The sequence below is a fragment of the Salarias fasciatus genome, chromosome 13 (genome assembly GCF_902148845.1).
Source record: "Salarias fasciatus chromosome 13, fSalaFa1.1, whole genome shotgun sequence".
Classification (NCBI taxonomy): domain Eukaryota; kingdom Metazoa; phylum Chordata; class Actinopteri; order Blenniiformes; family Blenniidae; genus Salarias; species Salarias fasciatus.
In genome coordinates this window covers 12,520,799-12,642,694 of record NC_043757.1, presented here as the reverse complement: position 1 = coordinate 12,642,694, position 121,896 = coordinate 12,520,799, and the positions used below count along the sequence as shown (strand labels likewise).

The 121,896-nt window shown below is 42.1% G+C and overlaps 3 protein-coding genes across 6 annotated transcripts; 1 reads left to right on the top strand and 2 right to left on the bottom strand.

The window, feature by feature from the left end:
- The first annotated feature begins 2,085 nt into the window (after positions 1-2,085).
- Positions 2,086-26,531, top strand: tasp1 (taspase, threonine aspartase, 1). 3 transcript variants are annotated; one of them, XM_030106664.1, is made up of 14 exons: positions 2,086-2,264; positions 3,926-4,124; positions 4,285-4,352; positions 6,465-6,533; positions 7,756-7,876; positions 8,344-8,428; positions 8,506-8,585; positions 8,750-8,856; positions 11,198-11,317; positions 12,902-12,980; positions 17,358-17,468; positions 18,914-19,021; positions 19,701-19,771; positions 25,197-26,531. In XM_030106664.1, the coding sequence occupies exons 2-14, from the start codon at positions 3,968-3,970 to the stop codon at positions 25,287-25,289; spliced, it is 1,269 nt and encodes a 422-aa protein (XP_029962524.1). In that variant the 5' UTR covers positions 2,086-2,264; positions 3,926-3,967; the 3' UTR covers positions 25,290-26,531. The 3 variants fall into 3 exon arrangements, with proteins under 3 accessions (XP_029962524.1, XP_029962523.1, XP_029962525.1); XM_030106663.1 differs by having other exon boundaries at positions 19,698-19,771; XM_030106665.1 differs by lacking the exon at positions 17,358-17,468 and having other exon boundaries at positions 19,698-19,771.
- Positions 26,532-30,806: 4,275 nt separating this feature from the next.
- On the bottom strand, positions 30,807-42,103 carry ism1 (isthmin 1). 2 transcript variants are annotated; one of them, XM_030107340.1, is made up of 6 exons: positions 41,190-42,103; positions 35,600-35,818; positions 34,503-34,752; positions 32,744-32,887; positions 32,517-32,606; positions 30,807-32,220 (listed from the first exon to the last, which is right to left on the bottom strand). In XM_030107340.1, the coding sequence occupies exons 1-6, from the start codon at positions 41,325-41,327 to the stop codon at positions 31,703-31,705; spliced, it is 1,359 nt and encodes a 452-aa protein (XP_029963200.1). In that variant the 5' UTR covers positions 41,328-42,103; the 3' UTR covers positions 30,807-31,702. The 2 variants fall into 2 exon arrangements, with proteins under 2 accessions (XP_029963200.1, XP_029963201.1); XM_030107341.1 differs by having other exon boundaries at positions 35,600-35,815.
- A 3,849-nt stretch (positions 42,104-45,952) lies between these two features.
- On the bottom strand, positions 45,953-68,091 carry sptlc3 (serine palmitoyltransferase, long chain base subunit 3). Its single transcript, XM_030107203.1, has 12 exons — positions 67,906-68,091; positions 66,251-66,442; positions 64,351-64,505; positions 63,269-63,417; positions 59,697-59,821; positions 58,210-58,303; positions 55,926-56,031; positions 54,572-54,791; positions 51,639-51,765; positions 48,521-48,656; positions 47,013-47,142; positions 45,953-46,926 (listed from the first exon to the last, which is right to left on the bottom strand). The coding sequence occupies exons 1-12, from the start codon at positions 68,080-68,082 to the stop codon at positions 46,813-46,815; spliced, it is 1,725 nt and encodes a 574-aa protein (XP_029963063.1). The 5' UTR covers positions 68,083-68,091; the 3' UTR covers positions 45,953-46,812.
- Positions 68,092-121,896: the final 53,805 nt, after the last annotated feature.

Genomic DNA, 121,896 nt, shown 5'->3' with positions numbered 1-121,896 from the left:
ACAGTCCTGGAAATTTTCATCTAGACTAAGAAGCACCAAGATCTGTGACAGAGAAAGTCCCAGTATGGCTGATGGGCCATTATGGAGCAGATGTGAACTGGAGGTGATGCATCAATATGTAACTTTTTTCATAGTCCTTTCAAACACAGTGCATGATCATTCTCATTAGCCTACCTGAGCTAGTAAGTAGTAAGAATACCACCCATATCAGTGCAATTTGTTTCCCTTCATGGTCCTCAAATACAAGTCAGTGTAAAATAATTGCTGACAATTTGTAGGTCATAAGAGGGAGGCTGCCATACCCCTTGTTAGCAAAACGGCTAAATTGTATCCAGCACTTTATCACCTGGCAGCAGAAAAAAAGAGGACAGGGACAGAGAGGCTGTTTATTCAAAGTGCATGTTCCATCCCACCTGTTAAATCCTTAACTGGGTGGTAACTCTGTTACTCTGTGACTATGATCCTGATTCAGAGAAAAACTGTAGCCTTTGACCCCGCGTTGTTCAGCGTCGGACCTCAGAATTGACACGCGTTCAGCTCCTCGCGTTGACGCGATTTTTCAAAATCGCGTTCGGTGTGAACGCAGCATTAGTATGGTACTATGTTGCATTAATAAACTTGAATTTTTGATTATTTAAAAAAAAATTGTGTTGACAGTTATGGTGATGTCTAAATAATCTCTTATCTGACATAGGTGTCACTTTTTGTTTGTAAATTTTAATAAAAAAGATACTTCGGATGCTCAGTAACTTCTGTAATAGTTCTTTTAAAATGTAGACGCAACCATCACGTGTATGGGTTGATAAGAAAAATCATAGACAAGTATGTCAGTGACATTTAAGAATGTCTTTATTATTAAAAAAAAAACAACAAAAAAAAAACATTTCAATGACTGGACGTTTATCATCAATGAGGATGAAAATTGGACTGCCATGTTTTGTGTTTTCTATTTATAGTATTTATGTTATTGATTTACTTTTGTACATGTCTTTTTATTATGAATATGATTTATTTTCTCGAAATAAATGAAATTAAAGAATGAATGAAGTTAACATCTAATGGAAAATGGAAGAATATGATCTGTCTTCTAGCCTGTGCTCTCTCTCTCTCTCTCTGTCTTTGTCTCTCTCTCTCTCTTGCGTTATACATATAAAGTGCATAATGAGAAAAAATATGATATTTATATAAGATGCTTAGTAATTCAATTAAATATGATGCACTTTATTGTGTTTTGTTAAAAAAATGCTTTAAAATGATACATGGTTGCCAACTCCTTAGTGTCATCATCTAATTTGCATAGCTGTTCACAGATGATGACGTCACTTAAAACTGATACATTGTTGCAACTCCTCATTCAAGAAAGTTCTAAATTACATCTAATTTGCATAGAAGCTCATTTGTGTATCTGCTCAAATTCGATGATGACGTCACTTAAAACTGATACATTGTTGCAACTCAGTCAAAATTTCTAAATGACATCATCTAATTTGCAGAGCTGCTCATTAGCATATCTAGGTCAAATTGAGCTGTATCGTCAAGATCAGTGACGGGAGTAAAGGCGTTAAAATAAATGGTATTGCTATTTTTAGTTACGGGTAATACTCATGTTCTACATTTCACCATTTCACCCTGATATGCTGGGAGCTCACCTGCAGACAGGAAGGCTGGCACTGTCTTCATAAACAGCCCAGAAAATCACTTTGCTCTCTCTGGAGGAGATTGCCAGCTCCAGATGCCTGAGCACCACTGCGATCTTACAATGCGTCTTATGTGTACAAATTGTCTGCTTTCTGCTTTTTATATTCATACATTTGAGTTATGTGTACAATTTGTGTACCTTTACACAATGCACAAAGGGGAAAAATGCATTTTTTAGTATGTGTTACATATAATGATAATAAATCATTTATTTATTTATTCTGGAATTATTATAACGCTCTTTTTCGCCCTTGTGGCGTCAGCATTGTTTTTTTGTTTTTTTGTTTTTTTTTGTTTTGTTTTTTTTTTTTTTTTTTACGTTGTTCACGTGGTCCATTATTCGCTGTGCACGCACTTCCTTAGCAACGTGTATCTGAACCAGGAAGTGCTTGTGTGTGCTGCAGCCACTTATCCGCTGTCGCACAGTGGAGTGAAAATGTGTGACAGTAAAGTTTGTCTCTGTTAATTGCGTGCGTTCAGCTGCTGCCCATGCCTTTTGAACACATGCCGGATACCGTCGTGATTAGAAGGCAGTCGTGTCACCGGGAGCAAAGGAGGCAGAGACTGTAAGTTGGGGTTGTTTTGTTTATGGGGAAACTAGCTTTCGGCTAACAGGCTAACGGAAACAGAACTGCTGTCTGGATGTTGTCTGAGGCGCTTTTTATTTGTCTTTCATCAATGTATTCACAACAAATACAACTGTAAGCTGACATGCCCATTGCTTTATGAAGTTGTGGGAAAGGTAAACGAGGTTGGTTGTGTTTATTGAACATCAGAGCTTTGATTCTTGTGAGTAGCATTTTGGGCTACTTATAAACAGCATTGCTGCAACAGCTGCTCTCCAGCTGAAATGATATTATACTTTTATTAGAACAGCGTTGTTTACTTTCCGTTTCGGTGCATTGTTCGTCGTTGAGAAAACCCTGATCAGTGATTGGGTTTATTAATGCTCTCTTCCACAACTTGGTTGCCCATTCATCCTGTAAAAAGAACTCAAACAAAGCTTACGTCCATGCTATTATGACGTGAAGAGTCTTAGACTCACTTTGGTGACACATTTGCACACGGATCATTTATTGATCTTGAAAGAAATTCTCATTCCCAGATGCTCTTACATAAATCAAAATAACGAATGATCTTGAAATGGAATCTACACACACACACACACACACACACACACACACACACACACACACACACACACACACACACACAAAGTTTTGCTAATACGTTTAGAGACTGGCATAATTTCAGATTTTTGGCCATTTTTCAGAGAATTTGAATGATAAGAGAAAAGAATCCTCATAGTTAGTGATTGGGTGAAGCCATTAATTGTCAAGCAACTGTGTTTACTGTTTTTACATAAAGATTTCAAATTGAGATAAAAGCTATCCTAACTTAGCCTCGTAAACCAGACCCGCCCAGTCCTCATCCACGTTTGGATTTTGGAGTTGCTCAATCTAAAATCCAAACGTGGATGAGGAGTGGGCAGGGCTGATTTACAAGGCAAATCCAAACTACCTTTTCTCAAAAGTATACATGAAAGGTCAGTGAGTTTCTGGGCTCCTGATAGACCGTGACAACTTTCATCCTGCACTGAAGTTTTTGGGGAAAAAAAAAAAGTTCTAAGATATTGTGGGAGAAGATAATTTAACTATTTAAAACAAAAGTTTCAGTCAAAACAACTCATTTGTTTGGGATGAAAAAAAAAACTTATAATAAAATCCACAAACCACTGGAAGGACCATCTGGAAAAAATATTGATGTTTATTGATGTTAAAGTCTTAAGAACTGTATATATAAACTTTTGATCAGGGGTATTTTGGTATTTTCAGTTTTGAAAATAAATGCCACCAACCATAAAAAGAAAGTTTTTTGCGTTATCGTTAATATTTTCTGAATAATGGCCAAGACATCATAAATTCTGCCAGGGTATGTAAACTTATGAACACACACAGCAATCAGGTAGACTACTAACATTAAATTCATTTAAACATGTACATACCAACTATTTTTGTAACTTGTATATACCAACTATTAAATAATTTGCAATAAATCAAGAGAGCGTAACACCAAGCAGAAAAAATATAGGAGCCACTATATCATAAACTACAGCATGTGATTGTTATGTAAGTCACAAGTCCCAGGTAAATGCCCAACTTCATTTTCTGGATCTCTTGTCCTGTGTATTTTCATCTATGATAACACTTCCACTCTCCTCCTACAGGTGTCCCACGACAATGACTGACTTGCCTTCATCTCATTGGCAATGATAGGCTTGTCAAGTTATGCAGGGGTTATGGAAAGTCCAATGAATTCTGCTGTAGAACAGCAGCCCGTTTCTCCCCTCGACAACACCTGGAAACAGGAAACAATTAACAATCAGAAGCCAAGAAGTGTTGGCGGATTTGTTTTAGTGCATGCAGGTAGGTCCACACATCATCAATTTCAGCTAGAATAGGTGTTTAGTCATTTTAGAGACTTCTGATTGGAAGTGGTTCATTCATAAAACATCTCACTTGTGTTTTCTGCAGAAAAAAAACAAGATCCTTAATCGATTTATGTATTTTGACAATTCATTTTCAGGAGCTGGATACCATTCTGAATCTAAGGCCAAGGAGTACAAACACGTGTGTAAAAGGGCATGTCAGCGAGTAAGTCTGCTTTGTGTATCATCACTGTGTGCATCCATAAGCAATAATGTCCTGAAAGTACATTTTTGTTCCGGTGCAGTCCGTACAGGGACGGGCTCAGACTTCTCTCTCCTTCACAGCTTCCTCCAGCTCTTCTGGTTGAACACCACAGTTTTTTCCTCTCTAATTATTTAAATTTTTCATCTTCACATTGAAAACAATTTGAAATGTCCATAAAATGTAAATAAAAACAAATTCATCTTACTATTATGTACTGCTTGATGCAGAGTAACAGAGAGACTTTTACCCACGCAAAGATTCTCACCTATCTCACCTCAACTATTTTCTTTTTCTCAAAACGTCAAAAGCACCAAAGTTGAATGTCACAAAGAAACCAAGTAGAAATGCTCAGCTATTAACTATTTTATGTTTCTCAGAATATATATTCAGAGAATATACAGAATAATAATTGCCATTTTAAGACACAGTTTATATGTACTATGAGACATTAAATTAATTTTCCTTCATTTGGAAGCTAATATGGGACAATTAACTGTAGCAATATGCCTTTTCAGTGTAAGACTAAGACTTACAGTCCAGTAGCACTGTTAATGTGTTATTGTACTGCTTGTGTTTGTGAAAAATAGTCAGCTCTTCTTCTTGAAAATTGGACTCATATAGTTTAATTTTAATTAAATAAAATTTCAGTTCCAATACATGACTCTATACTATCTTCATCCACATGGAGGCTTTAGATTATTCATACTTCACGATTGACTATTAATGACTATTCACTATTTAAAAAAAAAAATGTTGATATAGTTGCGCAAAATGAGGTGTCAACATCATCTTCCTCTTCATTCTCGCAGCAATCACACCAAATCCTCCCTCACTGAATCCAGCAGCTTCCTCACAGCCTTCTCCCCCTGTTAGCTCCATCGTCAGCCTCCATCTCCCTCCATCAGTTCATCTATACCACTCTGTCCAACACAGGGTGCTGAAGCTGACCCAGCTGACCGCTAATGGCAGGGTGCAGCCTCGATGGGTCATCAGGGAGAGCAGAGAAGCATACAGAGACATGCTGAAATGCAGCATTTGGTCTGTGGGAGGAAAATGAGAGTATCATACCTGGAGAAAACCCACACAGAGGATTTATTCTGTGTGCATGAATTCCTGCGAGCCTCCTTCATACGCTGCAGCTCTCAAAGAGGTCAAGAAGGTCCTTACCTGACACTGATACTGCAGAGGGTTTTCCAAACTTGCATCTTTTTTTTTGGATTCGTCTTCAGCTTCTCAGATTGAAGATCTGAGGATTTCCTTGAGGTTTGCTCAACTGGGATCACATTGGGATTGTCTGAAAACATCTGTCATTGCGTATGTTTTCAGCAGGTTTCCAATGTGTGTTTTGGCTGTGCTGACTCGAGCTCTTTAATGTCTGTATTTTGAAGTCATTCCAGATTTCATTTGGCTGTATTAAGATCGTTTGCTCACAGAGGGGAAGTCTTTGTTCTTTGGCATCTCCAAGCAGGTTCTTTTCCAAAGTGTGCTCATATTCAGTTTCAGTCATTGTTTCTTCCTTCCTCACAACTGAAAAACCATGGCATAGTTTTGCCAACAAGAGCAGTGTTAGACGGCTAAGGCTGTGTGTCTGGTGCCTGAGGATACAGTTCTCAACAACGTTAACATAATTTCTTACCCTGCTGCAACATTTTAGCTCTTTGCTGTTCATGTTTTCTTTTTAAATTTGTGTATATTTTATTTAATTGGACATAAAAAAATTGGCTTAATGTTCATTTTTTAGATCTTAATATCGTAAAGGTGTGATTCTTTCAGCTTTAGACCATTCAGCTTTGGAGTGGAACTGCAAACTCACCAATCCATATGTGATCTATCCTCACGAGGCTTGGAGAGATGGAGCATTTCCCTGCTGATATCTGTTATTCAGGCATCCAAAGTACACACATTATCAGCCCATTACAGATCCAACACAGAGAAAAGCATTTATCCTCACATACATTCACAGCTACAGACAGTTAATAGCTATCCATTAGCATTTATCTATCAGGAAGAGTTTACTTTACTTCTGTCTGTTATTGTAGTTTGTTGTGGTTAAGCAGTTCTTGTCTGTTTTAGGCTGTGGATCAGCTCAAAGCTGGGGCGCTGGCAGTGGAAGCAGTGGCTGCAGCACTGGTTGAACTTGAGGTTTGTTATTCTGAGGTCATCTTCAGTCACTCCATCTCCAGACATTTAATAAGTAATACCTCGTGTAGATCAGGTAAATCATTTTTTTTTTCACAAAAGAAAAAAAACAACATCCAAAAATTGTCCGTAAAGACAAAAACCGCAGTTCAGCATGTGTGTGTGTTTATCCAAAACAGCTGCAGTCCGCTCCAGCTTGTGATGCATGTGCGCACATCCTGTTGAATGATGCAAGATGCGATTTTCCTCAAGCTGGAATAAAAATCAGTGACTCTGATTGACTCTCTCTAGTTTCAGAATATATAGAAAAATGCAAATGTTGATTGTACACACTTGCATGTAAATGACAGGAAGGTATTCTCATGAGGAAATTAAGCTAACACAGCAGCAAAGAAAATAAGGAACTGAAAGGCTTTTTCTTTTTTTTTGGTCTTGCATACATTTTTTAAACTTATTTAAAAAATGAATTCTGACCATTTTTTCTGGGACATTGTCAGTTTTTGGAAATGACACAATATTTGCTTTTAGTTCAAACTTTCAGCTTTGATTTGATAGTATTTACATCCAATATGTGTCTTCCACCTTTTCTCAGGACCAAAATAACTGAGAGAAACTAATATCCACGAATGCAATTTGCAGTTTTAATGTTCGGTTGTAACCCTTTGTGGTGACTGTATCCATGAGCAGGCTGATACTTGTATTTAGAGAAATGCAAATAATTTCTGCTTCACTTAGTTTGCTCAGTGATACCTGGACCTTGTATTTCGTCCACGTCTCATAGCTTCTCTTCACTTGTTCCTTTTTCCAAACGATTGAAGCCAAGATGAAGCGAAGCTTGTTTAGCCACACTGGCTTAAAGGTGAAAAATACCATATCAGTGCTAAGATCATTACTCTAGATGCCCAAGTTTTGGCATAATCTGGGCCATTCGCAACCTTTCCTGTTTTGGGGGACAGAAGAATTTTGCTGAAAATCATATAATTTGTTATCACAAGATTGTTTTACTAAAAGCTGTTCTGTAGTGTTCAGCAAAATCTATTCTGTTGTTAATCGAAGTCTTCTGACATCAAAAAAAAAAAAAAAAAAGCACACGGATCAATATGCACTAATACTGTAAACCAGAGCAAAGTCAGAATTTTTCCTCCGCCGTCACATTAACACTGACAGTTTAGTTCATCACTGTTTTGATTTTGTTGTAATCTTCTCTTGTTTCCTCTGCTCTCAGGACTCTCCCTTTACGAACGCTGGCACTGGCTCCAACCTTAATCTGTCCGGAGAAATTGAATGTGACGCCAGCATCATGGATGGAAAGTCGCTGCATTTTGGCGCTGTAGGAGCCATAGGTGGTGAGTTACTCTGCGTCTTGGCACCCGTGTTATCCTGGTGCTTAACTGTGGCGTCGGCATTGTTTTACTGAATTTCTTCTGTCGTGACAATCTTAACAGCGGAGACCACCTACTTAATTTAGAGGGCGATCAAGAAATGTGGTTGATGTGTAGGAAGCACTGTGTTTGCTACTTCATTGTTTTAAAGCTTTCAGCCAAAGCATTTTTGTAAGAATTTGTCATTCATTGCATTCAGGTGGTGAAAGCTGGTATTTAATATTTAGTCCAAAAGGCAAATGTTATTTTAGCACCACATCTGTATGATGTTGACTATATTATTTGTATATTATGAGGGAAATCTGATTGGCTTCGATTTCTGTCATATGGAAAGACTGATGTGATACACTGTGCAGCAAAGTGGACCGATGCTCCACTTCCTTGATTAGTTTTTGCACTGTACTGCCGTCTAACTGTGACTTGTCCTTCAGGCATTAGGAACCCAGTCTTAGTCGCGAACCGTCTGCTGAGTGAAGCACAGAAAGGGAAGCTTTCAGCTGGCAGAATACCCCCCTGGTGATTCCCATGCTCATTCATTAATGTGAACTGGATGTGTCGATAAGCAGATGTTACATCTTTCTTCTTCTCCTCAGCTTTTTGGTGGGGCGAGGAGCACATGATTGGGCAGTCAGCCATGGTATACCACCATGCCCTTCAGATAAAATGGCTACCAGTGAGTCCTGAGGCTTTGATTTACAAATGTAGATTGAAGATTTAAATAATACAAAGAACAAATAAGTGCATATTACACTGATCCAATTTAGCAAAAGCATTTAAACGAATTGGTTTAAGTTATGCTGGTGACTTACAGTAACAATATTTTGCCACTCCAACCAGAGTTCAGTTTATCTGCATACAAGAGGAACAAGCGAAAGATGGAACTGGCAGAGAAAATGGACACAGGACATAATCAGACAAAGAAAAGACGACAATCAAGTGAAAATGTGAGTTTTATGTTATCACTGCAAAAAAAATGTAGTGCACGGCTTCAGTGAGAATGGAGCTCTTCCTGTTTGTTGAAAGCTAATAGTCATCGCATCAAACACATTTTGAGTTAACTTACTTACTGAATCTAAGTTGCAGCTATCTGTACTTTAGTTGAGTATTTATGTTTTTAACATTTCATCTCTAATACGTGTATTTTCTCAAAAATGGCTCATTACATGTTTTAAACTGAGTTCAGGGAAAGGTTCAAAACACCTGATGACAAACTGAAGCTGGCAAGACTCCCTGTTTCTGTTTCAGAGAGAGTTCTTCCAAATGGAACATTGAAACTATTTGAAATGAAGTTTAACTAGTTTGTTATGTGTTTCTATTTGGACAATATTTTAAGTTGACTCAAAGCTTTGATACAAGTTGAATAGTCACCTGTGTCACTGCTATTTATTAAGCTGGATACACATTGAAAAAGTACTGGCCCTGAAAAAATGATGATATTTTTTTTTTCTCCACAAATTCATCAAACCAATTGTCACAGTGTGAGAAAAGGGGCAGAAGCAGCAGAATACAGAACAGAACGCTAAAAAGAAAGAGCTGACTTCATAAGCATGTGAAATGGCACCGCATACGTAGGACCAATGAAGGTCTAACCACATGAGAGCATGTGGCTTCTTCAGCTGAGAATTCACTCGTCTCACATGCTTGATTCAGAAATAAATATGAATAAAAATGCACTTCATCGTATATATTCTCCATGTGTCAGGCTATGTGGCATCAAACCGAATTGAAAAGGGTCAGAAATCGAATTATGTTTTTTTTTTTGTTTTTTTTTAACTAGGAAGCGCATGTACGACTCAACAGCCCTGATATAAGATACATCCTGTCAGTTATGATCTCACGTTCTCACAGGGTTATCAAAGGAAATGGCATTAGCAGCCTGCACAGACAGTTCCAAGAAAGGATTAGAGCGCTGACAAGAGTCAGAGAGTTAGAGTTTCAGTGCCCTGAGCAGCACAACTGGAGAGTGAGCTCATGGTGTGAGGAGCTCGCTGTGCTCTCCTCTCCCTAGGAGAGGGTGGGAAAGTTTATCCTGGTTCACTTGTGAATTGGAAAGTATGTAAATTACCACCAACACTGGAATGTTTTTAAGGTTTACTCGGGTTAATCACTTCTCAACAATCATAAAACATTAATTACAAGACACACTAACAACTAAGACAGACTGTTGAGTCAAATGATTTATTCTTCTGTGATCGATATCAGTGCCCAGTTGTTTATTGACATAATTAGTGTTAAAAAACTGTGTTATGTTTCCATCTGTCTTGTATTGTGTTCCCTTCAGTCTTGCTTTGCCTGCTTTAGATGAATGTGAGACTGTTTGGTGCAGAGGGGTTTGGACTTCACTCATGCTCTCACACTGACCGCTCACATGCTCAGCATGTGCAGAATTCAGAGGTTGTTTCACCTTATCTTTAATTTTCTTCAGCCATGGAGTCAGTGAAAAGGAAATAACCTCATTTTCTTACAAGAACGGCTATTAGAGATTGGCTTCAACCAAGAAATGTTGCTGCAGCCTGGTTTTAATTTTCATGCAGTGTTCTTTCTTCCTTTCTTTTTTTTTCTGCTCTTTTTTTTGCCAAGTAGTAAAGTTTTTTTGTTTTTTTTACTACAAGACTGACACCTGTCTGTTGATATAGTATTGTCAGAGTTGTTTAGGGAAATGTAAAGCATATCAGCATAATTCCAGAGGTGCCCTTCGAGTTTTACAGCCATTATATTTCATTTATAGACACTGATAATGTCTGACAGGAAGGTCTTTGTAGCATTTCATAATAGCTGGCTCTGGTCCCTTTTGGCCTCAGAATCCGGCTGATTTCGCAGAGCGCAAGATAGATGAGAAACGCTGTTGCATTGTTGTGTTTTTTTTCCTCCCCCTTCCTCCATTTCAGTCCAGGGCTTAATCAAGATCTTCAGTTTCTGGTAGAAACAGAGTCCTGATTATGTATCATTATGCCAATTTGCACATTTACCCTGTAGAATTCTATTTATCATGCAGTCTGACTCATGATGGTTCAAAAACAGATCACTTCCAATGCAAACTGCAATCAGCAGGGGAAACAGCTGATTAGAATTATAGCAGCGCACTTTTCTGAAATTAGACAGCCTTTGATTTATAAATTCATGCGGTGCTTTATTTGTTTTAAAAGTATCCTCGGTCACAGAAGACATGGCGCCGCTGGTGCTAAAGTTAATGTTTTAATCTTTTCCTGGTATATTAACTTTGACGTGCGATTGGATGTCTGTTTCTTGCTGCGGTATCTGACTATGACTCTCACCGTGCTGCAGGAAAATGGCTCTGGGTGCCTTGACACAGTTGGAGCTGTCGTGGTGGATCTGGAAGGGAATGTAGCCGCTGCAGTGTCCAGCGGAGGCCTGGCGATGAAACATCCCGGCAGGGTGGGACAGGTGATGAGGCCTTCTTTTTCTGTTTTTCTCTCCTCATAAGTGTTGTATAATGCCTTTAAATAGTGTATAAGATTGACTCAACTCTCCCATTTCTAAGCTGGTTTGGTGTTGGTGTTCCCTTATGTAGATCAGTCTCTCGCACACACAGGTAGAATTTGTAAGTCACCTGCATATGATGTGAGAATTTGTATTTACGAATAGAAAGGAAGTGACAGAAGTCAGAACCACATCCTGTGTGGATGAGGAAAGTGCCAGGCCTGTGTGTTTTTGAGTTCTGATGCCCTCCAGTGGTTAGACGTCACCTGGAAAAAGACCCGCAGAATCAGCAAGCAGACTAAATTCCAAATTACTCATAAATGTTCTTGGACTCCGTATAAAATGGCTCGATTGAAATTGAGAGACTCTGACCGATGTTGGAGATGTCTCAGGAGTAAAGGAACACTTCTGCACATGACTGTCAGCTCACACAGAACTTATGGCAGAATTATGATCATGTTCAGTAACCGAGTGCTTGCTGGCAAACTTATGCCAGATCCAGCATTTTGTATATTGAGAATCAGTACTGGGAGGATATCGGGAGAAGGATTGACGTGTAGACTGTCCTTCCTTACAGGGTTCAGAATAGTACTGAGACACTGGAAAAGTAATAATACCATATGTTTTAGGGAATGGTTTGAGGAATTGACGAAAACAGCCAGCTATCAACTGAATTTTAAAAAATTAATAATAGACAGGAGGAAAAAAATAAGAAAAATAAAAGTAAGAAAAAAGTAAAAATGTGGCCCCTTTTTCAATGAAGTGTGGAATAAATCATTTTGACCAGATCTGGCTGCAGTCTTGTCTTTTGCTATGATAAATTAAGGGATCTGTCGTCTGGCACCACAAGTTCCTTGGCCTCACCTCACCTGGAAAGATTTATAATGTAATAGAAACACCTGGATAACAAAACTGACAGTACTCCTTTGTGGTTTGATTTGCAGATTTTCTTTTTTTTTTTTCTTCTTTTTCTTTTTTTAGTTTTCTGTTTGTTTCTGTTATCTATTTTCCTTCCATTTTAATCTGTTGCATTAATTTAAAATGTCATATGTGTGAAAAGGAAGGAAAAAAACCCCATTAAAACGTGAGTTATAAAAAGTAATGAGGCAACCTACTGCACAAGCACTTACTCATATTCTTGGCCCCAATTTGTAATGTTAATAAAAATTCCCCTTAAACATTTCTTTACAGGAACTGAAAGCAGCTATGGGAGGTAATGAGATTCTATTAAAAGCAGTTTAACTGGGGGAAAAACACTAACGTGAGGCTAAAGAGAATGTTTGAATCAGTACAGTTTATTGGATGACACTAATTTGCACTTGTAGCATTAGTTAAAGCTGCACCTCACTGCAGCAGAGCCCTCATGCTGTTCCAGTGTGGTTTAAGATACAGAAATGTAAATCAGACTGAAAGGACCACCTCAACCCACATAATTGTTACTCTTTTTTCCCCAACTCGGTCGACGCAAGGATTCAATAGTGTATCATAATTGTAATTTCTCCACGCATGCATTCATTCCAAACATTTTGTTTTTCTGTGTTTTCTCAGGCTGCTCATTACGGATGCGGCTGCTGGGCTGAAAATGCCTGTAATATGAACCCTTACTCGACAGCAGTGAGTACCTCAGGTACAGCAGCACGCTCTCCACAGCCTACTACTCTGTCCTCTCGTGTGCCCGTGTCGGCATTCTGCACGGCTGTCGCCGTTCGCCACGAGCGCGCCTTTTGTTTTGAAGACAATATGAATCAGTCACACGAAGCCCGACAGTACTTCCCGCTGACCTCCAACTGTTCCCGCTGAGTGATTCTCATCAGTCACTTCCTCGGCTGATTGAGTCGTCACACACTGCGTTCTCTCAGTCAGCTGCGCGCCAGGTGCGTTGATTGCAAAGCTCTCTGGATTTGAATTGACATTTGACGTGGGACACCTGTTGGAGATGAGATAGAGAAACAGCCGCTGGGAGAGCGGCGTGAGAGTGGCGACGTTCTGCAATGCGCAGTTCTCTGGATGCAGGCTGTTATTTAGCGTTCAGAAGATATATCATCTTCAAGTCATGCGGTTCAAGTACAGCCTGTATTCGATTTATAAATAAATGAGGTGGTATGAATTTGCACGACGTGCCTGTATGCTCGACCTGCAGCAGCTTCTGTCACACGTAAATCTAATTATGAAGACAATCATTGCAGTGCAACAAAATTCACATTACAAAAGAATATCTGACTTTAATTGCAAAATGTTACTAGTTTATATCACATGATGATTGTTAATGACACATTACAGAAAATCAGAACTATTTTTACATGTTATCAACTCAGTTCCTATGAATGTATCATGAGAAAAATGCCTCAAGGAATTGTAGTCATTTCCAGTCAAGCCATTTTAGAGACAAGGGCTCTAAAAATGTCTGCATAAAAATACATCGATGGTGGATAATGAAAGGCTTTCTGGGGAGATTTTTTTTTTTCCTGACTCTTAAACTCTGTCAGAATCTTCTAAGTGTTAACACTTATAGCTCGTTTTACTCTTTCTGCAGCACTCATTCAAGTGCTTTGCAGGAATCTTTAAAAGTCAACATTCTGTTGTTTGGACTCGTCGGTGAGTGTTGCTCAGTTTGTTGGAGCGGGTCATTTTCTATTTCCAAGGTTGGTGGCCTGATCCCCGATCTCCTGGGAAAAACACTGAACCCCAAATTTCTCCAAAGACACGTTGATCACGTTACACCACAGCAGTCGCGATTCGTGCTTGAGAGTCGGTGAATGTGACCAACAGCGTAAAGCACTGGAAGACTGCTGAAGCACTGAAAGTACAACTTGGAAGTAGGAGTTCTTTCACTGCCTTTTCTGTGCATAGTAGCGTCAATCTGGTACACAGACGGGAAAGATTCCAATCTTTGGCACAATTACATTTCCAAATATGTTTACTTGCCCAATAAAGGGTTAAATTTGCCTTACATGAACACAGACCTCAAGCACATGTTAAAGGCTTAAACTGAGACGGCTATTTGGACGAGAGCATCATTCCCTGTCAGGACCGTTCTGCCCCTTCAGAAACAAGTCGCATTCTTCTCCAACATATTTATACAATATATACAACCATGCCTCAGTGTCTCCAAAAAATGAGAATAGGCGCCTCTTTTAGCCGAAGGCAATATTTCTGGTTTGGAGTGAGCGGTGGAGAATCTGTAGAACTTCACTTATTTAAAACGCATCTGCGACATGGCTTCTGGGTAACATTAAAACCCTTTTGATGTGTATCTGCAGCCTTAATGCATGTCAGGGCGGACGAGCTGATCCCATCGGACAGGCAAAAACTCTGACTTACACGTCCCGATATGCTGTAACTCACTTCAATTTTAACTACCCTTATTTGTCGCCGTTGCTACAGGATAGCAGTCTTTGTCTGAAAGTCTTTCACTGAAAGGCAGTAAATTTGCCTCGACCAGATCTGATTCAACACATCCGTCCGGCTTCAATTGCATTATCAGCATAATAGTATTAATTATCCTTGTCGATGGTGTGGATGTTTCTCCGTATGCATTTTCGCGTCGCCCTGTCTTCCTATATTGTGGTTTTGCTTTGATGTCACAGGAAAAAAGAAAGGCGGCCTCATGGCTTTGGAGAACATAATGTGTGTTCCAGTGCAACACCTGTTTTTAATTTCCGAACATGAAAGGCATTTCCATCAAAAGAAGCAGAAAAACAATCATTTTCATCCCCGACACGAGGACCATGACCTTCACCGTACACGTCTCTCTTTCTCTCCGTCACTTCGCCACTTTGCCCGCTCGCTCCGCACACGCCCACCTGCCCACCCGGCCCTTCAAGTCTCATCAGTATTGTAATTTGTGGAGCTTCATCTGGCATCCGCTGTGCCGCAGCCTTTTGGAAAGCAACCCAGGACGATCCGTGCTTTCTCTGGTTGCTGCTGGTTATCACACTGTACTTTTTGTTTTTTTTTTTTTTACATTTCCACTCTGATGAGTTACTTTTTTATTCCAGACTCCCTCCTGCAATTTGAATTCAGCTGCATTTAAGCTTCTACAGTATCCTGTTTCTCTCAGACACAGGTCTGCAGTCTGCAAAGTACAAAAGGCACACTTCTGTGTTTTCCTTTTCTTCAAATGGCTCCAGGCTTTTGGTCTCCACAGTTACTAACCTGCATTCTGTTCTGTTGTAGTTACCTGATTTTTTTTTTTTTACGAGGCTTCATTTGTGTTTACAGAAACAATGAGGCCATATTGTTCAGCTTTTATGGGTTTTCACAGGATCTTTTGCCAGATGTGTTTACTTCTTACTTTCAGCTTTTTTTTTTGTCTTTTTCCTGAACGCAGAAAAAAGAAGCATGTATTTTTGCAATGATTTCTAAGCACACAGCACACAGTCAGCATATGTACCTTTCCTAAGAAACAGTGAGGCTGTGAAACAATAAGCATGCTTTGATATTTTGCACAATAAAGGACACCTGCAACGCTTTGAGTAGGAAGTGGTTTGGAGTACGGTAGGTCACTGTGCTGGCCGCCCGTGCCTTTTATGGTTTCTGGTTTCCCTGAATGCTTCACTAAATACTTTGTTTTCATCTCTGGACTGTTTACCGAATGCAGCGTGAATCAGCAGCATCAACAGGAGAGACTTAGGTGTTAAGCGGAGTCAACATCCTGCTGGCAATTCTCTGATTTTCATGTAAATTAATTCAAGGAATTAGCTTTCACTGTTTCACTGCTTGTGCCAGCACTGCAGTTTTATTCATGTACATTCTGTTCTTCTGTTTCGAATACACTCCCACCACTCCTAACTCTGTTGTTATGCAGCAGTCTTATGAAAACAAAGTTTGCTCTGGTTTGTACTCTTAAGTATAAATCATATTTATGTTCGTGCTGTTGAGCCTAACAATAAAAATCTATCCTGTATTAAGCTGCGGATGCATATTAAGTTAAAGATGTGTAAATATGTACTGGTGCTGGCCATATGTTTATGCGTGCTTTCCCTGCAGTTTGGAGCTCGGAGTTTAAAGGAGTGGGATTATTAGTGGGTGGCTTGTTGTTTCAAATTCTCAGACCAGCTGAGAATATGCCAAGGAAAATTGTAATGCAAACCCTCCTTCAGCAATTACTGTCAGTGTGCCCTTGAGCAAGGCAGCTGGATGTCAAAATGAACTGAAATAATAAAGTTTAATTAGACTTCTGACGGCGTGTGTTGGCTTGAAGGCTGCAGTGTTGGGTTTTGTAACCGTTCACTTTAATATTACAAATTAGAATTTGTAATTTAATGCTGAGGTTTTCAGGTTTCTCTTCTACAAATCAGATGTGATTTTGTCGCGTTCAGTTGAGATACGACACATGTTTTTGGAAATCCGTCCACGCACACAAAGAACATGCAAACTGCTCACAGAAAGTCCATCCAGACCGAGAATGTTAGCCCAGACTGCTAAACTACAGCAATATGTGGCCTGTGTCCAGCTTGACATCAAGATACAAAGAACTCAGGAAGAAAACACAGTGCGACATCCAAAAATGAAAAAAAAAAACAACACAATACTCACCATTTATTATAGGAAGCACCAACTTCACGATGATTGAAATGATGATATACCGTCTGTGTTTGCAGTTTAAAATGATAACATTTTAGATCCAGAGCAGAAAATCCCACATATTGATTCCACACACAGAAAAATCATTTTGTCCAAATGAAGTTTTAAATTAAACGAATAAAATTCCCACGAGACACTCCATGAGCTTGAGCTTGAAGAACTAATTGGAACCACAGACTCACTGGACGAGATTGAGATTGGCCAGACTGAAACGATCAAGACAACATATTGAATTTGTGAAGAACTTGACGGCGATGCGATCTTATTAGGTTCCTGCTGAAAACGCCACTGGCTCAGCTCTATATGTATATTGGATGTTCCAAGATTTGCAAGGCTGGTTCAGACTTCATGTGCTTGCAGCTCTCTGTAATTTAAGACGATTCTCAGATGTATGTTATTGTTTTTTGTGTTTTTTCAGGCTGTGGAGAGCATCTGATTCGCACTATGCTGGCACGGGAATGCTCTGCTGCCATGCAGTCTGAAGATGCTCACCAAGCGCTGCTGGAGGCTATGCAAAACAAGTTCATCAGTGAGTCACCTGCATGTAGCCCCGTTACCTGCTCCTTTCCGCAGGTTTGTCGGGCCCAGAGCGCGTTTGTGACAAACACGTTGAGGGAATGAAATGAACAGATGTTTGCGTAACGCACGACATGAGCGCGCCACTGGAAATAACAGGATGAGGCCAGACAGCTTGTGATTTATGGCTCCCTTTGCGCTGACCTTCAAATAGTTCACACATCACAGCTGACACCCACAGATAATTTTGGAGGACACGATTGTTTTGTTGAAAGTTTATGTGCAGATGTCATTTTTGAAGTGGTCGCTTTTAGAAAGTCTTGTTAAGTGTGTCTGCCGTGTCTCAGTGACCACTGGGATAGCCCAGAAGAGAAGAAGAAAGGGCATGAGCGACCGTGCGGTGGTTCCTGCCCTGCTTTGGCCTTTGCTCCGTCCCAGTCTGGCTTCACACACGATATCTGTAACACCGAAGACGGACTGAATTCAGACAGATTGATATTTATTTTCTACATAGTTATCTCTCAAAATAGTTTTCAATTGTTGAACATTAAGAATTCACCAGTGGCCGAATTATACGATTGAATTGATCTTATTTGCTATCCAGTGTTTGCCATGAGAAATTTTAACGTTTTTGACAAATTTTGAGCAAAAATCCATCTTTTCTGCGGATGCCGTCCAGCGAAAATACAAAGAAAAGTGTTTAATGGAGTGATGGAAACATTACAGCATGAGAGGAGAATCTGCGTGAAATGCAGCAGGAGCGCAGTGGTGCTCAGGCACAACGTTTCCATCAAGTGCACCAACTGGCTTCATTTTCCTCTTTCCTCGTTGCTGCGTCGAGACATTTCAAGACACGCTGTTTATAGTTTGTTCTTTTCCAAACCAGCACCCTTTTTTCTTTTATTGCACCACACTGATCACTCAATCCAAGTTTCTTTTTTTTTTTCATATACAACACCTCATTCAAGTTTTTACACTTCTGAAATTCACTCGGAGTGTTTGAAAGGTCCTTGAACTGGACTTTATTCCTTTGCTGTGTGAGAGGAAGCGAAAAGGCACTTTAGTGTTATTTTCTTGTTGCTCTTGTTGTTGTCTCTCCAGGTCATTGTGCGACAGTTTACAGTCTTGTACTACCTTTTATGTGCTAAACCATGGCTGCTCAAATATGGTGAATTTTCTCTTTTTTATAAACACCATAAAATACAGTGATTTAACTGAAGATAAACTTGTACTTGTTCAACTAACAAAGTTTGTGAATTTTTCTAGATTACATTTATTTCACGAACAGAGTTGTATTTTATTTTATTTTATTTTATTTCATTTTATTTTATTTTGTTTTTGACCAATATTTATTTTCCAACAGCATTAAGTTCTTTAGTAGTTTTTTTTTTTTTTTTTTTTTTTTTAGCCATGTTTATGTTTATTAATCACACATGTTTTGATTTCGTGTGTGTCCAGGCTCCCCCTTTCTGGCCAGTGAAGATCGCGTTTTGGGTGGAGTAATCGTCTTGCGGTGCTGCACATGTGTAGATGCTCAGCCATCTCAAAGCATTCAGGGTATTCTGGGTAAGACAAATCCATGTGTGATCGTTCTCAACGCCACAGATGTTGTTTGGCAAAGATCTGGCTGTGAATATGTATCAATCTACCGTTTTAATAGGCGAGTGGAGGAGGTGCCGTGACTCTCCTTGCAGGTGGTCTGTGCTTTAACTTGCACAATCAGGCTCTGGTTTCACACCCTTCATCTCAGATTCAAACAGAGACCTCCCACCGTGGAATCAACCACTAATCTTCAGACAAGTGGAGGCTTTCTGAACACTGGCCTGTTGGGCTGATTGTATTGATGGATCTGGTTTCTCTACCTGGAGCTGCTGAAGCCGTTCCTTCTCTTTGCGCAGCTCCTCTCGTGGAATTCGACTCAGTCTGACTTTCTCTAAAAATGCGTCCCACATGTCTCACTGCTGAATTCAGTCTCACGGCTAGTCACAGCTGATGTTTGACACGCTGTACATGCCGAATGTTCAAGTCGAGCACAGATACAAACTGGTCATTTGTTGGTCTCGGTATCACCTTCCAAATTTCCTCTGTTGCAGCTGATTGGTGTTGATCGATCATGCTATGACTATTTACAGGATTTGTTTATTTTACAACACACTTCTTCTGAAAGCTTTACGTACTGTATGTGTATGTTTCTGATCAATCATTTTCTGTGTTAACATCTTTCTGTGGGTTTTGTCCACAGTGGAGTTCTTATGGAGTCACACCACAGAGAGCATGTGTGTTGGATACATGTCGGCCCAAGATAGTAAAGCTAAGGTGAGTTTATAACCAGCGTGAACCAGAAATCACAACACTTCCTCCTTGTTTTTATTTACCTGCCAGATACCTGAGATAGATGGATGGCTGTCACCCACTATCGTTTCTGATAATTGAATACACTAAACACGCAGGTTGAGCAAGACCATCGATGAAATGAAAAAGAAAATATAAAGGTGAATATTAGTTAAATGAAAATGGTGAACTCCAGAAATATTTAAAAGCAAAACCAATTAACTTTTTTTCATCTGGAGTCTGACTGCTAAGATAAAATATAATAAAATCGCATCAACATATTCACCAATACATAAAAAAAGTTTACTTTAAGTCAAGCACCACTGGGGATATCAGTATCAAGCTTCATGTCTGTCAGATGTGCTCTGTGTTCTGGGCTTTGAGGTGGAATGTGAGCTTGTAGGTTCTGGTGCACAACCACGAGTGTAACACTGTGAACTGTGTACCTTCATGCTTTCACTCATCAAGTTATGTTTGCATTGTGCTATATGTGAATAGGACACTTAAAAAAGGAGAGTAATTTAAATAAACTTGTCCCTTTGTGAGCATGAAATAGTTTTTAGTAACACAATGCAAACCGCAATGTTACTGGGATATCAGTGTGATGTAATTTAAAAAAAAGTATGCCAATGCTAGCCATGGAAAGACTCCTTTTGCTTTATTTTTTGGTGAATAAAAAGTTGTGTTATTTACTTCATAACAAAAGACTATTTGATAATGAAACCCACTCATAGGAGTATGCTAAGAATACCTTCAGAAGCATAGATTATAACACTCTTATCATTTCAGTGAAATTGACTTACTGTCTTCAGCTATAAACCTTGATAGCAATGGTTAACGCAATTAGATAGATAGATAGATGCTTCTTGTACTTCCTGAGCTGATAACAAGCTTGTTTGTCTGTAGTGAAATAAAGTGGTACTACTTGAGGCAGCTATTGTTCTTCTCATTTAAACACTGTAAACTGGGAAATGGGACACTCCAAATTGGCAACTTTTCCAGTCCCAGTTCGTATAAACACAACACATCTGAAAAGGTGGAAATGTGCTCTGTACTTTTCCTGTCGCATGTCAGTATCACAGAGTCCCTAAAGTCAAATTATTGTGGTGAACTAGTCACCCAACATCACTTTATAAAGATATGCATGCAAAATGAATGAGCTCAGTGGCTGAGGATCTAAGAATATCATCTGTCAGTAGCGGTTTGTGGACGTCTCCAGGGAGGGTATCCACTTCCTCTTGAGGGCCAGTTGGTGACACAGTGATACTGGAGAGAGCAGCCAAGAGCACAGCTGCACCACCAAACCTCACACTGCTCCAACGGAGGTGGCAGTAGCTGTTGTAGCACCGACGCACCGAAGCTCTGACGTGCCCCTTGCCTTGCCATCTGCGCACCAGTGCAGCTGGCCGCTCTGTCCTTCATGCCGTCGGACCGGCTGCTAAGCAACCCATTCATCTCCAGCTGGCCTCCGCTCGCTTCAGATGTGTCGTCCATTGAAGGATTCCTCAGCATACATTTGTTTTCCTTCCAGTGTGGTGCAGTTCAGAACGCTGGAGATGGAACCAAGCTTCAGCCGTGGCTGCTGTGGTCCGTGTGTTTTAAAGAAAAAGGGTGTGGCTTTTGTGTGTCAGAGTCAGTCTCCCCAAATGTGTGGGTAATTTGTTGTGTTAACAAATGTGGAAGATTTGGCAAGTAAACTTTAACGTTCAAAGTCTTAGTCTTCACTTCCTGAACAGAGCACTCGGGGAAACTTTCTGGACCGTGCTGTCAGACATCCTTGCTAATGAAAATGTGATAAAGACTCGAGTTCCACTTTATCGATTGCTTGACCATTTCGTCCAGATTCAAGCATGTGCAAATACTTCTGTGCAGTCAGTCGGCCGCAGAGATTACGGAGCATATGGAGCCAGAGGCGTCCACAGCCTCAGCTGCTATTCTACAGACATTCCTCCCATTCCTATTAGCTGGGCATTTCTTACCAGCCAGAGTCCATCTCCCACTGCTTCTCAGTGATAAGAACATGAAAGGGCTGCTGCACAGTAGCTGGAGTATTTAGGACAGAGGTCAGTCTGGATTTCTGTTCTTGCAGCTCTACGTCTTTTTCTAAAGTTTGTACATACATATGTATGTGATGGAACAAATGTGAAAGACATTGAAGCGTGATGGAGCTCAGTCAGAAATGTTGGATTTCATGCCAGATGTCGGGTAGGGTAATAGTTCCTCTTCTTTTCAATCTGTTGTCCTAATCCTTTTGACATTAAACCATAAAATAGCAGCAGGACTGCAGAGAGAGAGAGAGGGAGAGAGCATCTGGTTTTATTCATGCACTCACCTGTGTTTGCACTGGACAGACATCAAAACATCAAGCTATGTTTTACAGAGCAACACAAAGCTGCATGGACAAGCCAGTGGCGGCGCTTCTAAGACAGTCGGACTATTGTTTTATGATTGTCGTGATTGGACACATGAAAGCGAAATGGAGGCTCCAAAACACCACCGCCACGGCTCGGTTTCCTACTCCTGGACATCATTACCACTATAAAGATTTTCCTCCTCAAAATTGCGTAAGGCCAGAGAGAGAGAATCACGTGGCATACAGTGCAGGCCTCCTGGTTATTGTCTGCTTTGTATATCAAATGACAAATGTCTTTTATTACATGACATGCTGTTTTTATTATCCATTTTGCAAAAAGAATAAATAGCATGTTTGTTCAGATTTTATTTTGCAGGAAAAGAATGTGGAAACCACAACACAAACACAGCAGCCTAGTCATGAAGCTATATTTACCCTTGGGTCGACAGGGTGGTGTTAATGTGCGGCTTCTCGTGCTCCTAAACACATTCATATCACCAAAGAATGTTGTTTTTCTCCGACAGATACAATGGATCTGTGTCTTTCATGGTATATTTTGACTCAGCTGTAGTCCTGTGGTGTGGTAACTACAGTCAGAGGCTAACAGGCTGACAACAGGCTCACTGGAGGTTTGCATGTCTTCATTTTGTCTGTGTATTTAGCTCAGCTATAACAAAAGACTCATTTAAAACTACATTTGAGCTCAGATGATGTTGAAGTGTGGAGCTGCTTCCTTTCAATAGCAGGCAGTTAAAATGATAATAAACCACTGGTGAAGGGCCGAGATCACTGCAGTGTTTGAAGTGACCATTAGAATTTGTCGTCATTATACCCCACTGGAATCAGAGAAAACCGGTTGTTAAATGAACTGCCTGCTTACTGAGACTTAAAAAAAGTTAAAGTTATGCACATTTTATTTTTCCCAACAAGAGTTGCTTCTAATTTACAAAGAAATAAATGATTGTTTTGTATTGCACTCCTCAGTTCAAGTTTGCTGCTGAAATGTAATGCCAAACATTACCAGTTTGACACCAAGATCAAGAAAGACCTTGCTCTAAGCCGAGTGCACCGATACGGTCTTTTGGCTGAACTGCCTCATTTATTGAACTCCTTCAATTATTCCACTGCAGTTTTTGACGCTTTTGCCATTTCTAATATAAGCAGCCACCTGTGACACTTCTTTTTTGTACGAACTGGAAGAAAGCACAATGTACGGCATCTCCGTTTAGTGTTTTGCATCCAAAATTGTGTACCGGCTACTGCGGCGCCCCAAGAATCTGCCTTTTGTATTTGTGTGCTGTTTTTGGTATTTTTAGGTTTGTTTTTTTAATCTGTTGATGAATTTCTCTGCCCGAAGAAAGACTTGTCCTCACCACTGTGTCCCAGTAACCTGCTGTTAAGCTCCAGCCCCATAGCGTGTGTTGCTCTTCGCACTGCGGCGGTGTAATTGCACACTCGTATGGTTTAGCCGCCTCTGACTCTTCCTGCGTACTTACTCATGCCGTCCGCGCTGTCAGCCTAAAACTAAATTAAGGTCTTAACATATGGCACAAGGCTGAACGGAGGAGCCGGAGTTTGGACTGAACACGATGCGAAGTTGCGCAGCTCGCTGTAAATTGGACCGGGAAGTGTATTTTCAGCTGCATATTTATGGCGGGAGGGGCTTAAAACGACATTGCCGAGCTCTCTCCCTCCGGCATGCAAACTTCAAACAGAAAACATTCAGCATGTCACCATTAGTTGATTATGACTCAGCCTATGGACCTTCTCTCAGAACAGTTTCACCAAGGCCTTTCCTTAACCTCATCCTCTGAAGATGAAGGGAAGAGGATGAACCCAGAAATGTGCACTGCAGGCGTAATAGCCTCTCAGAGTGTTGCCATGTGTGCATGGCCTTGTCTGGCTGTTGTCCCACTGAAGTGACAGTTGCCCTCAGGGTCCTAAGGATCTGTGAAGAAACCAGTAGACTCTCCATCCTGTCAATTCAGTGGTCTGTAAATAAGTGGCTGCACCCCCCCCCCCCCCCCCCCCCCCCCCCACCTCCTCTCCAAGGCCCGAGCTGGCGCTACCCTCCGAGGAGGGAGCAAACGAGGGGAAGGAGAATGACAGCCATTATTGGCACATGGAGGGTCGGTCACCTTTGATCCGGCGGTGGAAGTATCACTCCCGTCTTCACAGCTGTGTTTGTCCCTTCCCTCCTCCCTCCTCTTCCGTCTCTCCGTCTCTGCTCAAAACACTAGCAGCCTGTTCTCTTTTCTCCATTCACACCGGCTCTCCTCAAACACCGACCGGGCAGCTCAGGACTTCAGAGGTACAGGATCGTGATGCAAACTGCAGCGGCGCTCTCATTTCCGCAAGCTACGTTGTATTTATCTCCGTCGCACACGTGTAATCAACCTTTATTGACAACATATCTATTTACAAACCCTGTAGTTAAAAACATAAATTGCGGTTGTGGGTTTGGTCTGCACCCATAACACCAAGGAGCTGTGTAATCTCCGGCAGAACAGATCCTGGTCCTGTGTCTGGGGATCCCTCACCACCTGGGACATAATAGAAATCTGCAGGAGGGTTGCTAGGGTGAACTGGGGTTTGTTATGGGGCTTTTTTGTGTTGGCCACGGACTCTGCATTTCATAAAAGAACTCTACAGACGAAATAATTAACAGCAGGCTTTGTAGTTTCACCATCAGATAACTTCCAGAGGGAAATTGGCTCAAAAGATTTCCGCTATTGAACTTATTTGAAAGGCTGCACTGTTAAAAATTTCCTCAGATTTAACTTGGTTGCAATAATATCTATTCTGCTTCAACTTGAATAAGGAGTTGGTGACGTAGTTGAAATTTACAGTATTTTGAACAACTTTAATCAAATTTCTAAGGCAACACTCAACAAACATGTCGTGTTGTGTCATAGCACACTGACATGGAAAGTAACTCAATGGAATGTAATAATCATTTACACATCAATGTCTCTATATTTTGCAGAAATGCACTGCTGATGAAGTAGCTCAGGATTCATGTTTTCCTAATTGTGTGTCTCTTTTCGTTGCCTGCAGACACACATATCCAGATTACCAGCGGGGACTGTTCCTGGACAGTCTCTGGCCATCGAGGGAGGGGTGTGTCGGCTGATGGCTGTTGTGGAGTGAACACTGTTCCCCCTCCTCCTGGGCTCCTTCAGCAATACTTAAACACACACACACACTCACACACACACCACCCTCGCCTCCTCTGTGGTGGCAGAAGTAATAAGCTGGCTGTTTTAACAGGTGTCCAGGAAGGAGGGAGTTGTGTGAGCTTCTATTTAGTGCACTTCCAGGACTTCCTGTTGCCACTGTCTGCCTCCAGCATGTACACTATGCCCCCTGGAACTCCCCCCGGTGTCACCTGGGATACACTTGATGCACCATTGCCTTGATGTTTTTTTTGTTTTTTTTTTTGTTACTCTCCCAATTATAAGTGGCATGATTCATTTTGTATATGAGCTTTGATTTAAGGAAACAGGGTGGATGATTTTTTTTTTTTTTTTTTTTTTTTTGTATTCCTGAACAGATATAACTATTTTCAAACTTCAATGAATTTATTGAATTTCAAATGCGTGGCCATATTTGACCCTTTCCCATCCTTATCGATATATCAACTTGCACCTTGTGGAGGATTTTTTTTTGTTCTGAGTGAAGATTGTTTTGTTTTAGCTGTGAAATTGAAACAGTGATAGGAAATGCAGTTTTTCAGTGGTAATGCGTATATAACGATTTCAGAAATACACCCGTGCTGTTACTGCTCTTCCTGCACACTGTACAACGTAGCATATCGTGCATCGTAGGTTCATGTCGAGTTTTATGTTCCAACCATAGAACGCTTTGCTTTTTTTATATATATATATGGAAAGTGATCACATATCTCCTGCATGTACACGAAGACGATGTAAGCCACTTTCTTTTTCTCTTCCAGAGTGAAGCTTATACATATATAGTGCTCAGGTAGCAACGTTCAACCCAACCGCTAAACAGGACTGTTAGTCATGTAAATCAAATCATAGTTTATATTTGTACAGTCCCATTCACAGAGACTTGTATTTTCTTGGTAAATAAACATACAGCTGAAGACTAACGTATGCATCAAGCCCATGGAATGGTGCTTCTGATAATTGTACTTGAAAAGAGGAAAGTCTGATTCCAGACTTTTTTTTGGGATGATCAATTTCTCTGATTTAGCTTTTTCACTTAGTAGGAATCGCAGTCAGACAACAGAAACCACAGTAAAGCTTGTTTTTTTTTTATTGTTTACTTGAAAATACAACTAATATAAAACCTTATAAGCTATGAAAATCCTATGTGCACCGCTCTTTACCGTGCTTGAAAAGCAAATTAAAATCTATGTTGCTACATCTCTGTGTCTGCCTTTTGTTGTATTCCTCCAACTGTTGGAGAGAGAAAAAAAAAAGACTTTCATCTCTATTTGGAGAGCCACTTCGTGTAAACCCAAACTGACAGAATAAATATAATCTGAATCGTAGACTGCCAAAAATGTATAGTCTGGGAATAAATTACATGCTGGACAGTAACTGGAATGAAAAAAAGAATTCAGCAGGAGGAAAAGAAATAACACGAGAGAGGGAATTGTGAAGTCTGTGTCACGTGTTGTGCAAAACGCTTTGTTATTCTAAGTTGTGTTGGTCTGATTCCTTCTAAATAAACACCCACGGACTCTGATTAGAGAGGCCAGTTATTTATATCGGCTGTATCAGGGCCGTCCAGTTGCCGGCTCTGGACCGTGGCCACCGCACTGTCTGAGTGGAATGTGCAATAGAGCTGTTCAAGAAGATAAATATATTCAGCGTTTGAAGAGAGAAATGCCTCCCTGTCAGTGCGCCATGCCTGACCGCTGGACAGAAGAGCAGTGATGATATCCAGCCGGTTTGCCTCTCAGGTGTAACATGTCGCAGTGGTTTGACATCAGTGGCTGAGCCGAGTGTGTTTGACAGGTCAGGAGGAGCGTCGTGGGGTTTGCTGGCGGAGGTGTCTGTTTTTGTTCCGCACCTACGTGACCCCGGTTCGAGAGTTCATCCAAAAAGAGAGAGGGAAAAAAAACAAAACAAGCGTGCTATCTTGCCCCCTCACCCACATGCGTACTATTTTCCATTAGACTGATGATGTGTTGCTATAGAGCGCCTTCATATCGTCCCAACGATCGGGGTTGCTTGGATACTCTCCTCTTCAAACATCGTCCCTCTCTGTCCTGGATCCCCTCTTGCTTTGAAAAAGGATCCTTGGTCTTTAAAAAAGAAAAAGTGGATAAGATCCTGAGCCATTCAAGGTGTATCCAGTGCCTCGCGCTCAGCAAGGCTCTTAAATGCAAAACAGACGGTGGAGCAAATAAAGATCAAAGGCAGCAGCCTTGCCTGTCTGGCCCGCTATCCTCACATGCCAAGCGGTGCTGTCACAGTGAGTCACGGCCATGCAGCTCCCGTGCTCACACATACTCGCACACACACACACACACACACACACACACACACACCGGATCCCTGGCCACCTCCACACCGCTGCTGCCAGTTTGTACCATCCTTGAACAACACACACACACACACACACACACACACCGTGGGGTTCAGGCTAGATGGTGCAGGACCTCGGGTTTGTCAGGCCGACCTGGGTTCCAGCTGTGTTACACTCGTCTTTTTATGTGAAATTCTTAGGATGTTGTTCTGACTTGTTTGCAGTTACTTTATGTCCTGCATTGATTTCCTTTGCTTAGTTCAGTACTGAGTCATATTTGTTCTGTCTTTTTATGAGGACTAGATTTGATTTCCATATTATGTACTTTAAAGTACTGCAGCACGTCATTTTTTTGCAGTGTCACACATGTTAATGATCACTATAATGAAACTCGCGAGGCAGTTAAATAAAATTTCAGTGAGCATATTTCTTCCTTCACACATGAAACTATTTTAGAGCTGCAGAGCTGTTTCTGTCCTGCTCAGTGCACATTTACATTATTACTTGACCGAACAGTTACTGTTTCACTAAACTCCTGTTTGCTTGAGGAGTGTCAATTCTAAACTGTCCGGCTGGCGGAAAGATGAAACATGTCCAGTAGTTATAAACATTAGCCTCAGCGAGAGACTCAGGTCAACTGGACTCGGTCATATATCGTGGGAGAAGATTTCTTTCTTTTGAGAAGCCTCGGCAAGCGAAACATTGATCTTCCGCCTAAGATCTAAGTTTAGTAAATTTAATCACCTGCTTTGCCACCGCAACACTGAAACAACACAGCTATGTGCATATTTCAGTGGGAAAAAAGTTGCATTTCAGCTTCACTGTTATGTGGACAGGTGCCTCTAATGAGACACTGTTCTCCGCATGCCGCGGTGGTATTTGACGTTGTTTTGTCATCGCTCTGCGGTAGATGCGGGCTACAGCAGCATCTCCGCGACGTCCTGAGGCTGAGAGACGACGCCGTGCCCGCTCAGATGCCTCATGTCTACTTGACCTGTTTGTTCAGCTGTACAACCCCACTCCCTCCTCCACCTCCTCCCCCGTGACCCGCTCTGCCACAGGAGTGAGACCACGGAGAGAGAAAGAGCACCAGTGACCCCTCCACACACACCCCACCCAGCGGGGGCATTCTGGGTGAAGGTTGGAGGTGAAGAAGGGGGGGGTGTCCAAGGTAAGCAAGCAAACCCCTGGTGCAGGTCAATTCCTCCAGATTAGAGGAGGAAAGAAAAAGCTTTTAATTAGGCTCTCGGTGCAGCTCGGGCCCTGCGGTATTGTGGCCCAGACACTTCCTGCATTGTGCTACACCACCAATAAAGCAGCGCAGCAAGGGAGTCAGTGAGAGAAAGTGAGAGAAAGAAAGAGAGAGAGAGAGAGAGAGAGAGAGAGGCTAAAAATGGCCTTACCACATCTGCAACACACCACAAAACAAAGAGATGCCTGATTGCCATCATGCACTCTGGTTATTTACCTACTGGAAGGCAACAAACCACCTGAACACCATTTATGGGAACTCTTTCAGGCCCAATGAGAAGTTTCTTTTAATTTATTGCATGTCGCTTATCCAAGTTTCCACTCCTTCATTCTTCTTTGCTCTCCTTATTCCCACAGTTCGCCCTTGTGTGGAGATAAACTGAGAAGTCCCAGAGCCAACCCTGTCAAGCTCGGTCTAAAACTGTTTGAGTACGCGAGACGAAATTTCCTTCTCATAACAGAAATAGAGGCAGAATACCAACAATCATATCTTGGTGATGCTTAATGAGCCCTTTCGGATCCTTGACAATATACCACTAATATGGTGCTTTGCGTCCTTTGAAACAAACCAGAGTAGAGAGTCCTAGAAATAGTAGCGCAGAAGTGAGGCCTCTCACTGACGCCCTCACGTCAACGCAACGGCTTCTCTATGCACAGCTTCCTCCCATGCACTTCCACAGCAATTACAACTGTGGACTTTAAAAATCAGCTATTTGCACACACACACACACACACACACACACACACACTCATACACCAGCACCTTGGCACAGGAACCACAGTGCAAATTGTGCTGGTGTTTTGTGTGGGAGGGGAAAACGAAACCAGAGAAGAAGAAGTCAGGGAGGTGTACGAGTAATTGCCTGCTCCGGAGACACGTGGAGCCTGTCTGGAGGAGAGATACTGGGCCGAGGGGGGGGGGGGGGGGGGGGCGGGGGTTGAGGCGGTGCTGGTGGAGGTATGTCATCAATTTGAAGCTTGGCCCTAATGTTTCAAAATAAAGGCGAAACACCTCGCTTTGATCTCCGCGGCCTGTTCAGCAGACGCTCTGCTGAGATAACCATCCACATCATTTACTGTAATCTTAGCCTTAAAGAGAGAGGAGCAGGAGGCTTGAAACGGGCTTCATCTGACGCTGCAGAGAGGGAAGCACGTCCACAATTTAAAAGAACATACCTGTGTGATTTAAAAAAAAAAAAAAAAAAAAAGTTTGTGTTTGGGATAAACCGGGCGACAGACGCATGTGGAGGAATTCTGTATGAATAGTGAGGCAGCCAGGCGGTTGCCAGCGAGCGCCTCGGGGGTGCGGGACGTGCCGGGGCCTGCCGCTCGATGCAGACGGGCGCTGCTACACGGCCAGCTGTGCCGCGCACAGGACTGCAGGAATGAGGGCACCATGAATGGCTTTCTCTGTGCGACAATGACTGCAGCACTCAGCGGAGAGAGGGAACGGTCAGAGGTCCCTGCCGCGGACACGCAGCACTGAGTGTGTGCGAGTGAGAGAGAGAAAGAAAGAGAGAGAGAGTGTGTGTGTGTGTGTGTGTGTGTGTGTGTGTGTGTGTACACTGAGAAATTACTCAGGAATGTGAGGAGACATGCCAAAGACAAAGAATTTGAGTCGTATTCAAAGGAGCCGTACTCTCCTCGCCCTCCGAAGAAATATCACAATCCCATCAAAAGGCCTGGCCTGAGAGCCACGCTGCATGGAACTAATGGAAGTCTTGTGCGGTGGCTTAAGTCAGCTGGAGGAGTTTAATTGATGAAATTAGATGCTTTTTCTTTCCCTGCAGATGAACTTTCCCTCCAACAAAAAGAGGGGAAATTAATAGCAGCTGATTTTGCCTTTCATTTCATACCTTTCTCTGTGAAGAACACACCGATACATATGAGTTCTTTAAACATCTCATCATTAGGTCACTTTAAAAAAAAGATTTATTTATAGATTTATATCTGAAAAATCTTTCCATACACTTAAAATTCACACATTCTTTACGCTCTATTTCGGTTTAATCCTAACTTGAGACAGGGAGATGCGCGTTGGTGGCAAAGGGTGAGCCGGAGAGGAAATCTCAAATGAGCATTCAGCCACGTGTGAATGAGGAACCACAGACATAGACACCCAACTCAGACACAGCTACGACTTAATAAATACTTTACAAAAATAATGCAGGCTTTGTACAATGAAGGTCTGCCTCGGAGACACAGGGGACACAGTTAAATTACAGGGGTAAATTAATGACATTTTCTAGAAAAATGTGCATGCTAAATAAACATACTCACAAGCTTACATGAAGACCTGCATACTGTGAATGACAAATTGTATTTGGGCACCTCGAAACCTTCCTGAGGGATTTTACAACTCTGCAAACTCAGACTCGCACATAAAGCATCTATGCAAACACTATCTTGAAGGACATTTCTGGAATATAAACTTCCCTTTTTTAAAAAACTGAAGTTAGTTTTCCCTTTAGTGACCAAACAGGTACAGTTTGCAAGAAAACTACTGGCAAAATTACAGAAGCCTGTTGAAAAAAACAAAACAAAACAAAACAAAACAAAACAAAAAAAATCAACCTTTCAGCGCCCGGTTTGAATTAAGTTGTAAAAGTTCCATGTGAGCAAGCATGGGTTGTGACTCTGTTGGATTTTAATTCCTCTTGGTTCAAAAGAGCAGTAAGTCTTTCCTCAGAGCCTAAAAGTTCACGTGTTACATGACCTTAAAGAGCATAACAATAGTTTCGGCGCCATTTTCGAGGTTTAGCGGGATAGTTAAGCAGAGTGTTGTTTCTCTCTTTCCGCTCTGCGGCGGACTAGAATTCCCTGGCCTCTTCAAACTGTTTGTAGTAGTCCTCGTCCTGAGGGTTGTCGGGACACTTCTGCCCGTTGTTGGGCGGCCTGGCCTGGTTGTAGCGGCTCCAGTCTCCTTTGCAGATGATCCAGGGCAGAATGTCCACCTTGTAGTGCAGGTCGGCCGAGAACTCGGTGCTGATGAGGTTGGGCGTGCCGGCGCCTTTGCCGCGCGTGATGAGCTTCATGCCATCGTCGTAGCAGCAGTGCTGCGCCGCCAGCGTGGTGGACTCCAGGGTCAGCATGGACCGGATGCAGTAACGGGCCGTGGGCTTGTAGATCTCCAGCTTCTCCTTCGGCCCGCTGGCGTCTTTCCAGCGGAAGTCTCGGCGCGTGAGGGGGTCGTGCACGTCCGCCGTGCTGTAGGCCACCTCGGTTGGGTAGGAGCAGGGGCAGCTGGGGAGGTCGTTCGCCACCTTGGTCATGTACTTCTTCAAGAAATCGCTTTTGCAGTTCATCCACCGCTCGCAGCTGTCCGTGTCTGGAAGAAATGAAGACATTATTAAAGGCCACAGCTCTGTTATAGGCATTCCACAACAAAGTACAACTGTGAGAAGGTGTAACATGAAGGTGTGTCTTCACTGAGTTTATTAAGTCCTGACAGACACAGAGAACCCGGGGAGTGGCAGACTGTGCTGCTCCTTCCCTGCGCAGTAATGGAGCGCACCGCATGGAGCAGGAGGAATGCCGAGCAGAAGAGCACTGCTGCCAGATGCACACACTGCCTTTGATGGCACGAGAACATGAGGGATAGTCTGTAGAAAGACGAACTCTTACCAACACCAAAGAGCTCTGTGGCATTGAACTCATCTGTTCCGGCTAACAGGCTCACTTCAGTCGCTGCTGTCTTGAAGGCATCTTCAATACCTTTAGGGAGATGAATGCACAGCGAAAGGATCAAAAAGCATCAACACACATGCTTAAAAGACATGCATGTATATCCATCATTGCTATCTTTACTGATGTAGTTTATTTGCACCTGTTGCTGTAAAACAATTGCCTACCTGGACAGTTGGGCATGTCACATGTTCTGGACTCGGTGGCTGTGCAGGCATAACCACAGGACCTGGTTCTCTTCTGGTTGCCATTTCCACAAGTGACACTGCAGGCTGACCAGTTGCTCCAATCTCCTTCTCCATCAATGTAGTCTTAAATCAGACACAAAGGAAGAGGGATTCTCAGCTGTGAAGCCAGTGGCATGTTGTTAGTGTTAGCATTACTAAAAATTAGGGAAATGAGAGAACTCAATGCAGACTCCCTGCTAATGTTTGCTAAAACTTAACCTTCTGAAAACTAAGTGCCCAAAGTTAGATCAATTCCTAACCCTTGAACCATGTTCTTACTGTCAAACAACCTTTTTTTTTGGTGAGTGTCACAAAAGAAAGTGCATACACAGCTAACTAAACACAAATCTGGTGAATCAACAAGTCTAAATCATATTCCCCATCATATACAGTAAGATAAAATTGTGAATTAACCAAATGGTATTTTTACAATTTTAAAAAAGATCTACCACCAGAAGGCCAATTACAAACACAGCCTCTTCCTCTGCTGGTTAACCATCCTAAAAACGATGGCAGCATTCATCGTTCTCCATCTGTGATGAATAGGTTTGAAAATGGAACTTGAAATGGCAAGAAATCCTCTTTAACACTAATCATAACTGAGTACATCACTGCAGACATGGAGGCAGTTACTCAAGTCTCAACGACCACCTCGCTGCTACACCACCGCTGCCGGAGCTGCTGCCGCGCCGCACACATCTTGAAAGCAGCACTCCATCAATGAGAAGAATTAATGTGGGCATTTTGGGATGGAAGTATTTCTGGCTTGGCTCCAACCTGTCCTATACACCCCCCCACTGCCATCTGCCCCTCATTACAAGCATTTGTATGAGTACAGGCCAGATAGCCATCTACCATTGCGCCACTCCCGAATCCAAGAGCATATTAGGAAGCTGGTGGTAGCTCAGGCAAAATTGAGAAAATCTTGATAATAACCTGCGCTCAGACCGCAGATGAGAGCGCTCCGTGTGTTATCACCGGCCCGTGATGGGCGACCTTCTCTGGCTTTCCACAATTATGATTATTAGGCTTAAAACCAAGACCATAATGATGATAAAATATTTCCTTGTCCATTAGTGGGGTATGAAAAAAGGGATAAATGAGGGCTGACCACAAGTGATAAGGCTCTGGTTTTACAAAAAAATATAATAAAAACTCTCCATTCTAACCACCATAGCGCATGTGAATAAAATGACATTTTCCAGAGCGCACGCATTCCTGTTCAACCATGTTGGTTTGGGCATGCTGCAACACGGTCCGCACGCATACAGTACGACGGCGAGCGTAAATTCTTTCAGAGCAGATTTATCTGTGGGGTTACTTTTGGAGGGCGCTGTGAGAATTGTGAGGAAGCCTTAACGGGACTTCTGGCTCTATTCCTGTTGCTAAACTTTGAAGTAGCGAGGCGTTTAAACAGTGTCACGTAGCTAGCTCCACAACACAGAGGAATCCATCTCATAAAAGAGTGTTAAAGGCTTCAATCAGGGGCTCCCAAGGGCTTGCCTGGGATGACTGCACTTATTATGGTGACAGCTTAAATCAGCAAATCTGCAAATTACAGATTCCACATCAGGCCGTGGCCATCTGTGGAAATCGTCGGGGACCGGCGCTCAAATGAGTGCGTGTGGACACGGCTCTATATTCTGCAAAGTGCATTCATTTCCTCGCAAACACACGCACTCCCTCCTGTCGTTCTCACCATATTCGGTTTGAGCTTTGCTGCCCCTCCTGTCCCAGTCCGCCGGTGGCCTGAGGAAGTTGCTGTCCTCGGCGTTGCCCCCGTAGGAGCGATCCTGCTCCTCCGTCTGGGTGGAGGAAGAGGAGGTGGATGAAGACGTGTGAGGCCACCAGTTCCTCCAGTTGGGGGAAGCCCAGCTGGGCTTGCTCTCCTTGCGGAGGCCCTTCTCTGGCTCGTGACCCTCCAGCCCGTCCACGACCTCAATGGTCACCTGTGTCAAGAGAGAGCGGGCTTAAGTCGACACTCTTGGATCGGGTGCAGTGGAGTGGCACTGTCTGATACCCCTGGCCTTGCACCCGACCCCCCCACCCCACCCCACCCCACCGCCTTCTGTCCAAACACATGTGCTTTCCAGATGAGGGGGGGAAACACCACCCCTGCCCCACAGTCACCCTCCCACCTCTCGGGCTCTCTCCACCTAAACACAGAGTTCAAAGGGCTACTCAGCCTCCTCCAGACCATGAAAGCCAGATGAATCCCAGGATCAAAGACACCCCCCACCCCCCACCGTCCCACCCGCCTCCTGCCCTTCTCCCCACACCCTCACGCCCTCGCTCAATTGGTTGCTTTGCTCTCTTCCCACATCTTGAGATGTTAATACACTTTTGTTCATGTTCAAATTTAGCAGTGATGCCCTCAGAAATGGAGAGACCCCCTTTTCTACGGATTAGACAGGAGGATGATTTAAACATGGCAGCGGTTACTCAGCCATCTGCATCACTGAGGGCTCGCCGCACATTTCCATAAGCTGCCGTCTGCCCTCCTAACGCATGGGTTAGTGGTAGCGGGGGAATTTCTGGTTAGCGTCTGCCTTTCAGCTGTCATTATGATTGACATGAGGCTCCAGTGTCTATCTTAAGCTTGACTACCAGCCAGGAAGTGTGACCAGGGGGTAGGAAGGAGGAAGCGAGGGGAGAAAAAAAGGGGTAGTGATGTGCACCAAACTATTCTCATTAGTTCCTGTTTGCTCTTCCTGTCTTCTGTGCTTGAGTAGTCATGTCTTACGAGGGCAAAGAGCTTCAAAGTGCGCCGGCAGGTGCAGAGACACACATGGTCACCTGTATGTTGGGATTCTGTCCATTGATGTCGGCTTTAGAGAGATCTGGAAAGTTGTGCAGATCTAGGAGGAAAGCGCCGGGGCTGTCTCTGTGGACGTTGCTGCCCTGCGGCCAGGGGAACGTTGCAGGCCGATGCCCCAGCCGGTGTTCTGGACCAGACCGCCGATCCTCATGAGCCAGCTTTGAGGAGGAGCTGCTTTTAGCATTTATGTTATTCTGCTGAGGAGAAAAGAGAAAAGTGCCGTTAATTCGAAACAAAACAAAAATGCTTAAATCTCTTTACTTTGGGTGAATGTTAAAACTCCAAGGCATGAGCAAGAGTGTGCGCCCTCTGCAAAATTAGACTGATCTCTCTGCTGACAGAGGTCCATGCGGCCTTGACCTCTGCCATAAATCCTGCAAGGCAGCAGAGTGTTTGACCCTCGGTGCTCAAAAACACAGAGTCTCCCAAACTGTGGGACAAAACATCTCGCTGTGTTCCGTGCGTCTGTCTGCTCCCACCAAAATACAATCTATCTTAAACCAGTGTCACGGCCAGACTGTGTATTTTTTTTTTTTTTCCGTTTTTAACTGACACAGACTACTCTGCTGCTTTACCATAGCGAAATGGTGTGGACATATATAGCACGTAGTGGTGCCGGCTGGAAAAAAAAAAAAAAAAAAAAAAAGAGCCGTGCGAGACACATGGTTTCCCTGCACTGGGGCTACACAGAGAAACCTAAGCAAACATTGCAAAATAATTACATCTGCCGTCTTGTAGACAGAAAAACATTCGGTCTTCTGACAGGGGTGCTGTAAATCCGTCCCACAAGGACAGTGGAGGCATATGTCCCGATCAGGTATTCACGGAGGGAACAATTATTCCTCAATTGGACAGCCATAAGTAGTCAGCAATCATCCGTTCTGGGGGTGGCAGAAAATAAGATCAAAGAAAGCCATCAATCATGCTCCGTGTTTTCTTTTTTCACGTCCCATTTCTTTCCTCCCCAGTGTTTTGGCGGCCGGGCCCGGGGCCTGAGAATATGGCAGCGGTGCTGTACGGTTGCGGTGACCAGTCACAGACAAAGTGTCAGCTCAGCCACATTGTGGCGGGTATAAAAGCCCCCAGCGGAGCTGTTTGTGTCCGGCCAAGGTGCACTCTGGGGCAGTATAGACGCTGTAAATGGAGCCGCGCAGCGAGGGAGGCAGGGTTATAAATGTACATGGAGCCGGTGTTCAACGGCAGAGGGACAAGAGGTCGCACACAAACACTTGTGTATCTATTTACTTTTCTTGATTAACGGCTAAAGACGAGATGGAGGTAATACGACGGACTTCAGAGAATTCTGAAGCGGCCATAATTGCAACTGATTACACAGCTGGTGAGAAAAAGAGTTTTTTTGGCTCTGAGCTTTATCACTGAATAAGAAGAAGAAAGGAATTTCTACTGTAGATAAGTGGATGAGTTTTTAATCATAATTTATGTTGGAAATCACACAAATTGAGGGAAAAAGCGATTTCAGATAAAACCGCAAAAGTCTTTTGGCTCAGAGAGAAAAGTGGTTGAAAAAAAAAACATCATCTTCACAAAGCAGTTTGTGTATCGGTTATCAACCCTTCATGGGAACATCACAGGAGCCTCGGTGCTTCTATCACAAGGACTGAGACTTTGTGATAACAGACTTTCATGTATCAAGTCCACAGATATCACCGACGGGCTGTAATTAGACTCCGCTGAGGGAGAAAAGCCCAGCAGAGCACTAACGGGTTTAAACATCTGTAAACAAAGTCAGCTGCTGTGGTTTATCTGAAGCGGCAGCTCTGATGAGTTAAACTAGGATTTAACGGAATAAACCAGCTTTCTCCTCGGTCTGCAAATGAATTTTCTGTGGACTAAATTGCATTACGTGTTTAATTGATGACCGCAGTTTGAGATATTTTAGGATTCACTTGTCAATACCTGCTGACATATTTAAACATTTTCAGGATCAAATATCTGAACTTCAACTCATCGATACAAACCTTTACTTTAACTCAAAACGTGCATTTATTAAAAGGATGTATGAGAACTTTGGTAATTGAAGCACAAATCCTCAGAAATAAAAAAGTTTTAGCTCTGAATTCCCTCATTCACTGGTCTGACTGAATCATTTCAGTTGGGTGTTTAAAAGTAGAATATCATATGGTAATTTTCTTAAGGCTTTGAATTTTTATTGAAAGGCATTACAGCGTTGACTTGCTCCATTACAAAGCTTTTAATCTTTGAGCAGCCTTTCATGCATCCACTCAACGTAAAATATGTCTCAAAAAACAGTTTGCGCTTCTTTTTCTTCAACTTTTGTCACTGAACCAAACCAAAAAAAGAGCCTTTTTGACACCACAAGCAGACATAATGAGGCAGGCATTTTCATTCCCAACGAAAATTCATTCAGAAATGTTCAGAATCCACATAAAGTACAAAAAGTCTTTTTTGGGGGGTTGTCATGTGTTAATAACACCAAGCGACTTTAATGTAACTTATGTACAGCACAGATCAGGAGAGATGAGAATCTACAGGTTTCCAAATCTTCAGAGAGTCCTGTGATTCGAGTGTGAGCTGAAATCCTTCACGGAGGATATTTTCATTAGCTTCTGCACCTGGTTGGTTCATTATCCTTGCTGTTAAGGTCACTATAAACTGACAGTGAGCATTTTGACATGTGTTTTCTGTCACCTGTAAAAGCTGCACATCTTACAAGCTGAGTCAGTCCAGGCAATGTTTAAATACTTTTATGAATGAGCTCAAATCACCTGAAAGAGGAAATATAATAGCTTGAATAAAGTACAGATAAAAATCTGCTTGAGTGCAACTAAGGGTTACTGCTTATAACCCTTAGTTGAAATCAGTGAAAGCTGTCTGTGTGCACTCAGTTTGATGCCAACAGACCAGAAACTGATTTTCCAGCTGTAGATACATCAAACTCATATCTGGCGCTGTACATAATCCTAAATATGATGTGAGCGATTAACGTAGGAAAATGAAATCACTTGTCAGATGCAGAAATCCAAGCGGCTTTACCCCGCAAACCCTGGAATTTCACTAAACCTACATTTTAATCTGGAAGCCATATAAGATGTTTTGAAGTTTCTGACTGTATCTGTTTTTGGTTTTGATCCGATTTTCAACGACAATTGGGTGGAGAAACACGAGAGTTGGAAATTAAATCAGAGACCATTTACGTTACGTATTATATGGACTTTAGTAAATCAACTTTACTTCGGTGGGGATTTTACCATTTCAGCCTCAGTTGCAACATACTTTTCATGATTCACTTATTTACACATACAGTTTCAATGCACAGTGCTGTGGTTCAGTTGGTACAGCGGTTGATTCCCAATTGGAAAGTTGCGGGTTCGAGTCCTCGTCTCCCCCTGTCCACACACTGAAGTGTGCTTGGGGGAACCCCAGGCTGTGTTTCCCTTTGACTCCACACTCCTTCACTACAATCCCCCGGAACTCATCGGAGATTCTCCCCAACAGGAAACCCGTTATAATTTGGAGATCAGAAGTGACACACCCGTCCTCGGTTCATCTGGGGCCTCCCAGGGTGTCACCCTGCTGCACCCCCTCTGCCCCGCCAAACCCCCAACCAAAAGCCATGAATGAACACAAGCCACCCCCCCCCCCCTCACAGTATCTCTTCTTCTTTTCCCGCTTCCCCCTTTTCTCACTTTGTGAGGGCTGCTTAAAGGGGCATGACTCTATTTTCAATTGGGAGCAACTCAGGGGTCCTTCCCCCCGGGGAGGCTGGCAGGAAATGAAGGCAGTCCACATTGTGCCAGATGCTTTTCAGCGCTACAATCATGTAGGTGGGAGAGAAAAATCATCCCTTGCCTGTCACAAGGCTTATACCGAAGGTAAATGTTTATTTACCCTTAGAAACTGAGGGGATTCATGCCATGCGGGGAAAAGATGACATGTAAATACGTTCGGGAGTAAAAAAAACACTATTCAAAACTATAAAGTGCGGCCAGTTCTGTTGTGTGCTACCGTTAAATATTTCATTACACTGCCACAGTGGCTGACTCTGCCCTCCTGGCCCGGCGATGATAACGAAGCTTGCACCAGTGACTGCTCTCTGCCCACTTCAGGTGCACAGAGCTGCATCCTGTCATTTGTGTTCCCCTGAAAGGCTTTTTTTTTTTTTTTCTTTAATATGACACCTTGGGATGAGAATACAGCCTCTGGCCCGTGACAAGCACAGCTGAAAGATGACTTCACCGTCTTCAGTGAAGGGTTAGTGAAGCGTAAATGCACATCTTCAGAGCATTCATGAGCAAAAGAAAAAAAAAAAAAAAAAACTATTCAAGACCTGTCTTTGGCTCTGTCCCGGGCCAGAATCCTCATGTAAATTTGAGTTATTGACAAAAAGGATGTCAGAGTTGGAACAGGAGGCATGTGTTCAGTACTTCTTCACTCTGATTCCTTTGAGAAACTCCCTGCCGTTCCTCATCCTGCTCATCCCATCCAGCATTTGGCCGGGTGACAAATATTCAATAAATTCCTGGAATATTTCTTCAGCTTTGCGTGGCCTAATATCCAACCAAACACAGGCCTGCTGCTGCATATACGCAGGTCGGGCTAGAGTGCTGGCAGTGATAGTCGAGATAAGAGAAATTGCTCCTCGCCATCCTCTGATGGAGTAAAACATTCATTCCATTCATCTCTCACGAGCCCTGATAAAGCATTTACACAGGCACGCCTTTCCACCGGGCATAAATACCCATTTATCACTGGGAGAAGAAGCATTTCAGTAGCATGCTAAATATACTTCAAAAAGCAGCTGAAGGATGCTTTACACTCTTGGAAACAAAAAAAAAGGCCTGTTGATACCAGACCCATCTGAACCCCCGGGGCAGGATTTGGGGCTCGGCTGGAGCCGGTGCTCTTTATGCCGACGTTAAAATGAGCAGTTAAACCATTAAAAGTGCCTTTAAGTGGTGTCAAGTTGAGAAATGTCTCTCCTGTGAATCTTTGTGGAGGCACAATCATGAGTGAAACACGAACCATGGCGAAAGCTGTCGCCCAAAACTGACACTGCTGCCCATCGCTCTGTGATCGGATCATTTGGGCTTCTAGGAGAAAGATGCAGGATCAGATAAAAACATATTGAGGAAGCATTGAAGACATGGTTATCATGTCCCTCTCCTCTGCGGACATGCTCTGGGAATGGGGCTAGTGATGGAGGGGGTTCAGCTCTGACCCCGCCGCCTTATCGAATGAAGGCCGGGGTGACAGTGATGAGCCCCTGATGACAGAGGAGTGCCTGTGGGCACCATTTAACTCCAGACAATAGGGAGGTGTGTGCCTTGTGGTGGGGGGCTGATCTCTGACCCTGCCTCATCTCCTGTGCCCTTTCTGGCTCCTGCAGCTCCCTGGGGAGACCTCAGGGAGACTCCATCCGTGCGTCAATCTCCACAGACTCACAGGAACCCCCTCGGGGCGTGGATGCTCCATTATACCTGGGCTCATGTGAGCGTTTTATCAAACCCATCTGTGACTAGATGAAACCCCCATCAGATATCATATCTGGGACGGTATCACGTTTCCAGACGCGGCTTCCTGACTCACCTCTGTTAGCGCCGCGTCCTGATCCAGGCTCACAGATACATTCCCTTGGGGCAGCGGGTTGCTGCGCAGCACGGTGATGTGCAAGGTGAGGAGAAGGAGTCCGAGGAGAAGCAGCAGCTCCGCCGCAAGCCGCACCATCCTTTTGACGCGCCCGCTCTTGGGAGCCTGCGGTGTGACCGGAGCTCCGACTCCGCCTCCTCCCGGTGCAGAGACTCCGATCTCCGGATCCGCCGGGGACGAGGAGCCGCAACACCACTTCGGAGCCACTTCGGGAATCAAAATTGCAAAAAAATGAAAGGGAAACGGATCGGAGCGGGGAAACCGGACAATCAGAAAAGCTGATGTAGTTTGCTGACTTTTCCCCCCTCCTTTGGAAAAAAAAAAATATTATACCAATAAATGTTTATCCACTTCAAGAGTTTCTTTTTTAATAGTCTGATTAAAGTGGAGTGTAAATGAAGGCAGATCTGCAGGTACTGGAGCGCACTGGACTCTGCAGGCTGGTCCAGCGTGCAGCATTGACACTTTCCGCTTGTTGCGCCCTCTTCAAATCTTCAAATCTCATGAAAGTTGCAGCCCTCTTGCCCCCGAAGTGTCCCCGCCACATTCGCAGCCCCCCACGCCGCACGTTTCTTCACGTCCACTTCAGCCGCTTTTACGCATTTCTGCCTTTGTCCACATTCTGTGCGTCCCGGCGCGTTATTGTCCGGTGGGGGGGGAAAAAGCAGTACAGGTAGATAAAAATAGATTTCCCCCCTGGTTCAGGCTTCACGGCGGAGTTCAATCTGCTTCAAAAACAGTATTCATCCATTGCTGGTGTGGGTTTGCGGGCCCGGGGAAACGGAGGCTCGGGCTGGCGTGCGTATCTGGAGGGTCCCGCCGGAGGAAGAAAGTCAAACCATATCAGACTACAGCTCCAGTCACACACGCTGTTCTTGTTGTGCGCTCCTGAGGTGGTTTTATACTAAACGCCCCTGTGCAGGCGCCCTCCCCCGATTAACTCTTTCGTCCCTCTCCACCAGTCCCCAACACACTCATGTCCCGGCAGAAAACCCCCTGAAGCAGAACAGCCTCAAAGAGCAGATAAAGTGCTCCAGAGTGCCAGGAAGTGGTTAAACTGAAGGATGCAACTGTTTTATCTTTAATATTTAGACCATTAAGCTAAGCAATTAAACTTTTCAGCTGTTTAGTTAATTATTCTTGTCAGTTCTGTGAGCCAAGTTCATTTCTTTGTAAATATGTTGCAGATGGCATCATGATTTTCAGCTGTCAAACATTTATACCAGATCTGAGAGGTGTAGTGGTGAGAGCTCTCCCCTGGTGGCAGCAGGAATGCCCCTGGTTTGAATTCAGGTTTGGGTATGGGTGTTCCCCTTGGGTTTTCCAACAAGAGCCAAAAAAAAAAAAAAAAGAAAGAAAGAAAAGCATATTGGGGTTGGATGGTGGGTCTGGTCAGTGTTTACTTCAACATTTTACTCTTCAATGCAATTATCCAGCAGTGTTGAAGAAGAACAACATAGTATTTTATCGCAAGGTGTAGCGTTTATAGATCTAAAGTGTTTTGGCTGAGACTTGCGTGATCTACCGTGAGCCAATAATGGATCAGTCATTTGCGCAAAGGTCCGTTTATGGCACTGCGCGCATTTTGTCAATACAAATGGATGCAATGGTAGCAACCAATCACAATCATAGAGATTTGCCTGCCCAATCTCTCACTCCTGCGGACTTTGCTAATCTAATTTCCCTAATAAGGATTCATTGTTTGCACTGGTGCGTCCATAAAAGCGCAGGGCATCTCTCTCATCCTATTAAAAAGTTCACTCACAATACAGGTAAAATACAGAGATGGCTTTTGTCAAAATGCATTTTAAATGATAAAAATACAGTAATGAAAAACTTTTTTTTCATTTACTTTTTCTTCCAAAATCACCTATTGAAAATGGTTACAGAAGCGCAGCAGCAGATCAATACCGGGGGCGCACAGGGGACAGCGGCGCGGCGCAGCGCGGAGACGCCCGTGGGCGCCATGGCAGGGGGTCATCCTCTCTCCCTCTCATGTGCAAAGCGGTAACTCTTCACTGAGGGAAGACAAATGGTGCGTAATGTGATTAGTCCGTCCGCTTCAAAGGGCAGGTCGCTGTGCAAGGCACCTGCAGGGACCCTGTTCGGAGACCACTCACCCAGGATCACTGGTGTCTCAGTGCTCTTGTACTTTGGACATTTGGACATGAGTTAAAGCTTAAAGCTCCTGATGAAGAGTAGGCTGCTGTGTTAAATCGATATTTCGAACTTTTTCTTTTTTTTTCCTCACAAAAACATGTTGGTAAAAGCAAGATGAGAGAAATCAGATGAGTATTTGAGTAAAAATTGAATGTCTAATTTTGACAGCCTCACATATATGTTAAATAGCATTTTTGATTAAAAAAGATTACAACTAGCACCCTTCAGCAAAAGTCATGCTTTTAGATTCTCACAGTTGAAAACAATATTTTATGTGAAAACTCTGGAGATCTGTCCTCCAGCTGTCAGGCTTTGTGGCATGAGCCTGACTTTGAAGTTATTCTCTGCAGTTTAATCCAACATTTACCACTGATGATGTGCAACATGAGTGAGCTTAGAGAGTTTATCGGTTTCACTGATGCAGGACAGGTGAAACATTTTGAAATACATTTATTTGATAAGTTTGAAATGCTCTGAGTCTCAGGTAGTTAGTTTTAATATTAGGTTTTCATCAACTGAAATCAACTTATATAAACTTTGTAAACTCATTCCCGAACTCACTTCTTAAAACACTGTAAATTATTAGAAAAATGAGCAGCATGGAGAAGTTTAATGAGAGTGTTTGCTGTTGTACTGAAATTCAGCACTGCTGTGATTTGCATGAAGCTCTGCTGATATTCTGTAAAACTGCAACATTTATTAACAGCAATATAATAGTGTTTTTTTAACCTTGTATTTACACATTACTGTAGTATCATCATGCAGTTATGTATTCGTACATGTGATTTTTCTTGTGTAAACCGTGAAAGAAACCTACAGCACTTGTCTTATGTTACAAATCAAGGCTTTCTTCTGTCAGAAGTCACTACTGAACAAAGTTTTTCTGTTCTATAGAGAGTATAATTTAGTCAATAGAGGCCCTAAATAGACTCACAAGTGTCTCTTGAGAGTAACCCAATCAGACATTTGATCAAAAATCTACAGATACAACACCAACAAGCCTCCCTTGCATTCTGTTAACAAGAGCAGCTCCAGGAAAAGGACTTCACTGTGATCTGTATTAGAGCTGTCCAAGCCATGTAAGTCTGTCCTCTGCCTGCTTCACTTCAAAACTCTCTTTGCAGAGAAGAAAAATCTCTTGTCTAAATGGAAAACAGAGAGCAGCGAGAATGGCTTGCCTGCTTTGGACACAGTGGTGGACATCAAAGGCGTAGCAGAGGATCCCCCTTCAGAATAGCAGCTACATGCCATTCCAATAAGTGCAGTGTATTTGGATCCGCAGTTCAAAAGAGGCTGGTGCAGGCAGGCAGGTCTCTGGGGCCTTGCCACCAGTAGTCTGGCCGCACAGATGTTTTGAATGCCAACACAGACCATTTGCCACTTCTGCTGAAGCTGGAGGCGCCAACAAGTGACTGGAGGAGAGCTTGGCAAAGCTGCCGCTTCCCACCTTGCCCCGCCGCCTGTGAGTATTAACAAACTGTCACTCTGCCCGACTGGCCTATTTGCAACTCACACCCCTGTAGTGGAGAGTAATGATATAATAACAAAGCCCATTTATGACAAGCGACTCTTAAATAATCCATCAGAAAAATCCACCAGAGGAAAACGCAAGAGAAAAATCAAGAGTCTTTTAAATAATGAATTTCATAATAAATTTCTTCACAGAATGAATTGAAATGGGAAAAGCCACCAGTGTCCTAATCTCTTCAAGCTTAATTTAATTTTCAAAATTCAATGTCGAATGCAAGGCTCTGGTAAGTCTCAGCCAGCGGGAATTTGCCTTTCTGAATAGTTTTAGTGTCAGCGACAATTCACGAGAATGTATTAAAGCTACGCACATCTGTCTTCTGCTCTAAACCCGCGCTGCGTTTCACAATGTTCACATTTCGACTAAAGGTGACCATAAACAAAGATTAATAACAGACATCCGTAGGGTGTTAGTGCGCCCCTGATGCAACATTTGAGGCCACCTCTCCTCCACGTCTTTATGCAGGAATATATTGGGCTGACGTCACACATCTGAGGATTAAAGACACTGTTTTCTATTGTTTCTATCAGAGCCAGATGTGCAATATTCACTTACAGAATAAAGAGGCTGAGTACAAAGAACACATTGCGAGGGAGTTCGTCCTTTAGGGGGAAAATGAGGTTTTTCCACTTTACCAGGAATCATATACGGCCTTTCCTTATCTCCACGTTGTAAAATGCTATCGCTGTGATGTTTATGGGGAGGAAAACACAAACACGGCAACGCGCTTGGTGCAAAAACGAGTGCGGACAAGACCCACTCCGCGAAAGCACATTTATCATCCATCCATAATCCTTCCTGTGTTAATCAAATGATTACCCCATACCGCGAGAATTTGGAGTTCAGTGCTAATTGCTAGGTGAGGGTTCTGTTGGCTCAGGTGCCGCATACTCGGCATGCTTACCTGCACAACTGTAAAGCGCTTTGTGAGTGGAGGAGAACAGCAGGTCTTTAAAACATCAACAATTAAGCCGTTAAGACGGGGCGAATATGAGCAGTCTCGCCACAAAACAAGCCATGACACCTTTTTTATTCAGCGTGCACGTTGCTGAGATTTAACTGCATGTCAAAGAAGTAATTGCAGGATGATCTATTATTTACAGGAAACCTATAATTTACTTGGGGGGGAGATAAATGGAGAATATTTCTTTAATGACAAATCTGTGCTTTCCTTTACTTGATCTGTTCGACCAAATCGGGAAATCTTAAAAAAAAAAAAACTCTTTTGGAGAGTTTATCTTTATGCTGATTGTGTGCTTTCTCATAGAAAATAATAATTATGATCAGGTGTAAGAAGTTACTAATGTAAACTACAGTAAACCTGTTGCGCTGATTTAAAACTACAGTATAAATGTTCTATTGCTTTTAATACGCTGCATTTAGCTCCCCTTATGTCAACATATGCATAGTCTTTACCAACACAATAAAGCATGAGCGTTGACTAATATTCCTTTATAAGAAGCTACAAAAAACTTTCTGATGACCACTTTAATATCCAGATATGGAAATAAATAATAGCTTGAAACATCAAACTAAACTTTTGAACTCAAAATTTGAATTGTCTTCATGACAGAACATGTGAATCATCTCACTTTACAGAAATAATTTTACAATCTATCAATGCTTGTGCAATAATTTTTACAAATGCACAAAAAAACATTCAGTAGTATTTGAAAGAATCATGTGTTTTCCCTGATATATAAAAAGTGTGTTGAATCATGACGTCTTCCAGGGGAATGAAAACCAGCCGTAACACATTTGTCCCTTCCTCTGGTGTGAGATCAGGGTGTCATTCTTCGTGGTGTGTGTTAACGGGGCCGTCGAGGCACGAACGCTTTGCTTTAACACCGGGAAGTTAAGGCGTCAAAGGTTCCGTCAGCTGTCCAGCTCAAAGTCTGTGTCGTCACAGAGGTCGGGCTGAGGGGCGTATTTCCGCCGTGAGAATTTGAGGCAGAGCATGTCGCCCACCTCGTTCATATGGTGCAGCACCTGAAAGATCGGGAAAACACAGCGTGTCTGCTTTATTCGGGCAAACAAACGAGACAAACACAGGAAATCCCTGAGCCTGGCCGTACCTGGTTCAGCATGTCTCTGGTGTGCGCCGCAGACACGCAGAAGCGAGCTCGCGCCTCCGCTAACGGAGTGGCTGGAAATCCGACGACGACCACACCGATTTTTCTTTGCAGCATTTCTCTTGCAAAAGCCCTGGTGAGCAGCAAAGAAGAAAAGAAAAAAGAAAAAAAGGAACAAATACGCGTTTTAGCACGCAAACACATTGAAGTCTTTTACTGGTATCCCGCTGACAGGACTTGGCATGTGCACATCTCATAACTGTAACTCAAAAACTCTCTATGATTCACAAACGGGCCAAAAAGTTCCAGACGGAAGAGAAAGAGAGATCCAGATTCCTGCTATCACATTGGTCTGATGTCAAGAGAATCTAATCAGCTAATATTAAAGCTAAACATGCCCTCTTAATATGTATTCATTTGTTACCAACATGTCTTCAATATATCAGTATAAAAAGTGAATGGTCTGCACCGTGCAGCAGGTTCTCTCAAAGCACCTCTACTAAGTGTAAATGACTATGGAACCAAAGGTGGAAAAGCACATCCGAAGTTACCTCGAGAATACAAAACTATCAAACCAGCCATCTCACGTTTATGAGGTCTGAAGTCTCCAGAGCGAGCGCGGAAACCCACATTAGTACCAGGAAGGGTTTTGCTGCTTCGCCTCATCACATTAAGACTCCAGAGGAATGTGGCTCCTTCCAGCCGTTCAGTATGCAGCCGGGATGTATGGTTTGAATGACTCGTGATGATTTTTGCAAAGCTCCATGAATTAAAAAGCGCTTATAGCGGGGAGTCGTGACGGCCTGGAAGCGCCGCGCTGCATCTTTGATGAGTCTCGGACGGGAAATAGCTCATTTGATGCAAATGGGGGCAATTTGGAAAAGTTACACCTAAAAATGTGGTCAGATAATAAAAAAGAGTGGTTTAATGAATCCGTCGCTGAGAACAAATTAGAATCTTTTTAGCTACCTCTTGAGGATTTGTAGAAATGATATTTTAATACAACAGTGTACAATTTCCTTAAGTGTCAAATACCATAGATTTTGAAGACAGAAAAATCAAGCAGCACCATGGTTGTGCAGTACAGTGTCTGTTTTCTGGAATGACAACCAGCAGAAGTGAAACTTAAACTCCGTTAAAGTGGGTGCTGATGGTGATTGTACAGAGTAATGTAAAATCAGAGTAACTTCTGATTACAGCAATTACAAGACGGGATACGTCTTTTAATGGATATTAATGGTGACTGGTATTGAGAGACACTTTATACCCAATTGATTATATACATATACGAGACTGAAACATCTAAGGTTATGACTAATCAATACCCGATGCCGTCTCTCAAGTGGTTACAGACAGCATCAGTCTGACCGACTGATTCATGGAAAATGTGGAGAAAGTAATATGGCTGCTGTCCAAGTCACTCAGAGCTGATGCACGGCGAGCCGGCCAGAGCTCTCCAGAAGACTACTCTAAAAGAGGGAAGAGTTTGTGGTGATTTCAGGTTGACTTACGCCACTTTTCCCGGCATGTAGAGCAGGACGGGGACCACAGGCGAGTCGTCGTTGCCGTAGATGATGAAGCCCATCTCCTTCAGCCGGGCCCTGAAGTACCTGGTGTTCTCTGCCAGTTGGCGGACGCGTCGAATGCCTCCAATTAAAAACAAGGACACCACCAGATGTACATGAGTAAATCACCTTCTCGCCGCATTCCGCCCCCCCGCTCCCTTGTCTCAGGCCTCCGCCGCGGGACGGGACGTCACCTGTCAGTAGTAGCTAATGCAGTGCGAGTTCCTTCGCAAGAGTCGTTTCATTCCGAGTCCCGCGTCTCCATCTGGGCCGTTCCAGCCTCCGCCATGAAGTTTGCTCATGATTACAACTCAGCTGCAGCAGCAGATGGTTCAGTTTTGTCCGCCTGACGGCGTGGTATACACACTCACTGCGGTGCCAGAATGGGGGTGGGGGGCTCGCAAATTAGAAGTGATGGATTTCGCACAAAATTAGTGACTGCGGACTGTTGCTGGAATACGGCCATGATTGAAACCGAACACAAATAATGCTTAAATATCACATGTCCCTCAGATAAATGTATTAAAAGGAAAAAATAAATCGGCGACAGTAGAAGCGGCGGCGCTCTGCCGACCCCCCGTGTTCCCGGACAATCAGTCACAGGGGATTGTGCCTTTCTGTGGCAGCAGTGCAGTTTGGCACGGGCCAGGCTTGGAGCACAGCTCCGTTTCCCTCTGATTACCTGGGAACAGATTGGCAGATCTTTCAAAGGGACGTAAGAGAGCACTTTAAATCCCCTTATCTCAGCCGAGAGAAAACATAACATTCGGACATATGCCAAAAAAACACGGGCCCCATTTTGTAAATTGTCCCTCTCTGCTGAGGTAGAGGGCACGGAGGTCGAACGCCTGCTGCCAGGCGTCCGAATCATACGAGTGGGCGAGAGTGTGTGGATGTTGCTGTCTGTCAGAGGAGTGTGAAATTCAACATCAAAGAGAAACGCGACGAAGAAAAGGTGAGAGAAAACACAAATTATGGCTTGTTTACCTGACACCCAAAAACCTTTTCCAAAACACGAAAAAAACCTCAGGATTGTGCTGAGGTTTGTCTTTCTACAGAGCCACAATTTTTGTTTCTACCTTGACAAAGTTGCATCTCTTAAAAACATGACGTTCAAAGTTTTTTCATCTTAGTTTCCCATCAATGATCAGTGAGTTTATTTTCATACAAACGTTTAAAGTCTGCTGTAAGTGAACATTTTGCATATATAGCAACGACGGGTAGAAATAAATTAAAAAATACAGCATATAAACTGGCTTAAGATACACCTGGAAAAGACAGAGTCAGGTAGAGTTTAACATTAAAAGGCAAGTAGTAACTGGAACAGGCGGCGTTTTAAGCCGCCCTTGTTCACATTTTGGCATCTCGCTTCAGCGGCCAGATGGAAACGACTTTAAACAAGAGACAGGTTGAATCAGCTCTTTGTGAGTTGTGAGCTTCTTCAAAGCTCCGAACTTACAACACATCAGAATGTGATCTTCAGACAAGCCTTATTATTTTCCTGCTTTCCTACTTTGCCTAAACTCAGAAGTGTCCTGTCACAGCTCCAGCCGTAATGATCCATCTCAGCCAACTGTCAGTGCTCCACTGGAACCAAGTCTGTTTGGCCGTAATGTGCATGGTGCAGCAGTTTGCTCCTCGATACTCATGTTTTTCATCTGGATTATTGACTGATATGGTTTTTCCAAAGTAGGATTTGCATGTTCTCCCCGAGTCTGAATTTTTTCCACTGTTCTTGAACCATAGTTGAGGTTGTATTTATGTGTGTTTTAGAGACTGTGGGGTCCAACTGTGGTCGTATCCAAGTCATCCCCTACCTTTCGTCCTCTGCTGACATAATGACCATAATTTAAATGAAGTAAATATACACCAATCTCTCACAACACAAAATGAACGCCTGTCTTCCCCTTTGCTGCAGGACACATGACACTGATGCCTGATGAACTGTGACACATTTCCATCAAGCCTTCGGTAGCTTGTTCACTCACTGCCTGTTATATTCCAGTCACCAACAGGTGGCATGATGAAGAGGAAACCAGAGTGACTCACTCCTCGGTCAGAATGTTGTGGCTGATTGTCAAAGGCGGATAAATGGATTGATATTAAGCTCTATAACCAAATCAAACAAGTAGTACGCTTTGTCGGCTGTCGTTTGTTGTCACTGTGATTTCTTTTCAGTTGCGTTTACTGATGCTGGAGTCTTGAAAGGCTGCACTGTTTGCTGTGCTCCCTCCCCTCCGAGACAGGTCAAGACTGATTTTTCCACAACAGCTATTCCACTGGGCTACGTCAGATGAAAAGCATGTCTGCTCCAGAGCCAGATGAAGAAGTTACTCATCTCTGCAAGGAAGTACAATGCACCTTGACGGTAACACACCGGGCTCTCGTCCCTGCAGGGATTAACCCATTGCATGGCGGTGCTGTGCACTGCACGGTTCAAGAGGCAGACTATTTGTTGTGTTACGGTGCATACTTAAAAGACCGTAAATGTGGGTGTTATAAAACTCGAATTTGTAATCTCTCATTTTCTCGCCACTGCTCACCTCTAGATGTACAAACACTACTCCCACAAGTACTGCTTCTATTACAAGAACTACATCGAGCGGGAAGTTGCTGGGGTGGTATTGTGACTGGTCCGATAACAACCGCTCCCCTTTCCTGATGTCTGATTCCATTAAAGCAGTCACTTTTCAGCAGACCGGCGTTCCACGCAGCACACACATGAAAATGATTTCCTCCACGTTAAGGTCACGTGTGCTCGGGGACTGCACGTCGCCCTACTCCTTACCACTGCAGACCCCTGTAATTGCTTCCACATTTCCTGACCAAGCAGCTGTTTGTATTTCACCGCAGGCCTCGCTGCTAATGTTAACATCGGTAGTGTCCTCTGGATTTAGTTTGCTGTTATTTCCATAAAAAAAAACATATATATATAAAAGGTGTAAAACTTTTTACCAACCAGGCATAATATTTGTCTGAGTTAAGAGGATTACAGAAGTATAATGACAAAAATAATGCTGTGTGACATTCACTGGAAGAAGTCGCTCTGGGCGCAGATCCTTACCCTCTGTGCTGCCGTCTTTTCCCAGAATGCACTTCATGGCGCGTATGATCTGCTCAGTGACAGGAGGGGACATGGCTGAAGCGTACACTGCACTGTGAGAATGACTGCGCAAATAATCCACCAGCTCCTGCAATATGAAAAACAAACAATCAGTACAGACGTCATGCTGTAAACCTGACTTTTGTTTCGGTGCAAGTCTGATTGCACACAAAATTAATTTCAGATTGTCTGTTGGACAAAGGCGCATCACTGCAGTTTTCTCTCAGTGCCACTAGAGAGAGCTCATGTATACCAACACCTGAGAAGCAATTAAAATACTGCAAGTCACTCCTTCACTGTGAGAATTTTAGCACTGGCTATAAAACAGGTCTGGATGCTTTCCTACTCCCCACTCTAGAGGTAATGCATTCAATGGAGAAAGACTCAACCAAAAATTGAACCAGATTCAGGACTGCCATCCTCATTATTTGGAAATGTCAATTCTGTGAGTGGTTTTAAAGAGAAGAGCAGGATTTCCAAAAACTTGACTTGGACATGGGACCTTGGAGCGCGCGTGTGAGTGTGTGTGTAAGTGGTCTGAGGCTTGGAGCGGGCCTGATGGGCTGCTGCTCGGCGGCTACACGGTGGAGAGCGGGTGCAGGGTGATGACACATAGCCGGAGATGCTGTCTGGCCACCACTTCCACTCACCACCACCATCTGTCCCTGCTGGGTGGTGGCTGTGGCTCACACACACACACACACACACACACGGGTGAGGGATTTTAGTGGGAAATGCTGAAATGTAGGATAAGAACCCTGAAACAACCTGACATCTGTTTTCATTTAAGGCGGGAGATTTTCACAGCTTTGTGGCCCCGCAGGATTTCGGTGCGACCAAGATAAACCAGTTAAGAGAACATGTCCGAAATCCATCCCGGGCCGGGGGCAGGGAGCGACAGCTCAGAGTGTTTCCTCAGCCGCACGGCGACCGCGATACTGATGTGGCAATACACAGCCCACAAAGCCACAGAGCACACGCTCACTTGGGCATACTTGGATTCTTCGGCGGATGTATTTAATAACCTAGTTTGAATGCGGCGCAGGCCTGGAGCAAAGGGTTAATGCAGTCTCTTACAAACAAGGCTGAAGTGAATTAGAAGGAAGTTCGAATGTATTCATTGGGGTATTTATTTTTGGTTCTCTCATAAAATAGTTATAACATGACTGTTTTCCAGAGCACATCTGCAGAGTCTTTTGTTGGTCAACCCGAATCCACTTAATGTAGGACTTGGTGGATTTTACCACAACAACAAATACGTCTAATCTGAAGGTTCCCTTTGCTTTTCCTGTCTTTTTCTCTCAGGAGTTTACAACAGCCAGCTGTCAAACCAGGCATGGTGTTCATACTTCAAACATTATCATGCTTGTTAAAAGTCATCCTGTTAAATCTGGAGCGCAGTTCCGATGCCTGCCACAAGAAGAGGCTGGAATTCCGCCAGCTTTACCTTCTTATTATGGCAGAGCGGGGCCCGGCCGACATAAGGCGAAGGAAGGAAGGGTCGCTCTCTGAATACCTAATTCAAACAGCATGGCCGTTTGCTCCGTTGCTTTCTAATCAACTGCTACGAAACCGGTGTGGTTATGTACTAAAGTGCAGTTTTTAATGGAGTAAAAGAAATTACAAAGGCCCAGATTCGAAGCCTGAGCAACATTTGTTGGACACATGAGAGCTAAGAGAGAGGTGGCGTGTCAAAGAGTCAACATGACTGTATTTTCTGAAATACTTCTAATCAAAGCTGGTTAAAATAATGGTAAACATTTCTCTATTAAACAGCTGAAAATCCTTTGCACGACGTGTTCAAACCTGCTCTGGATGTAGGGAAGGCTTTACTCAGACAAAAAATGTCAAAAAGGTATCAAGACGTGTGTGTAGTGTTTTGACTATCTGGCATAACATCTCACCACGGGCTGTGATTAATCCCGTCTTTTCATTCCCTGAAATTTCTCTTGAGCCTTTTTGGGTGCAGACGGATTACTTTAACATAGCAACCAGACGAGTTTCTGCCTAACTGGAAACTCAACAGATCCACCTCAGAGGCGACTAGTTCTCTCTTTCAGAAGCGCGCTATGAACCGGTGATATGTGAGGGAATGAAAACAGCAGTGATGGATGGCATTACCTTTTAGGGGGAGCAGGGGTTGTTAATAAGTGGAACATCACACTGCTGCTATTCTTAGAGAGAACAAAAAGATGGCACTGTCCCTTCTGGCACAATTGCACTTCTGTGTTGTTCTGCACAGCACATGTTGTATGTCTGCTGTGTTACAATTAGGCTGTTCTGTCAGGAAGGTGGAGAATCTGGGCTGTTTTGGCAAACCGGTGGCCTCCGTGCTGTGATACAGTGATAGCGCCTTTTATTGGTTGCCATCTCCCTCTTTGGAACAAACTCCCAGAAAATAACATTTGGTGCTTTTCGGCTGGTCCTTCCCAGGGTCGCCACGGCAGATCACATGAGCCGTATGTCTTACTTGGCAGCAGTTTCATGCGGGTTGTCATTTCTGATGCAGCCTGAGCAGCTGGGGGTTAAGGGACTTGCTCAGTGGTGACCAATTGCCAGTGGGATTGAAACCAGCTAATTTTAATTCATTCATTTTGATTTCAGAGGATTGAAATGGCAGTTTAATTTGTTTTTCTAAACTTCAACAAGGATGCATGTGTTTTTGATGCTTTGATCTCCTACTTTACGAGGTGTGGTTGTTTATGTCTGTTTACATCATGTTAAAGCCACAGAGCTGTATCATTTATCTTGATGAATGAAACTTCAAAATGCATCTTTAGCAGATTATCTTCTCTGCTTCATAGTGAGTTACATGATAAATAAAAAAACAGAACATTTTCTACAGTAAATATAAGTTAAATGACAGACAAAAGAGACAAAAGATGCACAGGGACCTTTTTCCCGGCGATATAGCCTCCAGCAGCCCCAAAGCTCTTTGTGAAGGTCCCCATCATCACGTCCACGTCCGCCGGGTTCATATTAAACAGCTCGGTCACGCCCCTCCCAGACGGCCCCACCGCTCCGATACTGTGGGCCTCGTCCAGATACAGATAAGCTTTGTACTTCTTCTTCAGAGCGACGATTTCAGGTAGTCGCACCACCGAGCCCTCCATGCTGATGACAGAGAATCGCAAAACATTCCACATGAGCACACGCATTCCATCAATTTTTAAGGTTTAAACTGAAGATAATCAAACTGTATCTGCTGCACAGGCATCTCTTCATCTGTACGTGTTACATAATTTGACATGCCACAGTCCTTCAAGAATCTTTCACTTCACTCCCTCCTCACTACTCCCATCTCGTCCTCCCCTCTGATGTAAACCTTTTAAGGCTACAAATAGACAGCATGAGTGATTATATAGCTGGGAAATGGAGCAATCCCAGAGCTGCTATAGCTGCTGTGGTTGAGACAGTCTGCAGCCAAACATGACACAAGACAGGGCTTCACCAGGACCGAGGTGGACATCAAAGGCATGCCCGGGATATAGCTAAAGTATGCTTAGTCTTTATCCCAGCCTTTTGATGTTACCGGGAGGTGATAGATAGAGAATTAGTTCTTTCAGTGCCGTATTGAAAGGCAGCATTCTGCTCTCCCTCTCAAGTCCTGAGCTTGACAACGCACCATAGTACCGCTAAAGCTGATGACCATGTTTGAAGTTCACTCTCATTATTATTTTTTTTAAGTAAATCATAAAACAATTATCTCTGCAGTGTCCTTATTTCCAGTAAGAAAGACTGAAATGTCGGTGCAAATGAGGGCAAAAAGAAGGACGAAAGAAGAAAGGAAAACGGCCGTGATAAACAGTTGGAGCTGGGGGTGTAGCCAAGTCAATCTCCGTGACTCCATTTGGCCTTGATTTGGAGCTAATGAGCAGATGGAGAGGGTCACTAGGACTCGGGATAGCTCACTGCAGGCAGAGACACACAATACCTTCCTCTTTTCTTTAGTAATCAAACAGCATTCAACCACAGCCACACACACACACACACACACACACACACACTGTTATCAAGGGGTAGGAAGGGAAGCAATTGAAAAAGAGACCATTACAGGGATGGCTAAGCACGGGCTCACCTCAGGTAACAAATAGAGATTTGTACCCGAGTTTTGTCATGCAATCGTCAGCTAAAAACCACCGAGAAGCCCGTGCATGTAGAGATTGATACAAGCTCTTGGTGGAGCAGAGATTTGCCTCAGTGAGAGCGAATATACAAATGTGTGGGTTGTGTGCAACAACAGCTGACCTATAGATTCCTTCCACCATGATGAGGATCTTCTTCCAGGGCCTGTGGGTCCGGGGCTGTCCGGAGCAAACCGCCTCTTTTAGCATCTTCTCCAGACTGTGCATGTCTGCATGCACACACAGACACAAAGCACACCCACACATAGAAGACAGTGAGAGAGGGGAGGAAAAAAAAAAAAAAAGAGTGGAAAAAGCAGTCAAAACAAAAATAATCTCAAATCAAACTGGCATGGCAGCCGCGACAGAGATTTAATCATGTCCTGTGAAATAAGGCACAACTAAACGCTTTCCATGTACAAAGTTGTGTGTGGCAACAATGAAATCATAGCATTTAGGGAACGGCATCTCAAAGAAAACATCAGTATGTAAAGCGTTCGTTTCCACAGGGCAAGGCAGTTTAAAGAGCACACACACAAAGCACAGCTTTATGTGCCAGAAACGCCTTCCACAAACAACACACAGGAAATACCTTTGCAATGTCTGTATCACAGAGTGTTACTAATTGCACCAAATATGGCCAAACACATGCAATTCAGTCTGCTTAAAATCATGACTTGGGTTTTGGCCACAGCTGAAGACATTTCCAGTGCGATTTTTAACTTTTAGGTTCACTGTTAAAGCCTTCGTTGCTTGCCAGCAGATGGCAGTGTTGAATAGCTGTATTTGATGGAGTGTTACTGAACGTTTGACTGCAATCCAATCGTTTCTTGCTGAGCAGCAGGGTAACCTGTCATATCTAATAATCTGTCAGAGATGATTGATATTGCTGCTTCGACAGAGAAACAGGTTTACTTGAGAGGCGGCAGATGCTCTGCTGCGAGAGAATGCCATCCCGAAGCCGAGGAAAACACAGTGCACTTAAATGTTAAATATCTAGACAGTAGACAACAGACAGGGAGACATCTACTACGAATGGTCAAGAAAGATGAAGTGGGGAAAAAAATGTTCACAGTCGGTTCAAGATAAGCCACAACTTTATATGTGATATCATGAGGGTCGCTATCATCATCACTGTTGAATATTCATGAAGTATTAAAACATAATTTCTGCTCTGAAACACGTCTGGCATACATTCTACCTGCCTGATAACTGAACAATAAATCAAACGTGAATTTTTGTCGTCTAACTCAAACAATGCTTAACCGCAGGAACCAGTTTACCCACTCTGAGGTATGAAATTCCACCTCTGTCACTCCTGAAACATTTCCCATCACCCCAAAGACTTTCACAAAGCACTTCACCCAAAAATATTATCGTATCGCCCGTTGCAGCTGAGTGGACTCGTTTCACCCTCTCTGTAAATATTCTGCCAGTAATAAAGGGGTTCGAGTGTGTGGAGCGGGAGGTTCAGAGGAGGGGTGGCGAGGGGTCAGCGGCTCAGGTGCCTGAGGGCTCTTTGCCTTCAGACAGGCCTCTGGGATCTGCTTGAAGGACCCATAACCGACTCTGCTTGTACCTGTCAGGACACATTTGCTGGTGAAGGACCGGCTCAGTCCTGCTCTAAACAGACGGAAAAGGGATGTTGCCCCTTTTCCTGCCAGCAAAACCATCCATAATAAATAGGTTCTGTTCGTATTTCCCTACGATGAATGAGCTGATAAGATAATAATGATGCCACATTTTTAAACAAACACTGTAAAATTAATTCTTTTTTTTAAACTGTTGGAATATTTTCCACCATTTTCACCAACCAGCAATGATTCCAGCAAAAGATATCTTACACAACCCATCGCAGTGCCCAACTCAGACAATCGAACACATTTGCACCTGCAGGGAACTTAAAGACGTCAATAAACCCAATACATATTTTGGACAGAGGGAGAAAGACAGACTGCTTGGGTAAAAATAAAGCTATGCATGCACTGAGGAAGACATGCAAACTCCACTCAGAAAAACATTGAGCCAGAAATCAAACCAGGGTGTTCCTCCTGTGAAGTGAGAGCGCTATTTACTATAGCGCAAATTCTACACTGAAGAAAAAATGAAGTGTTTTCATTGGAGCAACAGTTTGGCTTGACGACAAGTGAAACTCGACAGCATGAGGTGTTCCGGCAGAATAAAAAAAAAATAAAATACTGAAGCTTCACCAGCAGGTGATCACACAAATTAAATCAAGTTTGGTGTTGGTTGCTTCGGCGGTAAAACACACGGGGAGTGAGTGTTAATGATCAAAGACGTTGGTAAATGAAAACAACATGGATTTCTAGGTGTTAAGCACAAATTGGGTGTTTTTCCTTGTAAGATAAAAAGTAAACATAAAGAAACAGGGCAGCCACTGGACTTACTGTTGTGCTTGAACACCCGGATGGTCGCTCCTGACAGTCTGGCCCCCAAAATGAGAGATGTGTGATTCAGTTCATCACTCAGTATCAAACAACCCTGGAAAGCAGCACAGATTCGAGGCTTTTATTCAGATTGTAATCAGGAGGAGTTTGGGTGCCAGTTCAAGAACAGCATGCTCTCCTGTTGAAAACTTCCTAAAGGTCACACAAACTACACTGAAAAATAAAATTATTTCGTTGAATTTAAAATGTTCTCATGCTGAAAAACTAAGCACGCCGTCTTTTACTTGTGTATTAAATGAAACAGCTTGCTAACAGTGAATATTAACCCTATCATAGCGCCATATGGAGGGAATCGTAGAAATGAGCGCTACAGGTCAATTCATTTGTATGCAACTGCTTGCTTTGCATACATTTCATGTTTGTGTTTGTTTTGTGGGATGTTTTTTGTAGAATATGTTCTATATTAAGAAACAACCCAGTTGGAAGAAAATTTATCAGCTTGCTTTTCTGATTCACTTGCATTCTTTGATAACTGCGTCAGAATCATCTCTACCTTCTACATACAAGATAACTTATACTTTCATCAAATCTTTGCTTTTTTCCTGTCTGATACAGTTTCTACATATTACAATTCATAATGGGAAATACAGCACTTCTTACTCCATAAACATCAGCATGCAAATGTATTCAGTTGTTTCACAAAAGTCTCTGCAGCACATTAGCATATATAACACAGAAAGCTGTAAGCATTTGACTGCATTAGTCTGAATGAAGTCTTGTAGAGAGTATGTTGACACCATCTCAGTGACAGATATGCTTGGTTTGGCCTAAGGTCCAGCTGGCTGGGTCCCCGGTCGACCAGCAGCTGTCACTCTAATGTCGTTCTGCCTGCGCGGCGAGGCCCGTTCTGGGCGCAGCCTGTCCCTGTAGGACAGAGTTGGCAGTGAGGTTGACCCCCCCCAGACCCCCGCCTTCCTCATCCTCATCCTCTGCAGGGTTACTGTGGGGGCTGCAGCCTAAGGGGCCGCTACACCTCTTGAGCTGCATAAACGACCCTCATTTCATCGCTTTAGCGGCGAACCTCCTCTTCCCCCTGTCCAGTCCAATCACAGATATTCATGCTGTGTGTTGCCCCTGGTAACCCACCGCCCTCTGCGTGAGCCGGGCTGGTGCGCCAAGAGGCCAAAGTATGGGTAATCACACCCTTGAGTAGTGCTCTCAACAAAACCCGCCCTTCCTTGTCTAAGTGTCGGAAAGCAGCCATGTATGCCCGGAGCCTCATCCTTCTGGCTACTGTAACGCTTAATTATGATTTTAATTAACAGGAGAGGATCGGGAGTTTAGTTGACTGTTATTCATTAATTTAGGCCACATTCAAGAAGGGAACAAAAGCTGGGCTAATTAGATTAATATCCACTGTGAAAATTACCCCCATATACAACAGGATTTACTGCTTCAAGTGTGTAGCATTTAATTTAATCCCATACCTTGCCAACAAGAGCTGGAATGTTCATCGAGTTGGTGGCGAAACCCATCCCGAAAGTCATCGAAGACTCCACTCCCAAGAAGTTGGCCACGAGTTGCTCGAGCTCCTGGTGGATGCTCAGGTTACCTGCGAGACGGAAATCACAAAAAGGATGACTCGCCTGCTGGCACGTCGGCTTGTCCTTTAGTCCCGGGGTTTTGCTGGTCTTTGTGATCCAATCACAAAACCTGACAGAGATGAATGTCGCCTGATAAAAAGTGAAAGACCCCAAAGGCAATCGCCCGGATCAGCCGCGGTGCCTCTCCCTCTACGGGGATTTGAAGAGACTTACAAAGACTCGAGATGTGGCAAAATTTGTAATTTAGCTCCAACTACCCTTTTTTCATCCCAGGTAATATGAAGACAGGGTCCTACCAGGTGTAAAATGGTTCTGCAGCACATTCAGAGGGCCGAGGCAGTTGGTTATAACCTGAAGTGACAGGTGAGGACCAGATTTCATTTAGAAAATTGATCAGATTGTAATCTGGGGCCTGACATGGTGTTTTTTTCCAAGCTGTGCAATAAATGTTGGGGTTTTTGGTACCTGCCCTCGTGGTCACCCGATAAATGAAAGAATTACTGTGATAATTGTGAGGGTCAGAGAGAAAGGTGGGCAGTCAAAAGCTAACGCACACTGTCTGTGACTCTGGTTGGCTTTTTTCAGTGTTATAAATTGAATGTGAAGTAGAAATATCCAACAACATGAGAATCTAAGTATATTTCAGACTTATTACTGACCATAACGTCACTGCTCTATGTTGCTGAGGTAAAGTTATTTGATCAATAATTGTAACTCAGTGATGCCTGACTGTTAATGAGTGTTTTAATCATATAGTAAATCCCTGCAAGCATTCAAAAACCAAAAAATAGGGCCGTAATTGCACATACAGGGAATTCCAATCATTTCAGCCATGATCAATGGCAATCAGGAGCCGCTGCAAGCAGACATTAAAAGTTCAAACAGAGTGGATGTTTCAGGGAAAGCTGGAAAATGGATATCGAGTGATGTGTATAAAACCATAATGCGGGGATGCCACTCTGTCTCCATGATGATTCCCATTCAGCGCTTTCCATCAGGCCTTCAGCCAAGTCAAATCGATTCATACATTTCCTGTACCACTCAGCTGCTGCTGGCATCTGAAGCTTCCCCTCCGCAATTTTTTTTTTTTTTTTTAAATGAGGCTACATTGGCATTTGTTGTCTTTCTTGGACATTTCACTCAGTCATGCGTTCACAGGCATGCTGTGCCACTGCAGAGTCATGTGACGCTGCCTTCGGTCTTGATCCTGCTCAGGTAACAGCTTGTAGATGTTACGTCCGGCTCAGTGTGCTTTCCTGAATTGGCCGATAAAAATATGACACCTCTGCCTCACTCAGCTTGGTGCCCTGTCCTCCGTAGATCGCTTTTCTGCCGCCGCCGAGATGAAATGCTCATCATGAGACGCCAAAACAACTATTGCCAGTGAAGAGCATTATTATAGGCAGACAATAAAGATAGCGAGTGTGTGAGCGTTGCAGGAGTTAGAGCCGTCGCCTTTATTGCAAACACGTGACTGAGGCTGTTGTAAAAGATTTTTGAATGGAGACAACACAGCTCTCAGAGTGGAAGAGTTAATCATTCACTTTCTTAACCTTGCCTGGAGCCACTTTAGAAAAAGCACAGCGTTTTGCTTAAGGATGCAAAACAGACACTCTTCATTGGTATATTAGTTTGCATTGAGGCAACCTTCCCGGTGCTTGATGGCCCCACCTGGTTTTCTGTTGGTAATTTAACATTCATTCCAGTGCTCGACGTCGTTATCGAATTTTCTATATGTTAATGATCGCAGGAGCCAAGGGAGCAATGAGTAAGCCATTAAAGGATGATCCATGAATGTTTGACATGCTTGTTTAGTCACAGGGTGTGTTTTCAGGGTTCTCTGCATTCACTCTTACAAGCAAATTTGAGAAGAATAAAAAAAGGGAAAGATTTAGCTCACATCCAGAAGCTACAAATCTACATTAACTGTGAAACAGTAATTAATACTTTTGTTATTTGAACAAGAGTGAAATGTGAACTATAAAGGTTTGTTTACTCCTGTAGTTGTGATTCTTTTTTTTTTCAATAAAGTCAATGTGAATTGAATATAAAGGCTTACAGTGAGGGCATTTCAATTTCGAGTCTTCCGAATACAAATGCGATGAGGAGGGTATTATCACTTCCGCACAAACGCTGGAATATTTAATAATCTACAATTAACAGGGTCTCATGGGAGAAGAGCTTGTTATTTCTTAACCCTCTTGGTGATCCAGCGAAACCCATTAAGGAACGCTGGTTACAACTGTCCCATTTTGAAAGAGAAACAAACATATAAATAAATCACATAAATGAATAATGTATGTGGGCGTCTGCGTGCATGTGTGCTCGAGCGGGAGGGTAGGGCGGGTGACTCTGACAAACACACACACACATGCACATAACTAACAATCACATGCCCTTTAATTCCTTTGCTTTTCTCTGTTCTTGTCAAACTGCTGATATGGAGCAACTCGACTGGCTTTGAGCTTGTTTGTCAGCTCACCTTCTGCCAGCCTGCTCTCAGCAGATATACGGCGCGCCGGCATCACAAGTGTCACAAACTAAACACCGTCGACGGTAAGAAAAACGCAGTTTCTCAAGTAAACTTTTCAAACGCTGCCTCGTCTGCAGCCCTCCATTATGTTGACTCATCAGCAGGTTTTAAAAGGAGTAAACACACAACTGATGGCCGATCGTTTAATAACATCTGCTGCAACACTGCTAATAGGCTGGAATAATATTTGATTAGTTACTGTATCCTGTTTCTCCCACTTCATTGACACTAAATTTTAAAATCATACATATTTTACTAAACGGTTGTTATGAACCAAAGGTGTCAAACTTGTGTTAGATCAGAGTCCAAAGGGACCTCACTTGAGCCACAACATTAAAATTAAAGTAACATACCATTTAAATATCAACAACTTTTGTTTTTTTTTTCTTCTTCTTTTTGGATATTGCAAAGTGCTACAAAGATATTTAAAATATGAAACTTAAAACCAAACACTGAAATATTTTTTTTTAATGGGAAAACCCTATTTTTTGTACTGAAAACTTTTAAAGACTCCCCTATAAAGTTTAAAAAAATAAAACCCATCATTTATAATTCACGCAAAGCTAATTATCTTCCAATAAATGCATGTATATTCCTTTTTGCACTCTTGCACACTTCACTCATCAAAATGGACCAGCATGCAATGATCTGGACCGAAGATCAAAATGTGCATAATTTAGAAAAACCTAAAAAATTCATGTAACGTTGCCGCCACTAAGATACAATTAAAAATGCATTCAGTATAATTTACAAGAAATCTAATGAGCTATAAGATGTGTGAAGTGGCAGGAAGATGTTTTTTGACACCCATTTTGCACTGGTATCCATCTCTTGGTATTTTTGATCGGCAAACTGAAACTAGCTCAAAGAGACAAGTGTCACAGAGGGGGTTTCATCTCGAAATGGAACACCGCAAACCCACCTATTTCCTGCCGTGTGCTGCAAACTCCAGCTCCGTACTGGACTGTTTTGTCAGCCACAGTCTTCAGGAAATCCTCATTGTTCTCAGCGAAGCCCAGGTAGTTGTAGGAGCCCATGTTGATGACATTGTGCAACGTCTTCCCGGTGAACCTGCAAGACAAGATGCATTAATCAGGACTCAATTCAAGTCTCTCTTCTTTACACACATCGGTTCACAAGTAATGTTGAAATGACAGAAAAGTTTCGCTGTAAAGGCAAACCATGGTGAGGACCACACAGGCCACAAAGTCTCATCCCCAGCATACGTTGCCAAAGTTTGGAAGTATTTCAGAAGAACTTCCCCATTTCCTCAACTGACCCACTTCTCACAGCTCCTGTAAACCCAGGGCCTCTGCACCTCTCTTTGCCCATTCAACGCACATCCCCACAACAGACGAGCCGACCGCCCCGTTCCCGCTTTTTTCGCAGTCACGTTAAATCTCTTTAAACATGTAATCCACGCTTACCTCTTTACCAATTCATAATGTCATTTCCCTTCCCCGTGGCTCTGTTCACATCCTTTTTCATAATATATTCTCTGACCCTGCTGTGCAGCGCTGAGGAATATCAACCGTGGTCTTGAAACTCAGGAATGACATATCTCTGGCAATGACAAATATTCGTGGGTCTGTCTTAACCATCTGTCTATCTTACGGGGAAGGAGATTGATCCAGCTAAAGGGATGATTGAGCCTTCAAGCGCCTGCATGCTTGTTCTGGACTCAAAGAGGACTAACAACTAAACTTGTCTGACACTTTGTTGTCTTAAACTTGTTTACTCAGACAAGTTTAGTTGTCAGTCCTCTAAGTGCGGCATGAAAATATGACATAGCAAAGCATGTTCTCAGAAAGGCATTGGTATGTATCCTGTGGCATCAGCGCTTCTTGTATATTCTGTTGTCAGTTGGAGCCGCCACAGGTCAGACTTGTTCCAAAAACACACTACAACGAACTGCTGGAAGGAAGAACCTGACCAGCCAAAGTCTTTCAAATCTTTACACAAGCCCATTTGTTTTATACATGAGTAGATTACAGTAGTTTATACCTGAATGTCCAGTTGTAGTCGTCAGACACTCTTTCCATCAGGTCAAAGACGGGTCCCGGCAAGCTGCATATGGGACGGTTCCAGTTGTCTCGAACCCTCATGTACAAGTTTCTCGTGTAAAAATTCTCAAAGTCTTGATAAAGAGGTATAAAATCCTGTGGATGAGGAGAAACGCTTTTCAACAAAGAGAGCAAATAAGATATATTGTCCTTTATATTCTACACAGCCTCAGAATTGGCAACAAAAGCTTTCAAAACAAACTTGGCTTGTTGGTTAAAAAAAAAAAAAGTATTTTGTCTTTATTTACTTATAGGCTGTCAAAGTAATCATACAACAATTTTCAAACTGAGAACAAACGAGATGAGTAACTCTGGATAAATTAGATAAGATAGAAAACCCAAAACTGTTATTTCTGTCCATCTTGCCTGCTCTGTAAACAAAGGTCCACAATCTTCTGCTTGAAATGTTCGAAGATATTTTTTCCCCTTTCAAAATCCCTTTTGGGAGACTGTCCATGATCAAGGCTTTGACTGCTTTGAGGTTATTGAAATCAGATATGCACATCCCATCTAAAGCCACTTCATTCAGTTTAGGACTGTGTGAGCTTCAGCCACTCCCAGTTGAGCATGGGCAAAGGAGGAATACATCCTGGACAGGTTGCCAGTCCACCACTGGGAAAACGCATAACTTTGTCACCATTTGATTTCATTATTTTGGACTGTGGAATGAAACTGTGCTCTCAGTATCTTAGGATCACACAATGCAGAGTCTACAGTACACAAAGGTCACTCTCACTCTGAAGCTGGGGACCTTCCTGCTAAGAGCCAGATGCTAAACTCTCCACAAACACAAAGCTCCGCAGAATGTAGAGCAGATCTGGAACACCGTACTTTGCATTTTTATTTTTTAAGTTCTGCTTTTGTGTGTTGGTGAGAACAGTGTCTATATTCCTCTTTCGAGACAATTTGAAGGAACTTTTAAAAAAGTTTCTAAACCACTGATGTTCTTAAAAACTGGAAGTAAAACTGATACTCTAGAAACTACTTTATATTTTTTTCAGCCAGTATGTCTGTACGCACACATATTGGATGGAATACTGAGAAGAAAAAAAAAACATGGCAAAGGCAAAGGATTTTTAAGGATTATAATTTTTCCAAAACTGGATGTCACTAATAGCGTGCCCAATTGTTTCCAAGAAAGACTGTGGGCCCCCTCTGCAACCTCTCATCTGCACACATCCACTCTCACCAACATACAAAAGAAGGACTGTTCAAAATAAAATCAATGTGCCATTTCCCAAGTCTGCTCTTGATTTTCAAAAGTGTATCATTCTACTTTTTTTTCTCCCTTGTGCAAATCTAATTTTGACAACCTCAGAGCAGGCAAACCCTCGAGCCCCCTCTTGTGATGGCTGGTGCCGACCCAGGGGAGTCCCAGAGCCCAGCTCGGGATTCAGTGTTTTTGATACAAAGACAAATGTGACTGCAAATAAAAAAAAAACCCAAACTCTATGACAATTTTTGGATGTTAAAAAAAAAAAAAAAAAAAAAAAAACTCATGGGAACACAAAAGCTCATATATGTCAGCACTTTAAGGCCGTACCCAAAATCTGAAACAGTAACCAAGAAAGAGCATGAATCCTCTGAGATTTAATTAGATCTTCAAGAGACACTCTCTGTGGTATCCTGTCTCACCCGTGGCAACAAAATAGAGCAGAAGAACACAAAGAGGGAGAGCACGGCAAGAGAGCTTAAGAAAAATTTAAATAATTTGAGAAAAACAAAGTGTAGTGACAACATGTATCAACAGCGTGTATGTGTGTATGCGTGTGTGTGTGTGTGTGTGTGTATCCTCAGCTTTCACTATAACAATGTTGGTGTTGATTTCCTGTTTTACCTACCTTCTGTTCCTGCCTCTCCTGGGCGAGGTGGCACTTCTCTAAGCCCACGGCTCGGAGGAAGTCCCTGAAGTAGCCAAACAGGGTGACGATGCCATAGCCCACGTAAGTCATGATGGCCACATACATGGGAGCCTGTTCAAAGGATTCCTGCCGGTGCTGCCTGCAGGCGACGCCGTTCCCGAGGCCATTCATCTATACAACAAAAGGCACACATAAGCTGTCTTACACTGCAGACATGAAGGACAACGGAGCACAATGTCGTTTGAATAAAAGTGCCTCAATTTCAAATGAAGGGTTGTGTTTACGGCTACGATTAGCTGTGAATTAAAAAAAAAAAAAAAAAAAAGACAGCGCTCTATACACATGGCGGTGGTGAGCTGTCTGTTTCACATTCAGCATTTTTCTACTCCTCAGGGTAATTCAGCTCCAGTCTCATATAAACAAAATCTGTCAAATATTCAGACAGCCAGTCTGGATTTGGGAATCTGAGCTGTCTGGTGATAAAGATGACTCAGCGACAATTCATAAAAGAGGAAACACTGAGACCACTGGTGTAGTTTGTTTCGTTTAATAATAATAATAAAAAAATACATCAGTATAGGTCTTTAAAAAAAAAAACTTACATAATTTTTTTTCTTGCACAAATGCTTTGTCCCACAACGTTGGCTTCGCTCTTATATTTATCTGCCCAGTTTCTATTTGGCTTCATTCAACCTCAGGTCTCGGGGGGGGTGGTCAATCTCAGCTAACTACAGAGGAATCACATTCATATCTAAATTTAGAGTCTGTATTCGGCTTCAAATCCATGTTTTTTTACTGTGGTGTAAACTAGTTATCAAATCAGGAAGAACGTGCAAACTACACATAGACAAAACCAAAAACCAGAAATATTTTCACTGTGAGGCAAAAGTGCTATTTATTGAATTTAAAATGGTTCAACGTTTTTTCCTGAAAATCTGGTGCTGGCAGCCTCACAGGCTCAGAGAGTCAACAATGCATGAAGGCATTGATGCAATTCAGCACAACCTTTTGTATGAAACACAATGTGGATCAGAAATCTTTGAAGCTCTAAAGAACAGATCATTATCTCAAATTGTCTGTATCTACCTCATCAGTGATTTGTACATTGCAATTGTGTATGCTGGAATGTACAAAAGAGAAAAGTTCAACTAAACACAGCCTTCACCTGCACAGCCTGAGGGCAGAAAAACCCTGCTCTGATAGAAAGGACACCCTCTCAGGGAGGGGCCATCCATGATTTCTGTTTACACTGTTCTGTACAATGATATATGTATATAGTTTGCACTTACCCTTCATCAGTAGAGTATAATTTGATTCATTTGTTCATGCAGCTGTTCTGCTGAATTTTCAAATGTGATGACACATATCTGTTACATGTACATCTTCCTCTTTAATGGATGTGAGATGTGGGTGGGGTTATAAGAAGAAAGTGATCCTTAGAAGTTTAAAAGTTTGTTCACATCACACAGGTAAACTCATTTTGATTAAACAACAACAATTAAACCATCGCCACACACTTAACAGGTGAGAAATTACCACACCTTAAAGCAGCAGGCGCTCAAACCAACTGAAGCTCAGACGACTGCGTTTGGAAGTCAACGTGAAGCAGCTCACACACACAGACACACACGCACCTCTGCCTTGCTGTGAAAACCATTTCTGTGGAGCCCTGTAGTCCTCTTCAGTCCGTTGTGGTTGATCTGAGGCTGGAAGTCACTTGTCTCCATAACCCTGCTGCTAGGTGCGTCTCCTCCGCGCGACTGCCAGGTACAGCCGGTGTGTGTTCCTACCTCCAAAGGTGACTTCCTCATTCGGTTTCGGTTCAGCCTCTTTTGAACGCTTGAACCCTGTGTGAGTTCAAAACTATGACAGTGGGAAAAACAAAAAATCCTCCGTTAGTTCTCTGAATATCTGATCATATGTTGCGACTTCTCCTTTATGCAACAATGCGAATTAACACCCTTCCTGTTTAGGAAAGTATTCGAAAGTCCTTAAAGTCACACATCTCTTAAAAAAAAAAAAAAAAAAAAAAAAAAAAAAAAAAAAAAAAAAAGACAATCTGCATAATATTTGAAATATGAAATGTTTGGTATACCACCTGGAAAATAATAAGTTTATTTTAAATTCAAATGTATTAACAACAACAACAACAATATTATTATTATCATTATTATTATTATTATTATTATTATTATTATTATTAGGCACTACTTAGGTTAGTAAAAATACTAAGAAATTGTAAACTCGAGTGGAGAGTTCAAATCCCGTAAACTAGAACATTTCTAGTACTTGACTACACTGGGTACTTGTTTGGTAACTGAAAATTACGAAATATTGTAGTTATTACTGTTTTGGAAAAAGTAACTGATGCGTTGCACTTCTGACACACAGGCTTCATGTCACCTCCTTGTCCAAGTTGGCTTGATGATGTCTAATTAGCTAATTAGCCTCAGCTGATAGCTGGAAGCCAGATGATGGTGCACGCAAGATATCCATGGGTGCACACACATGCTAATTTAGTGAGTCACGCACTGTCCACTGCGCATGCTCCTTAGGAAGACGCTCCTGAATGTGGCATAAAAACCTGTTTTTGAAAAAGATGGATTTATGACAGTGATTTTTCAGTGAAAGGCAACGACAGTTGACGACAACAACAAAACAGCTGAGATGAACTGACAGGCACATTTTCCAATGTACTTCTTTGGTAAGTAATGCTTCTGATACTGTTGCGCAATTATCAAAACTCAAGATATTTGAGCTAAATTGTTCCCCTAACGACAAAAATGCAGCTAAATTCATAAGACAGTGTCGGTATTAATTAAATTCGTGTTGCAGAAAATAGCTGAGCATACTGACAATGGCAAGATTGAGTTTGCATCAAAATGTATTCAGTTTATCGTAAATTTGCTGAAAATGTAGTGACAGTATTTAAACAACTAGCAGTGATTGATTAAACTACTTGCCTGCGTGGCCGCCATCTTGCCGGGGTGGGCCTCTCCACAGTACTTTGAGCAATGATAGGTTTCACCATAAACATGATCATAACTCGATCCGTTTTCAACTTCTGTACCACTATATTATAAATATCAGACATGGACGACACACAGACATAAACCGAACGAAATGAACTCAAACTGTTCATTCTCATTGTGGCTTTTATTGAAAGAATTGGTTTAAGGATGTATATTGTACTTGATTGTTATTGATATGATTATATTATTCTCATCAGCATTATTATTATATTGCATTGTTATATCTATTGTCATCGACATGATTATAATTAATATTGTTATATTTAAAATTCATAATCACCATTATGATTATTATTGCTATTATCTTTTAGTTAAAACAGTATTGCCATATTCCCATGTTAATTATATTATATTCTGATTCATATTCAGTTTCAACATGATAAATACTATAAGCAGGAAAGCCTCTGAGGCAACATCTGTCTCAGTAAAACCAATCTGCATATCTAAAAACTACTATAAACTACTATAACTATAAAATACTTGTTAATTGGTGATGTTTTGTTGTGGCCATGGCATGCACTACTAAGCAATTCGTGTATTTAATGTATTTCAGCCAAAATAGGGTCTCAATTTAGTTATTTCACCAGTAAGCAGTTGTAAGCACCAGTAACATGTTGAATAATGTAAAGTGAGTTCTATTTTCTGTGAATAACCTGGAGGCAGGGTGAAGGGATTCAGTCAGTCCTGTCTGGTTTTATTTCACTTTTTCACACCATCTCTCTCCATGTTTTTCTTTATGTACACTTTGCCAGTGAAAAGTGAGTCCACAGTAACTTGTTTTAATTGTAACATCCATAAGAGGGACAAAAAAATCTGGCATCTTTTCCAGTTATATTGTATTGGATTTTGTTTTTAAAACATCCAAGCATATTGTGTCATAGATACATGTGCGATGTTTTTAACTAATCAAATCATTTAATAATTCAGTGAATAATTCTACTTTAACATGAAAGAAAGCCTCTTACTGCTGTAGATGCACATGCACTCCTGCTGCTCCAATCCACCTCGGTAAGATGGCGGCGCTTAAGGCACGCCTCTCCACTCTCAGCAAGGTGTCTACATATGATGTCTATGATTTGAATCCTACTGCCACTGTGGTTTCCTGAGCAAGCCCTTCCGCTTCCTGTCCATGTGACCAGAGAATGGAGCAGCTGAGATTTTATGCTTTTTCATTTAATGCCAATAGAGTAATGCATAAACTTCTTTCATTTACATGTCAGTGGCCAGGTTCGTCCATACCAGGATCTGATTGTCTTAATCCAACTCATAAGCTACACTATAGTAAATACGGACTGAGATATAAGGAAATGTGACTCCACGCAATAGGCAGAGTCCAGCTTTTGAGCAGTAACTTGTAACCTTGCAGCTCAACTAAATGATACACTTTATATCCCCCAACAGCCACTTCTGGCTTTGCTCCAGCTCTGTGGAGGGAAATGTGCAAGCATATGCTGTTGCTGCAGTTAGTCTTTTGAGTTGATAATTTACTGATGTGTCATAAATCATACACATTTATTGGCACAGGTCAAATCAAAATAACACCGTAAACTCACTTCTGCGTCCTGGCTGATGACAGCCCAGCCAGTCCGCCTGCATTTCTGAGATGTTCTCTTTTGAGCAAACACAGACATTGTCTGTTTTTAAAGGTTAATGTCTGCTCTGTGGTCTTGTGGTGTTCTGAGTCTGTGGGTGAGCAGTGAATTGGAATATACACACTTCCGTGACTGTGCATTCAGTGCAAAGTGGTCTAGCGTTTGCGAGAAGAATGCAAGGAGGATACAGTCCAAGTTATATTTAAGGGGAACGACGGGTTAGGAATGCATGTGCATGTCTGAACATTATACTGTGAGGATAGGAAAACATTTGCATCAGAGTATTTGATGTGCTTCCTTTTTTTTCTTTGTTGGGGGGGTGGGGTGAGGTTGCTGTTGTATCTTAAAACAGGCAGATTTTTTTATGCGATACAAAGTGCAATGTTGAGTATTTTACACCCTGTCATATCTCTGTGTCTTTTAGCATAAAGTCTTTTATCACTGTGTGGTTTGAACACGTCTATTCTGCGCATGCATTCACAGTTTGACAGGCATCATTTGAACCTTTTTCCTGCCATAAAACAATCTGAAATTGTGCTGTCTCCTTGACGTGTGTCTGCACTTCTGAAATCTTAATTTGAATTGTAGAACTGGTAGAATCAGGTCTTCTTTGAATGTATTGTGTGATGTTTTGGCTGAAAACACTAAGGCCCTGTGGGATGACACGCGTCATCTGCCATCATTTCAGAGCTGCATTTACTTGACACTAAGTGATGAGGGTTGTTGTTGTCTAATAACTCCAGACCGTCATCGGGGAGGGAGGGAGGCGGGGGAAACGCTGTCTGACACTTGCAGGAGGGTAAATGAGGAAAACTGACAGGAGTGCTGGGAGATTGTGGGTATTGCAGTTTGAGTGAGGCAGAGTGAAAAGGACATTTGATGAATCCGGATTAGTCGGCTCGCATCCAACTGTTACAGAGAGGATGACTGAATGGAGGGCAGCATGCAGCAGTCTTAGTAAATTAAAGGTGTCCGCCGTTCTCGCCGCCTCTTAGCATCGCTGGGAGTCTTCAGTGGAGCCGTCACGGCGGCTGGTGCCTCCTTTCCTTCACTGCAGGATTGCTTTTCACCACTGGGACCAGATGTAACCTACATCTGTCAGGCTTCATTAGCTACTTCATCTCGATGGAACTGTTCATTTCGGATTCACAAATGTTTGTCTTTCTTAATCCTACAATTCAGCTCACACATTTCGAAAATTTACAGCTCATGTTTTGGCTGTATTTCATCTTACAGACGAGCGTGTTGCCACTCTGTGTTTAACTAATTAATCGGCCTGTAAGGAAGATCTTAAATTTTGGCTAAATTGCAGAGGGAACTCCTCCATTTTACACTTCAGCAGGCGTCATTCATATTTCACAGTTTAAAGATTTGACTTAATTTCTTTTCATGAACAGTATCCTCCCAGTATCGATTGGTGTTTTAATTTCCTGACAGGGTTTAAATCAAATACCTCACCTCCCTGGTTTCTTCTTTCAACGTTTATGATTATTAGGTGCTGCTTTTCTGTTTAAGATGACAACAATTATTTTTGAATCATCAATGAAAGAGATTTCTGAGCATGGATACAGATGAATGGTAGAATACAGTATATAGGGAATAAGCTGCCCACAGTGCGCAGTGGGACATTTTCATCTATGTTGCTTTCATCTTAATTTTATGTAAAATGGGCTTTCCCTAAATACATGATGAATACTAATCCATATTTGATCTGCTTGCGTGTTTTTAATAGACTTACCCGCACAGTGTTGCTAGCTTAGGGAGTTATTTATTTTCTTCATGGATTTATGTGTCCTGTGAATTTATTTCTGCAGCTGGCTCCTGCAGAAAAGAAAAAAAAATGTGTGTGTGTGTGTGTGTGTGTGTGTGTTTATGAAACACTCTGCTGAGTCCAAGTCACACTATTAAAAGAGTTTTGATAAGTAGCTTACAACACATCTGGGATGTCCTGCCATCTTGTGGCACAGAAACACACATGCAACCCTGTCTTCACTTCTCACACCCTACCACTGATCCTCACTGTAATGAAATGACAAATAAGAGAGCAAACATGTTTGCACCAGCAGATGGACGGTCCTTTGCTCCCATGTTTTTTGCTTCCAGTAATACTTAAAGCCCGGCCCTATTCAGGATTTAGACTGTTGTTTATGGATGAACTCATGTCACGCTGTGCTGTACGAGTGCAGTTGTAATGCAGAGCTATATTTAAACTTCCCCTGGGGTGCCATTAAATCATGTAATTTCTTCGTCAAGCCTGGCTGACCTCATTTTAATTCCCACATCAGACGGTATTATAAAAAAAAAAACATCTAAAAAGTGGAATATTGAATTTGTATCCACTATGCTATCGTACATTTTAAATTTAAGCACAGTTTCAGACATTTTTATCACGGTGGAATTACAGATTGAATATGCTAAATTCTGTGGATATCAATACAGAGATGGCAGGATGAATGTCATTAGTGGAAATTTGTATTACTGAGGCCATGCTATATCCATACACTCCCAACAAGAGTGATTAGACATGTCAAGTTCAAACAATTACAGATCGATGCGGCCCATTTATCAAAATCAGTTTTGATTTGTTTCTTCATGTCAACAATAGAAAACAAACTCGAGGCACTTCGACTTTCACACAGGCAGAACACATTGCAGAAATTGCAATGAGACTACCTGAACCACGGACAGTACATGATAGAGAAGAGTTAACAGTGAGAAAAAGAGTACGAGCAACAGAACTGAGTCCACGCTTTTGTTTCATGCAGTGCATTTTCTGTTGAGTTTAGTTAAAGATGTTTTCATCCATCCATCCTTTTATTGAGCCGATTCCAGACTAAGGCAGGGCACAGCATCACAGAGCAAACACACTTATATTTGTATATATTATTGCCAATGTAGAATCACCAATTGGCTGAAATCTGTGTTTTTGGAACATGTGAGGAATGCAGAGTAGGTAAAAACATGCAAACTCACCCTGAGCCTCTCGCTGTGAGGCTTCCTCGGTACTATGCAGCCCCATTTAAGAGTTAATAGATATACGTATACATATAATTGAATGACACACTTTGTCATTTTGTCTGCTGCAGTATCAGGATTGGCCATCTGCTCCTGAGCGTGATATTGTGTGTTGGTTTGTGTTAGCTGTCTGGAGGGAGCGTTCAAAAGCCAGTGATACATTTGGGCCACCAAGAGAAATAAGTTGGATGCATTTCATGTCATGAAACGACTGCGCTGCTTCTTAGATTTTTGTGGCAAATAAGAATACCAAATGTCTCTCTTACTCAGCAGCCCAAGATATGAAACTTTAATTGTGTTTTTGCTGTATTATTTTAGAGAAAGTGTGAACACACCAAAATGTCACTTTTTGCTGTAATCTCATAAACCAAAAAAACGATGCAATAATTTTTTTTTTTTTTTTTTTTCCCCCCAGATGTATATCTCTGTATGTAATATCAGGGGTTGGTAATGCTGCGGTCCATACACACATCTTAAATTAGTTCTGTGTGACAGTTAAAACCCTGGTCTGGTCTGTTGGCTCCAGAAAAGCTGCAGCTCTCATAACCTTGAGTGGGTGTTCGGATCCACAGAGGGATGAAGAGTCCCCTGTTCTTCAGAAACAAGCGAGACACTGGGGGGGGCAGACAGTCTCAGAGACGGATATTTATAGAGGGAGTGGGAGAAAGTGAGATTGTGGCTTGAAAGGTTAAAGTTAAAGGGAGCGGCAGAATGACAGAGGAGGAGAAATGACAGAGTTGTTGAGTGAAACATTGGTGGAGATGGCGGAGAATAGAGATAAAGCGAGAAGATTTAGAAGCTGATGGTGCGGCGGACATCACCAGAGGCTGTGTCGAAAGCTGCTGCAAATCACCGTGTCTCTGTAGGTCAGGTTAGCACTTTATTGTCTGTGTTGACCCTAATTAAGTCCTGCAGATATTGTGAATGAGTCACTGAAGGGCCGGAGGAAATATCTTCTTAGTGTATGTCCTGTATTTATTTGCCCATTATTTCCCTACTGCCTCATCCACCTCACCCTCTATAACATTACTTCACAGCAATGATGCTAACACAAGATTATTAGCGCCATGAGAAATCTTGAAATATTTATATGCTGCAGAAATAATATAGGTAGCTCAGTTTATTAGCATAGTCAGCTGAAGTGCAACGGCTCTTTCTGAAGCTTTATTAATGTTGAATTGCTCATACATAAGTCAGAGTGTGAATTCAAAGTCCTAATATTCCCGTCTGGGTAGAATTATGTCACTAAGCAGACAGCTAAACCAGTAAATCACCTCCTCTGAAGTGAAATTTTTCCAAATCTGTTGCTCTTTTTTCATGGCTGACAACTGAAGAAACCATTTGTTCGAGGCACCCAGGAATCTATTGGCCCGATGACACTGAGTCTCTGCACGACTCCAGACTCCCAGTGAGCCTCCCCCTCAGCTGTAATTACTGTTTCCCATCTACTGGGATTGGCCCGATCCGGCCCACTGAGACTCTGCACTAAATCTTCTTGATGTTGTCAGTTAGCTATCCGGATAGGTAGCTCGACCGGCAAAAAAAAAAAAAAAAAAAAAAAAAAAAAGGCCGGGCCTCCTGGAGGTGAGCGTTGCTGCCGGGGTAATTGATGTATGGGCCACAGTGGGCAGATTTTAACGGATTGTGTCTCCTCCCACACTGGGCCATTGGAAAGTCACTGTCACAGTGGGCGAATGTGTCCGGGAGGATAGATGGGAATTTTCCGTGTTCAGAGCAGGGTGGGAAAAAAATGTTGTCTTCCCTGACGAGACACACAGTGGTGCAGACAGCCATTTTCCTGCTGAAAGACGATGGAGTTTATAGAAGCCCAGCTGTCAAGAGGAGGAATAGATGACGATATGTGGTGGGAGGTGTTACTTACAGCTCAGATGCCAGTTATTGTTCTTCTGTGCATAGTTAGTGTACGCATTATACAAAGAGAACATTTCAATCCGTCTGATTACCGACTATGTTGAAAATAGTCAATAGAGCAACGTGACCCGTGTGGTTTATGGAAAATTAGCAAGTGAATAAACTACTATTCACATATTTCAGAGTGGAAACCTTTGTGTTATGCTTTTACATGTCATTGTTTTAAGTACACATGGTTGTATTATGTTATTGTTGCTGTGACACATCGGTCGAGCTTTCAGCTTTGTGTGGGTGACTGCAACAAGTCATTTACTCATTAAAAAGAGAGAAAAAAATCTGAAGTCATTTGGAGGAAAAAGCTCTATTATCTGGCTGTCATGTTTTCAAAAGAAGCTGATTTATGACCTGAAACAAGAAGAAGAAACAACAACATAGCTGTGACAAACCATTAACATGCAGAAAAAAAGTAAACTAACACTACTCACAAAAACTTAGGGATATTTGACTTTTGGGAGAAATTTTAGGATGAACCTAAAATGCACTGTAACCTTTAGAGGTTAACTGAATGTGACCTTCTCTAAACTGTTGAATGCACATGTCCACATGCTTCAGTGCTTTTTACACAACATGTTGTTTCTCTGACAGGACGGAGCAAAACAGAAAAATCCACAACAGCTGTTTGATCCATGAATCTCCAATAAATATCCTGGTTTTAATTAGAAGTGGTGTTGAAGCAGTCCTCCTCATCCTGATGCTCACATTTTGACATCCTGAGAACAAAACCACACCTAACAATTGATAGAACCTCGCCAATGAAGACTTTGCACAGATGTTCTCAGACTGAAGTGGAAACAGAGTGTGACGAGCAGAGTTGAACAGAGATAGTACAGAGCGACTGGAGGAGTCACAGAAAGACATAGAAGTGGACGTCCTTTGTTCACATCCCACACTGATGACCGCTTCATGGTGAGCAGAGCCCTGTGGAGCCAGATGATGAATGCCACTCAACTCCTACGATCGTGCTGTAATACGAACTGCAGCAGAAACTTTTGATGTATTCCAGAAATTTCACCCAAACGCCAGATATGCCTAACTTTTTGTGAGTAGTGTATTCAAAGCCTCTAATTTAGATCCACATGTTGATACAGGTAAAAGTTGATTTGATACACTAATTTTAGATCTCTTTTCATGTTGGTGAAGCTCTCCACTGATTTTCTATAATAAAAATAAATCGTAAATAAAGTATGACAAAATAAACCCATTGCAGCTGCATCACCAACTTGCCATTGGGTTTAATTTGCTAACTTAATACAGGTAATAATTTTCACACAGTAATCTGTTACTTTATAAAGTGCTCCACTACTTTTTCCCATTCATCCATCTTATATACAGCTTTATTCAGCACAGCAGGCTTTGTAGGAGGCTGAGATGAGCTGGTTTATTCTCTGTACATCATCATTGTGCGTTAATCAAAGTCTGATTAAATTGTGACATTGAAGTGACAGTGTACAAAACACGAGGCAAATTGAAGCAATGATAAAGCATATGTAGTCGGATTCATTACGTACAGTCATTCCCAGCTGTGCGTATCACTGTGCCAGGCTGCTCGATAAGTGGGACCAGTTGTGCTCGGAGCTGGTCTGCCATGCAATCAGAATGGGAGAGAAATAATAAAACGAGCAAGAGAGACAGATAGCTGAAGGGTTTTTATTTCAAGCCTGCATAGTGGAGCACAGTTATTATGAGAGTATCAATCCACATTAGAGCACGCTGCTGCTCCACTCATTTACAACACTTTGCCTGTCCTCAATGGGAATATTGCTGTTACTGTATTTTAAAGTTACATTCACCGTTTTATACTCTACCAGCTTCAACTGGAGATTAATGTTAATAAGCCTTGGAAGCCGTGCAGAGCTTTCTTCACTCCAGGGCTTATGTTGGCTTGTGTGAGGCAACTCATAGAGAGAGCTTGCCAGTTGCGTCTTTTATTTTCCTAAAATGTGCAAATGCGAACTGGAGGCACAAGCTTGCACTTAAGTAATTACTGCAATGTTTCCATTCGTACATCCATCTCCTTCATGGTTGTGGGAGGCTGTAGTTGATCCAGTGTCGCTAAGTGAGGACAGAGGACACCCTGGACTGATCTCCTGTCCGTCACAGTGCAAAGACACAGAGCTAATCACCCACAGGAGAACTTGCTACAGTCCACAGAGAAAGACACCCGACCGGACCCCAGCTGGGAATGTTCTTACAGTGAGGCAAGAGCTTTAATCACTACAGCACATCTGCCCTCACAGCACAGCAATGTTTAAAAAGTGAAAAGAAGAAAGGCGTTTGTGTTACTGAAAAGAGACAGTATTGGCTGGCCGATCACACCAGCTGCTTTTTTTCCCTGCTCACATATGCTTGAGTTGTTTGATGTTTCTGGTTTGATCTGTGGACATTTTAGTGGCTGTACTTCACTTTTCTCACAATACTGTCACTTTGCAAGAGTCCCAGGAAAGAAAACGTCGATACAGGAAACTCCCAGAGCAAAGAAAGGAGTTAATGGTTTACTTTTACCCCTTGAAAAGCGGATCAATAAAACTAATGAAGGCATTTAACACAGTATTTTTCAAGTGTCAGGTATATTCTTTAAATAAGTATAGTAGTGACTTGACATTCTGTTGTGATTGTTTAGAGGAAAGTTACCCACTTAACTTTGTAGAAAAGTGCTTTGTAAACAGCCTTTCATTTTAAAAACAAGCTAAAACTTCATAAGGTTCAGATCCCAGTTGGTCGCATCGCTGCTGAGTGTTCCCCGCACTACAAACTACAAACTCACACCATTTAAGGAAAACCTTGCCTCGAACTTGGTGCTAAAAGCTGAAGTGTTAAAATCTTCACAGATTTGTTGAGTAATGCTTCTGTTTGTGAAGCTGAGAAAAGCATTCGTGCTGTGCTTCTTCTGCTCACGTTGTGACCATGAGCATCTAAAAGACTGCCACGCAGTACGAAGCCTTTTAGTGTTAAAACCTGTTGGTGAAATTGTGTTGCAGTACTTGTTCTTGGAATTAGTGACTGTAATAGAAAAACATTGACAGTTTCCATTCTGTACTTGGTGTGTTTATTTTGGATAAAGTAAACCATATTCTCCCAACTCATCCCTTCTATTCAGTATCAATGAAATGATTTCACAAGAAAAAAGCCATCTCCAAGCAACCTAATGAATGAAACGATAATGTGCTGATTGGATTTTGGCATGTGGTGATTTTCACAGTTTGCCTTGTGCTGCGCCGTATCTGTATTTATTTGTGGGGGAAAAAAGAAAAAGTGACATTGAAAATTATGCTGTCTGACTCTGACACTGGTGGCAACAGGCCTGTGAGTCTGAAAGGGGGAGGGGTTGGGGGAGGAAAAGGCGAGGTGAGTGACTGGCGGGCATGTGTCAACCCGCTCCCTATACTAAATGCAGAGGGAGGACAAGGATGCTCGCTAATTGGGGCGAGACATAAAAGTCGCTGTCACTCATCATCATTTTCACTAATATGTTTGGAGGCAAAAGCTGGCTGATGCACAGAAGTGAATGATTAGTCACTGGAATCGGGGGCAGCTGAGTGAAGGATGCATTTCCACTCAAAGCGTCCTTTCTGGACATAGCAGCTCTTATACTGATGAGATTGGTGCCGCACTGTGTTGCTGAATAGAGGGCTGTCTGCTTTAATTATTGAACATCTGTACATTTAATTTCCCAGGCAATTTCAGAGAGCAGCCCTGTGAGACCAAGCCTCGGACTGATATTTTTTTACAACCCATCCAACAGTGAATCACTTGCTCGATATTACCGGTGCCATGGATTGTCATAATGTTCATAATGGAGTACAGGTCTTGGCCTTCCAATATCTATAATTTTCCCCTGACCTTGATTTGTTCCCTTCTTTCAGGACCCCTCGTGTGCTCTCCTGAGGGAAATGATGGCAAAGAGGAGGACAGTGGAGAGCAGCCTCTGGGAGCGACTGTGAAATTAACAGGAAACGTGTTTCTCCAGCATGCTGCCTAACCAATGTGAAAAACAGATAGTGACAGCGATAACAAATCTGGTAATGGCACAATAAGTCCTCTTGCTTCTGTTGTGTTTAACACACTCTTGAGCTGTTTTGGAGTCTTCCCTGACCAATGTTGCAGAATTACTCTGATGCTGTTTCAGCAATTGTGCTAACATGAAAATGACTGGTATGATAACATGAGTTAATTCTGCGTAATAGTTTCTTCATGTTTGCCCCTTACACAGTGGGAATCTCTTTTCAAATAGCATTAAAGCTATGTTCAAACAGACATAGTTAAACCTAATTTGCAGCATAATTAGATTGATACAAAACCAAATAACATCTGAGTATTTTTTAATAGCGATGTATTACTCGAGCTTGGCAGAGCCTCTTATTTCATAATTCCTGCTGTTGAATTTAACAAATCAAACAAGGCTGAAAAGTTATTCGGTTTAATTTGAGTGGCTTTTAAGATCTCATTTTCATAACCCTCTAACTGGCAAAACAACGGCAATTATGGCGGTGATATTAGCATGGAACGACACCCCTGAACTGCAGTCATGCAGCAGGTGGGTAATTGGCCCTGAGCTGTGCGGTGGGCTCTCTGTGGGACTGTCCTTGTCTCCTGATGGGGACACTGGCCACTCCGCTGGGCGGTCTTATCAGCTCACTGCCCTGCGAGCCGCATGCAGCATTTTTCTAATTAACCATGTGAGACAGGCACGGTCAGAGCGACGCTGCAGTGCTGCACTGCAACAAGCTGTAAGCCCATCATGCCTCTTCAGATGTACAGTGAACGCGTCTGTCCTCCGTAGTCTGTTTACTCTCGCTTCTTCACTATTACAGTTTGTAGGTTATTTGCATGCAGGCAGTGTGTTGGTGAGAGACAGAGAGTTTTATTGCTGCGAATGAAACCGGACTCCAGAGGCCTCCACGGTGTTAATTGAGGTGTAATGTGATTTGTTTTGCTGGCCCCTTCCAGCAGACCTTCCCAGTCCATTGAATCAGATCCCCGGCGATTACTCTCTAATGGCCTTGGTTACGTCTGTGTGCTTTAAACAACCCACAACTGCTAAGGGTAAAATGATAAGGTTAATGCTGCAGCGACACTATGCAAAGTGAATAACTATTTAAACAGTTGTGGTTTTACGGCACCACTGCAGTGTATTTAAGAGAACTGGGCCTAAACACAAAAGGCTGTTTCCAAACAGATGCGAAGCCACAGGGCTGATGCTGGAGCAGTAACATTAGCATCTGGTGAACATCAATATTTTTGTTGTTACATCACTGCATGACAGCTAACAAATAAATCAGTCAATGTTGCAGGTGAAGCTTTCTGCACAAAGAAGCAACTAATCAGCATTAGTCAAGCAGGAACAGACACATTTCTCTTTGGGTCATGCAGTTTAAAAGTCCTCGCTGCAGTTCATTAAAAGCCTGAAGCAATTGTACATCATCATTCCCGGGACATAATTATGCATCTCAGCAGTGTGAGTCGAAAGAGTCTGGTAATTTTATGACAACTTCATATCAGTGTAATGTGCTCTTCTGGCACTTGCAGCAGCGAAGAGTCATCATGTACATGTCCTGTCAAATCTGAGGAAACAGTTATTCATGGGAAGCCAGAGACCTTGTTGTGATCAGTTTACTGAGAGCTATTTCACATCTGCAAGCTGTTTGACTCTATGTAAACTGAAGAAGCTGCTCATCAGAATCACATGTGTCTTATTTCAGCTCATTTTGAATATTGTGTCTTCAGATTTTAAAGCACATGTTTATAATGCTGGTAATTGAAAACTCATTTTTAAACCACAATGCAGTGTCAATCGTTCTCTCTAAATGACTGTCCCCTTCTAAACAGTGCAAATGACACTGAAGCTACGCAGAGCACATACCTCATAGTCTGTTACTGGTTAGCACTTTTTGGTTTTAGGGTCTTTTTATCTGGAGTTTCCATGTTCTGGGTTTCTTTAGCTATCTGGTTTTCTAACAAATTTGACAACCATGCATTATAGATTAATTGGTGACTCTGAAATTGTTGGAAATCTGAGTGTGTTCGATGATCTGTCTCTGTGATGGACTGGTGATGTGTCCAGACTGTACTGTGCCGGGACGATAAAGCGGTATAGAAGATGGACCTGGAGCACAGTTCTTCAGTTTCAGTTGGGGCAATATTACTCTAGCATCGGGGAGTCTCATATTCCCATGTCGTGAAAACCTCTGACCCTTAGGAATGAATTGCACTCTGCTTATTGTCAGCGATCATACAAGTTTGGATGAACTACGGCTTTAATCTTACAATCACTGACCTCAACATACAAAGACTCAGGTGCTGCATCTGAGTGCCTTTGTTTGCCATATTCAGGAGAAACAACACACACCAGTGGGATTTTCTTTTTTATTATAAAAAAAAAAGTGCATTCTGCCAGGCTCAGGTCTGTGGGGACTGTATTAATGTATTATAGGCAAGCATGTTGATGTGTGGCACTGTATGTGCCGGAAACGATCACTCTTGACTGACCTTTCTGCATTGGTGCTACTGCACTGCAGTTCATGAATGTTTAATGGAAAGGCTGGCTGTTTTGGGCCTGCCAGACTCGTTTTGCTGCTTGACAGGAACATGCTAACTCAAAGGCAGAGCAGAGGTTAAAAACAGCAGGTGCTACAAACAAAGGATGCAAGACACTACTCCTGACAAATAAACACCCCATTAAACCCATACAAATCAGGTGAGACACAAGTGGCCACTTTACTGTCACATCTGATCACATATTTAATATCCAGGTACTGAATAACTGTTGTGGTTTAGTCCAACAGGCTCAGTAAAAGCACAGGTGAGAGCTAGAGCACAATAGAAGAAGAAACTGCAACAACAGAATGTGGTGAGGAGCTTTGTATCAGCATACACTCTCAACAAATACTGGAGGTAAAAGCTGAAATAAGACAACAACAAGGAGCAGCTTGCACAAAGAAAAAAAGTGCAGTGACAGAAGCTGAGAACGGTAGCTGGGTTTGTGAGGGAACCGAGTTGGGACATGCGCTCATGAAAAAATGCATGGAGAGGTACTTATTTGTCAAGCGGACAGTAATGTGTACAAAAATTACTGAATTTATATCTTTAAAAAAAAAAACACACATACACACACACACAACAACCTATCACATCCCTGAAACAAACCCCCGTCTGATGTGTGGTTGCCATGTTTGACTATAAAGGAACAAACGGCATCAAACCAAATCAAAGTCCTGCACTCTCTGTTTGCAAGATAAACACAATCAGCCTCTCATTTCTGTCTGACAGCATCCCACTCTTCCAGCTGCATGCAGGAGACAGCACAAAGGGAATACTAGTCGAGTGTGTCATGAAGTGTGAGTGTGTCTGAGAGAAAAACAGAAAGACGAAGGCAAGGCTACCTGCCACCTTCAAGAGCAGGGAAAGTTTTACTTTAGTGAAGTCTTGCATTTCACTGCCAGGGTGGTGTGTGATGTTGCTTGGAGCTGAAATGTGAAGGAGAAAACAAGCAGATGAGTCATTTGTGGTTTCGATCCCTCCTCTCTGTGAGTTAAGTTAGCTCACTGTCAGACCTGACAACAAAGCACATCAAGTAGCCTAAATGTGCCTGCATAAAACCAAGCTGTAAACTCTCAATGGATGAAGAATGAATGGCTATCAGCTCTAAGATCAAGTGTTAGTGGCGCATTGTGGCTGAGGTTGGACGTCCTCAACAACCTCATGATGAAAGATAGCGTCGCGAACGGGCTGTTGAGATTTATAGGCTTTACACGTTGTAATAGAGAGGGAGCTAGTTCAGAGCTTTTACTTTAAAAGTGGAAGTCAAGTGGGTTGGTTCTTGCAAAAATGCCTGCAGATGACGTACTTGCTGTAGCACTTAAACCAACTCGGTGTCACAGGGCGCTGGAGTCGATTCCAGCTTGCTGTGGGTGAAGGCAGGATGCATATTGATCAGGTTGCCAGTCCTTCACATAGGAAACAGAGAGCGACAGTCACACACTCGCATTCACACTGAGGTGGCATTTTTGAGTACAAACTTCAAATTCTTGCATGCTTGCTCACTGATGCTTAAAGAAAATCATTGTTACAATAACGATAAATATTATTTTGTTAATATGTCATTTTCTGTTTAAGTTGTCCCTTGCCCTCATTTCTTCACAGATTGTATGCCAGATACATAATATGTCATTTTATGTAAAAGCAAAAAAAGGAAGTGAATGAGGATGTGATGAAGGCAACTTCTCTTGTTTTTTTAATCATCCATCCTCTATACTGACATTACATATATATTTCATCATAACTTAGCAATTCAACTTGACTTGAGGTTATATAGAATCTAAATTACCTCAATGACACATATTTAGAAATTCAAACAGCACCTCAAGGTGTCTCTTTTTAAATTTCCATTGGGTCTAAGTTTAGTAAAGCACTGAAGAGGGAAATAGATGATAGAGCCCTTTCTGTCGGTGCTGCTGGGGCTGCGATGCGGAGAACGGGTCTCATTGATAATGCATCAGGAGGGGAAAAAAAAAAAAAAAATCCATCAGGACCACATCCATTAAATGCATGAAGCCGACATTTATGCATGAAAGTGCACGTGGCCTCTCGCTCTGAAATTGCGGCCGGGCTAAGTGAAGCCGTCCTCTGCGGTTGTCTCTGGGCACGGTTCGCTCGGGTCTCATGGTCGCCGTGGCTCCCGCAGACATCCGTCCTGCTTGTTTCCAGACAAAAGAATGAAACATTCATGAGGCGTCTTTTTGACAACGCCATATTCAACATTGTTTGGTTACGATGCTCTCCCCACCCTTCCCTCCCGCCACACACACAATCATATCTGTTGGCCCACTTGATAAAGCCTTCAGGTGAAATAATAAAGCCAGGGTGGAGTGATTACCAAACGTGCTCCTGCAGAGGAAGGACTGGCATTTCTCTCTCTTTGTTGTGCATCTGACCTTTGAAAATATCACAGATTAAATCTTTAATTATTTATAAAGGCTGGTGGGGAAAAAGGGGGATCCTTCCACATATGATGGGGTTGTTGCAGTGTAAAGAGAAAAGAATGACAATTCTTCTTTTTAAAACAACTTGTACACATACAGTCATCCGCTGAGACGCCGGGCATTATTCTGTTGCTGAAATTACTCTTTCTTTGTGTAATGTAATTTGTTTAAAGGTTGTTAACTGGATTTGGTTTCGCCTCCAAAATCCGACTGAAGTGTAACCTCTTCTCGACATGTGCTTCACATTATTTGGTGAACTTCAAAGCAGCCACCCTCACATCTTTGTAACTCCTCATTTCATTTATCCTCATGCTCCAAACACATTCTGACACAATCATTTTGAATCAATCAAATAGTCATTATGCGAAAAAACAAACAGAGAAAACAACTATGTTATATGGGGGGGAACTAATTCCCAGCAGAATAGTTTAACCAGTGTTTGATATGCAAATTTCCTTTTTCATGGAAACTGCCAGTAAATGTCAGGAAGGGACACCGGGGAGGGGCTGAACATCTCAATTAAAGAGTACTAACATGCATCATTCCAAACAACCGAGAAATGAAAGGCATCGTTTAGATTGATCTACAGCATCAGTGAGAATAAATCAGAGGAGCGACCTAATAATGCAACACTCCAGGGTGCGCCTGAAAACTACAGATAGGAATTCACAACAGAGTCAGCATAATGACAATCCAGCCGGATGGAGCTGGGATATCAGCGTTTGGAAAATGCCCGCTGTCATTGAGAAGTTAAAAGAGTGATGTTTCTCAGAGAAACAGCTGTGCTTCCCTTATGACTGAGTCATGCTTCAGTCTGTTTTTCATTTCAAGATCAAACTGCAGTTGAAGGTAATAAAATAATTTGTGGGCTCTTCCAGTTAACCTTCTGAGGGGCTTTAAAACTACATTACATAATGGCTCAACAAAATGTAATAAATTTTCATTTCATACATAACACTGGCATTTTGAAATAAATAACTTGAACCTGAAATTTTTTTGTGGATGGTATGAAAGTTATTTGTCTTGTATTAAAATTACAAGACATCTCATAATAAACTGAGGATCATAAAAGTACCTTGAAGCTGGTTCAAGTAGGGTCATTACTATTGTTGTCTTTTCAGTAGTTTCTACTGATATACAGTGCGTTTCACACTGTATATCATACCGTGTTTTTATGAATACAATAATTCGATGTTAAACAGATTGAAAATGCCATTTTTCTTTTAAAACCTTTGCTTTGTAGTTAGAGTAACTTGCTAATGCTGCCACTGTTGATGGACACATGGTTACTAGAATAAAAACAGTCAAAGACCTAATCTTTAAACTTGATGTATGGATATTAAAGATGTTGCTCAGCATGAACTGATGACGTGAGAGACTGTTTAGATTTAAATTTTTCTCCACAGAGCGATAAACATTTGTTCTGGCTTGATGCTGCGTAACACACCAAAAGGAATTGTGCATTTTGTAGAAAACCATTGCAATATTGAAGAACTTATTACACTATATAAGTAAAACATTTTTCAGTATTGCGTTCAGACTTTTGATTCCAAAATGTGGGTGTTATGTAGGATGTAGTGAAAAAGCAAATATTATTGCTGAGGTGTTACACAATGCAGTGTAACAGGGACTGCAGATACAGGAACGCTCAATGTAGCTATTGTTTTAATTGTGGTGCGAGGTCAATGTGATGTTTCAATTAAGGCAATAACAATCAGCCATATTATAAATCAAATATTGGTTTGAGAAATATACATATTTTTAAAAAAAGGCAGTAACTTGTCTGACCTTCATGTGAAACCATATGATTGTATTTAAAGGCTTTAAGACTTTTAACACTGGATAACTGTTACTGTCAGCAACATTGATCCTTTCACCGTAACTGATCATATCACCCTCATAGAGGGTGATATGACACAAGGATATTTATGTCCAAACTTCTCGAGTAAAATTAAACAGTCAGGAAAAATAAATAGTGCAAAGTACCAGTAGTTTTTAGATTTTTAGGAAACCACAAAATTTTCATTGCTCTCTATCAGACTTCGAAACAGTGGCAGCTGGTGGTAAATTTTTAAGGTGTGGTGCTTCATCATTCTTCAATATCAGTGCATTTATAAACCAGATAGTGATGGGCGACCTTAAATTTGCTCTAACCGTAGGAATTAAACGGCAGAGGTTGATTTAATTTCCTGTCATTCATTTACAGTCTGTTGTGGCACCTGAGCACCCCGCTTGACCAGCCGCCACACTTCGAAGACTTAATCCTGTCAAAGAAAATCATTGTACTGACATTACCACTGCTCATCAGCTCCACCCAGAAGTAAATTCAGTAGTCTTGACACTTCCATACTTACATTTTTGAAGCATTAGACCAGAGACTTTAAACCCAGAAGTGGGTCACCAACCTGCTGCAGTGGGTCGATGACCTTTGATAGAAACCAACAAAAATTGTGAAGGCAGAAATCAATGCAGCATCGTCTCACCACACTCCTTGACATCAGGTGAGCTGACTACTGCCATGCTACGCTGTAGCAGTAGACCCTTTTTTTTCTAACTTATTCCAATTCAGCATACTGAAATACAGGCATGACAAAGACTACAAGGCAGGATTTTCTTTATATTGAGGGAAAAAAATGTTTACTTTATGCATCAAGATGTTTGCAAGGGAAAGACATCAAAACTGAAGTTGATACATTTCAAAAGAGTTCAGGTGAGATCTATTTTATTTCATATTTGCAAATGAAAATATATGAGATCTGATAGAGAGGAACTTTTGTTTAGATTGAAATGCAGCTAATTGAGCACTTAAGGGATTTTTTTCTGTCTCTCATCCACATCTGCTGGTCATTTTGTGATTTACTGTGTGTGTGCGTGTCGGCATACGTTCACATTTTATTTAAACGATGCCAAGGTCACCTGCTCCCTGTTTTAATTCAGTGAATTTTAAAAGCTGAAGAATTTTCTTAAGGGGTGTTGATGAAGTCAGAAAAAGTGTGGAAAACTCTGCTCAAAAGGAGAAAGTCGAAAAGATGTAAACAAATCTACAGGTTTTATAACTCAACATTAATGCAGCTAGAGTGCTTTAATAATGCGTTTTAGCATCACCCTCTTGAACAATATGATGGCTGAAGGTGCGACCTTGATCAATAGTTTCTGTTTGGTTAAAGTTCAGAATAATTTCTAGGGCCGATTACATAACCTGCTCTGCAGGGTTTGTGATTGGTCACATGCCCCTTTAATGTGCACATGCACCGAGAACCCTGGGTTGAATTACCGAGTTGATATCTTGCCTGATAGTACCGCTCATCAAGGATGGTGCATGTCTAGGTAAATCAACCCAGAAAACGCAGAGATACCCCGAGCATATTAATCCTGCTTCCTGGCATATGCCCCTGCTGCCTTGAACGGAAAATGTTCGTACTCTTAAAATTTGTGCACTTATCAAATGGTAGAGCATTGTTTAGAAACTGCTCAAGCAAACATAAAAGTGTTGACTCCCATTAATCAGATTCTGAATTCATTTTCCCAGAATGAGAAAGTGACTTGGATTTATCTTGGTGACACTGTGTGGGAAGAAAGTTATAGCTCACAAAATCTAATAAAAAAAGGTGATTTTACTGTGCAGCGACAAAAGGACTCACATTAATCTCACGAATACAGTGTGAGTGAGGGTGCACACACACAGAAATACATGTGCGGTTGCTCTGAGAGGCAACGTTAAGCAGGGAGGCATTTGTGAATGGCTTAGAGAGCTAATTGTTGTGCCCTTATTTACATGTACAGTATCTGGTGTAACACGTCCATCAGTTGGAGCTGTGAGGAGATATTAGAAATCTTCATATGTATACCGACACATACACTGTATTAACAACTCCCACTGAGACTGACCTGATTACCTGATCAAGAGGGTGAAATGTTAAAAAGATGAAGGGTCACATCACCGATGCCATGTCAAGTTGCTCTGCTGCATCTTTTACATACAGATCATCCACGTGGATAAAATTGCTTGGAGCATTCTAATTTGTTAGAAGGAAACTATCAGATATGAGTCTTTACTTGTTGTTGCATGTGCAGTGTGTTGTGATTAAATGGTGGATAGTTATTCTCTTCGCGTTGCACTTCATGGATTGTTTTTCATATTCTTGAGCGGCACCCCTTTTAGCAGTGATCATTTTGATCAGTTTTTTGCTTTGTCAGGAGGTCCTCTAATGGGCACGACTTCTGCTCACGCTGTAAATCTGTTACCGTCTCTGCTTGTCATACCGCTCAACATATTCTCCAGCATCAAGCTCAAATGCAAATGTAAGATGTTGAAGATTAAAAGAATTACTTGGATTCTGAAAAAAAAAAAAGAGTCTGCATTTAAGGCTTTAGATGACCCAGTTTCCAGGCATCCATCCAGTGGCTTAGTCGCTCTGGAGGCTTCTAAATGTAGTATTTGTGGATTCACTCTGCAGTGTGTGTTTGTATTTGTGCACTTGTGTGCAAATGCGTCTGTCTGCACAGGCACACACATATGCAAATTGTCTTTTGGAGGCAGCTTTTCCTGACTTGTGCCTGTGGTTTAAGCATCCATGCATTAAAAAGAAAAAAACCTAAATATAATTAAATGCCTTGAACTTTCATAAGATGTACTGAAAAAGAACACAGTACCCAGCAGTCTGCTCGTGGTGTCAGCGCTCCCTGCGTTAAAGTCAGGTTCCTAATAGAGGGAGATATCATGCGGTCCCCGCAGCCCCGCGGCACACAGGGCAAGTACTCTGAGAAACGCTCTAGACAGGCGATGTCATGAATAAGGCTGTCTCAAGGCAGTCCTCCGGCTGACAGGTATTCTACATGAAACGCATGAATTCTAGAAAACAGGAACTTGTGTTGCAGCAGAAATGAGCACCGCTTATTGAAAAGAAGAGAGACGGGAGAAGAGAGAATGCCCCGAATCATGGCAGCCCTGACACAGAGATGCTTGAGAGAGAATCAAATTTAATTTATTCTAGCTCAGATAGCCTCTTGTAAAACATTATAAGGTGTAATTTTCCATTGAGTAAGCAGCTCCCCTCATTTTCTTTGAACCAAATGAGTGCATGCATTACACAACACTTTTAAGAATCGTCAGCAATGCGTAACATCCTGATTACACTTTCCATTTAATGTAATTATCTGATTTCATTTTACTGCTCATTTGTTCATGCATATCGATGTGGAAGACCCACTGTGCGCTCAAATCATTTTCTTTAAAGTTGCACGGTGACCTGTGGATGATGTAGTTATTTCATACATTGTGTCTGATCAGATCAGGGTCTTTTTTTTGTGGTGTTCAAGTTCTCACGAGATTGATTTCTTCTGAAGAACCTCTTAGAAGATCAAAATCTTCTTCGTAGTTCATGCATGTAGCTGATTGCATAATTTATGAGTTCGATCAACATGCACGCAGAGTGTCACAAATTGGCTGCTTAGTCAGAAAAGGGAAAATTAACTCAAGGATATGGAATTGGGATTGATATGATTACGGGCACAGACATAGTGCTACTTTGAGAAGGCGTGATCAACTGCACACAATGATTAATCAAAGTTTAACAGGCTTCAATTGCCTTCATTTTAAACAGCACTCGTGGCTGCTGTTCGGTATCTTAAATTCATTCTTAGTTTTACAGAAGGAGGTTAAAATGAACGCAGCCCGGGGGTCTGATTAGCTGACTTTTAAGAGTATTCCTACTCATGGTTGGAAAATACACTAACAAAATTGGGTCTTTTTTTTTTTTTTCTTTCTCTTATTTCAAGATTTCTTTTTAACAGCAGAAATCCCAGCTGCATGCACAAGTTTGAGAGCCCTAAGCGAGTTCTATGTCTTTTTTTGTCTTTCAGTTTTGCAGTGAGTAAAAATAACATTTGTGGTCGGTGGATGTTGGGTTTATTCCATTCATATTGTGTTTGGTGCAGCAGAGCAACAACAGCAGTTTCAGTGCTCCATCTGTGCTTATGCAGCGAGCATTCAGGCACTGAGCTGGAAGTAACCAACGTTTTGGAGGCATGCTGAGGTCCGGCATAGACACACTGGGAGGAATGGGAAATAAATCTCAGGAACTGCCATCAACTGCAGGTCATCTTCTAATCCCAAGGTTTGATCCCTCATTTTCCCCTGTGTGTGTGTCTTTGAGCAAGACACGAAAGCCTGAATTGCTCTCAGTGGTGTGTCCTGGAACAATTTGTGAAAATCACTACAGCTTTAGCATTTCATCTCCATGAAACTGTTTAATGGAGGAGTGTAATTGCTCTTCATGCTAGATTTTTTTATTTCAGCTTGCTCTTTTGTTTCGTACCAGATCAAGCTTGAGAAACAGAATTTATGTTAATGGTGTAAATAATTTAAAAGCAAAAGAGTGTTGGATCACGTAGCATGTTGACACTGCTCAAGCAGTTAAAACATGCCTTTTATGTAAATTTTCTGTGATTGTTGATCTGCTGACACATTTCTCCAATTTCCATCTGTTTGTTTATCAGTCTGTCCATCCATCCATCCATCCATCCATCCATCCATCCATCCATCCATCCATTCATCCATTTTCTACATTTATTCTTCATCCAACTTAAAGTTCCAGTCTTGACTGGATTTGATTTGGATTCTTGAGCTCAGACATTGTTGAGAAAAGGAAAAAAAAAAGATTGTAAATCATTTTTGAAAGCACAAAACACTCATTTGACTTCTGTTAAAATTTTGGGATATAAATGCAGGTGTTCTTCAAAATGTGCATCAGTTGTAGAAAAGAACAATTATTGCTAAAGTTCCTCATTCTTTGTGCAACATTTTCACATCTTATGTGGAAAACATCTCAACAGTTAATTCTATTCTCGGGAAGTAGTGTGTCCTACCTTTCCCTCACATTTCTTTTTGTCACTGCTGATTTAATCTGTAATTTTTTTTTTTTTCCATCACTAGAGTCAGACACATGGAACGTGTTTTCATTTACTTTTTTCAAACAGTAAGCAGAATTGAAACAGTAATTAGTGAAATCTTTGTATTCATTGTCCGTGGTGCAGCTGTCACATACGAGAGTGATTAGGGATTCATTATAAGGTGGCCTGTCAGGCCTCAGCCTCAGCACATACGCCCAGTAGATCAATGGTGACTCTCTGGTGTGCATCCATCTTCAATACCACCTTGTCCTGTGCAGGGTGGCGTTGTAGTGGAGCCAATCCCAGCTAACTCTGGGAGAGAGAGGGACAATCAAATAAATGACGTGTCCAACCATTGTTCCTCTGTGCGCACAATATTTTTTTTAATCTAAATTGCTTCTGTTGATGATACTTCATAACATCAGCTTGGACGAAGATATCATCAGATTTGTGCTGTCACATATATTGCACCAAAACAGTTTCTGTGTTTTTCGCTTTCAAGACATTCCTACCTTTTCCCGGTGCAGTGCGTCAGTCCTGATGTGTTGTTTCCTCATCCTCCCTCTGGGATGTGTGAACCGGGGGAAGAATAGACAAGACACAGGCTGAAGAAGAGGCGAGGAAAGTGCAGCACAGTAAACTTCAGTGCGCTTTTTCATTTGGAGATCAGAGTTTTCAGTGTTTCTAAGGGAACTGAAGAATTAGTGATCCAGTACTCACGGCGGGCTGAACAGTACATGTAATGCGTTGATTAGATGCGGCTATCATGCAGTGACGGCTCGGCGAGGTTCGAACAGCATCTCCACATCGTCTCATTAAACCTGCTGGTTTTGTTTGATGAGTCAAACCAAACCCATTCAGAGGTTGAGATGCGAGCAGACAAACGGTGCCTCCAGGCTTATGTTGTGATGCAGCTGAAAGATAAACATCAGAGTGCTTTGTCTGTTGGACTTTGTGGAGAAGTGCTGCACCCCAGAGTGTGAAGAATTACCGGTAAACAAGCGAACGCATTTACGATAAAATATCTTTTCTCGGTCCTTGTCAGATTGGCAGTACTATTGAGAATCGTATTGGCACACAGTCCCACCCCGGGGCTCGGGGATTACATGTGCTGCGTACATTTTAAAGCCTCTAAAACCTCGCCTCCACAGTGCTGCTCAGACTACAGAATCGCCCCCTTCACGCCGGAGCGGCGCTACTGGTCATGGGGCCTCGTCTCTCCCAGGATGCCGACTGCTTACTTCCAGATCAGCAGGGCTCTGCAGTGCCTGCGAAGGTCAGGCTATGAGTAGATTTGTCAGTGTACACTGGCGTTCACCTGGGACTAGCCACTGGAGCTCTCCGTTGATTCTATTTTTAAGTGTCTGTTATTCTTAGTGGAGATCATGTCCGGAGATCAGCTGGAGTTACTGTTTTCCTCATTTAACTTGAACCTCCAATAAGTTTGACTGACATGTCGCGTAGACGTCCATGGGTTTGCATTACAGTCACGTGTCCGTACACGTACACACACACACACACACACACACACACACACACACACACACACACACACACACACACACACACAAACACTCAACCACACTTTTGCACGACATATCTGCCAATTTCAAGGGGGGGAATTGAGGACCTGGAGCCAAGTAATACCATGCAGGGCAGAGCATATTCAGTTAGCCCCTGGCACTTCCTCACCCTTACCTATCGTCATTGCATCACATTTCAATATTTCACAGAGGTGTGCCGCCAACGCGCTGCTGACACATCAAAGGGCTGCGGCAAATCTGCACTCCTCCTCGGCACCTCACGGCTCCGTCGCAGCCGTTAGGGGGAAGGCCAGACGGGCGCGGGGAGAGGCCAGGCATGACTAAAGACCTTAGCAGACATATTAAAAAATGGATTCTCTATTTCCCACTTCGATGAGTCAAAGTTATCGGCCAGCCTGTGGGTAGAGGTTTCCTGGTCCGGAGTGGCGTGATTAACGCTGAGGGTTAAGAATAGAAATGATTTGGATCATAAATGTAAGACAGGGTAGATAAGTTTTTTTTTAATGCAGTAGTTTCACAGACTCCTGGTTTTTGGCTTGAACTGACTATTAAATATCAATCCACTGTCTGTGAAGTTTATTTTCTAGTGCACTCAGGCAGCCTGCTAAGCTATAAGTTGTTCCCTATGCACATAAATAACAGTTAATCAGTTCTTTAGTTTACAGGCTGCAGAGACATTGTGGTATAAATCAAGTGCTTTGCCGTGGGGTCACTTTGTTGGGCTATGACTGTCTTGAAGTTACTGAAGTGTCATGTTTTATTTGTTAACATCACAGCTGAAAATACTTGTAGAGGTGCAGAGCTGCTGTCTCTCTGCCATGCTCACTGTGCCGACTGTTAATTTTCAAATGAGCATTTATCTAACCCAGTGTTGTCTAACTTTACAGTCCATGGGCCAACTGCAATCCGTGACCCAAATTTAACAAAACACCAGCTGTTATCAGAATCTGAATCACAATAGTCTTTACTGCCATTATTCTAAACAATGAAATGGCACTTTTAATCCAAGCAGGTACTACATTATATGTTAAAGGAGGTAGGTAGAAGGTTTTATAGAAAATATTATAATGTATCAAAAAAAATGCAGATTCGTATGTGGTGGGACACTGAGTTACCACTTTATATTTGCAATAACCAAAGCAAAGTAAAATTCTACTACCTTAAATCAGTCTCACAGTTTTCTATTAAATTTCAGTTACTTGCAGTTCTTGAGTATTTTTTCCGTGCTTCTTCGGATTAACAGTAACGGAGGTAATGCGCACAGTAGTAGCTCACTGCAATTTAGTTGCTGTTACAGCTTCTTATGTTGAAGCAACATTAATTCAGCGCGAGTTCAAGTTAAAACGCTGTGCTCAGTCGTTGCCCCTAGGTTCGCCTCCTTACCTCCTCACTGTCTCTTCTAGTTCCTTTTGTTTTTTTACTGTTGGCCATATGAGTTAGGGCTCTAAATTGAATTTCATCTTGATGTATTTCTTCCAGAGGGCTCGCTAATTAAGAATTTAATTATGGCTGAGAGCAAAACACAGGCAACAAAACCCCCTCATGTTTAAAACATCTTTGGACTCGCCATGTCTCTTGCTTACTTTCACCCCTCTTTTCCCTCGCGCTCACTCTGCTTCATTCCCCAAGTGTGAAAGTTTTGAGGTAAACTGAAGGTAAGACATATGCTAAGATGGTAATCAAACAGGGCCATATCACACATTTTCCAGAGTGAGAATGCAGTGCAAGCATGATCAAAGGGAATCAGCGTTGAAACCCATGTTGATGTTATTAAAATTATAGACCTGTTTGCTGAGAATAAAATCTCTCTGCCTCCATCCTACCAAATAAAATGAATAATTGATTCATGTAGCAACTGGGAAAAAAAGCAAAGCCATATTAGCATCTTGTATTTTACTTAGCATTCCTCTACAAGCACTGCTGAGTGTTATATTACCATCATGACAGTGTTTTTCTCTCATTTACCGCTCTGTACAGGAGCTGCCTGTGGGATCGTTCCCCTGCCTGGGGGCTCCCCACTCTGTTGGCCTGTCCTGTTCACACACCGCACCTTCTCTGCCTCTCTCTTTCACACAAACCCTATCATCTCGCCTCTTTGGGCCAACCCTCCACCAGCTATTTGTCACAAGCAGATGTTCCAGAGAACCATGACCTCCAGCGGTGGTTGCTGGGGAATGGGAGCTCGGCTCCGGTTCTGATTGGAAACCCCACAGAGCAGAGAGGGCATGGTCAAGGTGAGCAATACCAGCTCCTCTCAGGTCCTGGGGTCAGCTAATCTCCCATGGCAATCAGGAAGGCAATAGAACAAGTGAGAGGTCCCTGTGTGGGTCTGTCCAGGGCCTGACACCGCAGTGATGGTACCAAGCATGGAACCACTTTCAGGGACACTTCCTGATGTCTCCTCTCCAGCTATCCCACCGACACACATCTTGTGGGATATCCTCTTGGCTGTGCAGAGAAGCAAATGTGCCTCCAGATTTCTTGCAAATTTGATGAAAAGTGGACAGATACATGTCAGTATGATTGCCTGTGTGAGTTTGACAGTCATCTGTAGTGCAGACATCAGGTAATATTGTGTCATTAAAGCAGACGGGGCTTTTTATCTGGGTATTGGGTCGTGTTAATAAGCAAAAGGGATGTGCAGGCATGGGCCTAAAAATGTGCTGATGCGAGGTTCCCGTGGAGATAATATAAGGATTAAAGTGGTTGCAATATCCTTTCAGTTCTCTTGGAATTGCTTGGTTAAGTTGTTTTGTACAAAAAAATTGTATCAACTGAAAACGATTTGTATTCTTATCCATATTAAGCTATTTGTGTGCTGGGTACAAAAACATATTTTCATTCCTGATATTCACACAGTATATATTCTACATTTGTCGCACAGTAGTGTAGTGGTTAGCTCTGCTGCATATTGTCAGTGTCCCTGGTTTGAGTCTAGGTTGGGCTTGGAGGCCTTTCTTAGTGAAGTTTGCATGTTCTCCCTGTTTGTGCATGAGTTTTTTTGAGTACACTGCCCCTCCCACTGCATGTCTGAGAGTAATCGGTGAGTCCAACGTGTTCCATCCCAACTGTTTCTCACAATTCTTCACTTTTATTTGAATAATTACTGTCTACAACTTTAAAAAAATCTCAACAAATCTCAGTATATTAACATGTCAGTTTCAGTAATCGCCCACTTCTGAAAGAAATTATCATGACAATCTCGATCTCATTCAAGTCGCATGGCAACAAACCTCCTATTGACCACTGTCCAGAAAATCCTCATTAATGCCTTCTCCAAAGGGGATAAGCCACAGAAGGGCTGCTGTTCACATGTAGAGTGCTGTATCAAAGTAGACTCCTGTAAAGTTGACTGGAAAGACAAAGTGTTATATGAACAAGTGCCAGACAAGTAGGATGGCCCAGCCTTGAGCAGCCTGCCAAGAGAAGTCAATTTGAGAAGTTTAAGCTTCACCAGTGGACTGAGAAGTGCGTCAAGAGCCAGCACACACACATAATTACCAGCGAAATAAATGGCAAATGTTTCAATCTTTGTAGTCTCAATGTTTGAGGCGTCGCATATGGGCAAAGAAGAAAGAAGTGGACCAATACTCGGTGATCTTACCCTCTGAGGGAGAACGAAGAGGCACAGACTCCATGAAGTTCAACAGTTGGCGATGATTGAGTCTGCCATGCCATCTGCTGCTGTTGGTGCTCTGTGTTTTAGCAAATCTAAACTCGCTTTATTCACCTGCTCACTGTGCCAAAGCCATTCCGAGCAAGTACCACTGCGCTCAACTTGCACCGTGTGGAGAATCCGTGGGCTATTGTCCAGAGGAAGATAAAAGACGTCCGACCAGCTATATGATTAGCTGAAGGAGCTATTAGAACAACCTGGGCCTTGACAACAACATCCAAAGCTTTTTATGTGTTTATGCAAAATTACACCATTTATTTATGCAAATGTATAACCAAATATTATGTGTATCAATGACCATTCTTCTCATTTTCAGTGTTATAAATTCCTTGATATCATGCAGCATTTTAGTTTTTCAGATTCCAGAGTTTTTTTTTTTAATGTAAATGAGCTATGAGCAATTATTGCACCATCTTTTCTGTCGGTATACACATGCATTTTATTCTCATAGGCCAATGTGTGAACAAACGCTGTTACTGAATTGCCCTAAAAGCAACGATATGCCTGGAAAATAGAAGAATGCAAGTCGGTGTAAACAGTGCCGAGTTTAAAGCGTTCAGAAACAAAGGCTGTCTTCATGATGCTGTGAATTTATTTAGCACGTTTGTTAAGCTTTGAACATACACACCATGTGCATCCATTGTGTATTCAGAAACAATGTTAAATGCGAATAAATCCATAGCTGTTTATAACAAAATCTCCACATGGTTTGCTCTCGCTCTCTCTCGCTCTGTTGCTGACCTGCAAACACACACGCACCCCTGCTAATTTAACTGTGACCGACCATCTTGGAAAGCATTTTCGCTGTCGCCTCACACCTTGCATGTAGCCCATTATTGTTTTCCCGCCACCACGAGAGAAGTGATGTCCAAGTAGCCTGTTGAATAATAATTAGCTTAAACTGGCAACAGTAGATGGGAAAGCTACCAGCACATCTACAGCATTAAGTAACTGTACAGTACATAACAAGGTTTATTCCAGTCAGCACATTTTGGGTTCACCTTTTCTATTAAATTTTGCACTTTTGTTTTGCAATTTCTTTCAAGTAACCAGTAATTGGATTCCACAAATGGATTATACAGAAATTGGATCCCACAGATTACCCATTCATGTAGACCCAGGTGGAGTATGCCATTTAATTGTCTTTTTTAAAATTCTTACTGAGGCATGAATGTTTAAGTACTTATTTATTAACTTAATGGTTTGTATATCACGGACATCTGACGAAGCATTGAAAAATTTAAGATGGATCTAAAAGAGGAATAACAGTGTAAAAAACTGTTTACTATTAAGAGGTGTATTTATATTGAACATAGCATGTATCAGCTTACATATTTCCCTTTTCAGCAGCCCTACTCTTGGATGCTGCCCCTGTTGACAATGAAATGCCAGTCTTTTATATAGCTGCATATGTTATGGACATGACATTTTTTAGTCGTTCAATAAGTGTTGAAGAGTTTTTTGTTTTTTTTTTTGTTTTTTTTTTAAAGGTTAGAAACTAATCACGTGAATGACATGAAGCTTCAAAATTCTCATTCAGTTGTACAATAACATGAAACATTTCATTGTGAATCATTTGTTTGGCACAAACCTCCACTGAAATAGTCAACCATGCAAAGTAATGCTGTCTTTTGTCCAAGCCTTATTAGCTGCAGTAATCATCCACTGCTCACAATATTACATTCACAAGTTTGTCTTGCATCATTCGTACTTTTCATTCCCTACCTTTAAGCTATAGGTTACTTTACATCAGCTATGTTAAACAGAATAATACTTTCCTCTATTACATGTCTTTTACATCACCTGTGTGGTGATAATAATCACAGGCGAACAGCCTGCTGCTAAAAAGTGTGACAGAAATATGTCGAGAAATAGATTGAAGACTTGTTGCAAGTCAGGATGAAAGGTGATGTGGTGGCGCCCCGAACAGAAGCAGAGCTACGTGCGTACAGCTGAGGTATAATTGAACCAGAACTCTGTTAACGTCTTCATGCGTTCCTCTTTTAGCAGCTGCAGCTGAAGCAGAGTCATCAATGTGGAAAGAGGAGAGAATGTGGTGTGACAATTGCCCCTAATTTTATGATGTAAATACTCTAATTCATTAAAGGATGCATTTGCCGAGTATAATTTTAACTTATGTAATGAAGATGATAAAGAGTGTTCATCCCCTTCACTTTGGATTACTGCAAATGCATGGGCCGTGCTTGTATAATTAATATGTTCTGAAATTGGTAATTAATAGAAAGGTTGGCATGCACATAGTTCTATGACTTAATTTATTAAGCCCAGGATTTCAGAGTTAAATCACTGTGCCGTGAAACTACTGTGAATTTTAATTTGGCCTTTCACAAGCTGTTGTCTTTCCTTCTTGCTCACTTTGTCCTATTCACTTTGGTTAAGGTTTTAATGAAGATTTTTGAGTCTGGAGCTGATGACGAGTGTATTTCCCGGGACTTGATTCAGCTGTTTCTCCATCTGGCGTTGGAGCACCTGGGGTAAGTATTCCTCTACAAGCTGATTTTTGCCTGTCTTCCCAATGTCTTCTTCGCTAAACTGAGCTTGGCATGCTATGTTTTCCTCATTTTTTGCTTCATTATATTGTACTTCTGTGAATCCTCTGGTGCGTGCTTCAGACAGAATATTAGCTTTAAAGCTGCTTGATAATAATAGGTAATATTGCAAAGGGAATAACAGCGCACATTTTTTAAATACATTTACCCAACATGTATAAAAAGTTAATTTATATATCAATTTATGTCACATTTGCTGTTCTAACCGTACTCTAAAGAGGTTTACTGAGCTTAATATTTAGATTTTTTTTTTCCAACCTAAATCTGAAAACCGAGCTGGCTTTCCAAGGTGAGCAGCCTGAGAAGCCAGCTTTGCTAACACAGTGAAACACAGTGCTCCTCAACTCTAATGAATACTACAGATGTGTCAAGCGGGAAAGGAGGGGGATGCCAAGGGCAATGTAAACAGCAGCCAATTACCTGCCTGGATGATGATTCTCTACTCCTGCTTATCGTATGCACGTGAAGGGGCCAGCACATCTGCTGTGAGGCCTGGCACCAGTGCAGCGCACACACTAATATCCAGCTCAAATGTGCCATTAGGGATGCTGCAGTCCTCATATGTATTGGTCTAATGTTACTTCTTTTGCTATTTATGTAATTCAGTGGCTAAGTTGGCCTGAACTGCAGTGAGTACTCAAAGACAGGGAAGAAAAGGAGCAGGAGAGAGAGGAGGAAGTAGAAAGACTTGCCATCTGGATGTTTCCTGATCTCAAGCCTCAGGCAAAGATGGGCTGATAGGAAGGCTGCCCTGCTGTAGTTTAAATGTTGTATAGTTTGATTTTGTTCCTTTTGTGAACATTACATAACAGATGCGCTCAAGCTTTCTGAATCTTCTGTTCTCTGGAACAATCTATTCTGAGGTTTCCGCTTCTTTCTGGAGGCTCCTTCTCTTAAATATACCTTATAAAAAGTTTACTCTGGTGTGTTTCCTTGTGAACACACACACACACACACACACACACACACACACACACACACACACACACACAGTTGCTCCTTTAACTCTTGCAGCTGTTGGAGTTTCTGAAGTCTGATTACTCAACGTGTTGGGAAAATTGAAAAACCCATATCTCGCTCATTGGGGAGAAAAAAAATCTCAAGTGTTTTAAATGATAATCATCACTCATTTAAAAAGTTAATCAGTTTAGGTCTGTATGTTATGATGTTCCTGAAAGAAAATGCAATGTTTTTATTGGAAGATCTTCTGACGGGGTTAATGTTGCCTTAGTCTCACAGTATATACACTGTTATATTTAACATAAAAAACAAACAAACATCTGTGTACTTTATACCCTCAGGTGCTACTCTTCATCACTTTCTCTCAAAATAGCTCCCTATATGTAGAATGAATAATACTGCATATCTGCATGTAACTATCTGAATGTGTTACATTTAAAAGTGCCTGAAAGGCAGCATAGCTTTCATTTGTTGTGGTCGGACAGTAATCCTCGGTGACAGATCTTGACTGAAGGTAGCTCATTATACTGCACAATAAGAAAAAAAAAAGGAAAATGAATTTTAGTGATGCTTGGATTCCCACCAAGCAGATTATGTGGCTGCAGCAGCTCACTCTCGCGTTCACAGTGCACTGCATGTATACAGTCTTTCCAGAGAACGACACTGAATTGAGTAAATAAATGTGTTGTTATTACAGAGGGCAGTGTGTTTGCTGAGATTCATTTGTTTGATTTCACACTGCTGTAAAATTCATATTCGGCGCTGCTAGAGGAAGTGGAGCTAGTAGAGGCACTGTTGAGAGATATATTGTGTGACGGCTACAATATCACTGACAGAGGGAACATGCCTCTGTGGAGTTCATAATCATTCCTCACTGTGCGATGTGGTGATTGTGATGTGATGTAAGTCTGTTTTGTTCTCCTAGGCAGAACACGGGCACCATAGTCTCCGGGGTTTTCCAAGGCGGTCATACTTTATGATGCAGAAAGCCTAAATCTCATTACCTTTAAGTGCTATAACGCTGACACACGAGTCGACAGCGCCTTAGCTATGTGTGAAGCCCGGTCTGCCCAGAACTAAAGCGGCCTGGCTCTTTTTTTTTTTCGCTGGGACAAAAGCCAGCACCCGTCCAAGCCTCCCACGGGTTTAAATTAGTTACACCCATGTCTCTGTGGCCTCTCAAGTCCCCTTGTTTTTACTGTGTAGGGTTACGCCAGGTCTCTAGTGGCAGGGCTTACTTAAAGCCCAACCCACATACTGTACCAAGACATGAGCTATCTTTGAAAATAACCTTGAGAAAGTAGGGCTGAAGGGGAGGGTTTTGGTACACTTGATTTGTCTCCTCTATAATAAGACTACATGATTTAGCCTCTCCTGAGAGCCCATCACAGCTCAGCTGAAGCTGAATGCTGCACCCTCAAACTGTTGGAAGACCAACAATGCATTTAATGATTTGGCTAAATGCCGCGCTGTTATGTAAGCTAAAATGTGTGGGTGATAGAGAAACGGTTCGTAATAAGGCATCCTATTAACCAGATAAATTTGTCCCATCTTTGTGTAATACAATATTAAAAACACAGACAATGCTTTGAGGAACAGCTCTTTAATAGGTCCAGTGGGGTTTTGTTTATGGGAAAATCACAACTGCACGTCCCAGTGGCCTCATAAAGCCAAGAATAAACCTTTAATTTCTCTTAGATTGCGCGTAGACACTTTGTTAACACTTCACACTGTGTGGTAAGCACATGCGTGTTTACTTTCAGCCCAACTCGTCCATATGAATACTAATGAACCCTTCCAACAGCCTGCTATTCACAAGCTTTCTTCTGTCTGTCAGAGCTGCCCCGTGGCCAGCGCTACTGTCAGCTCTGTGATGCTTGCCATGAAATATTTACTATACCATGAGTCATGTTGGGGCTGTAGGGAGAACAGTGCTTTACTATCCTGTTCTCAGATCAGACCTGGCTAAGAGACGTCGCTGCTCACTTTGATCCTCTGCTGGGACTCCTGACTAAAAGCTGTCTCTCTCCATGCCAAACCATTTCCATATACGTTGCTTCTTTGCAGGCGTTAGCCTGGCATCATCCTTCTGTGTTACTCCAACACCAACTAGTTTCTGTCTTAGACAAGTCCCAAAAGGGGAAAGACATTCTAGATCAATAGGGAGACAGAAGATAAGAGACTAACATCTTCAAGGATCTCCACTCTAAAGTAAGCAACAGAGTATTAGCCCCAATTTCTTGTTTACGTGCGATCAGTCCTGGAGTACCCCTGAACATTTGCTAAAGACCCACCTAAAGAGCCGCACATGACTAGCGATGGCGTGTGTAGAGTGGGTGAGAGGCGTGACACTGTTTAGGGGTCTCAGTTGTAAAGAGACCATAAATTAACAGAAACAAAGAATATCATCCCCCTCAGCAGCGGTGATTAATCTCACTTTAGGCTTTTAACTCTGGAGCCTGGTAGCAGTGTGTTCTTAAGTCAGACAGCATTTGCCTGGTCATTTATTCATTAGAGAGCCTTAAAGAACATCCGCAGACGCCTCAATTGCGGCTGAAAAAAATGGCCTTGTACATTTTGCTGCTCATTAAATCCACTACCGAAAGACATTTAAGTTGCTTCATGTAAATTAAATCCACAGTGGAGCTATTGTCTGTGAAACAAGCTGCTTTTGACCGATAAAGTTTTTTTTTTTTTTTTTTACTCATGTATTTAAGCCTACACATGGCTGATTAAATCTGAATATTTGTTGTTCATTTGACATTTATCCAAGTTCTCCCAAAGGTCGCATGTTGTACCTCTGAAAGATTCTGGAGGTTTTTCTACTGAACTGAGCCGACTGAATTTTTCTTTACTAATTATCTGCTTTACCTGTGATGCCAGTGTGTCCCGAAATGTTCAACAACTAAAAATAATAGGGGGGTGGGGGGGTGGCTGTATTAAAGACGGACCCTGAGTCGTGTCCTGCTTGGGGCATTAAAGTGCCACAGCTCACTTCTCCAAACCGAAAGTTGTTTGTGTTTGAAACTCTGTGGGGAAAAAAGTTGTGCAAGGACACACAGGACCTCCCTGAGGTCCCACAGACAGTGCATTTGTTGTCCAAAACAAGAGACTAATGAGGTACATCAGGACTCGACTCAAGCAGCCTTCGCTATGTGATATGGGACGTTATCCTCCACCTTCTCAGACCCCTTCGGGGACCAACTTCAGTTTAGTGGATTGATCAAAAAACTCTTTTACACGGGACTAGTAATCTCTTACTATCACCTCTGTATGTGTCAATGACTGTTAACAGACCAGGATTTTTTTTTTTTTTTTGGATTATATTTTCTCTTTTTGTGTTCACCCATTTTTTAAAAGGAGAACATTATGTGGGTTTATCTTTTGAAGAATGTCAAGAAGCAAAACTTTTAAAGAACATTGAGTCCACCTTTTTACTTTTTTTTTTTTTTTTTTTTTACCCACTGTTCTGTTCTTGCGACTGGCTGAATAAGTGGCTGATATTGACTTTTGAAGAAAAACGTCAATGAAGACTGAAAGACAATGCTTTGCATACTTGCGACAAGCTGAGAGACACTCTGGCTAAGAGAGCAGAAGGTGGTTATTGAACGTGGCACTCATCTCAGCGGAGAATTGAGATGTTAGTGCATGCTGTTAACAGACCTCCTAATCAATGACGGACAAGCGGGCCGAAATCCCGCCGGGGGCCGTGAGGCAAAAAAGTGACCAAGCAAGGGCATCCTGTGATCCTCGTTTGAAACAAAAACAAAAGATGGCTCCTTTTAAGAGGCTGTTGGTGATGAAAAACTCAAACTTTACTTTTGTCATTCATGAAACTGTTTCAAAATACTCCCCAGCTTGAGAGGACAATTGAAACTCCGCAGTTTCAATGACTTTGTTTTTTTCCTGGGGATTTTTGAACCATTCCAAAACTTGTTTGAGTTCCTTAATCAGACATAATTATTTAAGTGTCTTTACGTTGGAGTTGCCTGAATGAGAGTAATTTGGTATGAGCGATCTTCCTAGCAGTGAAAGAAGCAGTGTTGTTCTTTCAACACCTGCTGCCCTTGGGAGAAACCGGAAACCCTTTTAGGAAAAAAAAAAAAGTGCACTAATAGAACCAATTAAGTGAGCTGACAAGTAGTTATAGTAATCACCCCGGGATGGAGATTGGGTAGCACTTAAGACCAATCAAACAGACAGGAAAACAGAAATTAAAGGACCATAAAATGTTAGCCTTTGGCCGGGTTCATGGCAATTGCAGAGTGGATTGGAGAAAAATTCAATTTCGTGGAGTGATTTAGAATTTTTACGGAAACTGTACAGGTTTATTTGTCACACAGTAGTCACACCGCCTTGTTGGTTGATGATCCTGCCAGAGCTCAGAAGATAAGTAGGGTAGGGCCTAGTCTGCACCTGAATGGGAGACCACGGGGGAATACCAGGAAGCCTGTGTGAATGCAGTGTGAGACTGAGTGGGTGGTTGGTGGTCGGAAGGCTGATGCACAGATTGGCAGCCTCGCTTCTGTCAGGGCAGCTGAGGCAACAGATGTAGCTTACTACCATCAAGTGTGGGTGAATAATGTCATTGTAAAGCAACCTTGAGTTCACTGAAAAGAGGGGCCATATAAAACCAATGCATTGTTATTATACAAGTAATGTTGAGCAGTGGGTAGTGTTCTCGATTCACAATCCTCGGGGTACTAAAATTTCCTCCCACAGTCCAAAAAAATGCATGTGAGGGTAATTGGTGACCCTAAATTACCACGATGTTTGACTTTGACTGTGTGTGAGAGACTGTGATGGACTCTGCTCAGGGAGTACAGAAACCCCCTGTAGAGCAGAAGGGCAAAAGCTCGCTTGTTCTTGATTTTCAGTATGAGTACAGACCCTGAAAGCGGGGCCTCCTGATCCTTCTGACTTTTTGGGTTTCAAGCAGGAGGTGTCAGAAAAGTTACCACAGGGATAGCTGGCTTGTGGCAGCCAAGCGTTCATAGCGACGTCGCTTTTTGATCCTTCACTGTCGACTCGTCCTCATATTGTGAAGCAGAATTCAACAAGCGTTGGATTGTTCACCCACTAATATGGAACATGAGCTGGGTTTAGACTGTTGTGTGACAGGTTAGTTTTACCCTGCTGATGGTGTGTTGTTGCAATAGTAATCTCCAATGGACTGATAAGCTGTCGGGGTGTACCGTGTCATCTACCCTTTAGTGAACTGGGACTGGCTCCTATGATCCGATATAAGTGGTACCAAAGAAGGATGGATAACTAATGTAGTTGGAATTTGCAACAGAGCTTTATCGTAATTTCAAATGCAAATTTCTGAAATTTTGAAGAGTTTGACATCATGTAGCTCAAATAGTTAACATTTAACCAACTTAACCTAACGTATCTGTCCTTTTTCAAGACATGCTATGTCAAAGTTGCACACACTGCAAAACGGAGAGACAGAAATCATTTTAGCCAATTTTGAAAAAAGCTGGTTTCTAATAGGAACGATTTGGTCTGACTCACCAGATGCAGGCAGCTGTAAAGCCACTTCTATTCATGAATTATTTTATTTGGCCCTGCACTGTCCCCTCAGATCTTCCTGTGTTAACACTTCAAATGTCAGTCTCTGTGGGTTTTCAGACAGAATGTTCAGCCAAAGCCTTTATAATTTTTTTTCTTGAATATATCAGATTCACACTTTCTATCAATAAGTCAATAAATTCATGCAGTGACGTTCCCTCAGGGACACTGATGTGTGAAGACAGGGAGCTGAAGCAGAGGTGTGCCGGTATAGTAGTAATATAAAGCAGCATGACCGCAACATAGGAAAATAAAATATAATCTACGGAAGAAACCAGAAATGTTATTTGTGTCGATTTTATGAATAGGCATAAAGTAATGGAGAACAAAATAGAATGCACACTGGAACTAAGTAATGCCTTTTAATCTCATCAAAGATTTATTCATTCCTCACACCTTTTTCTTTAATTACATTTGTAAACAAAGGAATTAAAACGATGCTCTTTGAGAACATTCTTAAGATTGTAATCATTGTAGATTGTAAAGCATTGTGTGGTGGCCGTGTGTGTATCCTCACTGCTTTGACTAACATGCAGCCTCAACAGTTGCTCTGATCAAGGTCAGCTCTCATCCTCCAGACCTGATTTTCCTCCTCGGTATTCCAAGCACCTCAGAAAATGCTGCCAACATTTTTGACTTGGTAGATACCTCCCCAACCCATCAGGGCACATGCACAAGACGCACTCTGAATAGTCGATTCTTCTGCCCCGTGGTCAGCATTCCACATGCGTCCCTCAGAGCTAAACACTCTTCCTCCGCTCCCCTCTTAAGCCCTCTGACAGGAAGGATGCGATATTGCACCTGGCCTCTTTCACAGCTCCCTCCCCCCTCGCCTCTGCCTTGTCGTGAAGCTGCTCCACCATTCTGCACTAATTGTTCATTTCTTCTCTCCCTCTTATTCCGCTCTGACACCTCCTCCCTGTAGAGCTTCACTGCTCACGCCCGGAGAAAGGAGGACAACTCGTTATTCAAACTGTTGAATAGATGTGTTCCTGAGCGAAAGCACCTCAGCACCTGAGGTAGAGGGAAGGGGAACTCTGATGTAAATCTGTTTTGATCTGGGCAGAATTTAAACCTGCGGAGCTTTCTGAGACCAGACTGATAAAGACGAGTTCCTCCTGCTCAGTCCCTGCAAATCTGTGTTGTTTAATGAAGCCCAATCAGTGGAGGGAAAACTGGCAAAACATCTCAATCAAACTTCCTTTTCTTATATAATGACTCCCTGAGGGACTTCCAGGTCCTGGCCTGGTGTAGCTGAATCCAGCACCAAGTCCAGCTTTTCTAATAAGCATCCTGCACACAAAATGCTAATTAGCGCAATTCATTCAGATGATTTAAAAGCTTAATTATTGGAAGAAGGTCGGTGCAAAAAAAATAAATCCCTAAATCAGTTCTTCTGTGAAATAGAGGTGATATTCTCAAAAATATTATTCATAAAATAAACATGTTTTTGTGATTATTTTAAGAAAGCATATTATTGTCATGGTAATGATGTTACATTTATTATACTGTCATCTTTTTTTTTTGAGGAGCCAACACTCAAAACATCCTAAGGAATAATAAATGAGCCATTTCTTCTCTAAACATTTGACAAGAAAAAAACCTCTTGGTTATTACCAAAGTCTAGAAATCTGCTTAAAAGCCATCTAAAGAAAAATAAAATGATGCCTTTTTATCCAGTGCTAGATTTAAAAAATATCTATTAATCTAAATCCAGTGATTGATTCAATTGCATACCATTCCAGCCTTAGGTTGCCCTAGGAGTATTTCATTTTTATTTTCTGACCACTGTCAGCAGAGGTTAAGTAGATAACTTCTCTCAACTGTTAATGTTAAAGTTCCTGCACATGCAGTCAAAGAGAGATTTTATAAATCTGACCTGCACTGAAAGAGTCAATTCAATGTGCTTGCAGTTCAGAATAGTCAATCCTATCAGAAAATATTGCTCTGGCCTTCTTCTTTGTCTTTCACCTGCTTGATACTGAGGCTATCACAATGCATCCTGGGGGATTTGACACATGCTCTGCGCTGGCTGTCCTTCCCATTGCACATTGAAGCAGAGGGATTTGAATCAGTAAACTTCCAGTGACGGGCTCCTTTCCCCCCCTTCCCTCACCTTGATGCCTCAAACTGCCCCTTAAATTGGACAAATCTGACCCAAACCAAACCCTTCCTTCTGGAGAGGAACCCAGCGCCAGCTGTGAAACATGTGGTTGAAATGTTCTTGTTTGACGTTGCTCCACAGCCTCGGGGAGCAGAGACAGCTCGCATTTGTTGATTCAATCTTCAAATTTTGTGTCACAGACAGACTGAAGATAGCATGGGGTTCACTTAGTGAGTAATGCTAAGCAATAGGAAGCAAAGAAAAACAGAACAGGGAGAACATTGTTCAAAAACAAACACAAAAACAAAACAACAAAAAATGGATTGTGAAATATATACAGCTAGAATTATTTGATTTGTGTCCAAATATTGCATGTGACTCAAAGTTTGGGAATGAACGCAGGTGTTCTTCAAAATGTTTCTCAGTAAAGCACAATTATCGCTAAAGCCCCTCATCCTTTGTGCAGCATGCAGGCTAGATGGTCTTGTGTTGATGTGGTAAAGCACCTGGATATTTAATTCTCTTCTCAGGAAGAAGTGTGTTGTGTCCTGCCTTTCTCTGACATTTCTTTCTGCCACTACCGATTTAATCTGTAACTTTCTTTTATTTTTCCATCACTGGAGTCAGACACATGGAACATGTGTTCACACATTTTTTTTTCCAAACAGTAAGCGGACCTGAAATAGTAATTACCGAAATCTTTGTATGCATTGTCCGTGATGCAGCTGTCACATACGAGAGTGATTAGGGATTCATTATAAGGTGGCCTGTCAGGCCTCAGCCTGAGCACATACGCGCAGTAGATCAATGGTGATTCTCCGGTGTGCAGCCTGGCCTTGTCGTGTGGCGAGGGGGGTGCGTTTGGAGGGAGCAGGCAGATTAAAGCAGCTTTGTCTGTGCATAAGTGGATTATCAGCAGGTAGAGTGCTCCCTGTGTTTCTGCAGCAATTGTGTTAGTGCACTTCCTGCCTGGCCACGGAGAGGACCATCTGCCATTTAGCTCTGATGGATAGTCCCAGGCAAACGTCAGTCTCCTCCACGCAGAACACCTGCTGAATCTTGATCAAACGGTTGGCCTGTATCGGTTAAGCCCGTCACTTTGTCGTGAAAGAAACACTGTCCTGCCACTGAGGTTTAAAAAGAAACAAGTGAGAGCAATGCAAAAGTGTAGAACAAGACAAACGGATCTGGGCGGTTGATCGATTTGGCATTGTTCCAGTGCATACGGCACCAGGTACACATACAAACAAGCCTCATTATGGGCAGCATTATGCTCAGTCCTCATTATATCAGTGAACAGACTGTAATATTTTGACTGGCACTGAACGGACGTAGCTGTGCCAATCCCTAACAGGATTGTGTGTTTTGAAGCAAAAGCTCGCCCAGTGACAAAGTACAGTATGTCTACTTCTCGCACATGAGACGGAAGCAGAGTGGCAAACCAGAAGAGAATCCAGAGAGTATGAAAACAAGCTGGAATATATAGAGAGAATTTTTACCATAAAGTTAAAATATATTGTACAAAGGATATCAAAGACCCCATGGATCAGACCAGCGGATCATTCAGACATTTGACTGAAGAAAAATTCAGAGGAGGAAGAGATATGAGCCTTTCATGTGACAAGCTAGGAGACATAAATGAAAAGGGGGGAAAAAAGCCATACATAATATTAGAATAAAGAGAATATGTGCAAAGAAAACGAAGTCTTTGATGATTAAAAAATAAAGGTACCTCAGGTTGTCAAGTGACCATCAACAACTGCAAGGTGTGCAAAACAGAAACAGAACTTACAACTGGAAATTTCATACAGAGAAACTAGATGCTAGATTTCAGTTTTGAAATGTTGACAGTGGCGCTAGCTATCGTGTGATGGCTTTTATTTGAATAGCAAAAAATAAAATCAACTGCATGTGCACAGAGACTGACTGACACTTTTTGCTTTGGTAGCGCTGCTTGTTATTTCATGAAGCTATAAATTGCACCGGAAGCGTGGCAGGTTTTTTTTTTTTTTTTTTCATGTGATACCTAAAAGCTGTACCGCGGTAGCAGTTCATCGCAGGTCCTGTCATCCAGCTACACATGTGTTAGAAGATAACAATGATAGCTCTGAATCAGTGTCACACCGGTCTGTCTTTAAATGATCCTGTTGTCATCGCACACTCCATCTCATACGTTTTCAACTCATCACTTTAAGCATCGTGTTTTTAATCCACATTTCACAAACCATTTTAATATTAAGACTTGTAAACCCTCGACGGCAGCTGTGCATATGGTGAGTGGGTGTCAACAGAACAAAAACAGGTTTTGCTGCAGCGCGAGGGCTGTTGACCCTCTCAGTGACAGGCATGTGCACAGCCAGATCAGAACCCCAGATAGCTGCCAAAAAAAAAGACCCGGCGAAGAAACGGACTGCCTTCACGTGACAGCTGTCGCCTACCGCTCGTCGCTTTATCTCATCAAGTCTGACAAGAAGTAAATTAGAACACAGCAGATGCTGGGAAGACAGAAGCTGCGTCCACGGTGGCTCACGTGACTTTGGCTGGCAGCCACGCTTTTTTCATAACCGAGTCCATGAATTCATGCATGTGCAAATGAAAAATGATGCACAGATTGGGTGTGATAATGTTCCATCGATGGTTTTTAAATTATCAAAGTAAAATATGATCATTTTGATACCTGTGAGACTGATTTTGATTTAATAGTAAAATCCACATTTGATTATTGATTATCAGAAATTTCTCGAGTTGAAATTTGTGAGATGAATTTAGGCTTAATTTTTTAGCTCATGTTTTTCCGTGTATTAATGTAATCAATGTGTAGATTGACATTTTTACCCCTTTTTCTGTTTTTATGTAATGGCTTCTCTAAAGCCATTACATAAAAATCCATTTTTTTCACACAAAAACTTACAGTTTTGTCTTAATGTTTACTAACATGCATATGGATATACTATTTATTTCATCATTTTGTCCTGCAAATTAATAACATTAGAAAACGTGTGACGGTAAGGACTCAAAATAGCGAATATTAGCCGAGTATTTTCGTGTAGTACAGTCTATAAAATGTTAACCTGACTTACAGGACTCTCATTCATCATTCAAAGTTCTGAGCATTGTAAGTGGCTGCTTTCTGTCCTCTGGTCCCAAGAGGATGGATGATGAAGACGAGGACTCCGGACTCCATTTAGCAAGTCTGCAGTACAATCTCTCAGTCCAGGGTCTGACTCAACTCTGCATGTCTCAAGGCCTTTGCTGTTGAATTACTCTCTCTTGGAGTGAATGCTATGAAAGCAACAAAACTTCCTTGTGAGTTCTAAGCTGGATTAGTTGATGTTATGTCAGCTGAGCATTTTTTTTTTATCTCAACTTTAAATATACATGATATGGCAGCCTTCTTGTTGAGCACAATTTTGGACTTAAAAAAAAATCGAACACACCAAAAGTACAGGTGCATGTTTTTATTTTCTCTACTTTTTTCAAACAAGACATGGCCTTGTTCCAAAATTCAGGTAAAAGATTTTATCCTCTTTACCTCCACTGAGGGAAAAATACTAGAACTTTTATTCTGGCATTTGTAAAGATAATAGCCAATTCACAGCTTGTTTATCTCTTTGCGCTCTAGTCCCAAACATAAGAAGAGACATTTACAGTAGATTAACGCGAGCAAACAGTAACTGGCTTTTGTCACTCAAATTACATTATGTATGATTGTGACAGAGGTAGTAACAGCGATGCAGCTCTCTGGAGCACAGCTCTCCTGCAAATGCGGAGTTTAGTGTTGATTGCCCATTTACTTGTGATGTATAAATCAGATAATGCTGTAGGCAGGACACCAGAGTCAGATTACAGCAGTAACCACTCGGAAAGAGGCTAAAGCACTGCGGCCAAAGGAGAGCATTTTTCATTCCATCGGCAATCAGATCAGACAAACTACAGATTGCCATAATTGGTAAAACAATGAATATTGGATTCAATAATCAGCCAGACCCATTACACGTCAAGCTCCAGTTTTCACTGCCTGAAACCTTCCAGCACACTTTCCTGCCTGCCTGTAATCTCTAAGCAGTGCCACTTTGTTTCTCAGATTTACTCCCTTTTAAGTATTACACATGTCTTGAAACGCTTGGTTGTCAAATAACTTAAAAGGGGCTTTCCATCATGGGGAAGAATATCTGCAAAAAATATTTTTGTTTCAAGATAAAGTTTCAAAGAAGCTTCAGAGCAGAAGGTGATGGTGCAGATTCCTCCCTGTATTCCTCCCATCTGTGTCTTCCAGATGTTTCATACATGGTCATCCACACTGATTAAACCATCTTGCTCACAAAGGTAACACTTTAACTTTCACTGTCCTTTCAAATCTTGTTTGATTTTAAAGGATGATTGAAAATATTCTTGGAGATAGCTGTTTTTACACAGAAATATATGTTTTTGGGGGAACTTAGAGGGAGCAAGACATTGTAGCTGGATGACTTACTACTGGTCATCACTCTCGCCTCACTGCAAAAAAAAATAAATAAATAAAATAAAAAATTCCTGGTTCAAGTCTGATCTCAGGGTGTTGCATGCTGTTCCTGTGAATCTGCGGTTTTCTCTGGCTACCCTGGTTTCTTCCTGCCATCCAGAATCAAGTATTTGAGTTCAAATGTTGACTTGAAACTGCCTGTAGGTGTGAACGTGTAGGTGAATATCTGCCTCTTTGTGTTTGTGCTGTGATAGAGCGGTGACCTACCCGTGGTGTATTCCACCACCGCCCAGAGTCAGCCGTGATCGACTCCAGTGCCCATAAGACATTATGAAAGATGGATGTAAAGATGCAGCATCGGCTTATGCAGATCTGAGGTACTCAGAATCTAATAATAAATGTACTTCTTTGCTGCTCGCTGGTATATGCCCATGTTTGCATGTATGCTAATTTACTAATCATGTGCAATCAGTCCAGTCCTTATCTTGCTTATCTAATACAGCGAAGCAATTAAACACAAGTCTCCTTTTCCCTTTCGTTGTTTTCGAGGAAAAAAGTGTTTACCAAAGTGTGACACTTTAAGTCCGACCAGATCTGCTTTCTCACCAATCCGACAGAGATGTCGAGACCTACTTGTGTGCATCCTGAAGTGTCACACCATACCTGCCTCTCAATAATAACCTTAAATCTTCTCTATAGCCCATCATCCACCACTCACTGCCTCAAACACAGAAAACAAAACAGCCACCATGGCCATCTCGGTTTTCTGCCACCTGCGGTGCCTTTTACTGTCCTTCACATACGCACCGTGGTGCTGATGTAACTAAAATACACACCCACTCACTTAACTGCAGACAGGTGGTATGATTTTCCCTGCAGCACTGCAGACACCACAGAGAGACAAACACTGGAGAGAAAAAAACCAAAACCATTCCAGCATTGTCTCACTTTAGTGCACCCTGATTCTGATTTTAAATCGCCACAGAGAATCCAATCAACTTTTATATTTGAGCATTTAATCTGCGAGTGCTTGATCAAGCCCAAGAGTTGCTGAATGGAAGAGTCAAACCCAGCTGCAGCTAGAACCAGAGGGATGTGGCTGTCTGTCAAATGAAGCCCCCCCCCCCCCCCCCCCCCCCCCCCCTCATCTGCCTTTCCTCTTCCTCCCCTTCCATCCCTATTTATTTGACCCAGTGCTGCTTTCATCTTCCTCCTCTGAGTACAAAGTGAATGTTGTGCTGCTGCTGGGACTCAGCCAGCCAAGGAAGGAGTCTACCACTCAGATACTGGCTACAAACTGTGAAATCCCCCCCACCAAGCCCCAACTACCTTTCTCGCCCCTTTCTTTCTCTGTCTCTGCTTCCCCGAGCTCATAAATGCCCAGGCTTCCATTTTAGAGAAAATACATTTTGCCGTAACTGCTGTGCTGTTCGTTTTCCGGGCTGCGGGATTACAGGTTATATCCAGGCCTTCAGATATACACTGGCAGACCAGTGTCCCACTGACCCTCCAAAGCCTGCAATTTAGCACAGTTATTTATGGAGCAAGGAGAACCCCCCCTCTTCTCCCCGCTTCCATGATGCTGGACAGTCGCAGAGGCCGTTCACACTTGTGCCTCACCCCTTTCCTGCTTGGTGAGCATGGCACTTTCTCTGTGAGCCACAATCCTATTACCCCTCTACAGCCTCATGGTGGGGTGATAAGAGCGACCCAGCGCACTGCAAGAGTGGCAGTGCTGAGCCTCATTTAGCTGCGGTAGGTGGCTTAACCATGGGAAGAATGCTCCACAGAGCTTTCAGCAGGAATTAGCTTTTTCTTAGATGCCAGTGTGTTTGTTAAAGGTGAAATCGGATGGAGAGAAATAAACCAGAATGAGACTGTCACATAGCTGCAACACACACTGAGATAAAAACAGCACGGCAATCGGTGAAGAAATCAGGGATAGCTTTTTAATTTGTTTAACATACAAATGTTTTATTGGCAGATAAAAGTTTGACTGAAAGGAGGGAAGCTCAAAATTCGAAGAACATTAACTCTGACACCTATAATTCTAAATACCATACTGATCAGGATTTACGATGACATTGATTATAAGAAGGCTAATTTTTGGGACCATTTTTCTTCAATAGTCTTTCTTTTTGTTTCATGGAGTACCAATAGTATTTTCCTTCAAGCGGATGATTAAAAAACACATGGAATTTAACAATGGTGGACATGTATCCTTTTTACAGTCTTATGAACTGAGTTTAGACTGTATTTTGAACTGTATGTAAAGTTTGAGCTGATTTCTCCCACATATCTCCAGCCTCACTGCTTTTACACCAGCCAACCAGCTCTCATGGTCTGGTTTTACCTGCTGGGCCCACCAGTCGTCTGCACTGCGTTTTAGATGCAGCATTTTAAAGGCTTGTTCATTTATGTCAGTACCTGTAGCTGGCTTCTCATCCTCCCGGTGGAATCACCAGGACGCCATTCATTTCACAGACCCAATATTAGACTGGATCAGTCAGGTATCTATTCATTGAAAACAATATGTTCCTTCTGTTCTGGACATCTCCAACCTGTTGTGCTGCAGATCTTCTTAGACCCTGGGTCTCCAGGTCCAAGACAGCACAGCTTTTTTTTTTTTCCTGGGACATCAATCTGCCCTAAATTTGGACCAACGCTGTATTATGATGATGGTTCTAAACTGTGAGGTAACTTGTTGTGCTTTAAGATAATACAGAACACTTTTTTTGCCCTTCAGCATTGATCTGAGCCTATTTTAAGGACATTAACAACATATGCATCAAACTGCAATGGAAGTTATAAGTGTCATATGTTTAGTTATTGACGAGTTCAATTATGTTACTGCTGCCGATATATATATAAATATATATATATATATATATATATATATATATATATATATATATATATATATATATATATATATATATATAGTTTTGTTTTTATTTCTTTGTTTTTTTCAGATTGAAAGATTTGCTCAAGTTAGTTCTGCTCTGTAACTTTCTGGTTGCAACTGTACATTTTCTTCAACATCATTGACAGGAGTATTGATAGTCCCATCTTTTTGCTGAACAAACCCTCTCTCTCTCTATAAGGCACAGAACACTCACACACACACACACACACACACACACACACACACCAAATAACTTCAGTTATCATCTTTGGATTCAGTTAGGCTCTAAGTGATATTTAAACTACTACTCTGTAGATGTAATTGTTGTTAAGACATATTTATTAGCAATTTTGTAAATTAATTTTGTGGTTTTGGAATAAAATTGAACAACATGCATTTTTGAATTAATAATTGAATTTTGCATGGTGCTAACAACATCAATTGCGATAAGACATATAGATAAGACAGTGCTTACAGACTTTCCTATCAAACTACAATCCGAACAACCAGCCAACCAATGAACACAGCATTAAAGTTTCTTTTAGGATGAGTTAATAATGTTCCAGGCATCTTCGATTGTCAGGTACACTTCTTCAGATCATCACTGTTGCTCTAAAGGTTCAGTGGAGCTAATGTCAGGTGACTGAAGCAATGACTGTTGGTACTGGTTGGTCTTGGTTGATCTTAGAGAGTTTCTGTGTTTTTATCACATTATCCCGTTGAACAGAGGAAGGATGCATCCTAAACATTGACTTTTTGGTCAAAGCTAATAGTACAACAGAGACACCTCTCTTCCCTGTAGAAAAGGAAGGGAATATTTATTATCCAGTGAATTTACATCTTTTCTCAGCCCATCATTTTTTTCTACTTTTTTTTAGTCCTCCCATGAAAGACGAACCTCCTCCATTCCTTCAACCACCAGGCTTTGTGGATTTTCAGTGAGGTAAGGATTTTGCATGAACTTTTTATTGTGCCTGACTTCGCACATTGTAAACTCATTCAGATGGCGTGTTGTTATTTATGTATTTATTCATCCATTTATCCTGCTGAACTGAATTTCCATGATTTCGATGAATGAAGCTGCCTGAGTCTGAGTCAGTTCATCTGTGTAGCTCAGCACTGTGTTTCAGAAGTGCCATGATTAATTTCAGAATAATTTCCTGTGAGTCTTTATCTTCACATACACCCTTCTGTTAGCTGTAACCAGCACTAAGCAGTAAAGTAGCCGTTTACCTCTTGTCACTGTTAATTGCAGATGATTGTTCATCTTGTTCTTTTGCCTCTTACTTTCTGTGACATGGTTTGAGATGCTGTTTACCCTTCCAGACTACAACTAGGAGGCATTTATTTGACAGTAATTTTGTTAATTGGAGTACTGCATTTATTATTTAGCAATTTCTGTATCTGCGATAAAGTTCTTTGCTGTCTTTCTGTGAACAAAGCTTGATGCAATAATCTTTTGAGGCTGTGTTCACTTTGCTGAGGATATCGCTGAACCAGTTTCCAAAGAGAGTTTGGGAGTTTTGTTCTCTGCCCACTTAGAAAACTTCAATGTAGCGATTATTTGAAACTAAGAAGTCTTTCTTTGCTTAGATGAACTTCATGCGACTTCTGAGTCTTTCATTGTAAAATTGTAATATTTTTTCAAGTAGAGTCAACAATGTTGTGCTGGAAAACTTGAATCTTGGCAGTACTTTAACAGGAAACAATGGCTGCATTTTCATATTGTCTCTAAAGCTAGATGTAAGCTTTGTTTACCTCTGAGTTTACAAGAAATGTTGATTTTACTCCATGTTGATTGACTCAACAGGCAACAGAAAGTGTACATCATGCCCATGACGTTCAGTCATTCACTGTACTGTATCTGCTGGAGATTAATGCACCAATTTCAGAGTAGATGAGGAGAGACGCTGCCGCCTCACTCACAGTGTGACAGGTATTCACCTCGTACGGCATGTCTATGCAAATTGTAACAATTTCTGCACACTGTCTGGAATAACAGCCCACCATATCTGACTACAGCGCGCCTCCGCAGTGTGCTGCCAGGGACATATTTTGATATTAAAAAGCCGACAGCCTATTTCATCCTTCTTTTACAAGCTGAAAGGAAGTGAATGTGACCTCAGTGAAACTCTTTTCCAATTGTGGATGTGCTTTTCTCGGTTTCTCCATTTCGAAATCGCGCTGAAAAGCACCGGCCTCCCATTAACTTAAGGTGCCTTAAGGTCTCAGGCTACATTGAGCACAAGTTGTATATTTAGTATACACTTCAACTCCAGCAGGGTTTCCAAGTTTCACGTACGGCGGCTTGTGTGTCAGCTGACAGGGCGATTCATTGCAACATGTGTAAGTGTGAGTGTGCTGACATTGCTCTTAACCCTCTCATCAAAGACTCAAGTTTTCTCTGAACCCCCTCCTCACTCAGGCCTTTATGCGAGCATCAATCCCCGTTCAGCCCTGTACACTGCGCCTAATTATGCACAGGCCAGCAGGAGAAGAAGAGGGAGCCGCCGCCGCCGTATGACTGTAACCCTGTCAGCGCAAGAAAAAGGGAATAAGAGAAAAGGGGCGGATAATTAGGAATCTGGTCCGTTTTCCTTTTCCACTTTCACTCCTCTCCTTCTCACCCTGCTTCATCTGCATTTTTCAGAAGGTTTCTCCAATTACTGAGCCAGTACCCCCAACTGCTTCCCCATCCGCCACCAGGGGGGAAAGTGAGGAGGGTGTGTGAGGAGATGAGAAAATGGAAGGATTCTGAGAACAGTGTGAGTTTGAATTAATGACTGAAATTAGCAGTTCTGCGGGATAAAGTAAAATTAAATGAGGAAGATATAAGTTATTCACACCTTACAGTGATTGGAGGGGAGCTCGCCATTGTCGTGTTCTCACGGCTTTTCTGATGAGCGTAAGCAAACATGCTACAGTGGATGTTTTCCCAAAGGAGCTTTAAATAAGCAACTAAAGCAGTATATGGTGTGAATCAGTTGCCTTGAGGGTCCATATGGATTTCTTGCGTTAGATTTATGCTTGTCTACATGAATTACCAAGTAGCTCATGGATTATCAGTTATTGATAAGACGGCAGTCTTAAAGTGTTTAAAGCAGCGAGATCAATCTTATTGAAATATTGACTGATTAGTGCCGCCTAAGTTTTGCCGCATCCTCTGCCATGCATTCATGTTGTAGATGTGCCACCAAATACTAACAAACACGCACACGGACGTGCACACACGCACTGAAGCCACCTTCACACCTTATCTCATTTCTCAGTTTTGCAGAATCAGCTGCAGTGGAGCTGACAATATGTAAGGGGAGCATGGTGAAGGTGAAAATGACTGAAACCTGGCAGGGAGAGTGGACCACGGTCACCTTCTCACCATGATTGGGACAGAGGGTTTTGCTGCTCTGGGGTAAAAAAAAAAAAAAGAAAAAGTGGGGGGAGGAAAAAGAACACTTTCCGTACTTGTTAGGCAGTGCAGTCACTTTGTATGAGTTAAGCCGCTGACCACAGAACGGAAAATGAAGAACCGTGAATACCCGCACAAATGTACATTAAAAATTTGTCCTTTAAGTACTAAAAAAAAAAAAAAAACCCTCAAAAAATGTAATTAGAAATATTTCCATCAGGCCTAATATTTCCTCTTCATTTCCCAGCTTCCCAGTGCAGATATGGAGTGCTTAGATGACTGTGGCTTCTGTGTGAAACCCTTGCAAAGTGCCTGAACAGGAGAAAAAATATATATATTTTAAAGTAGAAAATTATTACGCTCTATTGGTCCTGCTTGCCTGAAATATCAGCATTGATGGAAAAAGGCTCTTTGAAGGAAAAGTTAGGTGTTCTTAGCTTAACGGTCATAACGCAGCCAGAGAAAGAACTATAAAGAAGCATTTGTGAAAGTCACTATATTTATTATCTTATATTTTCACCTGGAAAGCTATTGAGGAACATTTCTCTTCCTTAGGTGTGGTACAGCTACTTTTACTCTCGACATAGAGTCATTGTTTGCCTTTTCTGTCGCCATTAGTTTCCACCTAAAATAGCAGATGGTAGTAAAACCCTCTGTAGCTAATCTTCTCCTTCCTTGTTGGAGAATATCACCCTTTTGCTCGCTCTGCTGCTCACTTTCAGCAGAGATTAGGATGTATGAATTCATTAGGCTTGCTGTGGCTCAAGCAGTTAAAAATGAACACATGTTAGCCCCGTATCAAGCTATGCTTGCAACACATCCGCAGATTCGCTTTCGCTTTGTATTTCTGTTGACCCCATAATTCTCATTATCCATGATTTATAGCTGAGAATTGCAACAAAATCTCCCCCACCACCCAGTATTCATATCCAGAAACCAAGCTTGCCACAGCCTCTTATGAATAAAAATGTATAACATCATTGAGGTTTCATTTCAACCATGTAATGTTGCTGTCATTTCTACTTTCCAAGCTCAGTGTATGCCACACCAGAGGAATATCACTCAGATCCCATGTGAGAAATTTCATTCGCACACGGCCATAAGTCGTGCAGCATCCTCAGAATATGAATTCAGCCGGCAGGGATGGAAACAAAATTGCCACTGGGAGGGTATACCGTGCAGCCCTATTAAAACATTCTGCGGTCACGGGGGTAGTTTGTGTGGTTACAAGGTCATAGTGGGAACCAACCTAATTTACTTTGATCAGTACTGTTGCCTCAGAATGGTCTGCGGAGCTCGGGGTTATAGCACTTACCTGGCAGCACTGCGAGAGAGAGCCACTTACCTAATGCTTTAATATTAAGGCATCACTAATTGCTAAATGACTGAATGCAGTGAGCTCTGGCTGAAGTGTGTGAGCCTTTCAGCACGACAGTCTGGCAGCAGTGTGTCCAGCATGTGCGGTGGGAGGGGATATAGAAAGAGGGAGAGTGAGTTAGTTTTAGACAACACAACAGATTAACAAAGCACCATATTAACCTTCAGGTGCATCTAATTGTTGGGAAATTGTATGCAGCTCTCAGTGAGGTGTGATCGATATATCGAGCTGCCCTGGCTTTACAACCTCTAATCCTGCAAATCTTCTTGAGCACCTGAAGTGCTGTATTGAATATCTGAGTATCTGAATGACTTGAATGGCATTGCTTAAGCATAATTTATGTAATGCAACTGCCTGAGTCTACTTTCATTCATGCTAGTGCCAGCTAATTTCTCAAGATCGGTCGACCTTTCCGCCATCAGAGCACATTTAGCAGCAGCTCCCACTGAGGCAGTGGCACAAAAACTTCAAATGTGCGAAGCTTAATCTCGAGCTTGTCAGGACTATTGTGTCCAGGGCTACTTTGTTCTGTTTTGACCTTATCATGGATTATCCTGATCTAAATCGTAATTATACACAGCCACAGACAGAAAAAAACATCCGAGGCTATTGATTACAGTTGGTCGAGCCACAGACAGATTCAATATGGCACAGGCAGTGAGAAATATCTCTTTTATTAAAGCTGGGTGAAGCTTGCACATATGCTGGAGCTTTCACAATCTTAATGTTAATCATGAAAACAGACGGCCTGCTCTCTTTGTCTGGGGATGGGACGCGCCATTTGCTTCTCCTTTTCTACAGTTTTTCAGGTGCAAATGTGTTACCATAAATCAGTTAATGTCTCTGGGTATTCATACAAAAACACATTTTGTATCTTGGAGCCTGTAAATTCACTTATCGTTTGTGCCGGGCGAGGTTGCCCTAAAGCCCGCTGTCTGTCCCTTCAATCACAGGTTAGTGTGCCGCTTGTCATCTGCAGTCAGGCCTATTATTGAGAGGCTTCCCTCAGGCCGCCTCTTTGTCTTTAGTGGCTCGATTAAATTAGAGTGACACCTGGCATGCATCCTCAGCTGTAATGACCCTTCTTTTCATCCCAGCCGTTTTTATCAGCATAATAGACCCCTGATGAAATATTACCAACCTACCGCTCCTCTGTGCCCCGCTGAACCCCCGTGTGAAAGAAACAAGTCACTGGTTCACGAGGCTTTAATGATATTGCAAATTGAAAGAATGTATTCAAAAAGGCATGAATCACATCAGACAATGGGCAGAGTCCAGTCCTCACATGATGCAGTCACTGAATGAATCGCTTTTGAAATTACAACAAGTACTCCAATTACATTAAATGTGATTCAATATGTCATGTTGGGGTGCGTGTAGGAGGTGATATTTTTAACCTCTTCGAGGCAACCTTGCCACGATTGGCTACTATTCCTGAACGTACAGCACCGCTCTGGAGGAAACCTCCATGTGGCTGTTTACTTTTACACTTTGCCATATATAATGAATTTCATACACCTTTGTTATGCAAAAGAGGCATGATGAAAAGAATTTCATCATTGAGAAATGAAATTGTGGCCGCCCCTCCTCCTCCCCACGGTCGTGG

Excerpts from the sequence above, each read along its gene's own strand:
- ism1 (XM_030107340.1), bottom strand. The coding sequence starts at position 41,327 with ATGGTGCGGCTTGCGGCGGAGCTGCTGCTTCTCCTCGGACTCCTTCTC. Across the intron at positions 35,819-41,189 it reads AGGACGCGGCGCTAACAGAG|CAGAATAACATAAATGCTAA; the intron begins GTGAGTCAGGAA and ends TTTTCTCCTCAG. Across the intron at positions 32,221-32,516 it reads CACAGAGCTCTTTGGTGTTG|ACACGGACAGCTGCGAGCGG; the intron begins GTAAGAGTTCGT and ends CATTTCTTCCAG.
- sptlc3 (XM_030107203.1), bottom strand. The coding sequence starts at position 68,082 with ATGAGGAAGTCACCTTTGGAGGTAGGAACACACACCGGCTGTACCTGG. Across the intron at positions 56,032-58,209 it reads CCGGGTGTTCAAGCACAACA|ACATGCACAGTCTGGAGAAG; the intron begins GTAAGTCCAGTG and ends GTGTGCATGCAG. Across the intron at positions 54,792-55,925 it reads ATGGTGGAAGGAATCTATAG|CATGGAGGGCTCGGTGGTGC; the intron begins GTCAGCTGTTGT and ends CTCTGTCATCAG.
- tasp1 (XM_030106663.1), top strand. The coding sequence starts at position 3,968 with ATGATAGGCTTGTCAAGTTATGCAGGGGTTATGGAAAGTCCAATGAAT. Across the intron at positions 4,125-4,284 it reads ATTTGTTTTAGTGCATGCAG|GAGCTGGATACCATTCTGAA; the intron begins GTAGGTCCACAC and ends ATTCATTTTCAG. Across the intron at positions 19,772-25,196 it reads CCCAAGATAGTAAAGCTAAG|ACACACATATCCAGATTACC; the intron begins GTGAGTTTATAA and ends CGTTGCCTGCAG.